Source organism: Megalobrama amblycephala, linkage group LG19 (assembly GCF_018812025.1).
Source record: "Megalobrama amblycephala isolate DHTTF-2021 linkage group LG19, ASM1881202v1, whole genome shotgun sequence".
NCBI lineage: Eukaryota > Metazoa > Chordata > Actinopteri > Cypriniformes > Xenocyprididae > Megalobrama > Megalobrama amblycephala.
This window is the reverse complement of record NC_063062.1, coordinates 25635353-25778724: the sequence shown is the minus strand read 5'-3', so window position 1 is coordinate 25778724 and position 143372 is coordinate 25635353. Positions and strand designations below refer to the sequence as shown.

General features: G+C 38.8%; 20 protein-coding genes and 2 long non-coding RNA genes across 24 annotated transcripts; 9 read left to right on the top strand and 13 right to left on the bottom strand.

Annotated features, from left to right (window-relative positions):
* Positions 1–2891: 2891 nt before the first annotated feature.
* On the bottom strand, positions 2892–3501 carry LOC125253782 (histone H2B-like). The gene has a single exon (XM_048167890.1). It carries the CDS (start codon positions 3454–3456, stop codon positions 3082–3084), a length of 375 nt encoding a protein of 124 aa, XP_048023847.1. The 5' UTR covers positions 3457–3501; the 3' UTR covers positions 2892–3081.
* Positions 3502–4310: 809 nt separating this feature from the next.
* LOC125253786 (histone H4) lies at positions 4311–4825 on the bottom strand. Its single transcript, XM_048167895.1, has one exon. The coding sequence runs from the start codon at positions 4777–4779 to the stop codon at positions 4468–4470; it is 312 nt and encodes a 103-aa protein (XP_048023852.1). The 5' UTR covers positions 4780–4825; the 3' UTR covers positions 4311–4467.
* Positions 4826–11969: 7144 nt separating this feature from the next.
* Positions 11970–12973, top strand: LOC125253770 (histone H1-like). The gene has a single exon (XM_048167878.1). The coding sequence runs from the start codon at positions 12366–12368 to the stop codon at positions 12969–12971; it is 606 nt and encodes a 201-aa protein (XP_048023835.1). The 5' UTR covers positions 11970–12365; the 3' UTR covers positions 12972–12973.
* A 695-nt stretch (positions 12974–13668) lies between these two features.
* On the top strand, positions 13669–14482 carry LOC125253779 (histone H2A-like). The gene has a single exon (XM_048167885.1). It carries the CDS (start codon positions 13716–13718, stop codon positions 14100–14102), a length of 387 nt encoding a protein of 128 aa, XP_048023842.1. The 5' UTR covers positions 13669–13715; the 3' UTR covers positions 14103–14482.
* A 1284-nt stretch (positions 14483–15766) lies between these two features.
* LOC125253775 (histone H3) lies at positions 15767–16801 on the top strand. Its single transcript, XM_048167882.1, has one exon. The coding sequence runs from the start codon at positions 15824–15826 to the stop codon at positions 16232–16234; it is 411 nt and encodes a 136-aa protein (XP_048023839.1). The 5' UTR covers positions 15767–15823; the 3' UTR covers positions 16235–16801.
* A 357-nt stretch (positions 16802–17158) lies between these two features.
* On the top strand, positions 17159–17629 carry LOC125253780 (histone H2B-like). Its single transcript, XM_048167888.1, has one exon. The coding sequence runs from the start codon at positions 17209–17211 to the stop codon at positions 17581–17583; it is 375 nt and encodes a 124-aa protein (XP_048023845.1). The 5' UTR covers positions 17159–17208; the 3' UTR covers positions 17584–17629.
* Positions 17630–17956: 327 nt separating this feature from the next.
* On the top strand, positions 17957–20299 carry LOC125253768 (carbohydrate sulfotransferase 3-like). The gene is made up of 2 exons (XM_048167876.1): positions 17957–18619; positions 19020–20299. The coding sequence occupies exons 1-2, from the start codon at positions 18540–18542 to the stop codon at positions 20128–20130; spliced, it is 1191 nt and encodes a 396-aa protein (XP_048023833.1). The 5' UTR covers positions 17957–18539; the 3' UTR covers positions 20131–20299.
* A 9946-nt stretch (positions 20300–30245) lies between these two features.
* Positions 30246–30593, top strand: LOC125253923 (histone H4-like; the record flags this gene model as incomplete). The annotated part of the gene is made up of 1 exon (XM_048168181.1): positions 30246–30593. A coding segment is annotated over one exon (342 nt), but the record flags the coding sequence as incomplete, so codon positions are not given.
* Positions 30594–50658: 20065 nt separating this feature from the next.
* On the top strand, positions 50659–66534 carry LOC125254639 (sterile alpha motif domain-containing protein 9-like). The gene is made up of 3 exons (XM_048169343.1): positions 50659–50805; positions 62510–65631; positions 65729–66534. Coding segments are annotated over exons 2-3 (3024 nt in total). The 5' UTR covers positions 50659–50805; positions 62510–62609; the 3' UTR covers positions 65731–66534.
* Positions 66535–67234: 700 nt separating this feature from the next.
* Positions 67235–69963, top strand: LOC125254601. Of its 3 annotated transcripts, XR_007181702.1 has the most exons (5): positions 67235–67683; positions 68278–68324; positions 68630–68842; positions 68935–69025; positions 69458–69963. It is a non-coding gene; the product is annotated as an uncharacterized LOC125254601 (long non-coding RNA). The 3 variants fall into 3 exon arrangements; XR_007181703.1 differs by having other exon boundaries at positions 67235–68324; positions 68918–69025; XR_007181701.1 differs by having other exon boundaries at positions 67236–68324.
* A 2070-nt stretch (positions 69964–72033) lies between these two features.
* On the bottom strand, positions 72034–72499 carry LOC125254592 (histone H2B-like). The gene has a single exon (XM_048169275.1). It carries the CDS (start codon positions 72452–72454, stop codon positions 72080–72082), a length of 375 nt encoding a protein of 124 aa, XP_048025232.1. The 5' UTR covers positions 72455–72499; the 3' UTR covers positions 72034–72079.
* A 1251-nt stretch (positions 72500–73750) lies between these two features.
* Positions 73751–74260, bottom strand: LOC125254588 (histone H3). Its single transcript, XM_048169270.1, has one exon. It carries the CDS (start codon positions 74204–74206, stop codon positions 73796–73798), a length of 411 nt encoding a protein of 136 aa, XP_048025227.1. The 5' UTR covers positions 74207–74260; the 3' UTR covers positions 73751–73795.
* Positions 74261–78027: 3767 nt separating this feature from the next.
* LOC125254590 (histone H2A-like) lies at positions 78028–78511 on the bottom strand. Its single transcript, XM_048169273.1, has one exon. The coding sequence runs from the start codon at positions 78462–78464 to the stop codon at positions 78078–78080; it is 387 nt and encodes a 128-aa protein (XP_048025230.1). The 5' UTR covers positions 78465–78511; the 3' UTR covers positions 78028–78077.
* A 605-nt stretch (positions 78512–79116) lies between these two features.
* On the bottom strand, positions 79117–79842 carry LOC125254597 (histone H1-like). The gene has a single exon (XM_048169279.1). It carries the CDS (start codon positions 79821–79823, stop codon positions 79203–79205), a length of 621 nt encoding a protein of 206 aa, XP_048025236.1. The 5' UTR covers positions 79824–79842; the 3' UTR covers positions 79117–79202.
* A 6598-nt stretch (positions 79843–86440) lies between these two features.
* LOC125253922 (carbohydrate sulfotransferase 3-like) lies at positions 86441–87882 on the bottom strand (the record flags this gene model as incomplete). The annotated part of the gene is made up of 1 exon (XM_048168180.1): positions 86441–87882. A coding segment is annotated over one exon (1134 nt), but the record flags the coding sequence as incomplete, so codon positions are not given.
* A 7074-nt stretch (positions 87883–94956) lies between these two features.
* On the bottom strand, positions 94957–95507 carry LOC125254593 (histone H2B). The gene has a single exon (XM_048169276.1). The coding sequence runs from the start codon at positions 95462–95464 to the stop codon at positions 95090–95092; it is 375 nt and encodes a 124-aa protein (XP_048025233.1). The 5' UTR covers positions 95465–95507; the 3' UTR covers positions 94957–95089.
* An 822-nt stretch (positions 95508–96329) lies between these two features.
* On the bottom strand, positions 96330–96808 carry LOC125254595 (histone H4). Its single transcript, XM_048169278.1, has one exon. It carries the CDS (start codon positions 96776–96778, stop codon positions 96467–96469), a length of 312 nt encoding a protein of 103 aa, XP_048025235.1. The 5' UTR covers positions 96779–96808; the 3' UTR covers positions 96330–96466.
* A 7308-nt stretch (positions 96809–104116) lies between these two features.
* On the bottom strand, positions 104117–104609 carry LOC125254589 (histone H3). The gene has a single exon (XM_048169272.1). It carries the CDS (start codon positions 104571–104573, stop codon positions 104163–104165), a length of 411 nt encoding a protein of 136 aa, XP_048025229.1. The 5' UTR covers positions 104574–104609; the 3' UTR covers positions 104117–104162.
* Positions 104610–105094: 485 nt separating this feature from the next.
* On the bottom strand, positions 105095–105656 carry LOC125254591 (histone H2A-like). Its single transcript, XM_048169274.1, has one exon. It carries the CDS (start codon positions 105576–105578, stop codon positions 105192–105194), a length of 387 nt encoding a protein of 128 aa, XP_048025231.1. The 5' UTR covers positions 105579–105656; the 3' UTR covers positions 105095–105191.
* Positions 105657–106016: 360 nt separating this feature from the next.
* On the bottom strand, positions 106017–107088 carry LOC125254598 (histone H1-like). The gene has a single exon (XM_048169280.1). It carries the CDS (start codon positions 107069–107071, stop codon positions 106448–106450), a length of 624 nt encoding a protein of 207 aa, XP_048025237.1. The 5' UTR covers positions 107072–107088; the 3' UTR covers positions 106017–106447.
* An 11825-nt stretch (positions 107089–118913) lies between these two features.
* LOC125254600 lies at positions 118914–126932 on the top strand. The gene is made up of 4 exons (XR_007181700.1): positions 118914–119003; positions 120350–120366; positions 120699–120877; positions 126836–126932. It is a non-coding gene; the product is annotated as an uncharacterized LOC125254600 (long non-coding RNA).
* A 3985-nt stretch (positions 126933–130917) lies between these two features.
* LOC125254585 (gastrula zinc finger protein XlCGF7.1-like) lies at positions 130918–135817 on the bottom strand. The gene is made up of 2 exons (XM_048169267.1): positions 135760–135817; positions 130918–134312 (listed from the first exon to the last, which is right to left on the bottom strand). Exons 1-2 carry the CDS (start codon positions 135815–135817, stop codon positions 133501–133503), a joined length of 870 nt encoding a protein of 289 aa, XP_048025224.1. The 3' UTR covers positions 130918–133500.
* Positions 135818–143372: the final 7555 nt, after the last annotated feature.

Below are 143372 nucleotides of genomic sequence, written 5' to 3'. Positions count from 1 at the left end.
AAACGCTCTCCCTCCTTTAGTGGACTTAGATATCCTAGGTACAACCAGAAGTCCAGAGTTTTGTGACCTTAGAGAGCGTGAAGGATTGTAGGGCGATAGAAGATCGGTTAAGTACACGGGAGCTAAACCATTTAGAGCCTTATAGGTCATTAGCAATACTTTATAATCGATACGGAACTTAATAGGTAACCAGTGTAGAGATGATAAGATTGGTGTTATATGATCATATTTTCTTGACCTGGTAAGAACTCTAGCAGCTGCGTTTTGTACTAATTGTAGCTTGTTTATTGAGGAAGCAGGACAACCAGCTAATAATGCATTACAGTAATCTAGTAATCTAGATATGTTTTTTAGATATGATATGCTAATATGTTTTTTTTTTTTTTTTTAAATGTTACAGTGTTTTCAGTGACATAGGTTTAGAGGAATATGTTTGTACAGTATAAAAATCATTACATGTATGGAATGTCCCCTTAATGGTAGGATTACCAGTATGTGTTTATATATACTGTGTGTGTGTATTTTATATATATTAAATGTTATATATATTAAAAAAATTAAACTGCTAGCAGTTAAATGAAAAACAAAAAACATGCAAATATATATACATCAGCTACAAAATGTAGAAAGTTGCTACATGCTACAAAAATGTAGAAAGTTAAAGAAGAAGAAAACATGGTCTGTTTAAAATTAAGAAAGAAGTAAAAGTATGCAGTTTATTTTGTTGGTATTTTAGTTTATTAAGATTTGTTATGTTATTTAATCAGTATTTTTTGTAAAATATGGAGATAGTACAATAGAATTTTGAAGAAAAGGAAAAAAAAACTGCCAGTTTAAAAATAAGAAATAAGTAAAAATATGCAGTTTATGTTGTTGGTATTTTTGTTTTATTAAGATTTATGTTATTTAATCATTATTTTTATAAGAAGGCTGTTTAAACATTTTTATTTATTTGTTGTTAAATTTGCTTTTCTAATAAATGAGTTATTAATGGCCAGAATGTGTATGTAATTTGCCTTTAAATTAGCCTTTAAATTAAAAAAAAAAAAAAGCCTTAAAATTAACATTATTTTGAAAAAACACATACACAATTAAAATTATAAGCAGTATCGATATCGGTATCGGTATCGTTAAAATTGTAACAAAAAGTATCGGTATCGTATCGCATGAAAAAAAAGTGGTATCGCCCATCCCTAGTGAGTGTGTTTTGTCGTTTAAAAACCTTTATAAATGATCTTTATCTTGATCTATAATGCGAGATGGGCGCCGCCATCTTAGTTTGCGCTGCAGTTCACAGAGTTCTGTCAGTCTGATTTACAGCAGGTGAATACATCAGTTTCTCCTGTAATATATGCAAGTAAGTGGCTGGTGAACTGGAAGATTAAGAGAGTAAACTTTATAGTTACTTAGACCCATTATGTGTGTCTGATATGAATAAATGTCGGCGAATTATATTTGAATTCACTGTTTATTGATGCTTCCACTGACGTCTGACATCAGTGTGTATTTTATAAACTCCAAATGTATTGTTTAATGGTGCTTATGCGTATTTAAATGTCTGAAACCTTAAAAGAAACATTATGTGGCTGAAAACACTGCATAGCTGTGATGACAAGAGAGCGCGCGTCCGTCTCGCAGCCAGAGCGCGAAAGCACAGTTTGAATCTAGCAGTTATGTGACGTCGCTGAACATTCTAAATCCCATATGTGGAACCGTACGCCCAGGGGCACAGAAATAAACATCCCATATGTGGGAACGTACCGCTCAAAGGGTTAAACAATAAACTGACACAAAGACATTTGAATATGTGTATACAATCCTCCTTCCGCACATTTGTAATGTAAACTCTTGCTGCGTTCCAATTCGCCTACTTATACTACGCCCTAAAAGTATGTACTCTTTCTGTGAACAAAAAGTACTTACTTTTGAGTGCGTAGCAAAAGAGTAAACAAGCTTTGGGACATACTAACACGTCATACAATCGCGTCTTTTCTCTCTGTCGCATCCTGTCACCGTAAACTGGCCTGTCAATCATCTTACATCCTCCACATTTCATTTAGTTAATTTCCTACCGTATCGGAGAGACATGCAGCACGTTGATATGCAGTCGCGGGTCTTTCATGTGGAGAACTCTCCTCATATTAATGCATAATGATCCATTTAAAAGTTAATGGCCATTCGGATCTTTATAAAAGTCCACATTGGTATTTGCAGATGAAAAATAACACAGATAACATTAAATATATATTTTCTATCAGGTTAAACTGATTATTAGTCACTCAAACCTCTCAGCGTCGATCGCGCGTATCCGCCATGTTTTGTAGTTTTTTAACACTTTTTACTCGTGTTTGTAGTTCTGAACTGAATCCTCGTCCAATGCGCAATGGGTTGTGGGCAATATTAGCCTTTATAGTGTGCACGGATCCACACTTCGAAAATCTACTGGAAATAGTAGACCATCCGGGGACTTTTGGCATACTCTTTTCAACATACTATGCTTTGGGACACACTTATTTTAATCTCACATACTATTTAGGATGGATAGTATGGACATTGGAACGCAGGGTCTGACTCGATACTTCTGCCTACGTCAACCATGACCTTTTCAACGTAATTGCGTATTACGTGACGTCACGAATGCGCATCGGAGAAGAGAGCAAGGCCAGCATTTGTGCTTATAAAACTTAAAAAAAAAAAAAAAAGTTTAATGACCAATCGTTAAGCTAGATAAGACCCTTATTCATCGTCTGGTGTCGTTTAAAGCTGCCATTTGGACCTTCAACCGTTTGGTGCCCATTGAAATGAATGATATGGAGAAAAATCCTAGGATGTTTACATCAAAAACCTTAATTTCTTTTCAACTGAAGAAAGAAAGACATGGACATCTTGGATGACATAGGGGTGAGTAAATTATCAGCAAGAGTTTATTTAAAAGTGGAGTAATCCTTTAACAGATTGAGATACAAACAAAGCAGCTGCAACTACTACCACATAAGCAACTTCAATCATCAGAATCTCTTTTGTGTGAGTATATGGGTGGCTCTTAAAAGAGCCTTTGGGTGTGTGGGAGTCTCGGGGACTCTACTTGGAGCTGGTGTACTTGGTGACGGCCTTGGTGCCCTCAGACACGGCGTGTTTGGCCAGCTCACCGGGCAGCAGCAGACGCACGGCGGTCTGGATCTCTCTCGACGTGATGGTGGAGCGCTTGTTGTAGTGAGCGAGACGAGACGCCTCACCGGCGATGCGCTCGAAGATGTCGTTGACGAAAGAGTTCATGATGCCCATCGCCTTGGAGGAGATGCCGGTGTCAGGATGAACCTGCTTCAGCACTTTGTACACGTAGATGGCGTAGCTCTCCTTCCTGGACTTTCTGCGCTTCTTTCCTCCCTTACCGGCGGTCTTCGTGACGGCCTTCTTGGAGCCCTTCTTAGGCGCGGACTTGGCTGGTTCAGGCATGATGCTGAATGATCGCAGAACTGACGAATCAATGTGACTCACGAGCGACACAGAGGCTTTTATTCTCTACCATATGCTAATTTACACAGAGAGACGGGATCACCTGATTGCCTGTTTTCATAGGCCACACCCATAAACTCGTGTTTCATTGGACAACTCAAAGCATCACGCGCTGACTGAGAGCCAATCAAAGGCTGTTAAATTATAGCCCCCGCCCACCACCACCAGTTTGAGCGACACCCCTCCCCCCAGTTTCCTTCGTTTAATTTCCCGCTCTTTATTTTCGTTTTAATCGGATTGTGAAAAGACAAATATTCTGCAGGATTGTGTTTGAAACTCCATATAGATTGAGAGGATTTTGGAGGGAAGAATGATTAAAAACAAAAAGTATCTTAAAAGCCCATTCACTGGTCATATTTAGATTTTGTATTTATTTTGTAAACCACTTTAATTCAAAGTACAGGAATAAATCATGTCATGTGACACAAATTAGACAATTAACGCAGTTTCACAGACGAGGATTAAAGCTAGTCTGAGACTAAAATACATGTTTAAGCTTTAACTGAAGGAAACTTGTGCTGTTCTGTCTTAAAATATGTCAGTGTCATTGTTTTGTCTCAACAGTAATGTTTTTTTTAAGGCATTTAAATAAGCTAATTAAAAGTCCTAATTTAAAATCTTAGTCTAAACCTTGTCTGTGAAACTAGACCTTAATCTCAGAGAAATGTGTTTGATACAAAAAAAAAACATTCTGGTTATAAAGTTTAATCTTAAAAGAGAAATAGACTCAGTTCTAAATGCGATCAGACCCATAACATTAAAGTAACTATTAAAAAAGACACTAATTTATTTCAGATGACATTCATATTTTCATGTTCACTCAGAAGTGTTTTATTGTTCGTGTCTGAATAACACGTGAATCAGTATGATCTGATCAGCTCTTTGTGTGTCAGAGTGTGTGGCTCTTAAAAGAGCCGTTGGGTTTGTGTAGTTTCTCCTGGTTTCAGGTGTTTATCCTCCGAAGCCGTACAAGGTTCGTCCCTGTCGCTTCAGCGCGTACACAACATCCATGGCGGTGACGGTCTTTCTCTTGGCGTGCTCGGTGTAGGTGACGGCATCGCGGATAACGTTCTCCAGAAACACCTTCAACACACCGCGGGTCTCCTCGTAGATCAGCCCGGAGATGCGCTTGACGCCGCCGCGGCGAGCCAGACGACGAATGGCGGGTTTGGTGATTCCCTGGATGTTATCGCGCAGAACTTTACGGTGACGCTTCGCGCCTCCTTTCCCGAGCCCTTTCCCGCCTTTGCCTCTTCCAGACATGATCACTGAACTCTATCAGACGATGATGACGAATAAATGATAATTCAGCGTTACAAGGAGGACTTTTACACTTGCTTACAGGACCTGACAGAAACCAGCGTCATGTCACATGGCACAACACGCCCCTTCCCTCAAATATATCCAGAGCACGTGATTTAATCCCATTCTTAACCCTCTATGGTAGGTGTTGTTCCCTCCAGACAACATGGTCTATTTTAGTTTGTTTTTAATAAAATAAGGCACCAATTGATTGATCAAACGTATCTCAGGACAGAATAACTCAAATACTAATCAATAAAAGTGCAAAAAAGACCAAAACATGACCAGCAGGGGTACATTTTGTGTCCTGTTTCAGCACATGTGCACATGTCACATGACTCCATATTTTCTCCATTGATAAGTGCTTTTTTCACTTGTTTGTAACCATTTTATCACCCTTCAAAAATATGAATCACCTTCACTGGCAAGTAAAGAAGTATTTTTAAGAACTTTACATTATATATCATCAAATGTTTTAGAGAAAATAACAAAAAACTGTGTTTCCTCAAGGCAACATTGTACCATAATGGAATCGCATAAGGCCATACAGGCATAATAGGTTTCGATACAAATGTATCATATTTGTAAGGAAAAGAGTGAGAATTATCTAAATATGTTGGCATTTTCACATGATTTTGTAATGCACTTATGAGAATAGTAATTCACATACTATATCTGCATATATTATGATCTGCGCATTTTCAATAGCACTTTAAAGAGGTATAAAACACACGTAGCAAAGCCAGTTTATGAGGGTGAGGATGAGTGTCATACTGTGATGAGGAAGATGAAATCATAGTGACAATCCATCAGGGAGAGAGTGAGGATGAGTGAGAAGATGGAGATGAGGATGAATATGGATACGATAACTTAATATAGTAACATAAAGATATGATGGTTTGGTAATATTTGTGTTCCTCTATGGTACAATGTTGCCTGAGGGCAACAGCTGGATATAAAATTTTACTTTTTATTAAATATGAAACTTTTAATACATTAAAAACTAAATTAATTTGTTTGTTTAAGTGTCTAGTTAAAGAAATTAATGTTTTCAATAAATATATTTCTTTTTTCTACATGAAAATACCAAATGTTTAATTTTTTCCATTGTGGTACACTTATAAAAAATAAATAAATTAATACAATTTTGAAAATGTTTATTGATTTTGTTAAAGTGTCCAATTTTAAGCAGGAAAAACAACACAAATAATTTTTTTCCTCATTGATATCATATTGCGCCTAGAGGGTTAAAACTCCCTTCCTCTTGGAAATATGGAGTGATAATTCCATTTGGAAAGCCAGGACAGGATCATTCAAAAGCATCAAATTAATATTATAGGCCTTTTTTTTTAACATCAAACTTATGCCTTATTAGCCGGTCAAATTATGTAATAGAAAAGAAAATCGAACATTCAATAATATGTCTAGAATCTGAAATTAGAAAGGCAATAGCGAATAAGGAGGTGTTAGTGTGTTGTTTGACGTGGAGAAGGCTTACGATACGCTTTGGAAAGAGGGACTTTGTTAAATTAGACAAGATGGGTATAAAAGGAAAAATGTATAATTGGATTATGGATTTTCTGATGAATATGACCATTCAAGTAAGAGTCGGAACAAGCTTTTCTAGGACTTACTCAACAGATAATGGGACCCCACGAGGAAGTGTGTGCAGCCCAGTTTTATTTAATATAATGATAAATGACAATATTTTCAATGATTGGACAAGGATTTGGTAAATCTGTATGTGCAGATGATGGTGCCTTGTGGAAAAGGGGAAGAAATGTAGTATATGTGGAAAGAAGTATGCAGAAAGCAGTTAACGAAGTGGAAAAATTGATAAATATGTGGAGTTTTAGATTGTCGGTAGAAAAAACTAAAGTGAAATGTTTCTCAAAAAAGAAGAAATCACCAAACATTAAACTAAAGATTTATGATCAAATGTTAGAGCAGGTAACAGAAATTAGGTTCCTTGGAGTATAGATGGACTCAAAACTAACCTTTGTATCACATATAAAGAAAGTAATAGATAGATGTAAAAAGGGAATTAAAAAAAGGGTGCAACCCGACATGCATTGAAAAGAGTGTATTGTGCAATGTGATTGATTATGGCAGCATGGTATATGGTTCAGCATCAGTATCAATATTAAAGAAAGAAAATATTCAATCTCAAGCACTAAGAATAGCAAGTGGGGCATTTAGAACATCTCGCCGGTTTCAGCGATGCAGGTGGAAATGGCAGAGTTGCCTTTAGAGCAAAAGTTAAAGATGGCATACTGGTGTTCAGAAACCCATCCAGTTAAAGATGTATTAAAAAATGTTTGGAACATGATAATGTAAATTACAGTAGTTCTGGATGCCAAGAAGCAAGGAATTAATGACATAAAATTAAGCTCAATGGTAGCAATACCAATAATACCCCCTTGGCTGTTCCAAACATAGATATACATAATAAAGGCTAGATGTCTCGTCCGCGCTGCTGGCCAATGGAGGTCGACGTCCGCAGCTGGCGGCCATCTTGTCACAGTCAGCTCGCTCACTCGTAACATTGTGTTTTAATGGTGCATGTACTTAAATAACCATAACTTGCTCAATTTTCTACCAATTTTCAAACTGTTTGGTTTGTTAACGTCAGAGATGTACTTATGACACTATACTTATGAATAATTATAACCATGGACTTCCATATGAAAATAACATTGAACAGAACAGATAGGTGCAATGAATATACACACACACACAAGGATCAATATATAGGCTACTAAAACTCAGTGTACAGAATGGCAACATGAGATATATATATATATATATATATATATATATATATATATATATATATATATATATATACACTTTTATAATATGAATGGTCGCGGATCAACATCGTCACCACCAAGCTTCCTCAAACTTTATTTAGAAAACAACTTTATTTAAAAACATGCTCGCTGATTATGATCTGTGCTGTTATGAATACTTTTCCACTTTTTCATGAGAAATGCTGTCCAAATGTCCCGTTTTTAATGATGACGTCTAAAGTCCACGCCAAAGGAAGTAGTCCCTTTTAGCAATTTGTTAGCAACCACCGATTTTAAGACACAGTAAAGGTTTAAAAAATCACAAGTGGGTTATAACTGGTGTGTTTTATGTCATAGATCAAAACGTGAAAGTATTTAGAGGCTTTGTTAACCACAGACCTTATTTCAGGCGATTTAGCAAAAACCCATTCAAAAAACCCATTGACTTTACAGCGTTGGAACCGGAAGTCCTAAAATGCTAACTCGCTTCCGGGTTTTGCAAACAAAAATGCGTCATCCCTGAGGCACTCTATTGGCTGCGTCCGAAATCGCATACTACATGAGTAGGTACTACATTTGAATTTGAACGTACTTCCCGACCGTTAAAACAGTACGTTCTATATAGTATGAATATGGGTAGTATGAATGGAATTCGGACGTACTACATCCGCCATGTTAATGTTGTCACTTGTCATGCGTCCTCACAACAGCGCGAAAATTTAAATATGTCAAAGTATAATCTCCTATTTAGCTAGGAAATTTTACCTCAGAATAAAAATACATCTGTAAATATCACAACAGAGGCTGATTTGAAGCAACGAAATTAAGTAATTTATTGTTAAAAATGAATGCATATAAAAATACATGAGAAACAAAAGACATGAATCACAAACTTGAATACATTATATATAAATAAATAATGTGTAGATAGACAGAGGGCGAGAGAAATACACAACATGGCCTAAATATTATATACAATATATACAAATAAATACAATGATAATAATACATATTCTAAAAAAAACTACAAACTGTGAGCCCTATAAACTACTGCCACCTGAATGTTGTCCGTTAAGTTTTCTAATTTCATTAAACTGCTTAACAAGAACGTCTCCGTTAAATAAAACAGTGTTAACAAGCGGATGTAACGTTATCTCGACCTGTTCGTTAGCTTGATGTGCTGTCAGTAATAATGATTAAACATCTTTTTACAGCCAACTCTTAATCTTCTCATTACATGTTTAAACTTTCAATAAGTCAGCCGTTTACTTACATAATGTTAAACAAGTGCAATTTAACCACAATAAACACCGTTTTTCCCTGAGGTACTTAAGGACTTGAATGAGGTGTATATCGCCGCTTTCCGCCATTTTCGAATATGAAGAATCCTCTCCTGTGGCATCACGGGATAGCGCAGCGTCCATCGAATGCCTACTACAGAATTCGGGCGGAAGCAGTAGGTCATCCGGGTACTTCTCGCCTACTGTTTTTCGAATACTATGAATTCGGACATACTACTCGCTTCGCATACTGTTTTTCGCATACTATATAGTAGGGAAGTATGCGATTTCGGACGCAGCCATTGTGTTTGTTGTTACTCTTGTTCTGTCTTCTCCATTTCTTTTCAGACTGAAACAACAGCCCGTTTCAGTGCTGACACCTTGTGGACAAACTAAATTAGTGCAAAAACTATCCGCTTGTTAAGTCATGACGTAAGGAACGCCGTTTCCAAGCCTTGACTCATTTCACTTGAGAATGCCATCGACGGCCGTTTATGAGTGTTATTTATTCATATTAAACATTAATCATTTTAAAAAGTTAAACGTTTTAAATACTTACAGTCTACACAACAGTCTCCGTGTTCACAGCGTCACAAACATTAATATTTTAACGATTTATAAAAGATGAATCATTGTCTGGCCATCTGGAATTTTGGTGTGGAGATAAAGGTTATGATTATAATTTTTTTTGTAGTATTACACCACATCGTGTGTGTATATTAGCACCGTTTGTTGTTTTCTTGTGGTATGAGATAGAGCATTAGGACCCGGAAGCGCTGCCGCGTGACGTCAGACTTAACAACCGAATTCAATGTGCGCATGCAAAGTGCCTTCAGTCTATGTTGTTATTTGCGGTTAGAAAAACTGTGCTGTGCGCTAACGTTATGGCGTTTTGTGCTGATGATTACAGCGTCACGCACACTGTACGCCTACCGTATTTGTACGTGTAATATTCACACAATTTTTGAACGCAAATTATAATAAAATACATTTATATGTAGCATGATGCGGGCCACAAATTGAATGCTGACGGGGCCGGATGCGGGCCGCCTGTTGAGTACCCCTGCTCTGGAGTTATGTGTGGGTAAATAAAGCTTGATTTGTGGTCTATGGATCTGTCTAAAGTGTACAGGTTGAGTAGACTCGCTCCCTCGGTCAAAACTGAGAGGTAAAGGTCTGTCCAAATAAACTTGCCTTTTCCACTAATCTCATCTAAATTAGTTTGTGACAAATAATGTGACCACAACTCTTGTCATGTGTAGCCTGGTCAACAGATTCACATATTGATCAATAATATAAAATATACAATGATGTGATATAATTGACGTGAGTAGTTGAAAAAACATATTTGGGATGAGCTGTTTAACCCTTATGTTCTGTTCGGGGTCTCTGAGACCCCAGCAATAAAACATGATTAAATGCATTTTCTTTTTATGTATCCGGTGAAGCGCCAATTTTTTTTCAAATCAGCGGTTCTGACTTTCCGATACTGCATGACGTTCGAAGCTTCAAACGTCATCAATCACGCAGTATTGTCATTTCGATACAAGCATCAGTACAGTGTGTGATACGATAAACTGTGTTGAAGCATCGGAGCTCCGGTATTGTCACGATCACCATCAGTTCCTGTCAGTTCCCGGACTACATTTCCCACAATCCTCCCTGCCAGTCACATGTTCACTCTACACCAATCACCTGTTGCCACATACAGCTCAGCACACTACCGGGACTATAAAGGACTCACTCACACTTCACTGAATCGCGAAGTCTTGTTTACCTTGTGTTACATTTCTAAGCGTTATTATCTTGTCTGCCTGTTTGTTACTGTTTCTGCCTGATTCCTGTTTCTGCCTGATTCCTGTTTCACGACCCATTGCTGCCTGCCTCGATCCTTTGCCTGTACCCTGACTACGACTCTGCCTGTTCTTTATTGCTCCTGTTTGTTCCTGTTTGACCCTGCTTGTACGACCACGCTCACTTTTAATAAACCGCTGCATTTGGATCCCCTGTTTGAGTCTCCCATCGTTACAGGTATCAACCATCCCATAACTCCCATCGCTAATTTTTACTTAATTACTTTGTTTTCTACTCAAAATGACACTCATTCTCAAAAGTCTAACAACAAAGCAATGATAAAACAGTGTAAATAAGGCTGGAAAACAGCAAAAAAAAAAGGTCCATTATGGAAAAGTTGAGTAGGTTTTACTCTTATTTTATATTGTTAACTACATTTTTCATGTAGAAATTACATTTGTTTTTTTCTGTGGTGTTTACTTCATCACAGGATATTTTTCATCAGTGCAGCTCGTTTACCGAGGAAAGAGAGTTGTTGTTTAAGAAATTGAGAGATATAAGTTTAATCAATTTCTCTCTAGGATTAGTTCACATTAAGATGAAAATTAGCCCAAGCTTTACTAACCCTCAAGCCATCCTAGGTGTATATGACTTTCTTCTTTCTGATGAACACAAACAGAGATATTAATAAATATCCTGACGGATCCAAGCTTTATAATGAGAATGAACGGGAAACAGTGAGTATGAGCTGAAGAAAGTGTCTCTATCCATCGTAACCGTACTCCACACGGCTCCGGCGGGTTAATGAAGCGAAGCGATGCGTTTGTCAGACCGCCTTCCTTATTTAATCACTGTACATCATATCACTACATAAAAATGTTAATTGTAATAAAGGATATTTTGCCTCATGTTTCTCCATTCGTCTCACATATGGAACGATGTGAACAGAAATGATGAAAATTATTGTGTTAGATGTTATCACTCATGAAAATTAGTTCATTCATCATTTAAAGCAAGAGACAGCATAATTTCCTTTTAACCACAATAAATGCTAATTCACAACATAGTCATGTATTTACAATAGGCGTTATTTAAGTTTTATTTTAATTACTTAATTAATTAATTATAATGAGATTACATTGAACAGTTTGTTGCATTTTCTAAATTCTGAGTGAGAGTTTGAGAGTTACCATGATGACCGTCAGACAAAACAGAGGGTCACTTGAATAAGACTCGTGTTTCTCTCAAGAAAGAAAGAAAGAAAAGTAAGTAAGTGCTGGTGAAGATGAGGGTGATGAAAACCAAAACAGCAGCTGTATGAAAGCCTCCTCTCGCCCACACGCGGCTTTTCCCCGTGACTGATGCTCGCCTCGGATTTGATCTGACGGAGGCAAAACAAACATTTCCTCTCGCCGTATTTTAGTCTCTAATGAAAGCTCAGAACCTCTGCTTGCTGCTCGCTTTGTTTCGACTGTGACAAACTATTTTACTGCTCCAGTTTCGCCCCAAATGTGAGAGAAGAAAACACACGCGCGAGCGGCTCGTGGACGCGCACAGACGCGGAGCGGGCAGGTTGAGTCTACGAGGTTCTCATGTGTTGTTTAAGAGCGCAGCGCCGCGCGAGCGCTATTCATTGCTGAAAGCAGACAGCGTTTGAGAGACTCGATCCGATCAGAGAGAGATGGCAGAAACCGCCCCAGCCCCGGCTGCTGCCGCCCCGGCCAAAGCGCCCAAGAAGAAGTCCGCTGCGAAAGCCAAGAAAGCAGGTCCAGGCGTCGGTGAGCTCATCGTCAAAACTGTGAGCGCGTCCAAGGAGAGGAGCGGCGTGTCCCTCGCCGCCCTGAAGAAAGCTCTCGCTGCCAGCGGCTACGACGTGGAGAAGAACAACTCCCGCGTCAAGATCGCCATCAAGAGCCTGGTGACTAAAGGCACCCTGGTGCAGGTCAAAGGGACCGGCGCCTCGGGCTCATTCAAGCTCAACAAGCAGCAAGCCGAGACCAAGAAGAAGCCGGCCAAGAAAGCGGCTCCTAAAGCAAAGAAGCCCGCGGCCAAGAAACCCGCTGCGGCCAAGAAGCCCAAGAGCGCCGCGGCAAAGAAGCCCGCCGCTAAGAAATCGCCCAAGAAGGCCAAGAAATCCGCCGCCACCGCCGCTAAGAAGGCCACGAAGAGCCCCAAGAAGGCGAAGAAGCCAGCAGCCGCTAAGAAAGCAGCCAAGAGCCCCAAAAAGGCCAAGGCGGCAAAGCCTAAAGCCGCCAAGCCTAAAAAGGCAGCTCCCAAAAAGAAGTAAAAATCTAGTTTGTTCCGCAACGGCTCTTTTAAGAGCCACCCACTAACTCTGAGTAAAGAGCAAAACTCCTGTATTTAATCATTTCTTGTAAATGTGGAAAGGAAATAGTGAAGATGAGATTTATGAACACTGAAATTTTAACAATATAAAATACTTATATGTATTTTTCATTTTATCACTCAATCTCAGTGAACCATTATTATACATATAAACAATTAGTACAAACAACTCCACATACAACAATATGAAGTGATAAAACTCCAGTATTACAATATGAACATAATTCTGTACAGTTTCAGAAGGTCAATGAGCACAAAATATAGTGTGAAAGTGAAGCACTTTTGGCAGGAACAGCGTATAATATCCATATTTCATGTTAGTGTGTGTCAAACCCCAGTAGCATATTAATATTGATGTGAATTATTTGAAAAACTTGTTTAAATTTTCACAATTTTAGTTCATTTTAACTGCACACAGAAAAAAACACATTGTTCAATGAATATTTAGGAATCTAATTATCTTAAAATCTGTTATGCTTTTATATTAATTTTCTATCAGAAATATTTCACTAGTTTCGTCTTTAAAAGTCAAGGGGTTGGGCTTTAGAGGGAAGTTCAGTGATTGGATGAAATCTGAACAGACTCTAAGCCAATGAGCGACTGGCACTCTCCTATAAAGACAGTGTGTGCAGGATTGTGTTTTTATTCTCTTTCATTGATAAAGTTACAGTAACTGAACTCCAGAATGAGCGGCAGAGGCAAAACCGGCGGCAAAGCGAGAGCGAAAGCCAAGACTCGCTCCTCCAGGGCAGGACTGCAGTTCCCCGTCGGTCGTGTTCACAGGCTTCTCCGCAAAGGCAACTACGCAGAGCGCGTCGGTGCCGGTGCTCCTGTTTATCTGGCGGCTGTGCTCGAGTATCTGACCGCTGAGATCCTGGAGTTGGCTGGAAACGCCGCTCGGGACAACAAGAAGACCCGCATCATTCCCCGTCACCTGCAGCTGGCGGTGCGCAATGACGAGGAGCTGAACAAACTTCTGGGCGGAGTGACCATCGCTCAGGGCGGCGTGCTGCCCAACATCCAGGCCGTGCTGCTGCCCAAGAAGACCGAGAAGCCCGCCAAATCCAAATAAACCAGCTCCAGTCTCATTAAACCCAAAGGCTCTTTTAAGAGCCACTCATATTATCTGATAGAGAGCGCTTTCCTTTGTTAATATTTGCAAATCACAAACGCAGTGAGTGAAATAAAAAATCAAATTCAATAACTGCTACAAGATGTGCATGTATAAACGAGCCATTTCTGTTTCCAGGACATTTTATGTATAAATATGCATGAAAATTAACTCTTAAATATGTTTTAAGTGTCCTGAACGTTACTCTAACTGCAAATTTAAAGTATATAATTTAAAACATTAAAAACTACCGAGAATACTAAAGAATAGCATTTGTTACATGTCCCTGCTATCTAAACCTAAACTTTATTATGAAATATTAAATTCTTTCAGAAATCTTATCTTTGCATTGTTGTTACTCCATATGCCATCTATGCTAAACAAAAAGAAATGTCATTACAAATTCATAATGTTATATAAAATACACATTTTAGTCGTGTCCCCAGGTTTTCAGTCCTGTTACCCTCACACATTTCCCTCTCTGAAAAACTTGGAACATTCCACAAGACACATTTTCAACAGGAAGTTACATCATCTGGATCTTATGCAGGCCATGAGAAGACCAAAAGTCCTCTCATTTTAATTTCTGTATATTTGATGAAATTGTAATTATTACTGAGAAGGTCAATCTCAACATACTGTCCTGTTACCTAAATGATTTCTTAGGTAAGTCACTAGTATTTGCTCAGTGTCCTCATGCTATTAGCATGTACGCCATGTGGCCATATGTCATGTTTTTGATCATTTTTGCTTAACTCAATCCCGTTACTTTCAGTCCTGTTACTTATGTGAAAAATAACAGGAGTGAGTTAAGAGTAAGAGGAGTGAGTAGAGTCCTCTGTTTGTTGATTTAATAGTGTGAATATTAGTTGATATAATACTATTCACCTGTTTCATGAGTTTTATGAGTTGAAATGAGTTATATTGTAGATTATTAGGATTATTTTTACAGTGTGAATGACATACTTGCGGGGAGCCAGTCCACCACGACGTGACTTCATCTTTTTTGTCATTTTCTTTCTTATCTTTTGTAGAAGATGGAGAGAACCTATACTTTGCAGGTGCCAGAAACACACACCCATGGCATGCTGCAAGAGAACGAGTGAAACGCACCCGCAACCGTCTTTCTCACACATATGGACACTCAGTCCTGTTACCCAGTGTTCATTCCTATTACAAAGTGTTCATTCCTGTTACTAAATTTATTTATTTTTATAAAAAAAAATAAACTTAAACCACTGTTTTAATCCGTTTTGTTTGATTCATCATTTACACAATTGTTAAATATTTCTTTAAATTATTATAAATTATTGAAGCTTCTGTCTTCTTTTAAATGAAAAAAAAAAATACACCTTGCCTTAATATAAAGTTTTTTGTTTGTTTGTTTGTTTTTTTACAAATAACCATCCATTTCTTTTCACAGCAGTGAGTGTAAGTCTGTGGGTGTGTGACACTGTCTGAACAAAACGTCTTGAGCGGGAAACCCTCCGCGTGTTTGAAAAGAGGAAACGCGCAGTCATTGGCTAGCGGTCATAAGCACACGTCACACACTGGCCAATCACAGGCCTCTGCACCCCCTCGCGACACTATGAGCTCGTGGCCGCGCGATGCTTTAAAAGCAGGAGTGAAACATCAAGCCGCATTTCCAGCACAAGCAGGACAGAGAGAAGGAGAGTTGAGCAATGGCAAGAACCAAGCAGACCGCTCGTAAATCCACCGGTGGTAAAGCCCCGAGGAAGCAGCTCGCTACTAAAGCAGCGCGGAAGAGCGCGCCAGCCACCGGCGGCGTCAAGAAGCCCCATCGCTACAGGCCCGGGACCGTGGCTCTCCGAGAGATCCGCCGTTATCAGAAGTCCACCGAGTTGCTGATCCGCAAACTGCCTTTCCAGCGGCTGGTGCGAGAAATCGCTCAGGACTTCAAGACGGATCTGCGCTTCCAGAGCTCCGCTGTCATGGCCCTGCAGGAGGCCAGCGAGGCTTATTTGGTGGGTCTGTTCGAGGACACCAACCTGTGCGCCATCCACGCCAAGAGAGTCACCATCATGCCCAAAGACATCCAGCTGGCCCGCCGCATCCGCGGAGAGCGCGCTTAACCCGCATCAGCGCATCACCCCAACGGCTCTTTTAAGAGCCACACACTCTGACACACAAAGAGCTGATCAGATAATATTGATTAATGTGTTATTTACACATAATGAAACGCTTCTGAGTAAAATATGAAAATATGCTAGTCATCTAAAAGAAAATAGAGGCTTTTTAATAGTTACTTTAATGTTATGAGTAATTGCATTTAGAACTGAGTTTATTTTTCTTTTAAGATGAAGCTTTATAACTAGGATATTTTTGTTTTCAGAAACATTTCTCGGAGTTAAAGTTTCAGACAGGGTTTATACTAAGATATTAAATTGGGATTTAATTATCTTATATAAATGTGCCTTAGAAACATTTCTGTTGAGATAAAACAATGACAGACAAGACAACAGCACAAGTTTCTTCAGTTAAAGCGTAAACATGTATTTTAGTCTCAGACTAGCTTTAATCCTCATCTGTGAAACTGCTGGTAATTGTCTAATTTGTGTCACATGACATGATTTATTCCTGTAGACTTTGCTTTTAATTAAAGTGGTTTACAAAATAAAGACAAATCTAAATATGACCAGCAAATGGGCTTTTGTTTAAGAGACTTTTTGTTTTTAATCGTTCTTCCCTCAGATTCTCTCAATCTATATGGAGTTTCAAACACAATCCTGCAGAATATTTGTCTTTTCACAATCCGATTAAACGAAAATAAAGAGCGGGAAATGAAACAAAGGAAACTGGGGGGAGGGGTGTCGCTCAAACTGTTGGCGGTGGGCGGGGCTATCATTTAACAGCCTGTGATTGGCTCTCATTCAGCGCGTGATGCTTTGAGTTGTCCAATGAAACACGAGTTTATGGGTGTGGCCTATGAAAACAGGCAATCAGGTGATCCCGTCTCTCTGTGTAAATTAGCATATGGTAGAGAATAAAAGCCTCTGTGTCGCTCGTGAGTCACATTGATTCGTCAGTTCTGCGATCATTCAGCATCATGCCTGAACCAGCCAAGTCCGCGCCTAAGAAGGGCTCCAAGAAGGCCGTCACGAAGACCGCCGGTAAGGGAGGAAAGAAGCGCAGAAAGTCCAGGAAGGAGAGCTACGCCATCTACGTGTACAAAGTGCTGAAGCAGGTTCATCCTGACACCGGCATCTCCTCCAAGGCGATGGGCATCATGAACTCTTTCGTCAACGACATCTTCGAGCGCATCGCCGGTGAGGCGTCTCGTCTCGCTCACTACAACAAGCGCTCCACCATCACGTCGAGAGAGATCCAGACCGCCGTGCGTCTGCTGCTGCCCGGTGAGCTGGCCAAACACGCCGTGTCTGAGGGCACCAAGGCCGTCACCAAGTACACCAGCTCCAAGTAGAGTCCCCGAGACTCCCACACACCCAAAGGCTCTTTTAAGAGCCACCCACATACTCCGACAAAAGAGATTTTTAACTTTAGTTGAAGAGGTTTATTTTAAATGTCAGTCGCTGTTTTTACAACCTATCATAAATGGCTTATGGCTTGTGTACATGTTTGTCTTTTTGTATAATATTAGCTTGAAGTGCCTTGAATCAATGCGAAATCTAGTTTAATTAGTTTCAAGGCATTAACAAATGCTAAACAGAACTTCAATCTTAAAGTTTGTTATTTTGGATAAAACTTACTCTGAAAATATTGTTTAACTTTACAACTATATAAATAACTATATAAATATATATATATATATATATATAAAGAAGAGAGAACGAGCAAGAGGGAGATTTGGAAATCAGGAAAAAAAAAAACTGCAGAACAAGAGACGGGACACAATACAAAACAGCTCAAAGAATATCACTGGAATGAAGGTGTATGACTGGGCAAGCGCTTTACGACCCGCGCTTATATTAGAAAAGATTTCCAGCATTAGAGAGAGAGAGAGAGAGAGAGAGAGAGAGAGAGAGACAGAGACAGAGAGAGAGACTGCTTTATTCCTTCTCATGTGATAACACTGGGTTTGAGTGTCTGGAGCTGCTGTGATGTTTCGACTAAAAATGAACTCTTTGTATTCACTCTTGTGTTCTGTATGTTCATTTTTTGTGCTTCCTTGTTTAAATTAATTACCTACAGTAACTTCTGACAACATGTGTAAGCAAAACACAAGCTACCAGACCTGGACTGCCCACAACTACAACAAGACTGTGTCTCAACAGGTTTAGATGAATTAATGTTTAAGCTCATGTTATAAAAAACACTCATATCAGCATGGGAATAACTCAAGGTGAGCGTGGTGTCATAAGTCATGTGTTTTATTTAATCTGAGAGTGAAACACCTGCTGAACACAATCACACACAAGAATGCGCATTAAATATAGCATTTCTGTCATCTTTATTGTGGTTCTGGTCATCATTGAAAAGGAAAACAACATTATTTCAAAGTAGGTACTTCTCCCAACTCTTCTCTTCAACACTTTAAAATCAAAAGTTTCTATTGCTGGAGAAATTGCTTCTTTGAGAAAAGATGAGATATTAAAGGGATATTTACCCCAAAAATGATCATTATGTCCATCATGTCTCATAATTTACTCACTGTCATGTGGTTCCAAACCTGTTGTCTGACTTTCTTTCTTCTGTGGAACACAAAAGAAGATATTTTGAAGGCTGCTGGGAACTACATTGGTTTTATTATATAGACTAAAAACCCTCATTTGTGTTTTGCAAAAGAAAGAAAGTCATACATGCTGTAAATGATGACAGAATGATTATATTTGGGTGAACTGACCGTTTAGCACCAATAGCAACTATCGTACCATTCACAGTTTCTGATGTCTTCTTCAGGGTGTCTGAAAAGCTGGTAAACTTGCCAAGGTCCATCCAGCAGAGTGTCTCGCCTGCATCTGCATCTGGAGGACGGAAACACATCCTTCTGCTGGCTACGACTCGCTCAGGCTCTTCTTTCGTTGGTGAATTTTTTAACCAGCAGGGATCAAATATGTTTTACCTGTTCGAGCCACTGTGGCACGTGGGGCGCATGTTATCAGTCGAGATGGACGGGACGAACGCCACAGTCGCTGGACCGGTGTATCGAGACGTTCTGCATCAGCTGTTCCTCTGTGACTTTTCCTTGCTGGAGATCTTTATCAAACCCCCGCCGAAGGATCATGTGACCGCTGCGCTCTTCCGCCGTTATTCTAGCCAGTCGCTGTGTGAAGAATCCATCTGCTCGCCGTTTGATAGAAAAGCGTTTGAGAAATTCCATTGCCTTGAGCGGCGCTGCGGTCCACTCAACCTGACGCTGGCCTCTCAGTCCTGCATGCAGAAGAAACATCACGTGATTAAGTCCGTCCGTGTCCAGCAGCTAGAGACGCTACGGTCGCTGGCCGAAGATCCCAGACTCGACATGAAGTTCATCCAGCTGGTCAGGGACCCTCGCGCCGTTCTCGCCTCACGAATGGTTGCCTTCTCCAGAGAGTACAAGATCTGGAAGAGGTGGGCCATGGACGAAGACCTTCCAGTGGACGAGGATGAAGTGAGAAAACTCAAAGAAAACTGCGACAACATCCGCATGTCTGCTGAGATCGGACTCGAGCAGCCACCATGGCTTCGCGGACGGTACATGCTAGTGCGCTATGAGGACATCGCACGATTCCCCATCGCCAAAGCTGCAGAGATGTACGGCTTTATAGGCATTCCCTTCACTGCAACGGTGGAAGAGTGGATCCTAAAAAACACTCAGGCATCTAAGAAAGTCAGAGGAGTTTATTCCACCCAGAGAAATTCCTCTGAACAGGTGGAGAAATGGAGGTTCAGCATTCCCTTCAAACTGGTTCAGCTGGTGCAGAAAGCATGCGGCCCCACCATGACTCTCTTCGGCTACAAGTTTGCTGAAAACAAAGACATGTTGATCAATAAATCAGTGAGCCTGATTGAAGAGAGAACATTCTTATGATATTATACATACTTCATGAAGAAGAATGCTGAGATTTAGGAAGCTGTTTGTGACTTGATTGAAATATTATGCGGAAAATGAAGCATTACTGGATTTTTTATGTTGATGGCTAGTAAGTAAAAGCAAAAGTGATGTGCCCATGTTCATTTTAAATGCATAGTTCATTTGACAATGTGGTGGATTTTTTTTTATTAATCATAACTAACATTTCTTTTTTCTTGTAGGAATAACATTTATATGCTTTTGAAACCTAAATGTTCTCAAACCTTGGGCCTAAGTCAGTGTGTGTCTGCATCATGTGCAAAAATAAGAAAGTGGAAATGACACTTAGGGACAGCTAGACAACTATCTAAATATAATAGTCCCTATGATATTGAGTAACCAACAAACTAATAAACACACGATTTGGGCAGATTTTGCTTTACCTATTAACATGAGGGTTTGACATATGAAGAACCAATCATATTGTAGAATGCTTTACTATGCTCCTATCCTATATAAACTGTTATATTCTTCTGGTGGGATTCTCTTTGATTGATACGAGGTCCTCCGGCCGTGAATAAAGCATATTAAGGCATAGTCCGGAGTCTATCTGGTTATTGCTGCGCAGAAAGTTAGGGAGCACTAGGTTCATAAGGGTCAAGATGCTGACCGACTCGAAGCTAGCTGTCGACTAGTAGACACAGTGCTAGAGTATAAATATCATTGAGTATTTCCAGTAGACACTCGATTAGGAGACACCCCAGGTAAACAGGTAAACTTAAGTCAGGTGCGTAGGGGAAAATCTACCATGACAAGAAGAGTAGAAAAGATAACTGAGTTGAAGTGAAGGATTACCTTGGCACATAGCTGTTTGAGGTCTTTTCAACTATATATACTGTATGTTTTGAGGGAAATTAGCTAACAGATGTTTCTGATCTGCTTCAGTGTGTTCAGATATTCTTTGCTCCTCTCCGCTGTCAATCAAAGACACAAGGATTTAAATGGACTCAAGCAGTATTTCACCAACAGATAGTCTCTTGTAATATAGCTTTAAAATTCCCTTAAAGGCACAATATGTAATTTTTGCTACTAGATGTCACTTATTAAAAACAAAGGCGTAGCTTCATGATGTGTGAATGAGTGTGGAATCATGGGAGTTGTCGACTTCACCTCCACAGCCGATGGAAAGCAAACGTTTCAAATGTTTTTTTGTTTTTTTATGATTAAAGGTACAATTTATGTTTAATGTTAACCTCCTTCTTCCCTGAACTTGAACTTTGTTACAGTTATATTTGATCACTGAAATTAACATTATTGTCTTTGCTTCTAATGAAACAGCTGCAAATGCTGAATTAGTACTCATACAGGTCACTTTACTCAACGAATTAAAATTGTGGGGTAATGTTTTCATTTACCTGTTGTCTGCAGGGTTGTGCTCTTTTCTCCATCTCAATACTGAAAGTTGTCATAGGAGATTTCATCTCTTAGCCCCACTCAGAGCTCCATCAACAAGACGTCTCTACTCCCTGAAATGGTCCATCTTTGGCACCTGGTGAACGGCCCCTGGCGTGGATCCATTGACTTTTGACATATCACAGATATTGTCCTTCCTTCAAGACTTAATGGATAGAGGCCATACTCCAGCCTCTGTCGCAGCTATAGCAGCCTCTCATGCTCCTATAGCAGGGCGGTCGACAGGGAGAAAAAAACTTGGTTGTCCACCTCCTAAAGGGATCCAGGAGGTTGAACCCTCCCCGTCCCCTCACGGTTCCTACCTGGGACCTATCTGTGGTTCTTAGAGGTCTTAAAGGCCCTCCCTTTGAGCCAATCCAGACAGCTGATTTATGTCCCCTGTCACTGAAAACCAATTTGCTGCTAGCTTTAGCATCGGTTAAGCGTGTGGGAGATTTGCAGGTGCTCTCTGTGAGCCCCTCCTGCCTTGAATTCGGGCCTAACGACTCCAAGGTCATTTGGACATGTCAAATATATATATACAGTCAAATTAAATCAATTTGCCATGGTGAGATGGCCACTTACATAGCCCGATACCCGCCCCTTTTGGCGGGCTCGAGCGGGCTCGCTCACCATTGGCACATACATTTTCTTTAACTTCACTAACCAATGGCGGGGTAAGGCTTCAGATATCGGAGAAAAAGGAGTTATCCCCATATGCATCTCATCTTATGTTTAATAAGACATTCGACGCAGTACTCGTTCCATATCTAAGGGAACTGAGGTTACTTCAGTAACCGAGTACGTCTTCTTCTCTTACTTTTGGGGCAAAACTGGAGCAGTAAAATAGTTCACAGTCAAAACAAAGTGAACAGCAAGCAGAGGTTCCGAGCTTTCATTAGAGACTAAAGTACGCCAAGAGGAAATATTTGTTTTGACTGTTTGTTTTTTTCTTTACCAATCAGCGATTGGCTATTATTTAGAAGGCGGGACTTATTCCACCATATTGCGCTTTGCACTTTCTCCCATTCAGAACAATACTAGTGACGCGTCTTGTGTGATTCTATAGTCTTTGATAACTTGCAATTTCGTGACAACTGGAGTTTGTTTTCTACTCAAAAAGACACATTCATTTTTTTAAAAAAAAATTTGAACGTTACCGTCATTGTGTACTAAGCGCTGAGGTCTCTGTGTTCGGGTCAGTGCTGCATTACTTCTATTATGTGGATATGGTGTCTAAACGTCATTTATTTAGATTTTTTAAGTAAAGCAAACACTTTAAAGCAGGTTCAAATTCAGTGTCATATTATTTGAGTAAACAAATTGCCAAGTAAACTTTATTATATGTTAATTGTATTCTTTGTCAAATTTATTTAAGAAGATTTTACTTAATTCTATATTTGAAATTAAATAAATTAAATATGATTAAGTAAAAATTATGTTAATTTCTTTATGACGGTTAAGTTCAATAGTAAGCTGATTTTTTTTCTTGATAATATCAGGTATAGGCCTAAGTTGCATAGAGCGGTAGCAGTAAAATTTACTTAAAAAGTGTTAGTGCAAACTGTTCCAAGGATTTTATCGAGTAAATCCTACAAGTTGTTTTTTTCAGTGTGTAATTAGCATGTAACGAAGGAGAACCCAACAGAAACTATTTAATTTTTAAACAAAACAAACACGGAGGAGATCACAGGCAAAATCACAGAGTAACAACCACTATACCAGAAACGATAACCGACAGAGAACTGAGCAGAACCAGTGTTATAGTTACACAGGAGGGAACAAGACAACTCAATTAGACACAGGTGGCCATAATCAGTAACTAAGGGAATGAATTAATCAGGCTGCGTTCCATTCCAATTTGAGACACACACTCGCTAACTTCCCTAAGCACTTCCCCTCGGGGAATCCCTGCCGCCATTTCTAAGTGCGTTCCACTTCATGAAGTTTATGAGAGAAGTGTATATGGACAGACCTTCACCTCTCGATTTTGACCCAGGGAGCGAGTCTACTCAACATGTACACTTTAGGCAGATCCATAGACCACAATGCACCATGACTGTAATGTCACAGCAGATCATGCTTTATTTACCACACAACTTTAGAGTATGATAATAGAGTTATTTTGACATTTAACCACATTTAATATTTGTAGCTCACTTTTCAACACAGTTATAATTTATTGTATTTTTATCACTTTAATTTGTGGTTTAATATTTAAAGCTGCAGTCCGCAACTTTTTTTGGTTAAAAATTATCCAAAATCAACTTTTGAACAAGTACATAACCAGCCAGTGTTCAAAACTATCTAATTATCTTGTCTCGATTCATGACGGTTAGCTTGTAATAATGTTTTAATAAGAGCGAACTGGCGGATTTCCGCAGGAAATTCAAGCATGCTGCAGTTCCTCTGTGCGTCATTACATCACGTCCGTAAACAGAAAGGAGTCCCGTCGAGAGGCTCAGTTAAATCATGTGAGGAAGCTGCCGGTAGCGGCACGTTTATAGCCTGTTCTCACAGCAGCTGAAATAATTAAACTTATCATTTTGATGGCGGATTGTAATCCAGAAAGGTACAAATGACAGTCATCAGTGACAACTGGAGATTCACCCGTAGTCAAAAAGCAAAAGACTTGGACTGTGGAGTGGCTACAGAAATTGAAATCTACAGGTAACACTAATACACACTAAATACACACTAGTCACGCAGTGCGATGTCGTTAACAATAACAATTTGAGAACAATATAACAGTAATAATAATTTGCATGGTTTGGTGTGATCTGAGCGAAGCGATTGTTAGATTTAATCATCATTGGCAGCGCGATTTATTGTAGGCCTAATGCTTTTTTCCTCAGTTGGTTAAAACAAAAGTGGCTGACATGTTACTTACTTGTTCAGGTGATATTTTCCAGTGAAAATTCTTATATTGATCAAACTTTCAAGACGTAGAATCTGTGATTCTGAAGTGCAGTATCCACACCGGTGCGGTGACTGACAGCAAACATTAGATTCATCCGCGCCGACGAGCCGTGCCAATGCACAACGCACGCACAGATAACTGTTCCGCATATGACTGCAATCGCATGTTTCAAACAGAGATGGTGACAAAGAGGAAAAATTGCGGACAGCAGCTTTAATATAAATAATATCAATTCAGTATATTCGTATATATTATAATTTTTTTTTTATTTATTTATTTTTTTTTTAACAGACCAAGCATCCATATAGCCCCCTTGAATGGTGCTTAAAATAAATTCATAAAGAAAAATCTGTAAATATTAAATCAGCTCCATATCAGATTCCAAGTGATCAAGGGCGTAGGGCACATTTCAAGGGTTCCGCCAGTAGTGGGCACTCGTGAAACGTAAGCAATGACATACATCCGAGTAAACAAGACAGAGGGAAGTTAGTTAGCAAAAGAAGGGCATAGTTTGTTCTGGCTGTTTAATAATCATTCGAAACTTAGCGAAAATATTTATCTCTGTCATGGAAATTAGCATGTATGAACCTTAATTAAACAATTTAATAATCACTTATGAAGGAATACAGCTGCAGCAGTGTGTCCTGATGTAGGATTCTTATCTGTGAATATTTGCAGCATTGAGGCTTGATCTACTGTTGAACAACAACCTTCTTTGGTGAAGATTTTTCAATCTTAACCTGTAGATGAAAATCAACTTGAGGCGTGTGAAGCAACCAAGGGGATACATTTGGGATTATAATAGAGACTAACTGAAATTTTGGTGATACCCATAATCATAACAGTTGCTGTCCAACCCAAACTTTGATGTTATCATTCCAATACTTCACCACTGCTAATGTGAAGCAATGAAGTTGCTCCTGTCTCTATGTTAATAAAGCTGAGATGTTGATCAGGACGTGATCGGCCCAGATGGTGCAGAAACACCAGAACTGTCAACTTTCTTCTTCTCTGTGATGATTGAGCCATTTTTGGGATGAGATCATTCTAAAATATTCTTTGGAGTGGAATCTGGGTCAAAATCTATATATATGAAATGTATCAAAATGCCTTTGAATGTGTTTTACTGAAGTCTAGATGATATCAAAAATAACATGAAAGGATTCTTTGCTGATTATTTTCCACTCTTGCCTGTTTAAGGGTTAAAATGCAGTCAGTAAAGTTGTCAAAGATTATCAAACATAATCCTGCATTTTAGCAATAATTCTGTCATTATTTGTGTTTTATAAATGACCATTACTAAAAAAGGTAAAATAAAAAAAGAGAACACTTAAAATTGTCTCGGGTTACTTGTGTAACCCTGGTTCCCTGAATAAGGGAACGAGACGCTATGTCATATGACGTCATATGACGTAGCGTCGACAGTTCCCATGAAAGGGAAATACAAGTACAAACACACACAGGCATAAAAAGAAGATAACAGATGTGCCACTCTATTATTTCATAATTTTGCTGTTATATTGTGACTCTTACTTTTGTTGAGCTTGAAGAACAGCATTTACAGAGTAAACCAGTACTGCAAATTATATTATCTTTGAGAAATAAATCTTATAAAATCTTAAACAAAAAGCTAGAGTTGGGATTCAATCACGTGCTCTGGCTATATTTGAGGGGAGGGGCGTGATGCGCCATGTGACATGACGCTGGTTTCTGTCAGGTCCTGGGTCATTCCACGAAATCGGTGCCTTTTCAACTTTGAAAAATTAAAAAAATAAAATAAGTTTAATTTTTAAAATATATATATATATATATATATATATATATATCTATGAAATGAAGACAACTTAAAATAACAAGAAATTGTATTGGGCCATCTCAGGCTATATAATTTTTTATTTTATTACTACTTTTCTTCCTCATGTTTTGATATTTTTGTCAACCCCGTTACAGACATAATCATCACTATATACTACAGTTTTAATTAGAACTATGTAATAGTTTTTACATATATGAGCAGTATTTTTGTCCCTTTTTTCACTGGGGTTGTTTCAAATTTGGTATTTTTTAAACAAATTTTATATTTGTCATTCAGATGACCAAAAACATCCTAATTTTGAAGGCTGATCACCTGTCAATTAAGAAAAATATATATATATATTTTTAGGGCTGTCAACATAACGCGTTAATTTCAATTAATTAATCTGAGAAAAAATAACGCGTTAAAAAAAATAACGCAGATTAATCCATTCCGTATTGACCTTTGAACCTGGAGTCGTTCTAGCCACCATTTGACTGTAAAATGAAGGAGGGAGATGACTGCTGCGCTGACGGACAGAACGAGCAGAGCTCCTCCCTTGTGCGTGCAAGCTCTCTCAAAGTAAGCACCGTCTTTGCACTCTGTCTACCTCACAGATAATAATCTAAATCAACTGACACAATGCTAAAAGTTCGTAAGACCGATTCCATGTTTCACGAGGCGCATTCGGAGAATGTTTTTCCTGAATAACCGCTGGGTGTGAATAGCGCTCAAAAGAACGTCACCTCATCTTCTCTGACAGGCGCCCTGCACGTGCAGCTGACATAAACCACACTTTCAGTAAACAAAAAGAAAATCCTATCCAGTGGTGAAGTGTTTTCCGTGTTGACAAATCTTCTGCGATGTCCTAATAACAGTCGCGATTCGCACGCAACACGTCAACGTCCGCTAATGTCCAATTCACGACCTAATGACTCATTTGAACAGACTCATTTTAATGAATCATGACAACAACTGATCTGTCCACACGGTCTATAATGAATCATTTACTCGAACAACTCTGAAGTGAGAACATAAGTGTGCTTACCCCATTTTAGCAAGAGTGGTTAGTAAAATTAGCCTTAATAATTCACAATATTTTCAGGTTATTTAAATGACAATGTGTAGTAAATTAGGCCTACCTATAAAATCAGTTAATTTACACTGGAGTGAGGTGAAACCAGAACAAAGCAAGTTGTTGTTAGCTAGGTGCATTCAATTGTATATGGTAGAAAATTATATTATTAGTTAATATAACTTCTAAATGCTACTTTTTAATACTTTTCAGGTTTAGCAAAAAAGCATCTTCTCTTACAAAGCTATAAAATCACTTTTTTTTTTGCAAAGAGGGCAAGAAAGAATTACAGTGAGAGTGACAGGTACTTTATTGTCAGTATCGGGCTCACAGATCACATGGGTAGGGCACTTTTTACTGTTTGTGTGGATGACAATGTCTGTCACCACCGAAGACCATTTTTGACCAAGGAAAAACCCTGCATTGATTCATTTGAATTGAAATATTTAATACTTTCACAGCAAAAATTAAGTATGCGATTAATTTAGATTAATTAATCACAGAGTATGTAATTAATTAGATTAAAATTTTTAATCGATTGACAGCCCTAATATTTTTACAAGAGAGATATTAAAAGAAGGGCTTTGTCCAAAACAAAATAGAGTGATTGTTACAACTGAAAAACTTGGAAGGCCATTTCAAATATTATTTTTACATTATTTATGAAATTAATGACAGTAACAGGATTGACATAATGGTAACAGAACTGACCAGAGTAACAGGGATGACAGGACAAATTCTTCAGCATACAATCTACATATTTTTTTACATAATACTGTTAAGTTTCTTACTTTTGAATTTACATTATATTGTTTTGCATTCACTTTGCATGACTGTATTAGTTAAACTCTCAATTTCTAAGAGATCAAGAGCCTTATTTATAAAATGTTGCACAGAAACCATCCTAAATTTGATCTTACAATCATCTGCAGTAATCTGACAAGGAAAAGTGTGTACTGTCCAGACTCTGATGTGGCGCTAAGCACACATCATACGTTTTTATAAATATGAGTGTTGGCATGGATTTAACACTCTAAGATCAAATCTGTGCATATGCATGCTTTAAATGTTTTAAGGCTACTGTAATTAGACCCATGCGTCCATACGTTTTGTCTGTGTCAGTGTGTCCCCTCACAGAGCTTAAAATATTTACTGCCCGGCGTGCCCGGCCAAAAAAAAAAAGGTTGTTGTTTGGATTTTAATAGGTAAATACTTAAGAACCTATGAATGGATCATTATTACAGTGATTATTATGTTTCAAGCATGTTATATGTTTGGCAATGGTTCTTTAACCCTAAGAGATGTAGTGTGTAGCTTTTCTTTTCTTAAACAAATGTGTTGAAAGATGTATCATGGCCATATTCCAGGCTGACAGTGCCACTATTCAACAGGGTTAAAACTGTGAAAAAAATGGTTCACAGAGCACAAAGAATCATTTTCACATAGGAAATGGACACTTCTGAGTCCTGACTTTAACCTCAGTGTAAGTCTTTGGGATGTGCAGGAGGAGACTTTACAGAGTGCTCACCTCTTGCATTGTCCATACAAGATCTTTACCAAAAATGTATGCACCTCCTGATGGAAATGACATCAGAACATTTATTTCCATCAAGAGGTTAGTCTTAGGTTAGGTTAAAGTCAGGACTCAGAAGTGCCCATTCATGTGTGAAAATGATTCTTTGTGCTCTCTGAACCATTCTTTAACCCTGATGAATATTGGCACTGTCATCCTGGAATATGGCCATGATACATATTCCATCATGGTTGTTTAAGAAATTAAAATCTACACACTCTGTTAGGGTTAAAATATATTATATACTAAGTTTATATAATACATTTAAATAGTTCATACTTGAATTACGAGATTCCTGTACCAACAATACCAATACTACAATTACTAACTAAAAATGTAACTGATGCTCATATGCCACCCACACTGAATGATACAGACAACAATAATACACCTGGGATGACCTTTTAAAATGTTTGCATTTGACACAGATAAATGTTAAATACAGAGAGGATAAGGTGATTGTCATCCCTGTTACCCTGAAAAGTAACAGGGTTGAGGGTAACAGGTTTGACAATTTCAAGCTAATTTGCTATTTGCTAGCTTACAGACCAGATCACAAAAACACATTTTGTACACTTTAAATGGATATTACTTGTAGATAATAATTATGTTACATTAAGTGTTTAAATGTATACTTAAAAAATGGTAAAAGGATTGACATTGCATGATATCCCCCCTCAGTCAAACCTCATAAATCTAGAAAATTAAATAGAAATAGAAAATTATAGAAGAAAAATAGAAAAATAGAAAATTATAGAAGAGAGGGAGAAACTTATTTTTATTTGAACTGTTGGCATCCTGGTTTAGAGATGATGTAACTTCCTGGAAGTGATGTCACTGGAATGCACCATTACAGGGTTCTTTGGTGAGGGTAACAGGACTGACATGAAATAGGGGACACTGATAAAATGATATGTATTTTATAAAACATAATGTATAATTATGCTAAAACATTGCTTGACAATAAGACTATACTTAGAACAATATGCAAAAGTGATTTTTGTATCATTTTGCATTCAATTTGCAAATTAAAAGTCCTGCTGAAAAAGAACAATCATAGCAAGGGACAGGCCAAAAACCTTACCCTTATGAGAATAAATGCAATTTTAATTATTTAAAATAATATTTAATTGACTTTACTTTGGTGTAATATTGATAAAACAATGCGCAGTATTGATATGTTTTTAAATCACAAATGTATTTGTACTTCTATGTCTGGTTATTTCTTAGGGACGCAAAAGGCACCGATTTCGTGGAATGACCCTCCTGTAAACAAGTGTAAAAGTCCTCCTTGTAATGCTGAATTATCATTTATTCGTCATCATCGTCTGATAGAATTCAGGGAAACATGTCTGGAAGAGGCAAAGGCGGGAAAGGGCTCGGGAAAGGAGGCGCGAAGCGTCACCGTAAAGTTCTGCGCGATAACATCCAGGGAATCACCAAACCCGCCATTCGTCGTCTGGCTCGCCGCGGCGCCGTCAAGCGCATCTCCGGGCTGATCTACGAGGAGACCCGCGGTGTGTTGAAGGTGTTTCTGGAGAACGTTATCCGCGATGCCGTCACCTACACCGAGCACGCCAAGAGAAAGACCGTCACCGCCATGGATGTTGTGTACGCGCTGAAGCGACAGGGACGAACCTTGTACGGCTTCGGAGGATAAACACCTGAAACCAGGAGAAACGTCTCGGGTTACGGGTGTAACCCTTGTTCCCTGAGTAAGGGAACGAGACGCTACGTCGGATGACGTGATGGGAACCTTCCGTATTTTGTGTTCGTGAAGCACCTCTGTATCCAACCAATGAAAAGACGCGACACGTCAGAGGCGGGTGACGTCACGGATCAGGAAGCTATAAAGCACACCTGAACACAAAGCACGCCAGCTTCTGCAGGTTGTCTGAAGCAAGTGCACCAGGTATGCAGGAGATACGGCCACGTGACGTAGCGTCTCGTTCCCTTACTCAGGGAACAAGGGTTACACCCGTAACCCGAGACGTTCCCTTTCGTGGGAACTATCGACGCTACGTCGGATGACGTGATGGGAACGCAATCCCAACTACGCCGTATCCCCGAGTGCCTGGCTGCTATCTTGTAGCACCCTGGCCCCCGGAGTGATGTTAAGGTGAAGATTGTAAAATCTGATAAAGGTGTGCTGGGATGACCATCCAGCCGCACCACAAATGTCGTCCATAGAGACACCAGATAGGAGAGCTCTGGACGCGGCCATACCTCTCGTGGAGTGGGCACGCACCATCAGAGGACACGGGCGCCCCACCGTTTCATACGCAAGTGAGATGGCCTCGACCACCCACTTGCTCATCCGCTGTTTAGATGCTGGGCCCCCCCTCTTAGGGGACCCATAACATACAAACAATTGTTCTGTTTTTCTCCACAGGGCAGCTCTGTGAACATACGCATCTAATGCTCTTACAGGGCAAAGCAGATTCTTTCTTTCCTGATCCAAATTCACAAAAGGAGGCGGGCAGAAAGCCTCAAGTACGATGGGACCTGGGACCCTCGTCGGAACCTTTGGGACATAGCCCGGTCTGGTATGCAGAAAGGCTTTCACCATACCAGGCGCAAACTCAAGACAAGATGGAGCGACTGACAGCGCTTGTAAATCACCGATTCTCTTCAGAGAAGAGACGGCCAGAAGAAAAATGGTCTTAAGAGTCAAGAACTTGTCTGATACCTCCTCTATTGGCTCGAAGGGAGCCTCAGCCAGCCCTTGGAGCACAATAGTGAGGTCCCAGGTCGGAGTTTTCGCGCGCACCACAGGTCTCAACCTGAGTGCACCACGGAGGAAGCGTACTACTAGGGGGTCTCGACCCAGCGAGGAGCCCCTTACAGGGATATGATGAGCCGAAATAGCGGCCACATATACTTTCAGCGTGGAAGGGGTTAAACCTTCCGAGAACTTTTCCTGAAGGAACTGAAGCACGTCAGAGACAGAAGAATGGACCGGGTCCAAATTATGCTGTTCACACCACATAGAGAACAGTTTCCATTTATATAAGTACAACTTCCTCGTGGAGGGAGCTCTGGAGTGAAGGATGGTCTCCACAACCTCGGTTGAGAGACCAGTTCCTATGAGCCTTGCCCCCTCAGGGGCCAGGCCCACAGTTTCCACATTTCTGGGCGGGGATGGAGAATCGTGCCGCCCGCTTGAGACAGGAGATCCTGCCTGAGAGGAAGCTCTAGGGGAGAGCCGTAAAGTAGAGACATTATGTCCGAAAACCATACTCTGGTAAGTAAGGGGCCACCAATATTAGGTCGACCTTCTCCTGGCGAACCTTCTCCAGAACTCCCGGGAGCATTGAGACTGGGGGGAACGCATACAGATGCAGCCTCGGCCACGTCTGTAGCATGGCATCCAGCCCTAGAGGTGCTGGGTGCTGAAGTGAATACCACAGAGGGCACTGAGCTGACTCCTCTGTGGCAAATAGATCGACTTGAGCTCCACCAAAAGTTTTCCATATCAACTCCACCACCTCGGTGTGGAGTTTCCATTCCCCCGGTCTCGCGCCCTGCCTCGACAGGGCGTCTGCTCCCACATTCAACCGCCCGGGGATATAAGCTGCTCTCAGCGAGAGGAGCTTTCCCTGGGACCAGAGGAGGATGCGACTGGCCAATTTTGATAATAGGCGAGACCGCAAGCCCCCCTGATGGTTGATGTACGAGACCACCGCAGTGTTGTCCGTACGGACCAACACATGGTGATCTCTCAGGTCTGGGAGGAAGTGTTTCAGTGCAAGAAACACTGCCATCATCTCCAGCCGATTTATGTGCCAGGAGCGCTGATGGTCCTCCCACAGACCCCGAGCTGAGCGTCCACTCATGACCGCTCCCCAGCCCGTGAGGGAAGCATCTGTCGTAAGCATTACACGACGACCAGAAGTCCCCAGCACGTGTCCCTGGGTTAGGAACCAAGGCTTTCTCCACATGACCAGAGCACGAAGGCATCGCCGCGTGACTTTGATCATGCGAAAAGGATTTCCCCTCGGGGAAAACCCCTTGGTCCTGAGCCACCACTGTAAGGGTCTCATGTGCAGGAGGCCAAAAGTAATGACGTTGGACGCAGCTGCCATCAGACCCAACAGTCTCTGAAACTGTTTTACAGTGAGTGACTGGCCTAATTTCACCCCTTTCACGGCCCCGAGAATGGAACTCACACGAGCAGGGGACAACTGCGCCTGCATCGTGGTGGTATCCCAGATTACACCTAAGTAGATTGCAACCTGACTCGGGACCAGCACACTCTTTTTGGCGTTGAGCCTCAGCCCAAGCTTTTTCATGTGCGACAGAACAACATCTCGATGTTGAACTGCCAATTGTTCTGTTTGAGCTAGTATCAACCAATCGTCGATATAGTTCAGCACGCGGATGCCCTGGAGTCTCAGCGGAGCCAGCGCTGCATCCACGCACTTCGTGAACGTGCAGGGTGAGAGGGATAGGCCGAACGGAAGAACCCTGTATTGGTAAGCTTCGCCCCCGAAAGCAAACCTGAGGAACTTCCTGTGTGAAGGATGGATGGATACATGAAAGTATGCATCTTTCAGATCTATTGCTACAAACCAGTCCTCGGACCTGATCTGAGGGATGATCTGTCTGAGTGTAAGCATTTTGAACTTCAACTTCCTTACTGATCGATTTAACACACGTAAATCTATGATCGGACGCAACCCTCCATCCTTCTTCAGAACAATGAAGTAGCGGCTGTAAAAGCCCGACATTTTGCTGGGAGGGGAAACCCTTTCTATAGCCCCTTTTTGCAAAAGCGTCGTTACTTCTTGCTCCATCACCAGAGACTGCTCTGGGGTTACCACCGTAGGAAGCACCCCATTGAACTTGGGCGGTCGTGAACCGAACTGAATTCTGTAGCCCTGTTCTACCATGAGCAGCACCCACTTCGAAACATTCGGGAGATTTTTCCACTCTTCCAAATATTCTACTAAGGGAACCAGTCTCTCGAGGCTGGTCTCTGGTGTTTTTTAAGCACTTGGCTCGTCCATCTGACGCGGCGCACCGGCAGACAGGCGAATCACGTGCTGGCCGACCCTCCTCGGAGGATCGGCGGAGACCGCTGTGCCCTGACGCACGCTGGGTGGCAGGTTTGACAGGACGGTCCCCTGAGGGCACCGGGAGGGACCCGATATTCGAATCCCCCCGGAGGGGGCTGCCCTCGAGAGATCCTGCACTATAAAGGTCAGGACCTCTTCTTTGAAGCCTTCCGGGAGATAATGACGGTCCTCAGATCCGTCTTACCTCCGGAAGGCTTCGCCTGTGCCACCCGCCCCGGCCCCCCAGATCTTTGTGGGGGAGCACGGGAGGCGACACTGGCTTTTTGTTGCACCCTGTGTGCTGAGGAGCTGGCTGTCGGCCGAGGCTGCTCCCGCCCAGCAGCCTCGGGGGGATGAGAGCGGCGGGGAATTATTTTAGAGAATGCCGCTGTCTGCTTTCGTGTCTCCTGAAACCTGTCGACGACAGTTGACACTGCGTCGCCGAACAGGCCATCAGGAGACAGCGGCGCGTCCATGAGAACATTTTTGTCTCTCTCTTTGATGTCTGAGAGGTTGAGCCAGAGATGCCTCTCCGTGGCCACCAGGGCTGCCATAGAGCGGCCGATGGATTTGGCCGTCTCCTTGGTGGCCCGGAGAGCTAAATCTGTTGCTTTTCTGAGCTCGTGAATAGCCTCAAAGGACGCTTCCCCACTGTCATCAATTTCCCCCAGCAGGTCAGCTTGGTATGCCTGTAAGATGGACATAGTGTGAAGGCATGTCGCCGCCTGACCTGCCGCCGAATAAGCCTTGCCCACCAAGCTGGAAGTTGTCTTTAGGGGCTTGGTGGGCAGCGTCGGGGTCTTAAGGGACGATGTGGACTCGGGCGAGAGATGGCTCGCGAGCGTCTCTTCGACCCGAGGCATCGCCCCATAGCCGTGACATTTCAGCCCAACTATATTGCTATATAGTGATGTCTGTGGGCTGTACAGTCTGTATTGTACTGGCCGCTTCCACGACCTCGACACCTCGGTGTGGAGGTCGGGAAAAAACGGCAGACCCCGGCGCTGAGGTAGTGACCGCGCGGGAAAAAACCTTTCATCAAGCTTACTTTTTGGTTTATTTTCAGCTTTTTCCGCGGGCCAGTCGATTTTTAACTTTTCTACTGCCCTGGTCACTACCTCTAATAGCTCCTCATAAGCAGGGGATGAGGCTGGCGGTTCCTCCTCGACACTCTCCACATCAACCTCCTCGGAGGAAGATATGTTGAGTGCCGGTGCCTCTCTTCGGGGGGAAGAAACCGCTACGCGTGCTTCCGCCACCAAAGGAGAGACACTAGGTCTAGCGGGTAAGGGAAGCGATAGGGCAGCACCCGTCTCTTCCCCCTCCGCTAGATCCATTTGTGAACCCCACGAGTGCAGCCTTCGCTGTGCCTCGGCAGCAACGGGACCAGACCCGCGGGGAACACTCGCCTCGGCGCTCTCCTCGAAGAGCGCCCGGCGAGATCGCAGCACCCTGAGGGTGAGCAGTTCGCAGTGTACACAGACGGCTCCCTCGAGAGCCGCCTGTGCATGCTCAACCCCCAGGCATTTTACACACATGTCGTGTGTATCTCCTTTCACTATATAACGTGGACAAGGAGGAGTACACTTTTTAAATTGCTGCTGCTTTTCCGCCATAATGTTTTTGTCTTATTTATGCTTAGAAACTCTTGTCCTCGGACGAAGAGATCACTGTGTGAATATATATATATATCAGACAGACAACAATAAATAAGACAGACAAGATACAGAGAACGCTTGCTGAAGACAACAGAAGTTGGCGTGCTTTGTGTTCAGGTGTGCTTTATAGCTTCCTGATCCGTGACGTCACCCGCCTCTGACGTCGCGTCTTTTCATTGGTTGGATACAGAGGTGCTTCACAAACACAAAATACGGAAGGTTCCCATCACGTCATCCGACGTAGCGTCGATAGTTCCCACGAAAGGGAACTACACAAACCCAACGGCTCTTTTAAGAGCCACACACTCTGACATGAATAAAACGCTTCAAATATGAAAGTAAAATATGAAAGTCATCTAAAAGAGATAAAAGATTTTTAATAGTTACTTTACCGTTATGAGTGTAATTGCATTTAGAACTGAGTTTATTTCTCTTTTAAGATGAAACTTTATAACCAGAATATTTTTATTTCAGAAACACATTTCTCTGAGATTAAGGTCTAGTTTCACATACAAGGTTTAGACCAGTGAATCTCAACCTTTTTTGAGTAATGGGACCCCCGTCATATATGGAACCATCCTCAAGGACCCCAGAATAAAACCGGCTCATTGGTATCATTAATGTCTTTGTGACGACCATCAGCAAGTAGATAAATAAATATTATTACTTGCATTTGGTCGTCACAAAGACATTAATGATTATTATAGTAAAATTTATTCTATATTAATAAACTTTTCCTGTATTTAGTCATATTGTCAGTTATATTATACATATTTTATCTTCTTTCATGGGAACATGTCAAATGTCAAAATATACAAAAAATCACATTCAGATATTTTATAAAGACCCCCTAACATTATGTCAAGGACCACTAGGGGTCCATGGACCCCTGGTTGAGAAACACTGGTTAGGGTTTAGACTGAGATTTTAAACTAGGACTTAATTAGCTTATATGTGCCTTAGATAAAAACATCACTGTTGAGATGAAACAATGACACTGACATATTTTAAGACAGGACAGCACAAGTTATTTAAATCAGATCACACATGCATTTTAGTTTGATACTTGGTTTAAGCCTCGTCTGTGAAACCGGTCTAACCTTTGTTACATTACATTATTTATTCCTTATAGACTTTAATTTTGATTAAAATATGAGCGGCAAAGGGGCTTTTGTTTTAGGAGAAACTGTTTCGTATAAAAACTAATTTAAAATGGATCTTATTATTTATTCAGATTCTCTCAATCTATATGGAGTTTTCAAACACAATCCTGCAGAATAGGGGTGTCGCTCAAACTGTTGGCGGTGGGCGGGGCTATCATTTAACAGCCTGTGATTAGCTCTCATTCAGCGCGTGAATTCCGCGCCTAAAAAGGGCTCCAAGCAGTGTTGCCAAGTCTGCTTATTATAAGCGACTTTGGGCTTGTTTTTCTGTAAAGTCGCTTACAAATATTGGTAGTCGCGGGTCGAGTTTTTTTTGGGCTTGTTTCTAAAGTGTAGTTGCTTATTTTGGGCTTGATCCCAGCTCCATAATAAGTTGTCAAGCAGATATTTTCTATAGGCATTTCTCAATGTCAAGGAAGGATCCTCGGAAGCCAGAATTTCGAGGATGCTAGCATCGACATCCGTCGAAGGACTGTTCCAATGTCGAGGATCCTTGGAATTTCAAACAAGGACTGAGTCCTTCATTCGAAAAATATCCCATATACAGGAAAGGTTGCATATGTGTAGCCTTCACGTTCTTCGCGCTCTCAAATCACCCACAATCCTATGCGCGCAGCTTTGCAATCTTGTTCAAAAAATTTAAAACAAATGTTGGACGTTAGCGGGCAATATGCTTTCAAATGTAAGTATATTTACTTGTTACCATTTGTAACTGTAGTAAATATGTCAGATAAATAAAGTTTAACGTTTAAATGCCAGTACAAATTACTACCGTATTGATATTATAAATTATACAAATACAAATTACATTATTGATGGCTAACTGAACCGGACCGTCATTTAACAATTGTTAGCTTGATTGCCGTCACCGGCATTTCTTTTATAACTAGTTAAGTTGTCCAAAGTAATTTAACATTAATATACCATTATACCATTCACAGCGTTATTCATAGCTTTCTCGTCTTTTTAAACAGGGACCAAGGAACAAACGGAGGCGTTCATACGTCTCCGTGTAGAAAACAGGCAGCTGTTTACTGGGGGGTAATGACGCAATGACGTGCACTTGCTAGTCTGTTCCATTTACGTGTTCTCTGAATGCTAAAGAGGAGCCTCGCCTAGCCTCTGAAGGAAGTGACTTGGAAGGACCAATCCTGCCAAGGAAGTATCCTTGACATTGAGAAACGCCTTATATGTTATTTAAATGTAGGAGTTTGTCTAGCCTGTTCTCTCTGTCCTCCCCTTTCCCCATACACACAGGAGAGTTTTTCCCCACCCACATCCTGCTTCTAATTGGCCCTTCGCAAACTACTGGCTGCTTTGTTGGACAAAATGGCGGATGCGGCGTTCTGATTGGTTAGATCGCTTGTCAATCAAACTCCCGGCTCTGACCCAGATGGCAACGAGTACTAGCCAATCAGAGGCAGAGCAGGGCAATCTGTTGTTTTTTTTTTCTGGTTAGGAAAACGTCGTCAGTGAGTGACGTAAACTTTAAATGAATGCGCGGAGTTGCGACTGATGGTGACTGACTGTAAAAGAGTTTTTTTGAAGGAACAATCATAGACAGTAAAAGAAATGGACACAGCGACCCCATTGGAACTCAAGTGAAGCCCATTTTTAGCGATTTTTAGCACTTCCGTTTCTGACGCGCAGACTCAAACTAAGCTTGATGACGTCAGCAACCTGTCTGACAGATGTAAATCTTCTAGTAGCTGTGCGTGCAAACTGCCATCGTTAATCCTGCACAGACGGCGAGCTTGAGCGGGGAGTTCTTTGGCGTGAGTGAGCAGGAGTAAGTATTCTGATTAATTATTTTGTATAGTATTTTAAAATGTAACGCCAGTACGCCATATTAAGTTAATGCATACTATTGCCTGCGAGCTTCTCCTCATGTCTGTACGGTAATTTCTCTACTGTGCGACAGAGAGTCGAGTGGTTATGACGCAATCGTTAGCCTATTTTTACAAAAACTGTTTCTACGGGGCCATAATGTAACATAGAAGGTAATGGAGCCCTTTATACATTGTCGTGTATCTTTAGAAATAAATAATGGACAAATGGAGTCTTTAAACACCTCAGATGTAAAGTTATTCGCTGTCAAAGTGACGCCAAAATGAATGGGAGTCAATGGGATGCTAACGCAAGTGAAGTTCTGAGATTTTCAATGTTGAAAACAGTTGTGTACTTTTTTTTTTCAGGATTCCTTGATGAATAGAAAGTTCAAAAGAACAGCATTTATCTGAAATACAAAGCTTCTGTAGCATTATACACTACCGTTCAAAAGTTTGGGGTCAGTAAGAATTTTTATTTTTATTTTTTTGAAAAGAAATTAAAGAAATGAATACTTTTATTCAGCAAGGATGCATTAAATCAATCAAAAGTGGCAGTAAAGACATTTATAATGTTACAAAAGATTAGATTTCAGATAAACACTGTTCTTTTGAACTTTCTATTCATCAAATAATCCTGAAAAAAAATATTGTACACAAATATTTTGTACAATTGTACACATTAAATGTTTATTGAGCAGCAGATCAGCATATTAGAATGATTTCTGAAGGATCATGTGACACTGAAGACTGGAGTAACGATGCTGAAAATTCAGCTTGGATCACAGGAATAAATTACTTTGTGAAATATATTTAAATAGTACACAGTTATTTTAAATTGTAATAATATTTCACAATATTACTGTTTTTTACTGTATTTTTAATTCAATAAATGTACACACACCCTCTAGGGGGGTCCGGGGGCATGCTCCCCCGTAAGAAAATTTTGTACATTTTAAAGATAAATTCATTAATCTGGTGAACTTTGAGAGTTCAAAATAAAGAGCTCCAACCCATGTTCAGTGTGCAAATTGAACAAAGAAAAAGTCTGTGTATTGACTTGTACCTGGATCCACTGTTAAATAAATAAATATAAATTATCCACCCGCCAACCGCCTGATATTCTCTGATTTAGATATCTGAACCTGATCATCCCATTACAATTATTCACATTCTCAGTGTTAAGCATGATAATATTGTAACATATCACACTGAAGTAGGTTGCTTATAAATTAACTTTTATTTAAAATGTTCCCTTCAACCTTAAATTGTCACTGTTTCATTACATCATTGTAGGAAAACACTCTTATCAGAATGATGGAGGCGGCCACCTCGTAATTCTCTATGCAGGAAAACCCTGCTGACAGAAAATGTTGCGTTTTAAAGGTGGCCAGATAAAAAGGAAACCGGGGGCATTTCCTATTTTAATGGTCAAAATTTCACCGAAATCTCACTTGTTATTATCTAGTAATTAAAAAACGGGGACAATACATTTTTTATATATATTTTTTTTTCATTTGTTGTGGGTTCCTCATTGATTTTACATTAATAATTATTATGATTTAATTTTATTATTAGGATTTTTGGTCTGGTTTTAATACAATTCTCAAAATAAAAAAAATAAAAAATAAAAAAAACAACCAACCAAACAAACAAACAAACAAAAAAACTAACCAGTATGCCTAGCTGAAAAAACAATTAAACTATTGCACTATTTTGAAAAATCACAATTTCAAAATAAAACGACATAAATATGAGATAAATAAAACAGCAAATATTTTTAACATTTATTATTTTCCATTTTCACAAACTGTTTTGCCTACAGAAATTAACTTTAAGCTTTTAACTATTTTTAACTATTATTTTGCATTTTAGACTCATTTTAAGCACTGAGTTGCAAGAGTATTATTATTATTTTTTTTTTTTTTTATTATTTATTCATATTTGAGTGTACCTTCACCACGTGGTATAGCCTAGTTAAGACGTTTAAAATTGTCCAAAACAATCCTGCATCATTTTGAGGCCCTGTTATAAAACACATAACAGTATTACATTAATTTAACATTATCAGTTAGTATGTTACTACCTGAAAGCTGAAAATGACAACGATGTTTGATAATTGATGATAATGACGCCGGGGTTGCCAGGTTTTCACAATAAAACCCGCTACTCAAAACTATGTGGTCCCACGGTAAAAAAAAAATCCGCACTTTTGGCGGGGCTCCCAAGGTAAAAGTCGCATTCCAGGGGCTAAATATCATGATATTTGTGTCGCTTCAACCCGCGGACATGAAAAACGACCCGCGGGAAAACCGCAGACTTGGCAACACTGAATGGCGTGCGATCAGTGTGGCTGCATGGCTCCCTCTGTTGGTGAACATGATCACTACACGATTGCTCCGACAACCAGCTGGCTGATGTATGCTGGTCGGACATTTTCGCAATGTATTTGCGGGGACATTCCCGGTGATAGCTCTAGTCGGGGATGGAGCACAAAAAACCGGGACGTCTGGGTCACCCTAAAAGTGGACTCGTTTTCATGCTACACACAATGTTCTTAGGCTACATTAAATATTTAGCTAACAGTCTAAATAAGAAGTTACCTAGCAACAGTGTATGTTAACATTAGCTCAGTCAAGGCTCACATCAACAGGTGTAGAAAGAAAATATGATTATCCTGACCTGAGCTAATTTACTGAATCAACCAATTTCTTTCATTTCATCCATGACGACATTAAAGTCATCTGTTGCGGTTTCTGCCGTTTCATGGCTGACTGTGCCGCAACCGCGATACCTCAAGTTTCAATGAGCTTTTTTTAGAGTATGTACGCGACGTTCCTGGACGCGGACGCGTGCATATTCACAGGCAGGCTCTCTGTGTTCTGCTCCTCCGTGGCGATGACGGTGTGCGGTTAAAAAATCATAACAAACTAGTTTGAAAGTGGGGGGGACACAAATGGGATTTTGAAAAGTGTGTGTGGGGGTGGGGGGGCATGTCCCCCCCTGTCCCCCCTGTCCCCAGTGGAAATTACGTCCTTGCTCGTATATCTAGCCTATTGCGCTTTATTTTAGCTATAATAAAGTAATTATGCAGCGCGCACCGGCGCATTTGCGCATACAATTCTTGAGTGCGCGCCACGAGCACAGTATAATGACTGATTGGACAGTCTTGTTATTTTTTCTGAGTTTTACCGACATAGCCTGACATCATCTCATCTGACCGCGGTTCACTGTTGTTCAACTGAAGCTCACTCGTCGTCAGGCTCGTTTGACTTGAGCCTGGCGCTGAGGCGAAGTCGGAATGCGCGTCTGGGAGGTTTCCCGTTTGTTGTAGTGGTAAAAAAAAAAAAAACAGTTTTATATAAATGCAGCGTTTTACTTGGCAATGTTTAAAAAAAAAAAAAAAAAAAAAGATTTTTATATGCTCTGTTGGTGGTTTGTGGAGTAGCATCGCCCGGGTTGTATATAATTTTTTTTTTATCCCCACCTGGGATAAAAAATAATTAAGCAGAGGCAGGGATACATAGACCAGACCATAAACCATTTATAAATTAATTTTATACAATAAAATATTTTGTCAGAACCTAAAGTAAATTATCCCTACATATATTGTTTTGTTTGATTGTGTAATTTGCTTTTTGAATCGTGGAAAACACGTTATTTCTATTCTAAAAAATACAGATTATCCAGACTCATAACCATGTTGATTACACTCATGCTGATATTGTACTATTTGATGATCAGTAGTGGTTCGCTAAATATAATAATTCAATAAGCATTTAGGCTACAATAAGCACAACTTTTAATATATAACTTTAAAAATATATATATTAAATAGATTAAAAACTTTTTAATAAAAATATCTAGATAGCTGGCTGACTAAAGTAGGCTAAGTTTGAAAATGATATCATTTGTACATGGAATTATTATATAAAAAGATACTTAATTTCTTTACAATTTATAGGTGTTGTTTTAACAGTCAGTTATGTAAGTTTGATGATTAATAGCTTCTAGCAACATTAAATCCAGGAGAGAAGACAATTCTAGAGAAAAAGCATGTTTGATTCACATATAACAAAGTTTGTGCGCGCACAGCCGCGCACGCAATATCTGAGCGAGAGCAAATAACGCCACGGAAACTGCCTCAAATGAACTATAATGACGAAAGCTGTGTGCGCTGCAGTCAGAGGTTCTTTATTCTCTAACGACTTTTTATAGGTTAAAACGAATGGAGAGTTAGGAGCCCGAGCACCCACCGGATTTCACTGCATTGAGATGCGCGTCCTGGAAGCCTCGGGTACCGCTTCACATTGTCACTCACCGCATAATAACGAACTCTCACGCGCAAAGATAATAACAGCAGAAGCTACGCGCAACACATGAAATAATCAAACCAATAAGTCTAAAAACAGCTGTTGCATTTTACCGCGCAGCATATGCATCAGTGTAACAAATCAACATAAAAAATAAAAAATCGCTCAGAAATCTGGGGGGGCCTGCATGATGATGGCTACGCCACTGGGTGAGGCGTCTCGTCTCGCTCACTACAACAAGCGCTCCACCATCACGTCGAGAGAGATCCAGACCGCCGTGCGTCTGCTGCTGCCCGGTGAGCTGGCCAAACACGCCGTGTCTGAGGGCACCAAGGCCGTCACCAAGTACACCAGCTCCAAGTAGAGTCCCCGAGACTCCCACACACCCAAAGGCTCTTTTAAGAGCCACCCATATACTCACACAAAAGAGATTTTAATTGTAGTGGAGCGTTTTTGGGGCTCTTGTTTTTTGTAGTTACAACGTAAAATAATTGGCTTTTAGTTATGCACGTTTTATATATAGTAGTTAACATTTGAAGTGCATCTAAAAAAGTTAATTTTTCTAAGAACTAAGCTGTCCTAAAAAAGGCTTTGATCCATTTCAAATGTTGACTACTGTATATATATATATATATATATATATATATATATACAACAGTTCTGTCTGGTTCTCGAATCTGATTGGCTGATAGCCATGCGATATTTCAGTGATAATAGCACTCCTACTGCCTTTTCACCGTTTGTATCACTCCGCTTGAAGTGACCATCATGGCGGCCGATCAAATCAACCGTAATTTTTACAAATACTACTTCTTGTACCACGAACTGTAGTTTTAATAGTTTAATAGACTCATATTTAATAACAGCGCCTATTTTACAATTTGTTTTGACGTTTTCGGAGATGCGATCTCGAGTGCGTCAGCGGCCGTTCAGTGCTTCTGTAACCGCCGAGAACAGCTTCATCTCGGCCAGTGCCTCGGGGATTTGCCGCTGGCTCTTATAGTGGTTAAACATGAGACATAATTCAATTTGAGTACATAGAACGGGCAATCTTTGGTCTTATTAATCTATTATTTGTTCCAGAGCAAGTCGAATTGTGCTATGTTTAATTTGATAATAATAAACGTTACATTACAGCCTTATATAGCATATTGGCTACAACTAGACGGGACATATCAGACTCTTCTCCGCTCTTCAAATACGTAAAACATTAAACTTTATAAACATATGTTTTTTTGAGTAAAGAAAACGCTTTACAATTTTTTTTTTTCAAACATCAGATCTTTATTTACCTTTGCATTGCACAGAGGAGATGTCCAAACTGCATGCGCACTTTATTCAGGAGGTGAGGCAGATTAATGAGGCTTGATTGACAGTTTGAGGATCCAATGGAGTTAGGAGGTTTTGTCACAAGCTCTTTAAAATCCTTTTCATTCATTAAATATTTGTAAAACCCACATACCAGCGTAAATGGTGACCTATTTTTTTTTTTAATAACTAGTGCTTTATGTTTGACTGAACTTGTGCTTATTTGTTGTTCAATAAATATTATTTTATATGTCCATTAAGTAATATGGATTGAGTGAACATTACATTAATACGCCATTAGATGGCGGCAACACTTTACAGGAGAATGAGTCAGTGAAGCACAAGAGACTTTTAAATTGAAAGGAACTTTTGTAAAAGGAAGTTGTTTTAGCGCTGTGGTGTAATGGATGTTATAGAAAATTCCCAAAGCTGTAAAAAAGGACAAATACAAAGATCGCTTTCCTCAGCGGACATTCAAACGGACTTGTATAAAGGATATAATATTATGGACATCGACTTGAAGAATGAATGTAATGCAATATACCAGACACAGGTAATAGCCTACTCTCTCTCTCTCTCTCTCTCTCTAATACTGTACAAAATTCAATGTGTTTCAATGAAGCGACTCAACGTTCCTTCGTTACTAGTTCTAAAGTGACGTTTTAGAATTAGTAACGGAGGCTTGGTCCAACTGACAACCTGAGATTTGAATCCGTGGCGGAAGGAAGTAGTGCTGCACAAAAGAGGGTTTTAAAGACACTCCGTTGTTGTTCTTATTTATTTACACACTCGTGCCGTCGGACTGTTGTATAAACGCAATATGACCTGCGGCCTCTGCCTACGGACGAATCACAGCGTGCTGATATACAGCCATATCGCACGGCTACGAGTGTGATATTGCTCATATATATATATATGTGTGTATGGGGACTCTTTTTAAAAAAATGTGGAATACAGTGAACTAAGTAAATTTGCAAACCGTTCTAATCAGTTGCTTAATATTACTTTAATGTAGAAAAAGAGCCTTGCCTTTGTGTAAAGTTATATTTAAATTTGCACCGCCTAAAACTACCATAAAAGCAAGCTCTTTATTTTTTTTTACTTATCTTTTGGGCTGCTTTTATAAAATTAAAAGCTTTACATTGTTATTATTGTAATAACAAACTTAACCTAATTGCTGCTATTAATATTAAGATGTTTTTAATCAGTGAAACAATAACTATACCAATCAAGTATTTTATTATATATTTTTGTTCCTGTAGCTGTAGATTCAAATCTTGTTTCAGTCGATAAAAACTACAAATGTTCCAAAATAAATATGAAAATGAAGTGTATAGTTTAAGTACCATCATTGTTTTCAATAAATTCAGAACAGATTTTCATGATTGTAGCAAATAATAATTATACAGTATTTCCTTTTCTGCCATGGTGAGAATTTAGATATTGATATTTACCCAACTGAATATCCATCCGTTTGAAAATAAATATCTCTGAATCAACCTGAAATTGTTAACTGATAAAAGTGTTTGGCTTTCTGCAACAAATATTTACAGAGTTTATAAAATATTTTAAGTTGTAAAGTGAGTTTTTTTTTTTTTTTTTTTTTTTTTTTAAATATCGGTATCACTTTACAATAAAGTGTTAATGCTCATTTGTTAATGCATTTACTAACAAACTAACAATGAGCTGTATATTTTTACAGCATTTATTAACCTTTGTTAAAGTTAGTTAATAAAAAATTTCAGGTTTTAGTTCACAGTGCATTAACTAATGTTAGCAGATTCAAATTCGATTCTTAAAAAAAAAATTGTTAGGAAATATTGTGATTAACTAAGATTAATACGTGCTGTAGAATTATTATTCATTGTTAGTTCATGTTAACTAATGTTAACAAATTAAATTTCAATATGAAGTGTTTCCAAAATACATGTACTGACTGAAGCCACTGTTTATTCCCCAATATAATCTTATTATAACTATTTTAAGATATTTATACCCCCTACCCATTATCTAGATGCCTTATGACCCACTTCAAATAAAATAAAATGTAGTATAATTGTCTTCCCTGAATATTAATGTTGATTATTATTCTGTTTATTATAATTAGGTCTATTATTATATTCACACTATGTTTGGGGTCAGTATAATTCTCTTTTAAAAGAAACAGATATATTCTTTCAGCAAGGATCCATTGAATTGATTCAGCAATAAATGTAATAATTAGATTTATATTTTAAGCACAGTATTGTTGGTGATTTTCAGTGCTGTAATGTTGGGGTGTCTTTAGTCAAAGAGACTTGTGACAAAATCCTGTTTAGGAAATACTGTGTCCAAAACGGAACCTTTTCAGAAGAGTTTTCAGTTTGTTCTTTCTTTTCTGAAACTCTTTTTTACTGTTATTTTACTTCTAAAGTTTGTTACTTCTAATGTTTTTAACTGGTTTTAGTGAGGGCTGTCTATATATATATATATATATATATATATATATATATATATATATATATATATATATATATATATATATATATCAGAAGTATGGTCTGGGTTTCATTGTTATGCTGAAGATGCTCATATTTATGTCAGCACACACCCTGATCCTAATCTCGCTATCACAGCTTTAACTACGTGTTTGGATAAAATTAAAGCATGGATGAAAGATATCTTTCCTAAACTCGAGTTGAAAACTGAGCTTTTACTTGTTGGTATGCTGATGGCTTTGCATACATTTAATAATCTCAGTTTGTTCACAGACTCTGATTCTGTGTCTGCATCATCTCGATGACATCCGATGCCCATATTAAAATGGTCTGGAAAGCTGCATTCATTATTGCCAGACTTCGACCTTCTCTATCCCTCTCTGGTGCAGAAAGGCTTATTCATGGCTTGTTTTGTGTCATGACCTGATTATTGAATATATTCAGAATTCTTACAACTGCTCATCAGCATATTCCTCTGGTTCTTTATAAATTGCATTCGCTTGTCATACAGACATGTATTGATTTTCAAAACCTTTATTTTTAAAGCTGCCTATAGAAATTGAGTCTACTACTGTTATTTTTGTTTTTATTGTATTGTTGTTAGTGTTGTTATTATTCCTGTGCTATATTTAATACAAATAAAATTGTAACGATGGGAGACTCAGATAGGGATCCAAACGCAGAGCTTTTATTAAAAGTGAGCGTGGTCGTACAGGCAGGGTCAAAACAGGAACAAACAGAAACAGTGAGGAACAGGCAGAGTCGTTACAGAAGACTTCGCCAACAGCTTTCGTGAGTGTATCTGTCACCTCCAATATGAATCCATCCGCCCAGTTAATAGGTCTCCGTCAAGGAGACAGATCCATTGAAGATTATGTCGTGGACTTTATTGAACTGGCACCGTTAACATGCTTTGATGAGGTATGTCTTATGATATTCTTTCGCGGGGGACTGTCTGAACCGCTCAGTTCTATCATGCCAATAAATGAGCCAAATGGGACTTTAGAACAGTATACAGAGCTGGCTCTGCTACTGAGTGGATCTCCCTTTACTGTGGGTGTTTCAGAAAAGAGTTTCGAAAAGAGAACAAACTGAAAACTCTTCTGAAAAGGTTCGTTATGGACACAGTATTTCCTAAACAGGATTTTGTCACAACACGACACCTCGCTGAATCACATAATGGCCACCGCGCCAAAGGACATACACAAGATGGCGGCTACCATCATAACAACACCAAATCAAGTCAGCGCTGATCTTCCAGAGCCAAGTCAAGTCACCGTTGATCTTCGTGAGCCAAGCCAAGTCCAAGTTAAACTTCCAGAGTCACGTCACGTCTCCACTGATCGCCCAGAATCACGTCACGTCTCTGGATCTGTCTGGGAGTGGAGAGGGTTGCGTTCCAGTGTGGCTGATCCACCGCTGACATCAGCGTGGCGGTTGGCATTCCTAAGCCTCTGCCGGTCGCTTCGCTCTCAAGCCAGTCGGCAGCTTCGCTCTCAAGCCAGTCGGCAGCTTCGCTCTCAAGCCAGTCGGTCGCTTCGCTCTCAAGCCAGTCGGCCGCTTCGCTCTCAAGCCAGTCGGCAGCTTCGCTCTCAAGCCAGTCGGTCGCTTCGCTCTCAAGCCAGTCGGTCGCTTCGCTCTCAAGCCAGTCGGCCGCTTCGCTCTCAAGCCAGTCGGCAGCTTCGCTCTCAAGCCAGTCGGCAGCTTCGCTCTCAAGCCAGTCGGTCGCTTCGCTCTCAAGCCAGTCGGCCGCTTCGCTCTCAAGCCAGTCGGCAGCTTCGCTCTCAAGCCAGTCGGCAGCTTCGCTCTCAAGCCAGTCGGCCGCTTCGCTCTCAAGCCAGCCGGCAGCTTCGCTCTCAAGCCAGTCGGGCGCTTCGCTCTCAAGCCAGCCGGCAGCTTCGCTCTCAAGCCAGCCGGCAGCTTCGCTCTCAGGCCAGTCGGCCGCTTTGCACTCAAGTTCACCTGTTGCAGCGCACTCAAGCTCTCTGGATGCGATGGACAAGATGGCCGCTTTGCCAGTGCCCACAGGCAAGATGGCCGCCCCCTCGGTGTCTGTCGACGTAGGGGTCGTTCCAGCCGTTGAGTCCGCTCCAGAGCCCAAGCTGCTTGCCCTGCCGGCGCCACCCGAACTCCTTGCCCATGAACCCGCCACGGTCTCCATTGAATTCCCCAAGAACGTTTTGGGGAGGGGCCATATACCTGAGGGTGGGGAGCTTGTGGGTGGGGACCCTGCCCGGCCACTGTCATCAACGGCCTCCGAACTGTTAGGGCCGCCCATGGACTATAACCCACTATGGCCGTTTATGGACTCTGACCCGCCGTGGTCATCTACGGACTCTGTCTCACCATGGTTGCCCAAGCCACTTGACCTGCCGTGGCACAATAAATGCACAATTCTGAGCGTTTATTATCCTGTCTGCCTGTCTGTTACTGTTCCTGCCTGTTACCCGTTATCGACCCATTGCTGCCTGTCCTGACCATTGCCTTGTCTGCTGTTCTGTGAGTGATATCTGCCTGTCCTGATCTTTGCCTGTATCCTGACTACGACTCTGCCTGTCCCTTGCTGTTCCTGTTTGTTCCTGTTTTGACCCTGCCTGTACGACCACGCTCACTTTTAATAAAAGCATGCAAATGGATCCCAGCTCTAGTGACGAATCGTTACAAAAATGTATTATTATTATGATTATTATTATTATTAAGAGTAAATAAAACCATGTGCAAAGCACAGACAACACTAGACAAGCTCTAGACTGAGGGCAATATATACACAGAGAACTAGTGACCTAAACAAGGAACAGATGAATGAAGTCAATGAAACAATGAGTAACCATGACAACCAATGAACACCTGCTAGAAACCATGACAACCGAAGAGAAACATAGGAAACAATGAGATATAAATGGAAAGTCCATGAAAACAAAACTGAAAAGACAACTGAACGTGACACTTGAATGCATCTTTTGTAAGAAACATTCATGTTTGCTGAGAGAGGTATGTAATGAAACCTGTAATTACAGTCAGTCAAAGCCCCCAGAATGAGAACATTTCAGCTGCCTGAGATTCTTTGAGAGTTTGATGGTGTTTTAGTGTCAGTTTCAACTTCTTATAATCATGTGCGGTTAACTTTCGTTTTGCAGGAAAAGAAGTAAACTGGTTCTTAAAAGACATTAATAATTTCTGTGTGCAAATACATCAAACATGTTTTTCATTAAGAAAATGGAAAGTGCATGAATATATATTGACAGATTGTCAACCTGCTTTTTAGTGGGGTTTTAATTTAAGTTTAATTTCAACCTGCTCCAACATGCCTGTTAAACGTGTCATAGATTACTGAACTGGAAACAATTGGAAATATGAATCTGCAGGTAAGCATCTGAACTGCATATTGTTCAGAGAGATAATTTCTTTAAACGTCTGTTAACTCATTTTCTGAGGCCATTGATGTCTGTTTTCTAATCCAATCATTAGAAGTACTTTTTAGTTTATCAGAATATTGAACATTATTCTGTCACACTCACAGCTGTCATAACTTTAATTTTCAGAGAAATGGAATTACTTTTCTGAACACTGCTTTACGGAAAATCCTCCCTGACCTTTTCCCAGAAATCCATTTTTATGCTTTTCATCATGTTTGGTGTGGTACATATGGTGTTTTTTTTTTTTTTTTTTTTTGTTCATAATGGTTTTATAGATATAGCAGTTTTGAGTATAGTGTAGTATAGTATAGCATATTAGTTTAGTATGAATAAACATTTATTATATACATTCAAAATTCTCTTATGTTATTGTTTATTTATTTATTTATTCCAACAAACTTCCTCAGTCCAAAATCAGTTGGATTGACCATATGTATTGGAATATGTGTCTCTGCAAGAAAATATAAAGCAAATATATGCATTATAAATGTATAATAGGCTAAACATCACTTTCTCTTTGTAAGGGAGTCATTTATTTCACAACAGACAAAAGCACTTCAGGTGTAACAGGTTTATGACATAAAAGAGGTGTGATATTTCACTCAATAAAAGGTCTGTGTTTTATCTGCCACTGAAGAACAGCAGACTGTCAGCAGAACGGTAAGACAATTCACACAGTTTTAAGAAAAATATATTTATTTAAGTGTTGGAAATACAAGTGTACTTTAAACAGACCCTTTTCACAGACTGTGATGATGTATTTTTCAGCTCAACTAGCTTGGTATTTCTTTTTTTTAGGTTGGTTTTCCTTTTTTTTTTTTTTTTTTTTTTTTTTCTCCGACAGTGAATGTATAACACTACACTTTTGTTGTATTACCTTACACTGAATTACAGAGAAACGCTGCTGTGTTGAGCGAGAGGAGAGCATTTCTCTCTTCTGATCAATGTAATCAGTCTCTTTATATTGATTTCCTCTTTTGGAAAATCATAGAAACACTAGTTTTTTATTTTCATTTTTTATTTTGCTATTGGATTTGAAAACTAATTGAAGTATACTTCAGGTACACTTTTAATAATGTGCATTTAAAGACATTATACAGATATCATACAATACTTATTAATAATTATATTAAAACACATTTTAGTCTTAATAATAAGAAATGTGCATTGTGCAGTAAAGTACTCCAAATAAAGTTTAATTGTATTTTTTATATCAGCATGTTTTAAGCAATATGTCAGTAAATATGTTAATGGATCTCATACACTGTAAAAAATTACCGTGATTTTAACAGTAAAAGACTGTAAAAATGCTGCGGTGAAAAACTGTTAATTGGTTTACAGAAAGTTTCCGTACTATATACGGTGAATAACTGTAATAGATCTAACGGTACATTTAATGTAATTTTACGGTAAAATACCGTTAAATTCACAGTTTTTGAAAGTGAAAAATAACAATTCATTGTAAAATTTAGTGAAAAACCGTAAATTGACATTCCCACAATTCCCTGCGTGACACTTCACATTTGATATATTTTTGTTGAAATAACTCTGTTTCTTCTTAGTTTTTCTCATTTTTTTCTAATCAGTTATGTACATTAGGGTTTTATGTTACATCTAATGTTGTTAAATTAATGTTTATTGCATTTTTAAAATTTCATGCATGTTACCATGATGGTGTTTAGTGTGTGTGTGAATGACACTGTGTGCACCTTCTATATGTTAGTGTTGTCCTTCACCACTGTGTTTGGTGACTGTCAGTGTATTATAAAGGTACAAAACAGATATTAGTACTTCATTAGGTTGGTAAATTAACATTATATCAGTTAATGAAATATGTTATTTTTCCGTAAATTTTACTGGGATTTTTTTTACAGTGTACTGAAATCCAATGTTAAATATACATATTTAAAATGTAAAATTCACATGTAACTCCGTAAGTATGTTTACGGTTTGATGTCATTTTTACAGTATTGTTCTGGTAACCACAGCTGCCGGTATTTTTCCGTAGAAACAACGGGATTTTTTTTACAGTGTATATATATATATATATATATATATATATATATATATATATATATATATATATATATATATATTAGTACGAAATAAACATTAAATATTTTTATTTATTTTACTAGGGCACTCAAACATAGAAACAATAAAATGGATGAGTGCATGAGTAACTTAGTTTTGTAATGTCAGTTGTGATTTTGATGCAACATAATGTTTATAATAACCTCAAATCTTAATTTTACTTTGATGTAAATTCTCTTTATATTAAATCGTATTTTCACTTTGACATAATTTCAATAAAAAACGCAAAGGTAAGACAACTGGAACTCTTCTGACAAATGAGTTAAGAGGAAACAGCATCACTCACTAGACTTTAGTGAAAATGGGGGCTTATAAGCCTCAAAGCCATAATATTAAAGCACATAATATGATTTGACTGCGCAAGAAACCAATGCCAACAGTAACAGCAAAGAAATGTAATGCACTCACTAAATGAACTGGTGTCAAATGTTCATATATCTAAACAAATGCGTGTTACATTGTATTTGAATGGAAGAGCATACGCGGCTGCGGGCCAGGCTAATGGTGCATTGCACACTATGGCGGTGTTACAATACCAGACAGACCTGCTTAAGTGTATATGTGTGGTATCTTAACTGTGTTTATGTTTGTATGTAACTGCATTAAAGACAGGGAAAAAATGCTGAAAACATTTATAATAACATTTGAAAACAGTATTGTTCAGAAGTTACCTTCTCTCCCGATCCTGAACAAATCGCCTAAAAATCCAATCTAGCTTGTTTAGGAGGTTGGACCGCGCTCGTCTTGGGAGCGGGTATTCTCCTCCACGCGTTCTCTGGTGATTCATAATGACGCATGATTTCTTTAGAAATGCACTTTACCTATTTTTTTTTTTTTTTTTTTTTTTTCTTGTAACGCAAGTAACGTAATTTTATTGACATCAGTAACTGTAATCAAATTACATAGATTTAAAATGTAATGCGTTACACTACTGCGTTATCAGGAAAAGTAATTAGACTACAGTAACGCGTTATACCCAACTCTGTTTAAAATCCGAAACCGCTCACTCGTTCTCCGATTCACTAATCCCTATATAGTGTATGTCATCTGAGTGCACTATATCTGCAAAGAGTGAACGAAATGAAGTGAGTAAATTCGGAGGCTGATGTAGACTATAACTGTGCGTCGGAGAGCTGGAGCTGTCACAGAAACGGCTCAACACGTGATAAAACTAGGCCTACTTTTATCCTACATGTTATTTTATAAAATAATATTAATAATAATCTTGATGACTTTATTTTGTAATCATACATACCTGCCAGCTTTGTAGTTTAATCGACTGAATGGTTTGTCATGCTTAATATGTGTTCATAATCATTAAATAAAAAAAACGGCAAACAAAAATAAACATTAACAAGTGTACAATATTTCATATATTTATTAGTTTGTATTTCATATATTTATAAGTTATTTTTAGTTTGTTAGAATCTCACACTCACAGATGACATGGTCGTTGAGCGCCCTCAGGCGACTGTTATGATTGCATTTGAATGAATAAGCTACCTATAGATGATTAATGAATATTTTTAAGTCAAGTTGCTGTTTTCATACTTCTGTAATATTTTTCAGTCAATATTAAATTACAGAAAGAACTATGAGTTTCAGTTTGTTGCGTATTTTTGTAGGTTTCAAAGTAACTTGAATGTAAAGTAATTAGTAATCTGATTACTTTTTACATGCAGTAATCAGTAATGTAATCAAATTACAATTTTAATGTAGTAATTTGTAATTTGTAGTGGATTACTTTTTTTGAGTAACTTACCCAACACTGATTTTAAATAATTGTCACGATATTGGCCCACTCTATGAAAATGAACATAATTTGGAAATATTGGAAGTAATATTAGGAGTTTCGCTGTTTTATCTTTTGAAGTTCCTAAAGGTTTCACCAGTTTTCATAATGTTGATCAGCTAGAAATGATTTGATGTTCTTTGCTTTACAAATTTGCCGGGCAATTTGAATCTGGTTTGTCTTATTGCAAACGAATTTTGTTGCTTTAAAATCTAATGTGAATACATATTACAAAGCGCTCACCAAAACCATGTTTTGTATTGATTTACCATCTAACGAAGTTATCATAGTTGGTTAAATTAAGTCGTTGTGCCACCTACAGGCCTTTTGGGTGAATTGTAGGTTGGTAAAGAACTTGCAAAATAGCCATAGTTGCATTACTCTTTTGATAGAATAAACATGATTAATAATCGTGATTATAATTTTGAGGAACTGTGGCACTGGCTGTCGTGTCGATGAGGCCTTCACAGTGGATGATCTAGTCGACTCGATCTCTGCTGATACTTCAGGGCTGCGTTGTGGTCGTGTCAAGGCGCCGGTCCTCGGTCTCATCTGGATACGGCCCGAATCCGGTTGACTACGGTAAACCTCGGGATAAACAGAAAGACTAATATTAGCGTAGATGCCATTCTTCTTCTGATGTAACGAGTACATCTGGTGTTATAGGAAGTGTTCCCGGTTCCGGCTGAACTAATTTATGCAGCCTAATAATCCTTTAACGGATTTGAAAATATAAATTTATAATGTGTTATGTGTATGCCAGGTTAAAGAGATGCGTTTTTAGTCTAGATTTAAACTGACAGAGTGTGTCTGCTTCCCGAACAATGCTAGGAAGATTGTTTCACAGTTTAGGTGCCAAATAGGAGAAGGATCTACTGCCTGGGGTTGATTTTGATATTCTAGGTATTATCAGCTGGCCTGAATTCTGAGATCGCAATAAACGTGAAGGACTATAATGCATTAAGAGCTCGCTTAGGTACTGGGGAGCTAAACCATTTAGTGCTTTGTAAGTAATGTAGGGTATGCACAGTCTCAAGGATAAGCAGGTCCCACCATAAACTGTGTTTAAGTCTCAATTCGCGGAAACTTTGGTTTGTAAATCTTACATTGATTCCGGACCGGCAGACACTAATGGATCACGAGACTCTTTTTTATGACTATTTCGATAAGTCCCAAACCTCTCCTCTGTGACTTCAAAGGAGATGCGAACACCACGGATCGGGTTTCGAAAGACAGGCCCGAATTCCAAACGGTCATAAAAAGGAAAATACACGCACGCACCCACAGACACACACACACACACACACACACACATACAAAGCCCTACATAAAGACTGTATACACAAATATTATACCTGCAAATATGAATGTATCTGCCATTGTAGTGCTCGCTGCATGTATGTGTTACTAGTGTAGAATCGTAGAATTGACTGTAGTAGGTTAGTTTTCATGTTAAACGATAGTAATAGAGTGTAAAGTGTATCTTCTTTATATGACGAGAGACACCTGTCGAGTTTGATCTCTCCGTAAAGCTGTGAATCCGAGCTATTCACTCATGTACGTTACATTTCTGTCAAATGCATTGTTCAATGTTTAATAATACTATGAAGAAAATGCACTGATTCAACATACCATAAATTAATTCGGGAGACAGGACAAAGGAATGTGGAAACCCGCCAAATTACAACGCTAGCATTGGAGGACGTTATCAAGAAGGCGTTCTGGTCTGTTGTCTTTAAAACACCATGACACGCGTCTTTTCGATGCACAAGTTCTTCTGCACACGTTCCTGCTGTAGAGACGGACTCTCTTCTTTATCTTCCGGTCATCTTACTTCCAGTTAGGCCTTCGTTTGGAACGTCGCTGAAAATCACCTCCTGAAGGACCAACCACTACTTGTGTACATTTATCCGTATAACCTTTGTATTACCCGTTCTGTATATTAAACATATCATATCCACGCTTTTGTTCACTTGCTCCTTCAACCACAACCGAGTCACTTTAACGTTCTGATTCTAATACCCTTGCTTTACGTTTGGATGCTATCCTAGAAATTTATCCTTGTGGCCACAGGGTAATATTTCTGTCGTAATAGTCTGTGAACTTATCGGTGTGCTGGACGGGCCGGTAGTTCTCTACATAATTATTAAAACAGAACTAACCATATATGTGATTGATTATAATTCGTTGTAGTTAATTTACCATATATGGTTAATTCCCCCTTGGGTTGGTATGTGCATAATAATGATTCATAAGACTATATTAATTAGTATATTCATATTCCACCCATAAATTGATTAATAACTGTACAAATCGTCACAGTAATTAACAAGATTTTAAAATCTATACGATGTTTAACAGGAAGCCAATGCAGTGACGACAGAACTGGGCTAATATGGTCATACTTCCTAGTTCTAGTAAGAACTCTAGCTGCTGCATTTTGTACTAGCTGTAGTTTATTTATCAAGCGGGAGGAACAACCACCCAGTAGAGCGTTACAGTAATCTAACCTTGAGGTCATGAACGCATGAACTAACTGTTCTGCATTCTTCATTGAGAGCATATGCCATAGTTTAGATATATTTTTAAGATGGAAGAATGCGTTTTTACAGATGCTACTAACATGGCCTTCAAATGAAAGATTGGTATCAAAGAGCACACCCAGGTTCCTAGCTGACGACGAAGACTTAACAGAGCAGCCATCAAGTGTTAGACAATATTCTAGGTTATTACGTGAAGAAGTTTTCGGTCCAAAAATTAGAATCTCTGTTTTTTCTGAATTTAGTAGTAGGAAATTACTGGTCATCCAGTTTTTTTTTATATCAGCTATACATTCTGTTAATTTTGTGAATTGGTAAGTTTCGTCAGGGCACGAAGAAATATAGAGCTGAGTATCATCAGTGTAACAGTGAAAACTAACGCCATGCTTCCTAATGATATCTCCCAAGGGTAGCATGTACAGAGTGAAAAGCAACGGTCCTAGTACTGAGCCTTGCGGTACTCCATATTTAACTTGTGATTGATATGACATCTCATCGTTTACTACTACAAACTGATAACGGTCAGATAAGTATGATTTGAACCATGCCAATGCAATTCCACTAATGCCAACATAGTTTTCAAGTCTATTTAAGATAATATTGTGATCAATAGTGTCAAATGCAGCACTAAGATCCAGTAACACTAATAGAGAGATACAACCACGATCTGATGATAAGAGCAAATCATTAGTAACTCTGACGAGAGCAGTCTCAGTACTATGTTACGGTCTAAATCCTGACTGGAAATCCTCACAGATATTATTTATTTCTAAAAAGGAACATAGTTGCGATGAAACTGCCTTTTCTAGTATTTTTGACAGAAAAGTGAGATTTGAGATCGGCCTGTAATTGACTAATTCTTTAGGATCTAGTTGTGGTTTTTTAATAATAGGTTTAATAATAGCCAGCTTAAAAGTTTTTGGTACGTATCCTAATGACAAAGATGAATTAACAATATTAAGAAGGGGATCTATGACTTCTGGAAGCATCTCTTTCAATAGCTTAGTTGGTATAGGGTCTAACATACATGTTGTTGATTTTGATGATTTAACAAGTTTAGACAATTCTTCCTCTCCTAAAGCAGTAAATGAAATGAATTTTTCCTCAGGGACACTACAATGCAAGGTCTGACACGATACTGTAGTAGACGGTTGCATGGATATAATTTTCTGTCTAATATTATCAATCTTGTAAGTAAAGAAGTTCATAAAGTCATTACTGCTGTGCTCTTTGGAAACATCAGAAGTTGAAGCTTTATTTCTTGTTAATTTAGCCACTGTATCAAACAAATACCTAGGGTTGTGTTTATTTTCTTCTAAGAGTTTTGAAAAATAGGCAGATCTGGCAGTTTTTAAGGCCTTTCTGTACTCAATCATTTTCTCTCTCCACGAAATGCGAAATACTTCTAGTTTTGTTTTCTTCCAGCTACGCTCCATTTTTCTGGCTGCAGTTTTTAGGGCCCGAGTATGCTCATTGTACCATGGCATTGGATTAAATTCCTTAATCTTTTTTAAACGCAAAGGAGCAACTGAATCTAATGTGCTGGAAAAGACAGAGGCAATAGTTTCTGTTGCAACATCGAGGTCTTCTAAGCTGTCTGGTATGCTAAGGCGATGAAACTGATCAGGAAGATTATTTATAAAGCGATCTTTAGTGGTAGAAGTGATGGTTCTACCATATTTATGGCAGGGAGGCAGTTTAGCCGCTTTCACCAAATGTAATATACACGAGACTAGATAATGATCTGATGTCGTCACTCTGCTGCAGAATTTCAACGGCATCAATATCGATTCCATGTGACAATATTAGATCTAAAGTATGATTACGACAATGAGTGGGTCCCGACACGTGTTGTCTAACACCAATAGAGTTTAGAATGTCTGTAAATGCCAATCCCAATGAGTCTTTTTTATTATCTACATGGATATTAAAATCACCAACAACAAGGACTTTATCTGCAGCTAGTACTAACTCTGATAGAAAATCAGCAAATTCTTTAATAAAGTCTGTGTCCTGGTGGCCTGTATACAGTAGCCAGCACAAATGTCAGCTTACATAATGTTACGTAAAGCACCATCACTTCGAAGGAATTATATTTGAAAGACTTTTGACTAATACTGTAAATATTACTATAAATTACAGCAACACCTCCCCCTTTGCCTTTCTGTCGAGGATTGTGTCGATAATCATAACCTTGAGGGCTGGACTCATTTAAAGTAGTGTAATCGTCCGGTTTTAGCCAGGTTTCTGTCAAACACAGCACATCTAGATTATTGTCTGTGATAATATCATTTACAATAAGTGCTTTTGAAGAAAGTGATCTAATATTTAACAATCCAAGCTTTATCATTTGTTTATCATTATTATCTCGATTTTTTATTTGTTGAACATCAATTAAATTTTTTCCATTAAATGGGTTTGGAAGTTTTTTTTTTTTTTTATTAATTCGGGGTACAGACACAGTCTCTATGTGATAATATCTAGGTGTAAGAGTTTCTATGTGTTGGGATTTATCTGACTTCTGTAACGTGAGGCAGCTAGCAGACGGTCGGTTTAGCCAGTCTGTCTGCTTCCTGACCTGGGCCCCAGTTTGTCATGTTTCAGCTCTAAGACTATGTGCCATATTACTAGAGAGAAGAGCAGCACCATCCCGGGAAGGATGAATACCATCTCTTTTCAACAGGTCAGGTCTGCCCCAAAAACTTTTCCAATTATCTATGAAACCTATATTATTCTGCCGACACCACTTAGACAGCCAGCCATTGAGTGATGATAATCTACTAACTATCTCATCACTCCGACGAACAGGAAGGGGACCAGAGCAAATTACTTCTCCTGACATTGTACTTGCGAGTTCACACACCTCTTTAATGTTAATTTTAGTGATCTCCGACTGGCGAAGTCGAACATCATTTGTGCCGACGTGAATAATAATTTTAGAGTATTTACGATTAGCATTAGCCAGCACTTTTAAATTTGCTTTGATGTCAGGTGCTCTGGCTCCCGGCAAACATGTGACTATGGTGGCTGGTGTCTCTATTTTCACGTTCCGTGTAATAGAATCACCAATAACTAGGGCACTTTCAACAGGATTCTCAGTGGGTGCGTCACTGAGTGGGGAGAACCTGTTTGATGTTCTTAATGGAACGGAAGAGTGGTGTTTTCCGCGACTAGGCCGCCTTACCGTTACCCAAGTGCCCTGCTGCGCGGGCTCTACAGCCAGAACCGAACAATGTACAGAGTTCACTAAGCTAGTCGCATCCAAAACAGTATCTGAAGCCCCTGCATTCTTACTATCCTCGATTAAAGTTTGGATGCGTGTCTCTAATTCTGAGATTCTCTCTGTCAGCCTGACTATTTCCCTACATTTATGACATGTAAATCCCTCGTCGCTGACAGAGAGGGCTATGCTAAACATGTGACAGATGGAACACGATATAACACTGGGAAAGGATGACATGACTCACCGTGTTTGTAGACTGATCCGAGTTGCCACAGCTGTTTGATGTACGCGTTGGAAGAGGAGCGCGCGAGACTGATGACAAGTTAAACAAGCTAGCGAGATGCAAACGCGTTGTATCAGCGATTTAGATTCGAAGATTACAAGCTGGCGACGTCAGATTAATGTAGTGGGCAATAGTATATATATAAAGTAATGATAATATAAGCAACAAAAAGTAAGAGATTCAATAAAAGTAAGAGAAAACAAAGCTATATGGACATACAAAACACTGAGCAGCGAGGCAGAGAGGCAGACCTTTGCATGATGTCTGGCTGACGTCATGCAAAGAGAGAGAAATGTTCTGCTCAGTGCGCCAGTGTCGCCCTTAAGGCTTTTCAGCACATCCGTTGAGAAGTTTAGAGAGTCGAAGGCACAGCCTTTAAAAAAATTTGTGTTGTGCCATGCCAGACCAGCGGCACTCGAGCCCCTCCTCCCGAAGCGAGGAGTAAAGCTCAGACAAGGTGTGATGCTTGGAAGGGTAAGAAAGATCTATTCAGAGCAAACGCTCTGGTCAACAGCCTATTGCTGAAGGGGGAAAAAAACAACAGCAAAAAACATCTTCCCTCTTGCCTTTCCTACAGGGTTTTCAAAATAGGCAGTTCCTTCATAAGTATTATTATTAGGTGAAGCTGTCCCTTAGAGAGCAGAGTGTACTTCCTCCCCCAGTTTTCTGGGGCTCTATTCTGAACAAAAATTTCCTTCACATTTCCTTCAGAACTTCTCCACCTCTGAGGGGGTGCTGGCTTCCTCACCCTTCATTCAGGTTTAGTAAGTGGGAAGCACCCTTGAATGTGTCAGGGGACGGTTTCCTCAGATATTTATTAAGCATTAGGATGCCCCCTTGATGCTTGTAGTACTATACAATGTTTCCTCTTATCTAGGCAGAGCGACTATCTCATTTGAGATTTTATATTGAGTGGTTCTCCTATCATGTCCTTCAGGTCATGTACATGAACACGAGTCCTCTGTGTTTAGATCACATAATTTGTGAGAGTGAGACTCCTGTCCTCAGCTCTCACAGATATCCACCTTTATGCCCTTGTGAGAGGTAGACTTGCCTGAATTTTCATCTCTTCCTATTGGTAGCTTTTTTTTTTTTTTTTACAGACAGGGTGGAGTGTTTGTATTTCTAGGTAAAATATTCCCCTGGGGTGGTTTGAGGATCAACTAGATCCCCCTAGATATAGGTGACAGGCGAGGGGCTTCTATTGTTTCCCTTTGCCATTATTCCCTTAAAGGTATGCTGGCTTGGTTGACTGGCATTACCACACCTTTGAGCTCTTTTGGGAAGTATTATCCCTGGTGAGGAAAATACGAATGGTGTAAGCTACTTCTTTGTATAAATCAGAGCTTGGGTTTTGGCTAACTAACAGTTCGTGACAGACCTGAATGAGGAAATCTGACTCCTTTTTTAAAGCAGCACCAAGCAGCACTTTTGGCGGTTAATAAACAGAACTGCATGTGTCTTGCGGAAGAACGTTGTAGTCGGTGCTACTTCTCTCTGTTTATGTCTATGACGAGTCACGCAGGTACTTGTGCTACTCCACAGTGATACGACCCAAACTTGTCAGAAATAATTGGAATATAAACACTTATTATAGGTGTACCATAGTGATTTAGGTTAAGACAAAAAAACGTTTTGGAAAATGGATTCATGATGTACTTGCTCATTATAAAAATTTTGTAAATTTTGAACACAAAAAAGTTACACAGTGTCGCTATAAGACTTAATTTTGGTGGGGATGGGATCAGGAAAGGTCTGTGAGCCGGGGCTCAAATTTGGGTCGTCCGTAGCACAACAGCACTATTTGTCGGCACACTTCCCACGAGGCTATCGGTGCCGACTGACTCCAGCTTTTAATTCCATTGATCCTGGTTTTGGCAACAAATTAGTCAGTCATTCCCTGTGCATTGCCATTTCATTCCTTATGGTATCATAGGATGCAATGCGAGTTCCCATTGGAAAGTGAACGTCTCAGGTTACACATGAGAATCTCATTGCCATGCTTGGGGCTTGACTGCTCATGTCTCCTTCAGACAAAATATATAAATAAATAGAGTAAAATAAAAGCTGATGACGTATACTCCAGGTGCCCTTTTTTACTCATGGTCGCACTGCTAGTGACGTCACAGACTGTTGTCCACCAATGTCATTGTCGCATTTGAGTCATGGCTTCAGACACGGGTCACACTGAGGCATTCACCATAGTGTCCTAGGATGCAGTGTCTTTATCCCCTTCTCAGGGATCCATGGTTACATGCATAACTCGAGACATTTTGCTCTCACTCAGCAAACCTTCCATTATTTTATTATTATTATTATTATTATTATTATTATTTTATCCTTGTTATTTTGTTTTTATCCAGCCATTACTTGTCTTCATTCTGGCATGAGAAATATACTTATCCCATTCTTCATCGTTTCTGTCTCCACAGCTCTGGAAAAAGGACACAGGAATTTATCGACAATTTTTGACACTGCTGTCACACAAAGATCTCTATTCTAACTGCAATAAGACAAAATAAAACAGGATTAATGATGTACCAATTACCTTCATGCAATCCCAGTAAAACAATCTCAATTCCAACTGAACTTAGAGATTCACTATCATGCCTCGACATTGTATGGTCCAATATCTTTGAGACTGTTGACTCAAAGATAAATCCAGACAGAGCTAGACAGTATGAGGTTGACTTTCTCCAAGGAGCCCCACCAACATGGCCGAATTTTGACAAATCAGCAAACTTACAATTGGTGGAAAGGGACGGCTTTAATGATTTAATACAGTTAATTGAGGAAAAAAGAGAAAAAAGCTGTCTCATCACTGATGTTTCTTTACAATACCAGCCTGGCAGTGGAGGATCAACCCTCGCCATGCAGGTGCTTTGGCATTTCCGGAAAGATCTCAGGTGTGCCAGAGTGATCGATTCTGACTTAGACACCAAAAAGCTGTCGAAACAAGTGGTGGACCTTTTTCTGCTGTCTAATGAGAAACATGCAGAACAAGATCGGAAAACTGTGCTGCTGCTGCTAGACACCAAGGAAAAGATGGACAATGATCTGCCTATCAAGAATGATCTCTGGGAAAACCTGATTGAAGAAATACATAATAGAGGCATCAGTACTCAAACTCCAGTTGTGATCATTTTGAACTGCAGCACTGCAGACTTCAGTCTAAACGACACACTGATTCTTGACTCCAAACTCTCTGAAGAGGAAATCAGACAATTCAAGGAAAAACTGCTGCAACAGATCCGACTACAGAGAAAAAGCCAGTGGGAAGTTACAACCATAAATCTGTTGTACCACAAAGACAGCAGTGTATCAGCAGTAGTCAGGGAGGTACTGCAGGACCTGAGGGAAGAGTTCGCCTGTGAAATCCTGACAGAACCATTCACAACAGAGATTACAGAGAATAAAGAAAGGTTTACAAGACAGATTGAAGATATGGCAAACAAACTGCATGGAAAATATGAAACACATAAAAAACCTGTGCTTCTCCTGTTGGATCACAAGGATGATAAGTCACTACGCTACTTATTAAAGAATCTGCAGTCAAAGCTTCAGCGCTCTGATCGACCTGACCATCCTGCATTCATCTTTATTAATGCTGTGAAGAAGAGCGTTGTTCGAGCGCCAGGCCACGTGAAGCTGAAACTGGAGCTCTTACCAGATGAGAAGGAGAAGTTTGCTCAGAAAAGGCAGGAGATTGAAAAGAAACACAAGAAAATATCAAAAACGTTTCATGCATTTTACATAATGCAGGGAGGTTTCCAGAAAGAGGATGCAGAGAAAGTCATCACAGAAGAAATGGTCAATCACATTGGAAAAGACAAACAGTCGAGCAGCACAAGACTTCTCAGTTTTTTGGCTTTGATAAATTCATATGTCCCAGGTTCACACTTGTTGAAGCCTTTGTGCAAGAAATTCATTGAGCAAACAGAATGGCCCACTGATGAGGGAAAACCTTCAGTGGAAATGATAATGAAGCCTTTCATGGATCTCATAGTCATTTTCTCTGATGGAGAGCAAAACTGCATACGTCTGAAACATCCCATGATCGCTGATATGTGTCTGAAAATGTTCACTGACAACAATCTGACCAGATCTGACATTACTCTTGACTTCTTGGACTTCATGGTTAATGGAAATGTGAGTAACTATGGGCAAATCTGCAAGAGAATGTTAGTCACAAGACCAGAGGGTCTGATAGAAAAGGAGAAGTTTTCCAGACTGATTCTTGACATCATAAGGGAAGGTAAAACTAACAAATGCATCAGTTTGTTGGAGAGGGCTTCAAATTTGTTCTCCACAGACCCTTTTTATCCTCAAGCACTTGCACGTTTGTATTACATTGGGGTAACGGAGGAAAACAAATATCGTAAGGCAGAAAAATGGGCAAATGAGGCCATTAAAAGAGACCCCAAAAAATCTTATATTAGGGACACACTGGGGCAAGTTCACAAAAACCACCTGCGGAGTGAAGTTAAAAAACCATGCACAAACATAGACAAAATGTTGCTCATTGCACAGTCTGCCATTGATGCATTTAAATGTGAAGAGAAAGCAGCTGAAGATGAGTTAGATGGTGACACCAAATTCAATAACAGGGGCCACTTTGGTTTTCTGCAGGTTTGCAAGGAAATGTATGATTTAAAGCCCTTAATAAGTCAAAATAATCATCTTCAACAAAAATACCATGATTTCATCAATGGTCTCAGAGCTGAAGTTGAGTCGAAATATGACTTCTTTGAATGCTACCTGACATTCTCAAGACTAAGCAACAAAAAAGATGACCCAGATTACATTTGTCAAGATGTTGAAGATTGCTACAAGCGATATTTTACACAGGGAGACCAGAATGAAGAAAATACCCTCAATGAGAAAAAAATGAAGTCTTTTGGAGGACTGCTTCATTTCCTAGAGTCTGACATTCATGTGCTTGAACTGAATTTGATTGCAATTGAAAAACTCCAGTCCAAAAATGAAACCCAAACCATTCTCTACATTCTTGCCAACATCATCTTAAGTCAGTCTGATAAACCATCTGAAAAATCACAAGAGCTTCAGGACATGTTACAGAAACTCTGGTCGACAGAAGCTCATGGCAGAAGCCCAGAGTTTTACCTCTTGATGCTTTTGCTCTTTTGGTCTCATGAAGCAAAGCAAGAGAAGGAAAACCCTCCAAATTTTGAAAACTATGTCAAATATATGAGTCAGTCATACGAGAGGACGTATCAGAAATACCTTCACGGTCGCCACCTGGTACCTCTGTTCTTCTATGGGAAAGGAGAAGGCTTGCAGATACTGGTTCACTCAAAGCTAGATAAAACTGATCTGGATCTCCTCGCTGAAGGAGATGGAAGTGTAGAAATCAAATGTCTTCAGCGTATCGATGGGAAGGTGGAGGATCATAAAGTGTTTGCTGTTAGAAATGGGCAACAGATTCCAGTCGTCGCTCACAATCGGGCCAGTGTGTGCAGACGAGGCCAAGTGTCGTTCTACCTCGGCTTCACGATCAGAGGACCCGTTGCCTACAACATCAGATATCAGAACTGTAAGTAAAGCAATGCTTTATATTTCAGACTCACAAAACACATTTCATATTTGTATTTTACGCTCAGTGAAATATTTTATCCCTTTTTTCTCTGCAGAGTTCATGGATGATCAAATGCCGTCATTCAGAGTATAAATCTCTTCATTGACACTGGAAATGCTCAACAGTGCGGCTCATACAATGACAAAATGAGAAAAACATTCATCTTTCTTCTCAGATATGAATACAAGACTGTACAAGAACGAGACAACCTTAATGTTTATATGATAATATTTAGTGTGATTATATTTGAATTGCACTGTATGATTTAACTCTTCGACTAGGTGAATGTGGGACCAAATTTATAAACTCAAATGTCAAAGACAAAATTTTAAATGTCGTCTTAATATTTTTGTTTCTATGTTCTGAAGAAAGAAATGTGTGTGTTGGGTATTATCCAACAGACAATTAGATAATAATTATTAGTTGTAAGTAGACTTCAGTCATGGTACTGAAGTCCCTCTACATGCAGAATGTGGCTGTAAAACATTACAGCAAGTCCAAAATAAGTAATTACATAAGCTAAATTATGTCTAATGGTGATTAGATCTGTATTGTTCATAATCACAATCTTACCACATGTTCTGTTCTGACTCAAATGCTGGTTTAAAACCAGGTAAAAGGTTTTCATGTTTATCTTATTAGTCTAATTATTATAAGTAAATCGAAATATGTAACAATAAAGAAGATAATTACCAATGAAACAAACACTGCCCATCCAGTCGTCCAGTTTTCCTAACTTAACCCTCTACTGCACACATGTTGATGGCACATGAAAAAAAAAAATATTCCACATAATTTTTTGGTTCATTTGGGAACATTTTATTGATTAAAAAAAATATTTTTTCGTTGCCTCAGGGCAACGTTGTGCGACAATGGTACAGAGTCATAGAGAAAATTATCATCAAAATCATTAAGTAAAAAGGGAAAAACACTTGAAAGACATTGATATAATGAATTTGATACATGCATAGGTCTGTATCATGTAGTGTGCTATGCAATATAATGTACTTCATGTAATAAGATTTCACTCCATACGAAACTTCAAAAAGCAGTTCTTCTCTGCTGTGACATAGTGGTGTATGTTACAATTTTTTCACATCACTTTGGGTGTTCCTGCACACCCAGGAATCTTGTATCTTCCCTTCTTATAATACATTGTTGCCAATGAGAGGTACTCTCTAAAACCTCCTCGAAAAGTACCCCTTATCGCACAACGTTGCCCTGAGGCAACGAAAAGAAAAACTGAATTTCTGAACATGCAAAATAAAAAAAACTTCATAAAACCTGACAAAAGGCTTCTCTACACCTTCATACACATACACATATTTTTTATGTACAGTTCATGTCGTTTTAAATAAGATTACTAAAGCAAATAATATTGCCTTCTTCTCACACCATGTGCTCCTGTGACCATGTGTCAGAACAGGACGTCCCACCTCTTAATGGTGCTTGATATTGACTCCAACACCTTACTGAACTGTTCTTTGGTACTTTCTCAACCTTTCTAATTGGTTGTTATCATTTAAAGAAATATTTACTAAACATAGGGCTTAAGAAAACTTTCCGTTGCCTGAGGGCAACGCTGTGCTGTACACTGTAAAAAGTGCTACACCCACAAAGTAGATTTTATATACTTTAAATAGTTGTAATCTAGTTTATTTTATTTGTTTTATACTAAAAAGTATCAATATACTTCCTCTTTACTTAAAATACATCAGTTTTTATATAACAATATATTTTAAGTAAAACTATTGCAATTTATTTGAGTAGTTATTTGTATGTGGTTGTTGTGTACAAGAAATGTTATAAAAGTGAGTTGACATACACAATTTATTAGAGCAGCTGTCGATGTGGCAGGTGTGTGTTCATCAAACTTAAATATTTTAAATTTTATAAGTTGGTATTATCCCTTTTTCACTGGCGGGACTCACAGGCAGATGCAGCATCTTCCTCGGCACTTCAACTGTTTGTTTGCTACAGCGGATCTGAATTTCAGGGACTGATAACACGGTAAGTTGAGCAAATTTAGCCGAATGATTGTTGATGTAAAGTCACGCGAAATTGCTTACTCCACTAGGAAGCTGAGGTTAGGCTTGCAAATTGTACTGTATAGCTAGCTATCCTGCACACATGGCATGTTAAGATGGCTGCACAGTGCTAAACAGTGTGGTCTTGTAGGCAACGATCGGCAGACAACGGCAGTTGAGACTGTTGTTAATATGAAATTAAATAAGTGTAGTCATGCATACTATGTGTTTTAAGTCTACTTTGGCTAATGCTAATTAACGATTAAAAGTGATATTATTTGTAAAATCAATGCCAAAGTAGCCTTAAAACACATATTAGGCACGACTACAGCACTTATTTAATTTCATATTAACAACACGCTCTCCGATGGGGGATGCCGCTGTTGTGGGGTGTCGTGGGGTTATCATCAGCAGCAGATAGTTGTATGATTTTAGAGATTTGATCCATGTTTTTTTTTAATGCTGCATAGTAAATTAATAACAGATTTTTGGTTGGAAAAAAAAAAAAAACTAAAATATTTCTATCCTATTACTTAAATAAGTTACATTTACCTTAACCTGTTTTCCTGGTCTTTAGATACCAAAGAACTTTTGTTACCTTGGGTCTTCAAGCTTCACATCCAGGTAAGAAAAACTTCAGAATAAATACAATTACAGCTATAACTATTCCCAGTTAAGTAAAACAGAGAAAAAATTGCAAACGTGTGAGCTCCATAATTACATTTCTGAATATGTTTTTATGTACCTACCACCAATAGAAGGCAGATATGATCATCTATGATCATCTCCTTCTCCCCACAAAAAAACAGTAAAAATCACCAAATAGAGCAGTTTCTTATTATCAGTCAGTCTTTCTCTGAGGCAGTTTGCTTGCTAAACAATGCCAGTCTGAATGTAAAAATAATATGATGTTTTGTCATCTTTTTAAGGCAACATCATCAAAGTGGAGGCAGCTGTAAAATTTTGAGTCATCCTGGACCATGAAATAAAGAAACTTTGTCTTCTTGGAATGCCACGTACAGTTAAAGAGTTTGAAGAAGTGATAAAAGAAACATTTGGGATCTCAGTGGACCAGGATTTTGATGACTTTGTTACTTTAAGTTCAACTGATGACCTGAAGGATAGGGACACACTGAATGAAGGTAGTGTATGTTCTACCTGTCATATTGTTTACAAATGGTGACATTCCTGAGCTTATGGTTGTGAATTTTGATCAGATTTTACTTTTTGACAGGAACCATTTGCCTGTGGAGAAAAGGAGAAAGGTGGTCCTGAGATGCCTGATTGAGTACATGGGGGAGAGACAGGGAGACCTCATCCACCACGTATGTATTGGGCTTAAAGCTACTTGTCTATTTTTCTGTATGTATGTATTAATATTGAGATGATATGGGGTTATTACATTTGCCCTTGGAAGATATTTAAACTCTGTAGCTTAATAAACAGTAATATGATGACCAATCAGGCAAGGACAATTGCATTGTTTTATTGTAATGCATCCTTTGAACCAGAAAAAGACAACATTCATGCTACAGTAGATCATGATAGTTTAGTACCCACACTCTATGGCATTGTCATGGTAGACTTCACTTTGGTCACATGCTCTAGCCACAGTGTCCATCTAGTATCCACCACCTTTAGCAACAAAAGTACAATTTTGACTTTGTGTCTTATCTGTCTTCTATCTGTCTGCTATATTCATCTCATTACCTGTTTGTCTGACCAAACTCTTGATTCTTTTTTGTCTCCACTAATAGAGTCATGATGAAACAGGTGCACACGGAGCTCGGCAGTTGCCCACTGAAAATTTACATGTGCCATCAGCCCGATAGGATTGGGATGATCATTGAAGGACAGCCTGTGGTCAGAGGTGTGCCAAATCTGTCGAAAGCATGCTGCCTCCTGTTTGGACTTAACTATGCCCTCGACCTCATGTTTCCTGAACATGTTTCCATGAACACTTTTGAGATACTGTATATCAGAGACTCTTTTTGGGATTGGACCCCTGCATCCTAAGGCATCATCCAAGTACGCAAATCTCTTCACCAAGTTGTTTTAGATGATTTATCAATGGCGTATGGCATTGTTTTCCATAATGTGATACAATATGATGTTATGGCTCACATTTACCTTTATCTAAACATTGCAGATTGGGCAGATTTTGATATTTCACCTTACTGTTCAGAACAGGTTGAAAATACACTTGTACAGTGTTTATTTATTTATATATATATATATATATATATATATATATATATATATATATATATATATATATATATATATTATTGTGTACATGTACGGCCACATTTATTGGCTGTTTTGTAGTCACTGTTAAGAGTGACACTGGTTGACATTGAATAAATGTTATTGTCTTCAATCTATTTTCCCATCTTTTTCTTCTTCAATTGAATTTGTAATTGTTACTGTTTTTAAATGTTATTGTTATTAAATCTAATCACTGAAGTGCTTAGAATATAGACATTTAGATTTCTTTTCTGAGGTTATAGCCAGGACTCAATTAAAATGTTTTTTTCACATATAATTAGGTTAATTTTACTAAGAAAATAAAGTTCATAAAACCTAATTAAAATGAGTACAGGTAACTTGTAGCAACCCATAAATAAGTTACCTGTACCAATAAAAGTAGGTTTATCCAACGGAGTATTACTAGTACTATTAGTTAACTCAACTTGATTTTGTTGCGTTTGTATTAAGTAATGTTATAGTGTTTATTATACTTAAAAAAGGCTGCAAGTTGACTCAACTTAAAACATCCAATGCAGCCACTTGCCTCATTTTTTATAAGTTAGATCTAGGTATTACTTTTTACAGAGGGTTAACTTTCAGGTTTTAATTTTCTAGCTTGCACTTTGATTGCTGGATTAGCCTCATGTTATCAATTATATGATCTAAGAGTCTTCAAACATGAGCGTTTAGTTAAAGGTTAAGAAAAGTGCTAATGTCCATCTTTATCGAAACCATGAAGATAATTGTTCAACATCTACGGCTATAAATAACAGAATTAAACTCGTACAAGAGCTTACAGTGGCATTATGACACACATGTAAGACCACATTTTGTTGATGAGAGGAAACTAAAGTCTTTTTATATCTAGAAATTATTATTATTATTATTATTATTATTATTATTGTTATTATTATTACTCCAAGTTACATATGAACTTCTTTATAAACATTTTAGATGGATTTTCTTGTGGATGAGATGGAGCTGATAGTATTTCAGTTCAGGTTTTGTATTTCTTTTTGGAACTGACTGATCGCAGGCCTCAATCTGAATTTACATACCACAATTTTTGACTGAAAAAAAACAAACAAACAAACAAAAAAAAAACATTATTTTGGCAAAATTGAATAAAATGATTAAATATTCTGTACAATACATCACACTAACCAGGAAGTTTGTTTTGAAATGCTTTTATTTTGTACAAAATGGCACAAAGTCACACTTGATGATCGGCCTACATAAAACTGCTTGTCAACTTGATTTCTTTCCATTAGCACAGGTTTTGTTTCCTCTTGAATGATCGCAGGCCTCTTTTTCACAGAGATTAACTTCATCCTCCTTTAAGTGCATCCAGCAGTCATTCATTCATTCATCTGACATTACCACACACGCTAAGTTTTAGTCCAACATTAAGACAAGCAGAGGGTCAAGTACTGTTTAAAAAGCATAATAGCTGATCCATGTGATACAGTACAGTGACAGCTGTGTAATCATCATCATCTGACAGGTCAGGTGTTTTATTAGCACAAACTATTAAAATGAATCCGGAATTGACTTAACTTGACCGGTCTACAGTAACAAACCTTTTATCAAATGCTTTATAAAAGCATACAGTAAACCTGATTCCCACTGATATAGATCATGATGTATCATGTAGCAACAGTTATTAATGAGCTCAAGTTTTAGTGCTCTAACAGCAAGAATACATTCAGAAATTAAGAAAACGTGAGATCTCAGAGCCCTTTGTCCAACATTGAAAACATGTTTAAGATGGTCTTTCCAAATATATCACAAGAGAAAGAATTGAATTATACTTCAATTTCTAGATTCAGTAACCTTTACCTCAATATTACCAAACAATTCTGTGTAAAACACAGAACAAGTTAATGAATAACTAAACTTGGCTTCGGATTGGATACGAATCAAACTACAGTCATAATGTTTGAGGGGGGATATTTACAACTGATCTTTCTACAGACAATATTTGCAACAAAGCGCATATATATATATATATATATATATATATATATAAAAAAATTTAAAAAAATAAATAAATAAATAAAAAACTCTTTTGTCGGAGTATATGGGTGGCTCTTAAAAGAGCCTTTGGGTGTGTGGGAGTCTCGGGGACTCTACTTGGAGCTGGTGTACTTGGTGACGGCCTTGGTGCCCTCAGACACGGCGTGTTTGGCCAGCTCACCGGGCAGCAGCAGACGCACGGCGGTCTGGATCTCTCTCGACGTGATGGTGGAGCGCTTGTTGTAGTGAGCGAGACGAGACGCCTCACCGGCGATGCGCTCGAAGATGTCGTTGACGAAAGAGTTCATGATGCCCATCGCCTTGGAGGAGATGCCGGTGTCAGGATGAACCTGCTTCAGCACTTTGTACACGTAGATGGCGTAGCTCTCCTTCCTGGACTTTCTGCGCTTCTTTCCTCCCTTACCGGCGGTCTTCGTGACGGCCTTCTTGGAGCCCTTCTTAGGCGCGGACTTGGCTGGTTCAGGCATGATGCTGAATGATCGCAGAACTGACGAATCAATGTGACTCACGAGCGACACAGAGGCTTTTATTCTCTACCATATGCTAATTTACACAGAGAGACGGGATCACCTGATTGCCTGTTTTCATAGGCCACACCCATAAACTCGTGTTTCACTGGACAACTCAAAGCATCACGCGCTGAATGAGGGCCAATCACAGGCTGTTAAATGATAGCCCCGCCTACCACCAACAGTTTGAGCGACACCCCTCCCCCCAGTTTCCTTTGTTTCATTTCCCGCTTTTTATTAATCACAGTTAGAGAAAATAAGAGGTTCAAGAGAAATATTGTGTAAAATCATGTAATTGTAATCAATGTAAAACCTCTTATAGACCCATTGAGGGACTTCGAGAGGAGAGACACAAAATACACTCTTCATTGTTTACCTGTTGTTGAACTTTAAACTACAGAAATAGTAAATAAACGTCCATTTTTGTATAAAATAAAATTTTCTTTTCTGTTTTCTGCATTTACACTTCTAACTCATGGTCCTTTCTGATCTAATCGTCTTTTTGTGAAACGCCTTATTTAACGGCCATTAAATTACTGAACATTGTGTAATAAAGATCTCCGTGCGCCATTTAAACTATTATATTTTTTCTATCATGTTGGTTAAAGATAATGAGAAGATGCCGCTGACAGTCTCTCGACACATTATTGTGAAACTGAATTTATGAGTTCATTGATTAATTTAATTATCTAACCAGAAAATAACTGCAGTTGCATCACTTAATCATGACTCGGTGTGTGTCTCTTAAAAGAGCCGTTGGGTTTGTGTAGTTTCTCCTGATTTCAGGTGTTTATCCTAAGGTTCTTACAGGACCTGACAGAAACCAGCACCGCGTCACATGACCCTAAACTTCAGCGCTAAAATGCAGAATTAAGTTTGATACTTACTTTACTGCCTGCATACATTTTAAATTTATATATAGTCCCTTAAGACATTAAGAAAATAATGTGCAGCACATGCTATCCAGTAGGTTTACTATACTAAAAATTTAGATATGAAATAACTTCGGTTTTATAACTCATGTTCACCATTATTCACCTATACAGCATTATTTTACATTATATAGTAAAGTCATCTCTAATTTAATTCTTGAAGTGAAGTGATAACATGAGCTTAAATTACAAAGAGGGAAAAAAAAGCCTCAAACACTTTATAACCGACATATATTTATCTCTGACACTTTGGTTTGATGACACTATAACACCAAAACTTATAACAATTATTGTCACTGGAAAAGGTCTCGTTCAGAGCAGGTTTGTGGCTCTTAAAAGAGCCGTTGGGGTGATGCGCTGATGCGGGTTAAGCGCGCTCTCCGCGGATGCGGCGGGCCAGCTGGATGTCTTTGGGCATGATGGTGACTCTCTTGGCGTGGATGGCGCACAGGTTGGTGTCCTCGAACAGACCCACCAAATAAGCCTCGCTGGCCTCCTGCAGGGCCATGACAGCGGAGCTCTGGAAGCGCAGATCCGTCTTGAAGTCCTGAGCGATTTCTCGCACCAGCCGCTGGAAAGGCAGTTTGCGGATCAGCAGCTCGGTGGACTTCTGATAACGGCGGATCTCTCGGAGAGCCACGGTCCCGGGCCTGTAGCGATGGGGCTTCTTGACGCCGCCGGTGGCTGGCGCGCTCTTCCGCGCTGCTTTAGTAGCGAGCTGCTTCCTCGGGGCTTTACCACCGGTGGATTTACGAGCGGTCTGCTTGGTTCTTGCCATTGCTCAACTCTCCTTCTCTCTGTCCTGCTTGTGCTGGAAATGCGGCTTGATGTTTCACTCCTGCTTTTAAAGCATCGCGCGGCCACGAGCTCATAGTGTCGCTAGGGGGCGCCGAGGCCTGTGATTGGCTAGAGTGTGACGTGCGCGTTTCCTCTTTTCAAACACGCGGAGGGTTTCCCGCTCAAGACGCTTTGTTCAGACCAAGCGGCAACCTCCCCCTTTCTCTCGTGAAGCCAATACGGAAGTAACTTAAACTGCGATTCATCGACTGGCCGCTAGGGACAGGCTCCAAAAGAGAGCAGAATCTCATAGAGTCCCATGTTAAATTGGCCAAGTTTATAGCAGAAAAAAACATGTTTACAAGTTGGTTCAAATTGTGGTTTTGGTCTATACTGCTATTTTTGCCCTTCATGACAACTCTGAGGGGGGTGAATTTTTTTATAACTTATCCGTTTAAATTATATTAAGCCTTAAAGTTCTGCATAATTAAGGGCGTGGTCACTTGAGTGACAGGTAGATTGCGCTGCTGTCTGTGAGCCGTCATGTTACCTCAGCTGCCGCTGAATTTGGTATCTCAGCCGTATTTGTGCTTGATTATTTTATACAATTAGCTTGCTGCATAATATTCGAGACTGATGTGTGTCTATGTAGATGTGCATGCATGGGGAAGAGACACAGAACACACGTTGTTGGATCGTGGCATTGGCTGAAAGTTTTGGTTGTGAGATTTACTGCAATGACAATGGCGGGAGGATATCAAAATCCGACAGCACTGCTTGGATATTATAACTAAAACTGCTGCACTATTTTGAAAAAAATATACTTTGGACACAGGCTCATTTGTTTGTTATATACGATCGTATACAGTTTTACAACATAAAGGCTGCTCAGATTGCATCCTTTCTTGAAGAACGACGACAGAGCAGATCATTCAGAAGAAATGTGAAATGTTTTTTTGTTTTGCAATGGACACTCATATTTTACCCAAGTGCCACGGATTGGATTCATCTCGCGATCTCTATTTCATTATAAAGGTATGAAGTCCCATTTGATTTTCCATGTTGTTATTTGCACACCCAACACTATTGGTGTTGGAGGATCTATATCTTAAAAAACACAGTAGATTGACAGTAAACCTTTAGAATGTTCTGATGATAAAACTTATCTTCATTAATATTTTAGATCGTATCTAAGATAGATATATAGCTCCTTTGCTGCTAACATGGTCACGTCGAGCTAGGCGGGCGTGGTTTCAGCAACCAGTCACATCAGCTCAAACCACCTCCCCGCCTCTTTGCCCATTTTCAGTTATCCGGGAGTGACGTGCTGTGACGCGCAGCTAAGATGGCCGCGGCCTCATTTAGGCGTCAAAACTGCTGTTCAGAACTCTATGGGTGACGTCACGGACGCTACGTCCATATTGTTTTACAGTCTATGGTTCAGACAGTGTCACACACCCACAGACTTACACTCACACTGCTGTGTTTATTGTGCTGAAATACTCCCTTAATTCAGTGATTGTGCAGACTGGGTAAACCCAGCCTGATCTGCCGGCAATTTGATTTCGCCCGGCAACTCAGTCTGGAAACCCGTACATTAATTTCTACTGCTTCTGTTACACTTTTGCGGGAACCAATCACAGACTTTCTTATCCACCTTGCTCGCTATTGGCGGGTATAACACGATGACGATAGAGAAGTGACAGCAAGCAGGAGCGTCAGTCCAATTCCTTTTAACCTCTCGACAATGCTGAATGACTTCTTTAGTTTAGCAAACAAATTTTAATTGAGCTTAGTCTGGTGATAGCCAGACAAGTGATTGTGCAGATCTCGGATCAGAACTAAATCACATGACAGTCTGTTTAAAGCACTGCAGTCAGTCACACACACTAGAGTTTCGCTCCTTAGAGAAACACTGATAAACTTCTGTTACTCCAGACATCCCCTGAAGACCATATGAATTGATTTTTATTTTGGACAATCTATTAATGTAATATTAAATACATAATCAGAGCTTGGTAAACATATGTATTTTAGGATAAGTGGGTTGGGGGTGTGAATGTCTCTAAACAACTCTACACCTGATGAATGATCTCTATCAGACACATTAGAGAATCATGTTTGGACCATTCCACCAAATCAGTGCCATTTCTGTCCCCAGGATATTTTATGTATAAATATGCATGAAAATTAACTTAACTTTATTTTATTAAGTAAAACGTCCTGAACATTTCTCTAACTGCAAATTTAAAATAAATAATTTAAAGCATTATTAAAATCTACTGAGAATACTAAAGAATAGCATTTGTCACATGTCCCCGCTATTTAAACTTTATTATGAAATATAATCATTAAAATCTTTCAGAAATCTTATTATTTTTGCATTGTTGTTACTCCGTATACCATCTATGCTAAACAAAAATAAATTTCATTAGAAATCCATAGTATGTTAAATAAAATACACATTTTAGTCGTGTCCCCAGGTTCTCACTCAGTCCTGTTACCCTCACACATTTCCTCCTCTGAAAAACTTGGAACATTCCACAAGACACATTTTCAACAGGAAGTTGCATCATCTGGATCTTATGCAGGCCATGAGAAGACCAAAAGTAAGTCCTCTCATTTTAATTTCTGTATATTTGATGAAATTGTAACTATGAATGAGAGTGTCAATCTCAACGTACTGCCCTGTTACCTACATTATTTCTTAGATGTTATTTGTTTATTTTAAAAATATTAACTTTAGGTAAGTCACCAGTATTTGCTCAGTGTCCTCATGCTATTAGCATGTACTCCATGTGGCCATATGTCATGTTTTTGATCATTTTTGCTTAAAAACTCAATCCTGTTACTCATATGAAAAATAAGTGAGTAGAGTCCTCTGGTTTGTTGATTTAATTGTGTGATTATTAGTTGATATAATACTATGTTTCATGAGTTTTACAGTTGAAATTACTTCAATTGTAGATTTATTTAGGATTATTTTTACAGTGTGAATGACATACTTGCAGGGAGCCAGTCCACCACGACGTGACTTCATCTTTTTGTCTTTTTCTTTATTTTGTTTTGTAGAAGATGGAGAGAATCTATACTTTGCAGGTGCCAGAAACACACACCCATGGCATGCTGCAAGAGAACGAGTGAAACGCACCCGCAACCCTCTCCTTTCCCCCCTCTCTCTCCACCTCCTTCACTGTGAAGTACTACTATCACAACATCCCTTCAACACAGAAATCTCACTCACACACACGGCCATATACACACTCTCTTTCTCACACATATGGACACTCATTCCTGTTACCAAATTTATTTTACTAAAAAAAAAAAAAAAAAAAAAAACTTAAACCACTGTTTTTATCAGTTTTGTTTGATCCATCATTTACACAATTAACTTGAAGCTTCTGTCTTTTAAATGAAAAAAAAATTTTTGCGCTTATTAAATACACCTTGCCTTAATATAAAGTTATTTTTTTTGTCACAAATAACCATCCATTTTTTCAAAATGAACGCTTTCTGTAAGTGAATATAAAGGAATTAACTGACATGCTTTTTACACAGCAAATGAGTTTTGGTAGAAGGACTGAGAAAACATGCATCCATCTTCTGCATTGAAACCTTGTAAAAAATAAAATCAATGTAATATTAGATTCAGTGTTAAAAAAAAAAAATACCTTTATACATGCACATCTTGTAGCAGTTATTGAATTTGTAATTATTGATGCATTTACCATATTTCTGATTGTTTTGATAGGTCATTTTTATTTCACCCACTGCGTTTATGATGTCTAAATATTAAAAGGAAGCGCTCTCTATCAGATGAAATGAGTGGCTCTTAAAAGAGCCTTTGGGTGTAATGAGAGACTGGAGCTGGTTTATTTGGATTTGGCGGGCTTCTCGGTCTTCTTGGGCAGCAGCACGGCCTGGATGTTGGGCAGCACGCCGCCCTGAGCGATGGTCACTCCGCCCAGAAGTTTGTTCAGCTCCTCGTCATTGCGCACCGCCAGCTGCAGGTGACGGGGAATGATGCGGGTCTTCTTGTTGTCCCGAGCGGCGTTTCCAGCCAACTCCAGGATCTCAGCGGTCAGATACTCGAGCACAGCCGCCAGATAAACAGGAGCACCGGCACCGACGCGCTCTGCGTAGTTGCCTTTGCGGAGAAGCCTGTGAACACGACCGACGGGGAACTGCAGTCCTGCCCTGGAGGAGCGAGTCTTGGCTTTCGCTCTCGCTTTGCCGCCGGTTTTGCCTCTGCCGCTCATTCTGGAGTTCAGTTACTGTAACTTTATCAATAACAGGAAGAGAATGAAAACTCAATCCTGCACACACTGTCTTTATAGGAGAGTGCCAGTCGCTCATTGGTTTAGAGTCTGTTCAGATTTCATCCAATCACTGAACTTCCCTCTAAAGCCCAACCCCCTTTCTGGCGGGAATAATTAAGTATTTGACTTTTAAAGACGAAACTAGTGAAATATTTCTGATAGAAACAGATTTTAAGATAATTATTTTCCTAAATATTCATTTAACAATGTGGTTTTTCTGTGTGCAGTTAAAATGAACTAAAATGGTGAAAATTTAAACAAGTTTTTCAAATAATTCACTTCAATATTAATATGCTACTGGGGTTTGACACACACTAACATGGAATATGGATATTATACGCTGTTCCTGCCAAAAGTGCTTCACTTTCACACTATATTTTGTGCTCATTGACCTTCTGAAACTACAGAATTATGTTCATATTGCAATACTGGAGTTTTATCACTTCATATTGTTGTTTGTAATAATTTCTTCTATATATAATAATGGTTCACTGAAATTAAGTGATATAGTGAAAACTACATATAAATATTTTATATTATTAAGAACAGTTTTCAAAAATTTCATCTTAACTATTTCCTTTGAACATTTACAAGAAATGATTAATTACAGGAGTTTTGCTCTTTACTCAGAGTTAGTGGGTGGCTCTTAAAAGAGCCGTTGAGGAACAAACTAGATTTTTACTTCTTTTTGGGAGCTGCCTTTTTAGGCTTGGCGGCTTTAGGCTTTGCCGCCTTAGGTTTAGCCGCCTTGGCCTTTTTGGGGCTCTTGGCTGCTTTCTTAGCGGCTGCTGGCTTCTTCGCCTTCTTGGGGCTCTTCGTGGCCTTCTTAGCGGCTGTGGCGGCGGGTTTCTTGGCCTTCTTGGGCGATTTCTTCGCGGCGGGCTTCTTTGCCGCGGCGCTCTTGGGCTTCTTGGCCGCAGCGGGTTTCTTGGCCGCGGGCTTCTTTGCTTTAGGAGCCGCTTTCTTGGCCGGCTTCTTCTTGGTCTCGGCTTGCTGCTTGTTGAGCTTGAATGAGCCCGAGGCGCCGGTCCCTTTGACCTGCACCAGGGTGCCTTTAGTCACCAGGCTCTTGATGGCGATCTTGACGCGGGAGTTGTTCTTCTCCACGTCGTAGCCGCTGGCAGCGAGAGCTTTCTTCAGGGCGGCGAGGGACACGCCGCTCCTCTCCTTGGACGCGCTCACAGTTTTGACGATGAGCTCACCGACGCCTGGACCTGCTTTCTTGGCTTTCGCAGCGGACTTCTTCTTGGGCGCTTTGGCCGGGGCGGCAGCAGCCGGGGCTGGGGCGGTTTCTGCCATCTCTCTCTGATCGGATCGAGTCTCTCAAACGCTGTCTGCTTTCAGCAATGAATAGCGCTCGCGCGGCGCTGCGCTCTTAAACAACACATGAGAACCTCGTAGACTCAACCTGCCCCAAAGCTCTGTGTCTGTGCGCGTCCACGAGCCGCTCGCGCGTGTGTTTTCTTCTCTCACATTTGGGGCGAAACTGGAGCAGTAAAATAGTTTGTCACAGTCGAAACAAAGCGAGCAGCAAGCAGAGGTTCTGAGCTTTCATTAGAGACTAAAATACGGCGAGAGGAAATGTTTGTTTTGCCTCCGTCAGATCAAATCCGAGGCGAGCATCAGTCACGGGGAAAAGCCGCGTGTGAATCTGCTGGATATTTGAAGTGATAAAGTTGCTGAAAGCCTGAACGCTCCTCTGTGTGTTCAGCAAACAGTCTGAAAGAGACTTGAATGAAATCAGCATCAGTGAGGGGCGAGAGGAGGCTTTCATACAGCTGCTGTTTTGGGCGCTTGAAGCACATGAACATCATCCGGAGTCTGTCTGTGACTCTCGTCACCCTCATCTTCACCTTCATCTGTACTTATAATCATCATCATAATACACTGATTCTTGAGATAAGGGACAAAACATGTTTTAGATGTTAGTTTTTATGATTTAATAATATATTATTATCTGATTTATTTGTAGACAAAGGTCTCAGCCAATGAACTATGTAAAGAACTACCGCCCTGCAGATTTCAGCTCCAACCCGAATCAAACACCTGATAATCATGGGGTTTAAGGCTGCTTGATAGACAGGTGTGTTGGAGCAGGTTTGGACACCCCTGATGTAAAGCAATAGGTTTTTATAAAAAATGTTTCTCTCTCTCTCTCTCTCTCTCTCTCTCTCTCTCTCTCTCTCTAAAAATGTACATTTATTCACTTCATAACTTAACACATTACCAAATAAAGCATGCTATTTCAATTTGATTCATCCAACAACAGTGTAAAGTCTTCAATTATGTAATAATGGTGTTCAGTAAAGTAGATAAGTGATAAAATACATTCTCTACATTTATTTATTGTTCTTTACACTTTTCTTTTTTCTTTACACTATGAACAATCCAGTTAGTAAATTCCTTCAATTCTAATACCCTGCTTTTTAATATTAAACATAAACAATGTTCTTAGGTAAATCAGACATAGTATCATGTAGTTCAGTTGATGTTTTAATAATTGAACTCAATATGTTGAAAAAAAATAAATAAATCAAAATGAACAGAAACCTTCAAGGTCTGACTGAGAAACTGATTGACAAGACAATAAATTAACTAATTTTTAAACTTATATTTAAGTTAATTAAATAATAAATTTGTGTGTGTGTGTGTGCTGTGTATAATTTTTTATATATATATATATATACACTACCGTTCAAAAGTTTGGGATCGGTAAGATTTTAAAAGAAGTTTTGTCTGCTCACCAAGGCTACATTTATTTAATTAAAAATACAGTAAAAACAGTAATATTGTAAAATATTATTACAATTTAAATTAACAGTTTTCTATTGGAATATAATATAAAATGTAATTTATTTCTGTGATGCAAAGCTGAATTTTCAGCATCGTTACTCCAGTCTTCAGTGTCACATGATCCTTCAGAAATCATTCTAATATGATGATTTGCTGCTCAATAAACATTTATGATTATTTTCAATGTTGAAAACAGTTGTATACTTTTTTTTTCAGGGTTCCTTGATGAATAGAAAGTTCAAAAGAACAGCATTTATCTGAAATACAAAGCTTCTGTAGCATTATACACTACCGTTCAAAAGTTTGGGGTCAGTAAGAATTTTTATTTTATTTTTTTGAGAAGAATTTAAAGAAATTTTTTTTTTTTTTTTCAGCAAGGATGCATTAAATCGATCAAAAGTGACAGTAAAGACATTTATAATGTTACAAAAGATTAGATTTCAGATAAACACTGTTCTTTTGAACTTTCTATTCATCAAAGAATCCTGAAAAAAAATATTGTACACAAATATTTTGTACATCTGTGCACAATAAATGTTTCTTGAGCAGCAGATCAGCATATTAGAATGATTTCTGAAGGATCATGTGACACTGAAGACTGGAGTAATGATGCTGATAATTCAGATTTGCCAACACAAGAATAAATTACATTTTAAAATATTTTCAAATAGATAAGTTATTTTAAATTGTAATAATATTTCACATTATTACTGATTTTACTGTATTTTTAATTAAATAAATGCAGCCTTGGTGAGCAGATGAAACTTTTTTTAAAGACATTAAAAATCTTACAGATCCCAAACTTTTGAACAGTAGTGTATATATATATATATATAGAGCCCCCCATCACAGGTGATTCTTGAGATTCGCCTTCAAAGGGGTGGCATTTCAATACACGGTCCTTCCGTTCAGGCTATCTCTGGCTCATGCTGGCCCAGTCAGAGGCAGAGATAACATCTCACAGATCCTCAATCATCATCCTCAACCACTTGGAGTGCTTGGGGCTCAGGGTCAATTTCCCAAAGAGCTCGTTATCTCCCAGCCAACGTGTCTCGTTCCTGGGGATAATTTTAGACTCGACCCGCATGATCACTCCAGAGCGATCACTGGCCATTCAGCAGCTCGCGAAAACCTTTACGCCCCAGGCTTCTCTGCCACTCAGAGCGTTGCATTTCAGAAGATGCTAGGTCTAATGAGTTCAGCATCTCTGGCTCTGCAGCTGGGCTTGCTTCATATGACATCATATATGATATCACATCAGGTCCTCCCGCATCATTAAATGTTTTGTTAAGTGGCATGTCAATAATTATAATTGTATTTTTGTTTTGTTTGTAATAAAAATGACTGGAGTTTGCAGTGGAGACATTAAGTTCATCATTCAAAAGACAGAGTTCCCTTTCGAAAGTCCCTGTTCTCAGGGAACCATGATTACATACGTAACCTGAGATGTTTTGATTTGTTACACTACAAATTTGCATCACAGTAGGTGTTTTTCAAAACGTTACATTTCCCACCTGATGGAAAGGTACCTGTTGAGATTAAATGTTTGGCAGTTGGTTCCTTTAAATAACATCCTCTTACAAGGCTACACGTTTGACATTGAATCTGTCTATTACAGACAATACATTGTTCTGTTGCGGTGGTTCTCAGCTGTGGTCACTCAGTGCGCTGAGATTATCCATATTTTGATTTCATCTCCACTAGCGCATGCAATAATGACAACTTAAAGTATAATGTCTCTAGCATCATGCCTTGAATATTATTAAAACATGCCAGTGCATTGATTCAGCTGCACACTGAGTCCGTCATTCACTTCAAGTATCCAGTCAGCAATGCTTGATCAACTGGACCACAGTTCAGAATCTTTTTTTTTTTTTTTTTTTGTCATAACGTCTCCCCTTTACTCTCTCTGTCTCTCTCCCCTACTGTGGGAAGCTGCTGGACATGAAGTCCATGAAAGTGTCCCGGACCAGAGCCAAGGAAGGTGCATGAAACATGTCCCACAATCAGGCAAAAATCTTTGACAACTGTGCCCTGCTGATAATAAACTTTTTGTCTTTTTTAAAAGATGTACTGTTTCACATTCTTATATTTTGGATGGAAAAGAGTGGTTTTGCCTCAGTAAACATAGTTTTACTGTAGTTAAAGCACAGTAACACAACACTTGCCATGCGTTAAATAACCCTAACCCTTCAGAGGTTCAACCCTTCACAGGTAATGTTGAACATATTTAGTTATGACTGATTTGCTTTAATGAATGTCCTTATTTTATGCATTATTAATTTTCCTTACAGTTTTTCTCGATTGCTTAAACACATTTCTTGAAACTATGCCTCATATTCTCAAAACAGTAAACACAAATCCTCACCCAATTCCTCAAACATCCTATTTTCAGGTCAAAATGAAGCTCTACTCAAAACCATTCACTCTTGCTGAAAAACCACACTTTGCCCTCAGACATCACACACAAGCCTTCTCCTCCTCTTCCTTCTCCTCCTCCTCCTCTTCCTCCTCCTCCTCCTCCTCCTCCTCCTCCTCCTCCTCCTCGACCTATTCCTTCATTTCTGTGTGGATCCATTGTTCCAAAACTCAATGATCTGATTCGGGCCCTTTTATCTACTGCAGGATCAGATTGATGTGTGTTCAATTTTTACTCTTAGTGTTTTAACCCTTGTTTGAACATGTCTGCAGTTACATTTTGCACAACATTTGATGTTTCTTAAACTTTGTTCCACATACCCCATGTCCCCATCAGTAACAACTAAGCGGCAACCTCCCCCAGTCTCTCGTGAAGCCAATACGGAAGTGACTTAAACTGCGATTCATCGACTGGCCGCTAGGGACAGGCTACAAAAGAGAGCAGAATCTCATTGAGTCTCATGTTAAATTGGCCAAGTTTATAGCAGAAAAAAACATGTTTACACTCTGGTTCAAATTGTGGTTTTGGTCTATACTGCTATTTTTGCCCTTCATGACAACTCTGAGGGGGGTGAATTTTTTATAACTCATCCGTTTAAATTATATTAAGCATTAAAGTTCTGCATAATTAAGGTGGTCACTTGAGTGACAGGTAGATTGCGCTGCTGTCTGAGCCGTCATGTTACCTCAGCTGCCGCTGAATTTGGCATCTCAGCCGTATTTGTGCTTGATTATTTTATACAATTATAAAATATGGCTTGCTGCATTATATTTGAGACTGATGTGTGTCTGTGTAGATGTGCTCGCATGCTGAAGATAAACAACACACGTTGTTGGATCGTTTCATTGGCTGAAAGTTTTGGTTGTGAGATTTACTACAATGAAAATGGCGAGAGGATATCACAATCCGACAGCACTGCTTGGATATTATAATTAAAACTGCTGCACTATTTTGAAGAAATATACTTTGGACACGGGCTCATTTGTTTGTTAGATACAATCGTATACAGTTTTACAACATAAACGCTGCTCAGATTGCATTATTTCTTGAAGAACGATGACAGAGAGCAGATCATTCAGAAGAAATGTGATGCAAACGATGGACAAAATATAAATCTTTCATGGACAAAAAGTACTGTTTTTTTGTTTTGCAATGGACACTCATATTTTGCCACAGATTGGATTCTTCTCGCGATCTCTATTTCATTATAAAGGTATGAAGTCCCATTTGATTTTCCATGTTGTTATTTGCACACCCAACACTACTGGTGTTGGAGCATCTATATCTTAAAAAAAAACACAGTAGATTGACAGTAAACCTTTAGAACTTTCTGATGATAAAACTTATCTTCATTAATAGATAGATAGATAGCTCCTTTGCTGCTAACATGGTCATGTTGAGCTAGGCGGGCGTGGTTTCAGCAACCAGTCACATCAGCTCAAACCACCTCCCCGCCTCTTTGCCCATTTTCAGTTATCCGGGAGTGACGTGCTGTGACGCGCTGCTAAGAAGGCAGCGGCCTCATTTTCGCTTCAAAACTGCTGTTCAGAACTCTATGGGTGACGCCACGGACGCTACATCCATATTTTTTACTGTCTATGGTAACAACACCCAACAAAGTGTCATGTTGAAGTAATAATAATTGAAACAATTTATAAAATCAGCAAAATCAAATGACGTTGGAATTATAACATACTTAATTAAAACTGTCTTAATGTATATTAAAGAACAATAGTAATTAAACGTGGGGTCAATAGACATTTTATTGTTTTACAGCTAAAATGGAAGAGCAACAATGCAAAGAAAATCAGTCACAGGCACAGCATGCCAGTCAACCCAGTCCTGTTGGGGATGAGGAATGAATTTGGCCATCATGTGCCTGAACAGAAAAGACAGAAAAATGAAAAGTTTCCATTGCTATGTCTGTATTCAAGCAATGTACAGTAGTCAACATTTGAAGTGGATCAAAAAAAGTTCATCAAAGTTGTCCAAAGAACTAAGTTTGATCCACTTCAAATGTTGACTACTATATTATGTTTTATTAACGTAGTTCAGGAGGAACAAGTCAAATAAGCTACCCAATCATTACGTCATCTTAATGATTACGTCATCTCAACCAGCTGTCAACAATCTGTAATCAACGTATATCTACCCAATCGGCATGAGTTCAGGCCTGTATATAATCACAGTCAAAATTCACCCAAGGATCCTCGACAGTTTCCAGAATCCCTCCACCACCCCGTCTCCTCACACTCTCTGGGTTACTTCATATAATGGCGTGCTGTCTCCCCGGACAGCCAAATACATTTACCAATTTATTTACCTGACTTATTTGTAAGTGTGAACTCGTGAACTAGGAAGTCAAACCGGACGTTCAAATGACAATGGATACAGCTGTGTAGAATAAAGGTAAAATATATGAAAAATAAAGAATTCTTTTTTTAAAAATGAAGCATTAAGACATGTTAAACTGCACCCAATAAACAAGCCTAGAAAAAACAAACAAAAAACAAACAAACAAAAAAAAAAAAACTGTGAACCACCCCTTTAAATGCAACTTTAAAACTTTGTAGAAAACCGTTCCTGCATTGTTGCATTCATGGATTCTTTTGCAACAGCACTGAAAGAGATCTTTGTTCACATGTGCCTTGGCATATATTATGTTTAGGCTTTCAGCTACCACTCATACTGCTTGAGTCCATTTAAATCATTGTGTCTTTTATTGACAGCGGATAGGAGGAAAGAATATCTGAACACACTGAAGCAGATCAGAAACGTCTGTTAGCTAATTTCCCTCAAAACATATAGTATATACAGTACAGTTGAAAACACCCCAAACACCTGCTATGTGCCAATTCACTTCAACTCAATTATCTTTTCTACTGTACTTGTCAAAATATTTCTTCATTCAGTAATGCTTAAGTTATATAATTCATTTCTGCATAATATTTCAATCATGTCACAAACAACTTCCTAAATCTCAGCATTCTTCTTCATGAAGTATGTACAGTATCATAAGAATGTTCTGTCTTCGATCAGGCTCACTGATTTATCGATCAACATGTCTTTGTTTTCAGCAAACTTGTAGCCGAACAGAGTCATGGTGGGGCCGCATGCTTTCTGCACCAGCTGAACCAGTTTGAAGGGAATGCTGAACCTCCATTTCTCCACCTGTTCAGAGGAATTTCTCTGGGTGGAAAAAACTTCACTGACTTTCTTAGATGCCTGAGTGTTTTTTAGGATCCACTCTTCCACCGTTGTGGTGAAGGGAATGCCTATAAAGCTGTACATCTCTGCAGCTTTGCGCATGGGGAATCGTGCGATGTCCTCATAACGCACTAGCATGTAGCGTCCGCGAAGCCATGGTGGCTGCTCGAGTCCGATCTCAGCAGACATGCGGATGTTGTCGCAGTTTTCTTTGAGTTTTCTCACTTCAACCTCATCCACTGGAAGGTCTTCGTCCACGGCCCACTTCTTCCAGATCTTGTACTCTCTGGAGAAGGCAACCATTCGTGAGGCGAGAACGGCGCGAGGGTCCCTGACCAGCTGGATGAACTTCATGTCGAGTCTAGGATCTTCGGCCAGCGACCGTAGCGTCTCTAGCTGCTGGACACGGACGGACTTAATCGCATGATGTTTCTTCTGCATGCAGGACTGAGAGGCCAGCGTCAGGTTGAGCGGCCCGCAGCGCCGCTCTATGCACTGGAATTGCTCAAACGCTTTTCTAACAAGCGGCGTGCAGACGGATTCTTCACACAGCGACTGGCTAGAATAACGGCGGAAGAGCGCAGCTGTCACATGATCCTTCGGCGGGGGTTTGATAAAGCTCTCCAGCAAGGAAAAGTCACAGAGGAACAGCTGATGCAGAACGTCTCGATACACTGGTTCAGCGACTGTGGCGTTCGTCCCGTCCATCTTGACTGATAACATTAGCGCCACATGCCGCAGCGGCTCAAACAGGTAAAACATATTGGATCCCTGCTGGTTAAAAAATTCACCAACGAAAGAAGAGCCTGAGCGAGTCGTAGCCAGCAGAAGGACGTGTTTCCGTCCTCCAGCTGCAGATGCAGGCGAGACACTCTGCTGGATGGACCTTGGCAAGTTTACCAGCTTTTCAGACACCCTGAAGATGACATCAGAAATTGTTCACAGTTACAGGTACGATAGTTGCCATTAGTGCTAAATGGTCAGTTCACCAGAAAATTATCATGGTAACACTTTACAATACTGGTGCACTAATATGCATTAATTCATGCTTAACTAATGCACAGATAATCATGCGTTAATGTATGACTCATGAAGAACTAAATCATTAATTAATAATTACTGCATCAGCAACTAATAAAGAGTCTATATGATTAATATATTAAGTAATATATGAATTGTTATTAATTAAATGTGTCATAATGTATTAATTCCTTAATAACATATTTTATTAACTAAAAGTGCAAATTAATGTGTTAATTACCACAATGGGTTGAAGCCATGTACTTCAACTTTCAGTTGTCTGCTTTAATTAATCAGTAGCTAATGATTTGAAAATGCATCATTATGTTATGACTTTACTCGTTGAGGCACATGACTATTAACTAATTGTTAAGTAATATGTAATTAAAGAGTTTTGACAGTTGCACATGCAGTGAGGGTAATGACAGAGAATGTGTTTGAAGGATGCACACACATATCAGCACACCAGAATCTGAACTACTGACCACTGTTACACTGTGTTTAAACTGGACATGACCATTATCGAATAATGTGACAAACCATTGCAAGTCCATTTGTCCTTCATAACAGAAGCAGCATTTTGTTGTGTCATGTAGCGTCGCCCCGCGTCTAGTGTAGCATCACTATTACTGATTATAATAGGTTCTATTCTCTTTGTCCGGTCTTGACACAGTGTTACGAAATAGCAGTGCCCGGCCACATGTTCTCAGTGTTCCACCTTTGAATCCTTGACCTCAAGCTTAACCTGACATATTCCTGTGCCATGAACAACAAGACTCTGGATGCAGCAGTTCATCTGATACAGTGGAGTCCCGGTTGTAGATGGTTGGAAATTTAAATTCCCTGGCTTAGTGTAGATGTCAAAACCATAATGACATATTACTTTACAATTAGTTAATAGTCATGTGCATCAACAAGTAAAGTTATAACATAATGATACATTTGAAAATCATTAGCTAATGATTAATTATAGCAAACACCTGGAAGTTGAAGTACATGGCTTCAACCCATTGTGGTAATTAACCAGAGCACGCTTCAGCGCGCTTTACTCCAACGATTGCAAAGGGAGCTTTCTTTGATTGTTTTCTTTATGTAATTTAATCACCGTTAAATAACAGATTATTTTCATCCTACTAAGAGAAACAATGCAAGTTGACGTTTAGTCTGTTGAGTCCAGGCACTGCACAATATTTTGTAATCCTCAACGGCATGTTTATTGCTTGGTAGCTTGATCTGGTTTAGTACCACGCAGGCCTATGTTACTTAGGCTACCTATTCTATTGCATGTCATGCACGAATCGGTGGGTGGGCTAAACAGGCAGTGATGAAGTAGGCGTTGATCTTCTTCTGCGGAGGCGGTGCTTGCTGCCCTTTGACGTCATAGATCCCACTTTGAAAATCCTGTCGTTTGCTGGGTCTGGTGTCAATAAAAGGTTGTCGGTGTGGCCGAGGCTACGTCTGTACGCATTTCCCCCGTTCGCTCTGCTCCCGGGAGTTCTGGAGAAAGTACGCCAGGAAGGGGTCAGTCTAATATTGGTAGCCCCGTACTGGCCAACCAGGATATGGTTTTCAGACCTAATNCGATGTTAAAACTGAAGCAGAGTCAGAGCATATCACTACTCTGTCTGGATTTACTTACTCTATACCCATGTTAATCCTATTATAATAGCAATCATTTCGACAGAATATATTGACAAATTAGACGTTAATCTTTTAGTTATGGATATTTTAAAATCTGGAATATATATTCCTACTGTAAAACCCGTTTTGGGGTCTTTGGATCCATCCGTATAAATGTGCATACTTGCATAAAAACTTTCCTGAATATACTTATTTACATTATATTTAATCTTACCTATTTCCTCCCATTCCCTTTTCTTCTCTAGTATCTCTAAATCCATTTTAATATCAGGAATTATCCATGTTGGGACCTCTCCCCACACAGGTGATACACTACATTCTATATTTGAAATCTGATATTTCTCTGCTAACTGATGTATATTCCATCCATATCCTCTCCCTTTGTTGTTGTATTCCCAGCAATTATTTAAAACATCTTTAGCTATATGTTTTCCAGTATAACTCTTTAAAGCTGACATATATACCAAAGACAATTTAGCTCTCCTTAAATTCAATGGCATTTCATTCGTCTCTACTAATAGCGCATTGACTGGTGTTGTTTTAGATGCTCCTAAGCATATTCGAAGAGCTCTATACTGGATCCTATCTAATCTTCTTAATACTGTTTCTGATGCTGAACCATAGATCATGCATCCATAATCAATTACAGATCTTATCAAGGCTTGATATATTGTTAACATTAAATCTCTTTCAGCTCCCCATTCTTTTCCAGCTACTGCCCTCATTACATTTAAAATCCTCCTGCATTTTTTATCCATTTCCTCGACATGTTTATTCCAGGTATATCTCCCATCTAACCACATTCCAAGATACTTAAAAACCTTTACTTGTTCTAATGACTTACCATACAATAATAGATCAATATTTTTAACAACTTTTTTCTTACTGAATAACATAAAACATGACTTACTTGTTGACATTTTAAAACTCCATTCTATACTCCATTTTTCCACCTTTTTAATAGCTGTTTGCATACTTGATATCACTTGAGATATATTTCGACCTCTCTTCCAAATTAGCCCCATCATCAGCATATAAAGCACAACCCACACCATATCCTAAATTATCAAAAATATCATTAATCATAATGTTAAAAAGAATTGGACTTATAACACTACCTTGCGGAATACCATTTTCTGCTTTAAAAACTGATGACTGACATGCTCCTACTTGTACAATAAATGATCGTTCAAATAAAAACTGAGATAACCAATTATACATGTTACCATTTATTCCTATCCTTGATGCTTTAATTAACAACCCCTCTCTCCATACTGTATCATACGCTTTTTCTATATCAAAATATACTACTGCCATCATTTCTTTCATTTTAACTGCCTTCTCTATTTCATTACTAACCTTAATTAATGCATCCATTGTTGATATTTTATTTCTGAATCCACACTGATATTTACATAATTTACCCTTCTTTTCTAGTTCATAAGACAGTCTATGAACTATAATTTTTTCCATTATTTTACATAAATTTGAAGTTAAAGCAATTGGTCGATAACTTCCTGGGTTTGTTGTATTTTTACCTGGTTTTAAAATAGGAATAACTACAGCTTGCTTCCATATCTTTGGAAGTATTCCTTCTAACCATATTTTATTATATAACTTGAGTATCATTAATAATACATTATCCGACAGGTGCTTTATCATTATATAACTTACCCTATCGCATCCAGGAGCTGTATTAGCACATTTTGTAATGCAATTTTAATTCTGTAATTGTAAACTCTGAATCCATACAACTATTGTTACTATTCAAAGATTCAAAGTTTACTGAACGATCTGCTTCAGTGTGGCTACCTAAAGATAGGTGATGGGCTCATGGTGGATAAGGGAAATTCAAAAAATTTAAAATAGTATCTGGTAGGATCCCTAATTCCATGTTAGGAAATATAAATCAGATATGGTTTGTGGTATGTATGTTGTCTAATTTCCAGCAACACATCATTCAAGCATAGGCTGCTGAAGAGCCACATATGGACAGCAAAGTGCTGCAGTTAACTCATGTGCAAAAAACAAAATGAATTATCAGCACACTGATGTAACTGCTCCTTAAAATATTTAATGTATATATATAGTAACATTTCTACCAACTAGTCTTTATCAGGCACAAAGATGAAGACCAGTTGGTCGAAACGTTGCTATTTATACATTTAGATACCTCGAGGAGCAGTTACATCAGTGTGCGGATAATTTATTTATTTATTTTTTTCGGTTTGCCTTCATCCTGCACCTGAGCCCTGTTAGGGTTGAGGAATGTGTGCATCTTTTTTGTATTATCAAATTATATATATATATAATTTGATAATACAAAAAAGATATAAGTCCAGTGCGATGTAATAATGATAATAACAACAACAGTTATAGTTAATATATCTTATAGTCATCCATTTATAAACTAATGTATAGACAATATAATTATATGCATATATAAACATAATATACATATCACACACATATACTGTAGATATAGATTCATATTTCCATTTCCCTCATTCCAATATCTGTAGAATTGTTTTCTTGACGATAGTTAGAGAAATAAGAAAAGGTCTTTGTATATGTTATAGTATGCCTAAACTAAAAAGCAATCGTATAGACATTCTTTTATTCCCACTGATGTAAGACTTTTAAACTTGTAGGATGTCAGAATGTTGTTTGCTGTTTTTGTTTTGTTTGTGTGTTTTGTATGATATTGATGGATCCGAAATGGTCTATATTCATCTATGCATGTTCATTTATTCATATTCTATGTAATCACTCATTATTAATCATTTTTAATCTCTTTATCATCATTTATTGTTTATGAATTTTAATGTTACTTATGATTTCAAGTATTCATATCATCTTACTCGGGTTGCTCGCATATAATCACTTATATTCAAGAGGAACCATATATTTACTCCATATTATGCTCTTTTGTTGTTTTGATCTCTATTGTGTTATTTCACCTGTTGAACTGTATGACTTTGATGTTCCAAGTGAACTTTAAGTTTCTGGGTAAAAGAGGGTTGTTATTTTTGTGGTTGAGTTGGGTTTCTGCCAAAATTTTACCAAAGCGTAAATGTTCTAGAATGGATCACATGATGTACTTTTTCTGCAATAATATTTTGTATCTTTGTATTCAAATGAAAGGGAATTTTTTGTCAAATGTTAACTTGTTATTGTATTATTCCGAAGAAGGTGTTACCCCACCCATTTAGATACTATTTTGGGGTGTTTATGCTCTGTTTGATAATGTCAATTGTCACGAGATCACCAAATTATCCAATGACTGTCAGAATAGCAGGAAATCATCAAATGTCATGAATTTCTTTAAAAACTCCAAGCCATGGAAAGGTTCACTTTGACCTTTCTTATCTATCCAAAACAAGACCTCCGAATGTGATGTAAGTTTTTCCAATCTTGGGGTATAAAACTTGGCTCATTCTCTCGATTGGTACCCTTTTTCCTGCTATCTTGATTGCATCTTGCTGTCTCGTTGGCGCCATTTCTAATGATTTTCTTGCAAATTACTATACTCAGATTTCAGAATGTTCTTATCATGAATGTTCGATTTCAGATTTTGATTTTTACCTTTTGGTTTTATTAAACGTTTTCATTATTGATTGGAATTTGCATGTGAGGTTAATTTTAATTGAAAATGAATAAATAATTTTTCTTAAACGTCATCACGGCCTGGACTTCATTTTCTCAAGTTTTTGCATCAGATATGTTTACAAATTTTATGCTGCACCAAAAATTGCCCTCTGGGCTTGTAATAAACTTTGAACCTTAAGTATTTTCATATTTGAGTGGGAGGTTATCGACTTCTGTACTGTTGCCAAGTAAACAGATTGATTTTGTATTTTTGAGTTAACCCATGTTGCCACGATTTCTCTCTGCCTGCCAATTTATTAGAATTCATTTGCATTTTGTATCCCATTTTTAACATTTTACACTTTCTTGTAAAATGTAAACTTTCTTGTAAAATATTGTGAATGTTTTTCTTTTGTAATAAACTGTGTTTGCCCACAATTAATAAATTAATCTTTAAATCTTTATCAAGTTATAATCTTTATCACTGCTTTACCTGGTAGCTCAAACCATTTCCAAGAGGGTACTTTTCCTGACCTACTGCTACATCTATTGGTGGCATGTTTGCTATGTAGCTCATAGGTGTCCCTGTCAATCCTCTGAGTAACTCAAAATCATCATGTCACTTCAGACAAGGCTCTGCAATATACAAAATTCTTGTCTTTTATACTTGTGTCATAAAAGTACTGGTACTCCAAATCCACAGTATGTTACATGGTTTATCATATTTGCTATTTATAAAGTATAAAAAACAACTTACCTGTCATTGCTGTAGTGACAGAAGACGGGTTTCCGTTTTCGTTTTTTCTTAGCCTTCGCCACCACAACAGCTGTTACTGGCAGCGGTGTTACTTTTCTGCCTCTTGGCTTAATGCCAAGGCTTGTGGAGGACTGGGCTGACACACTACTAATATTTTTTGCTTTACAGAGGTCCAGGGTATAGATCAGACCAACGATATGCACGCAGAAACCTGTGGAGCTAACCAGTCGTTATAGCACACTAATAATGTTACGGTAGTGAACACTTGCTTATATTTTTTTTTTTTTTTTTTTTTTTTTTTTTTTTAATATATAGTGAATAGAAAACTATATACCCAGCTTTACAGGAACAGTGTTGCTCCTTAATGTTGTCATCCTCCGTTTCAATCGCCAGGTGACACGGTAGTTCAGTTTTTCCCTGTGACAGGCTATAGCTTCAATCTTTATTTTCTTTACTTCATTTCGAGTTACGTTCACATCCTGAATATATGCCTCGCATATTGCAAACCTTTCTTGTCTGCTTCTGTCTGAAATCAACTTGTCATTTTTCCAGAAATTATTTATTATTTCCCCAGGGAGTGCACAAATTGACAGTGGTAGCGCCATGCTGTAAACGAAAGCTTGTCGGACATAGCAACAGCAGCGAAGGGGGGGCGGGATTTCGCGAAGGGTCAATTAACCTTTTTTCGGCACAACTTGATGAAAGCCTCAAACGCTTCACAAAGCCTCGGTTTCCCATCACTAACCACAGACTCCGCACCCTCCTACTTCCATTCACTCTTACAATTCTACATCCCTACCAGAAGCCTGTGACTGCTAAATTAGCGAAGGCTCCTGGTACCGTCACAGAGAAGCACAAACTCACTCTCCAGAACATCTTCATTCACTGTTCCTTGCTGGGGGAATGATCTCCCCACTTTTAATCGAAATGTAGAATCCCTGGCAATATTCAAAAGACAGCTGAAAAACTTTAAAAAAAAAAAAAAAAAAAAAAAAAAAAAAGTGTAGCAAGTTTTGAAATACTTTAACAGAAAACTCTTGCATTTTGCAACAGATTATACAAACAACTTAAACTCTTTATCTGAGAAAATAGATGGCTCTTAAAAGAGCCTTTGGGTTATTGAGAGTCTCGGTTGAATCTCTACTTGGAGCTGGTGTACTTGGTGACGGCCTTGGTACCCTCGGACACGGCGTGCTTGGCCAGCTCTCCGGGCAACAGCAGACGCACAGCGGTCTGGATCTCTCTAGAAGTGATGGTGGAGCGCTTGTTGTAATGAGCGAGACGAGACGACTCACCGGCGATGCGCTCGAAGATGTCGTTGACGAAAGAGTTCATGATGCCCATCGCCTTGGAAGAGATGCCGGTGTCAGGATGAACCTGCTTCAGGACTTTGTAGACGTAGATAGCGTAGCTCTCCTTCCTGGACCTCTTGCGCTTCTTTCCTCCCTTACCGGCGGTCTTCGTGACGGCCTTCTTGGAGCCCTTCTTAGGCGCGGACTTTGCTGGTTCAGGCATGATGCTTTTTGAACACAAACTTCACAAACAATGTGAAGTCAGAGCGACACAAAGGCATTTATTCACCGCCCTATGCTAATTTTCAAAGATACAGATTGCCTCTTTTAATAGGCCAAACCCATAAACTCGTATTTCATTGGACAACTCAAAGGAACACGAGCGGAATGAGGGCCAATCACATTCGCCGCCGCCAACCGCTCAAAGTTTGAACTACACCCTGACTGTTTCCTTTGTTTCGTTTCCCGCTCTTTTTATTATTAGTTTGAGAAAATAAGCGCTTCTAGACAAATATTGTGAACCATCGTGTAATTTTAACACAATTATAGAGCCATTGAGGGAGTTTGGAAAGAAAGACAAATAATGGTCAGACACCCTTTACAAACACTTTTTCCTAGGAACGTTTTGATTCATGAAAATGTTTAACTGTTTAAACTACCAGGATATCAATAAAAGAAAATTTGATTTGTGTAAAAATAACATTTTTGTTTGCTGCATTTCCACTTCTGTTAACTTAGGTATGATTTTAATGTTAATGCCCCTTTGTTCGTTTTGTAAAACATCTACTAAATTAATAAACATTCCCTAAATTAAACGTTTCTTAAGACTTACTCCTAAACTAAAATGCATGTTTGAGCCGTTTTAACTGAAAGAAACTCTTACTGATATATATATATATATATATATATATATATATATATATTAGTCATTGTTTTGTCTTAAGTTGCAGTTTTTTTTTCCTAGTGTACGTTTATAAAACTTGAGTTTGTGTGCTTTTTAAAGCGACAATATTTTGAGAATCATTGATCTGTTAAAAAAATTCCATTACTTTATTTACCATTTTAATTAACTGTGGCAAGTTTCATTATGGGTTTAGAAAACGAAGCATTTTAATAGTTAAATGTGTGGTTCAACATAGCTAAAACATTGTACTCTTTATGTGATAGAGTGGGTGGCTCTTAAAAGAGCCGTTGGGTTGGTGTAGTTGTTCCTGATTTGAGAAGTTTATCCTCCGAAGCCGTACAGAGTGCGTCCCTGTCGCTTCAGCGCGTACACAACATCCATGGCGGTCACGGTCTTTCTCTTGGCGTGCTCGGTGTAGGTGACGGCATCGCGGATGACGTTCTCCAGAAACACCTTCAACACTCCGCGGGTCTCCTCGTAGATCAGACCGGAGATGCGCTTGACACCGCCACGGCGAGCGAGACGACGGATGGCGGGTTTGGTGATTCCCTGGATGTTATCGCGCAGAACTTTACGGTGACGCTTGGCGCCTCCTTTTCCGAGCCCTTTACCGCCTTTGCCTCTTCCAGACATGTTCAACACAACTCTATCAAGCGATAATAAAGAATAATAGACGAGTGTTACTAGGAGGACTTTTACATTTGCTTACAGGACCTGAGAGAAACCAGCACCGCGTCACAAGGCGCAACACGCCCCTCTACTTTTTTGGCAGACTGTTTGAAGATAAAAGAAGTGGCAAACACTTTATTTTATTGTTGGTTTAACCAACTCTTGAGTTAAAACTTGAACTCTGAGTTGACTTGCTCTAAGTTGGGAAACTCTGAGTTTTCAGTTTCAGAACAGCTGAATTGAGTTAGTTCAATTGACTTTGAGTAGGTTGACCCGGAGTTAAGCGCGTGCACCGTGCGCGTGACTATGAACAGCCATCATCAATGGAGCTCCGATATTACGATAATACAAAAGGACATCCGCATACTTCTGAGTCAATGCAAGTTTAATTCTTATCACTGTTATAATATCAAAGGTGAAAACTGGTAGAATGGTTAGTTATTGAACTAATATTTTTTTTCATGGTATCCCACATGCAAAAAAAGAAAAAGAAAAAAAATAATGCAGGATGCAGTAATAAGAGTGTAAATGATTTTATCGTTATTAAACACTCGTTAGGCAATTTACTTTAACTTTTAGAAAATTTTCTTGTATGTATTCATTATATATTAATCTTATGTTTGAAATACATCATAAGTCTATTTTAAAAGTGTTTGAAAGATGGGTTCAAGCGTACTACAAGTGGTAACTAAATACATTTTCTTTTCTTTTTTTAAACAGAGATAGTATGTTAAAAGCACATTTTAGTTCAAATTCATGATGTCTCAAATTAGCACAGTTGAGTACACTTAGATGCAGGGACGGACTGGGACTGAAAAACGGCCCTGGACTTTGACTAGGCCCGGCCCAAAGCAATCGGCGCGCGGAAACTCGACAACAACAATAACGCCTGGCATGAGTGTCACAAGACTTTAATTGTGCCTCATGATACTATACCATCCAAATTATAGCAACAGCACAGATGTTGACTAGATGTTGTGTTAAAAGCATATTATTCTGGATTAACTTGAATACTCATATAGAAATGGAGGTCTCAACACACTGCAGTCCCTCTGGCTGAACCAGCGGCTGCGTTATGCATATTGTTTGTTTGTTTCTATGCTTCTTCTATCTAACGTCTTTGCTGTTGGTTTCTTCCTACTCTTCCACTTCTTCTTCTCCTTACTTGGCGGCCACCATAGACAGTAAAAGAAATGGACACAGCGACCCCATTGGAACTCAATTGAGAGAAGTGAAGCCCATTTTTAGCGATTTTTAGCACTTCCGTTTCTGACGCGCAGACTCAAACTAAGCTTGATGACGTCCGCAACCTGTCTGACAGATGTAAATCTTCTAGTAGCTGTGCGTGCAAACTGCCATTGTTAATCTTGCAGAGACGGCGAGCTTGAGCGGGGAGTTCTTTGGCGTGAGTGAGCAGGAGTAAGTATTCTGATTAATTATTTTGTATAGTATTTTAAAATGTAACGCCAGTACGCCATATTAAGATAATCACCCCGATTGCCTGCGAGCATCTCCTCCTGTCTCTACGGTAATTTCTCTACTGTGCGACAGAGAGTCGAGTGGTTATGACGCAATCGTTAGCCTATTTTTACAAAAACTGTTTCTACGGGGCCATAATGTAACATAGAAGGTAATGGAGCCCTTTATACATTGTCGTGTATCTTTAGAAATAAATAATGGACAAATGGAGTCTTTAAACGCCTCAGATGTAAAGTTATTCACTGTCAAAGTGACGCCAAAATGAATAGGAGTCAATGGGGATGCTAACGCAAGTGAAGTTCTGCTACAAGATGGCGGCACCCGGCCGACTTCAACTTCCGGTCGACTTCCTTGGGCACTGGCGGCCACGCCCACGGCCAGTGCAGCTGGCATCCAACTTAAAGGTGCATTGCTGCCACCTACAGTACTGGAGTGTGAAACAGATTAGTGGAGGAAAAAAAACAGGTGATGACTGCGTGCCTGGCGTCCTGTGATTTTCCAGATCACACAGATGGCCAGTCCGCCCCTGCTTAGATGTTCTTAAGATTATATTATATACATTAAGTACATTAAGTATATATTAAGTACAAAATAAGTGCATGGAAATAGAGCACCTTTAGTACATTATGGAAGTGTACTAAGTGTACTAAAATAAAGTGTATTTTACTGCACTTTTTTTTCACCTGGGTAGACACTCCAACACTTTCCGTTTGCATTAAGATTATTTTTATTACCACACTGGCAGATATTGATAATTTTACTTAAGTAAAATGCAATAATTTAGATCCCCCAGGAAACAAGACTAAATATCTTATATCATTTTCTTATATAGAAAATCTATCTTGATTTAGGAATTTTTAGATATTTGTACTTGAAATAGGACAAAAAATACTCATTACGAAAAGCATTTTTGCAGTGCGAATGAATGAGTTAACTATTTAAACATCACTTGCACTTTAAAAAGGGGGAGGAGACCGAAGGAAACTCTGGGTTTACCAAAGAAAACCTGCTCCCGACCAGGTTAGGTTCACAGTTACCATGATAACTGACTCTGAGTATAAGTTACCTCTCTTTTAGAAACAGGCTTGACTTAACCTGCTTTCTCGGGTTTGACATATCTCCCATTCTGAAACAGAAAACCCAGAGTTTCAGGGTTAACATACTCAAAGTTTTCACTTAACCTCCGTTCTGAAACGTGCCCCAGGGTACAAGGTCACTGGTTAAAAACTGTATAAAAATTAGATTTTCACAAAAAACTCCATTCTCTGAACCAAATGCTCATTGGCCTACACCAATTTATCGAAGAAATCAGTCTTACTGTAAAACCTTAAACAAGTTCAGGCAGTTAGACAATGTTTGCAAATCTTATGCACTTTTTTTTGCAAAACTCTAAACACATTCATTCTCACTCACTAAAACACATATCGCACTGTGATGGCACTCGTGTTGGAAAACAGTAAACAAGTGACAAAATTAAACACAACTATAACACAGTTGTCGTTTACAAACAACGCTCAAATGATGTGATCAAACCAGGGGCCTGTACCATGAAGCTGGATTAGCTGGCTAGCCAGGTAAGTTTCAGATTAGTTTGTGCCAATCCTGGGTTTTAGGTACCATGAAAGTGACTTGGCTTTTAGCGGTGTTCATCGCCATAGTAACTTACGCTCCATGGCTAACCTGCTCCGGGGCAGGTTATGTTCTAGGTTAGAGATCTCAAACTGAAATTGGACCAATCAGACGTAAGCTAAGTGACACTGACACACCCAACACAATAAAGTCCATCCCTCAGTTTCTCTTCCTCCAAATTAAATGTCACAATATAGTAAAAACAAATATTTAATGATAAAATTGTCTGGTTTTAATGATAATTACTTAGAATTATTTTATGATTTATATATGATTTGTATAATTATCTATATTTTTATTAATCCATTACATGCACACAAGTTTAGTTTAACAGTTGTTAGTAAGCATTTAGTTTCAATGAATATTAATATATATATAGATCTTATGTAATATAAATAAGTAAATATACTCTTTAAATATGACTACATGTGAACTTGTATATTTGAGTCTCTATTGCTATATATGATCAACTATATAAACTAACTTCACAACTTTCACTTGCACTGATAGAGAAAGATCATTTCTTTTATTTGTCCTCTTTCACAGACAAGTATTTTCCATTAGTGTAAATGCGTTTAAATTCTTCATTTTCAGCAAAAGAGTTTTGAATCACGCTGGCTCTCTCGCGAGAAGTGAATCACAGTTTATCTCTGTTGCAAGGCATGTGATTGGCTGTTTGGCACTGATGTCACAGATTCATGTGCACGCGCTCCACAAACTCAGGATCAAAGCCTGAGTTGACAGAGAAAGTTGATGATCAGCATCATGGTACCAACAAAGCCAGATAGGAGTGGTTTGGTTTTGTCAACTCGAAACTAATCCTATAACCCTGAGTTTGTTCAACTACCATCATGGTACAGGCCCCAGGTGTGGGAAATATAAGGCAGCTCAGAGTTCACAGGTGTATTGAATGATGATACGGGCAATGGATGGAAACAATGAGGGAGAGGAGGAAGAGGATGGTGAGGAGAGTGTTGTCAAGGCTGGATCGGCACAACCGTCATTACCTGTATTGTGGACAAATTCCTGGACCCAACACAAAGATGTGATGTTGAGGCAGAATGAATCTCTCAACTTAGATTTTGCAGTTGCACCACTTTTTGAGTGTACTGTAACATACTTTTCATTTAGAGATTTCTCTGACCTTTTGACCTGGGCTTACTGTATTGTTACAGTATGCAAGTGCTGAATATACAGACATTCAATACTATGTGAAGTTTATAAACGTAATTGTCACGTTCCCGTTCATTCCGGACTTCAATTCCCATAATCCTCCCTGCCAGTCACATGCACACACTCCACACCAATCACCCATTGCCACATACAGCTAAGCACATTCTCTGGACTATTTAAGACTCACTCACACATTACCTCATTGCGAGGTCTTATTTACTCCTGTGACAATTCTGAGTGTTTGTATCCTGTCTGTTTCCTGTTTATGATTCTCTGCCTTCTGCCTTTGGACTGTTTATTGTTATCTGGACTGTGAACGATATCTGCCTGCCCTGATCTACTGCCTGTATCCTGACCACAATTCTGCCTAGCCGTTGCTGTTCCTGTTTGCCCCTGCCTAGACCCTGCCTGTACGACCACGCTTACTTTAAATAAAGCTTGCAAATGGATCTCTGCCTGTGTCCTGCTTTGTTACAGTAATTTAGGGAGGAACAAGCCCATCTAATTTTTCCAATCAACAGCCAGAGTATATAAGCAGCTGCTTACCTCTCTTAAATCTCTGTTCCAGCATCCCTCCACCTCCCAAATTCCACCTTCATCTCAGGTACCTTGCCCTATGTAATCATATCTTATATTCACTATATCAGACCTTGAGTTGAAGCTGATTCTTTGTGCCCCTCATCAGTGGACAGCAAGCCAAATAAGCTAACCTAACACCTTAAAGGGATAGTTCACCCAAAAATGAAAATTTGATGTTTATCTGCTTACCCCCAGCGCATCCAAGATGGTGATGTCTGATCGCGCTCTGACAATGGAAGTGATGTCTAGCTGTCATTGAAGTATATGCGCGAGACATCACTGCCGTTGTCAGAGCGCGATCAGACATCACTAAGTGAATGCTGAATGCAGTTGGACATAGTGGTGTATTAGAGTTAAAAATGATATAAATACTGTTCTGTTTCTCGCACAAACCGATCGTTTCGTGTCTAAGGACATCAATGTGCCGCCACGAGCCGCAGGGTTTAATTTGGATTCATCTGTGCATGTTTATTGACTCTTATAGATTGTGTGACCATTGACTCGCATTATTTGACTGACAGACGGCAACGGTTGGAGTTAAAAATCATCATTTGTGTTCTACTGAAGAAACAAAGTCACCTACATCTTGGATGCCCTGGGGGTAAGCAGATAAACATCAAATTTTCATTTTTGGGTGAACTATCCCTTTAAAGACTATATGAGCAAACAAAACATAAAAAGTTTATTACACATTTTGGGAGACACAACAAGTGAATAGGAAATGGACCCTTCGTTAAGCCACGCCCGAAAACCGCCACAGGCCAATTGTGGTTTAGCAACCGTTACTAGGCACGGGAGGGAACATGCCATTGTGCTTATGGATTGTGTTAACATGATACCCGGTATCCTAAAAGTTTGGACAGGGTGGTGGATTTTTTTTCCCCTTCCCGACACCTAAAACCCAAGTGGAGAAATGCCGGTGTTCTGACAATTTGTGCTACCCTGTCAGATTTTACTACCTCCCATTGAAACAGTAGGTAACGTTAGCAAAATCTGAAAAATTCTAACGTTACCTATCAGATTGTGCTTCCAGTGTGATATTAACGTGGTTTATGGCTTTATTAACATCTACACTTTCCCCAACCCTAAACCTACCCTTAACAATAATGCAAGTACAGTAATTGTGTGTTATTTATCATGACGACAGTGATGTAATATTGATGTATGCATATGCAGTAAGTCCGGGTAGGTTAGCTAGCTAGCTAACTCAGCACATCGTTGCTTGGAAATAATGACGGTTCTTTGTTCATAATGCATATAACGTATTTTAATGTGAAATAATATGGTTAAAGGCAAGACGGAGTAACGTTAGCCTGGCGTGCTAAAATTATAAGTGGGAGAATGTTATCATTGCAAAGTGGTCAGGCTAACGTCTTGTGTTTATTCCACAAGACTTATGGATAAGCTGTTTGATTTAAAATTATTAGGTTATTTTCACAAATTTCACTTAACCTGCTGTGGATGAACAAAGCTTTTCCTCAATAAACTGTGTGTTTCCCATTTGAATGGTCAGTGTATGAGGCGGCTGCTGCTCGCGCTCGGAGCTTTAGCTTCAATTTTGATCAAATTATTTTCTAATCGGTTGCATATTATGTCGTGGATATATCCCTCGAATGCATACTGCTGTCCCTTTTGTCTTGCTCTCTCAGATATTTCACCTGTTCGCCAAAAATGACTAATTATCTCATTGAAAATGTCTGACACCGGTGCATACACACTGTAAATGACTTGTCAGGCTCGAAAGCTTGACAGGCGTAGCAACAGTAACTAAGGAGGGCGGGGCTTAGCGAAGGGTTCATTGTATATCAATATTCTTATGAAATTTTAGATGTTATGAAAATCTTGCCAATTATTACACTTCTTATTTCATTACATATTGCCCCAAAAACACATTAATATTAAAATTGCATACATAGTGTTGATATTTTGCATATAATGGGAAACTTGTTTTTTTTCACAGACATTGCATAAAGTAAAATGGTATATCAAATCATTCTGTTACATCTTCCATTACATAGTTGGGAATCACCTTTAACACAAAGTTTGGTATAAAAAAATCCTGAGCCCTAAATTTAAACTTTATTGGAGATTAGAAAAAAAAATCCCATAATTCTTGCCTTTTCATGTCTATTTAGATCTTATTTTGTAAAAACTGAGTCCTGGTGTCCACTACAGAGAACATAACATGGGGAGGGAAAAAAAAAAAAAAAAAATCACTTTTCAAAAATGACATTTTTCCATTTTTCCCTCATGCTCTAAACAATTACATAAATACTAAACTATTTTTTTTCCTGGTAGTCAGGGGGATATCTTATTTTATCCCCCCTTCATTTATTAATCAATGGTATTTTATGATGTAGAGGAAGTGCCAGCTAATGTTAATGAAACTTTCGACTCCTAATAAGAGTTAAACTGGAAATTCCCTCGCTCAGTGTAATTTTGGTGGCTCTTAAAAGAGCCTTTGGGGTTTGATGTGGCTGATGCGGGTTTAGGCGCGCTCTCCGCGGATACGGCGGGCCAGCTGAATGTCTTTGGGCATGATGGTGACCCTCTTGGCGTGGATGGCGCACAGGTTGGTGTCCTCAAACAGACCGACCAAATAAGCCTCGCTGGCCTCCTGCAGGGCCATGACAGCGGAGCTCTGGAAGCGCAGATCCGTCTTGAAGTCCTGAGCGATTTCTCGGACCAGCCGCTGGAAGGGCAGTTTGCGGATCAGCAGCTCGGTGGACTTCTGATAACGGCGGATCTCTCGGAGAGCCACGGTCCCGGGCCTGTAACGATGGGGCTTCTTGACGCCGCCGGTGGCCGGAGCGCTCTTACGGGCGGCTTTGGTAGCGAGCTGCTTCCTCGGGGCTTTGCCACCGGTGGATTTACGAGCGGTCTGCTTGGTTCTTGCCATTGCTGAAGTAAACTTCTCTGTTCTCCTTGCGCTGGAAATGCTGCTCTGTGTTACACGCCTGCTTTTAAAGCATTGCGTGGCCATGAGCTCACAGTGTCTGGAAGGTGCCGAGGCTTGTGATTGGCTGATCTGTGACGTATGCTTATGACTGCTAGCCAATGACTGAGCGCTCCATCTTTTCAAACAAGCAGAGGTTTTCCCGCTCAATGTGCTTTGTCCTGTTTACTCAAACAGTGTAACACACCCAGACTCTTTATACTCACATTGCTTTATTTATTTGTTCTGAAATATTATTCCTAATAGTTGTACATATCTCAGATTCGAACAAAATCATATCTGCATGAAAGCACTACAACAAAAAAACACTATCTCTATCAAAGTTAAGGGATTTTCATGCGTTAATAAGTTTGTTCCTGCTACTACTGTATTTGTAAACAACCATTAATTGTACGATTGCTCTACATGGGCTTGATGGGTCATTTCCTGATACTTCTTTATTTTTACTTAAGTCAAGGGTTCATGGTATTATTAAATTATTAAAGAAAAGCGCTCTCTATCAGATAAAATGGGTGGCTCTGAAAAGAGCCTTTGGGTTTCAATGAAACAGACTGAATCCGCTTATTTGGATTTGGCGGGTTTCTCGGTCTTCTTGGGCAGCAGCACAGCCTGGATGTTGGGCAGCACACCGCCCTGAGCGATGGTCACTCCGCCAAGAAGTTTGTTCAACTCTTCGTCGTTACGCACCGCCAGCTGCAGATGACGGGGGATGATGCGGGTCTTCTTGTTGTCCCGAGCGGCATTTCCAGCCAACTCCAGGATCTCAGCGGTAAGATACTCGAGCACAGCCGCCAGATAAACAGGAGCACCAGCACCGACGCGCTCAGCGTAGTTGCCTTTGCGAAGAAGCCTGTGAACACGGCCGACGGGGAACTGCAGTCCTGCCCTGGATGAGCGAGTCTTAGCCTTGGCTCTGGCTTTGCCTCCGGTTTTACCTCTTCCGCTCATTTTTCTTTTAATAACAACAGCTTCTTCTAACAATATTGAAAGAATGAAAAACTGAGTTTCGAGGTCCTGCCTTTAAGCGAACGTTCTAGTCGCTCATTGGTTGACAGTCTGTTAAGCTTTCAAGCCAATCACTGAACTTCCCTCCAACACATCCAAACCCCACCCCCTTTCGGTGATCGGTTTTGGGTAAAAGCTAGGTAGAGCTGGGTAAAAACACCAGTAAACCCCAATAATTAAGGTTAGTAAGGTAAATAAATATTAATAACCTCTATTGTAGTTTACGGCATTTCTAAGTATACAGTCAGCATGTGTAAAACATTGTAAGTAGAGCTAAAAGCGGTGAAACAACATTTTAACAAACTCTACAAATAATTTACTTCCAAGATTAAGGCCCGGTTTCACAGAAAGAGCTTAGACTGCGCCTTAGTTCAAATTAGAAGCTTTTATAAATGTTCACTAGAGAGAGAAACAAGCTTTGTCTGTGAAACAAAATTTTTTCACATCCATCTGGAAGGGTAAACGAGGCCCATCATCATTATTTTGTTTTACCAGTTTTGTATAAGCTTTAACACGAAATCTCAGGGCTGGTCCACTTGTAGGTGTATAACTGTATACTTTAGTTTTTAAAACTACGCAGTACATTAAACTACGTTAAGTGTTTTATCAATCAAGCATTGAACAATATCACTGCCTTTTGTGATTTAAATACTGCGCCAGGAACACGCATGTTAACAAACACTAAGCTTTTCAAATAATTTACTTCCATAATCATTAAAATTGTAGATAAAATCATTAACATCAGAGTTTTGCTCTTCTTTGAGTTAGTGGGTGGCTCTTAAAAGAGCCGTTGAGGAGAAACAGTGAAAACTTTATTTCTTTTTGGGCGCTGCCTTTTTAGGCTTGGCGGCTTTAGGCTTTGCCGCCTTAGGTTTAGCTGCCTTGGCCTTTTTGGGGCTCTTGGCTGCTGCTTTCTTAGCGGCTGCTGGTTTCTTTGCCTTCTTGGGGCTCTTCGTCGCCTTCTTAGCGGCTGTGGCGGCGGGTTTCTTGGCCTTCTTGGGCGATTTCTTGGCGGCGGGCTTCTTTGCCGCTGCGCTCTTGGGCTTCTTGGCAGCAGCGGGTTTCTTTGCCGCGGGCTTCTTCGCTTTAGGAGCCGCTTTCTTGGCCGGCTTCTTCTTGGTCTCGGCTTTCTGCTTGTTGAGCTTGAATGAGCCCGAAGCGCCGGTCCCTTTGACCTGCACCAATGTGCCTTTAGTCACCAGGCTCTTGATGGCGATCTTGACGCGGGAGTTGTTCTTCTCTACGTCGTAACCGCTGGCGGCGATAGCTTTCTTCAGGGCGGCGAGGGACACGCCGCTCCTCTCCTTGGATGCGGACACAGCTTTGACGATGAGCTCACCGACGCCTGGACCTGCTTTCTTGGCTTTTGCAGCTGACTTCTTCTTGGGCGCTTTGGCCGGGGCGGCAGCAGCCGGGGCTGGAGCGGTTTCTGCCATCTCTTTCTCGGATCGGATCTATAGTCTTTCAAACGCTGTCTGGTTTCAGTAATGAAGAGCTCGAGCGTCGCTGCGCTCTTAAATAACACATGAGAACCTTATAGACTCAACCCGCCCTGCTCGGTGTCTGTGCGCCTCCACGAGCCCCTCACGATTGTGTTTTCTTCTCTTACATTTGGGACAAAACTGGAGCGGTAAAATAGTTTGTCGCAGTAAAAACAAAGTGAGCACCGAGCAGAGGTTCTGAACTTTCACTGGAGACTAAAATACGCGGAGAGGAAATGTTTCTTTTGCCTCCGTCAGACCAAATCCAAGTCTAGCATCAGCCACGGGGAAAAGCTGCGTGTAAATTTGATGGATAGTTTTGATGGAAAAGTTGATAAAAGCCTGAACGCGTCCGCTGTGTGTTCAGAAAACAGACTGAATGCAACTTTAATGAAATAAGCATTAGTGAGGGGCGTGAAGAGGCTTTCATACAGCTGTTGTTTTGGGCAGCTTGAAGCACACGAACATCATCCGGAGTATCTGAGTCTGTTTGTGACTCTCCTGTCTGGCCCTCATCTTCGCTCAGTGGATGATGATGATGATGATGATGATGATAATAATAATAATAATAATAATAATAATAATAATAATAATAATAATAAATAATTAATAATAATAAAGCCAAGTGAATGAGGATTGTGTTGAAGCTCGTCTGAATGATTTGCTCATTTAAAGTAAGGCATAGCAACTTATTTAAAAATAAACAACTTATTTTTCTATTTTCCCTACTTGTTCTAGCTTGCACTTTTCTGGACAATGTTTGAAACTTTGTATTGCTGCATTTCTTGTGCCATTGCCTCATTAAAACGGTGTTCCTTTAAAAGTCTCTTTGGATAAAATCATCTGCTAAATGAATACATGTAAATAATAAAGCACAGGTCACTGATTGTAATTTTGTTATATTCTGATTTAACCACTATTTAATGCTAATTCATAAAATAGTTGTATTTTTTACACTATATGTTTGATATTTGCACAGATGTTGGGGTTTTGGTCAGGCCAGTTTGGCTCTAACCCTAAACAAACACTCTAGATCAAGATAACGAAGGTGTTCAGAATTACACAGGCAGGTTATTGGGATTGGTACTAAAATCTGAAGGACATTGAAACTGAAGAGCTGATAATAACTATACAATGATGTTAAACCAACATTTTGAATTTAAACATTCAACAATTCAAAATGTAGTTTTGTTGGGTCTTAGTTGTTTAGAAGTTTATGACTTATTCTGTGTTTCTTGGATTCGAGAACATCGGTTACAAGGGTCTTCTGATCCAGGACAATATTTTCTTTTCTTTTTTTCTCGTAAAAAAGAAATATGGCTCTCATGACACAGTAATTATATATTTTCCTCATGTTTCACTATGTTAGTGATGACATTTTGTGCTTCACACGTAAAACCACACATACACTACATCTCTAGCAACTCATAATGTAACTGCACATAATGTAATAACTGCACATAATAATAATAATAATAATAATAATAATAGATATTACAATATTAATGTAATAAAATGTTCATAATGTAATAATTTCCTCAAAACGTAATAAAATCTTGAGCTCATAATGTATTTTTTTTTTTTTTTTTCATTATGAGAAATGTATTACATTATAAACTCACCAAAAAATGTTATATTGTCATTGAAATTGTTTTTTTTTTTTTTTTTTTTTTTTTTTTAACATAAAAACATTGGTATTCCCTTACGGTACATTTTTAAAAATCTAAGTCTTAAACTACCTGTAAAAATGCACCATATTTAAATATTCATGCAATTATCATTACTATTATTATTATTATTACTATTATTGATGTTGATATTATTATCACGGTACTTTAGGGAACAGCACATTTCAGGGCCCAGTTTATGGTCAGTCCCCTCATGCTACATTTTGGTTGGATCTTTGTGGACTAACACAAACAAACTGTCCAATGACATCAAATAAAGATGCAAGGACAACATCCAGACACCTCTTAGAAGGAAAGACCTCTGGTACCAAGCTCAGGAAGGACAGGACTTCTCTTTGGTCCACAGCATGCAGTTTCTGCCCTTCAATCATCAGACTAATTCCTAAGGTTGGACTGTGACCGCCGTAAAAATTCCTCAGGACCTCAGCAGCAGTGGGTGAAACAGAGAGATCACAGTGATCCATTCATAACTATGTATGGAAACCTTGAGAATGATGTATTCTACAAACATTCATTTCATATTTATTCAGAGAAATAAGCATTCTCAGTGACAGCTATTGCCGTGCAACATCAGCTGTTAATGTACAAATGAAATACTGCATGACAGTTCAATCTTTTTTTCATCATGTTTGGTCTCTGTTTGTTCAGAATATTGCAAAAGGTATTCTGGTGTTGGTTTGTTAAATGTGAAATGCATTGCTAAACTTAAAGACACTTTAAAGATTTTCAACTTTGTACTTTATGCAAATGAGTTCCACAGGGGAAAGAAGGGTGGGCCACACTGTATGTGTCCTTTGCTGCCAGCAGTACTCTGGGTTCGGGCCAAATACCGAGCTCGGAGCCCTCTCCTCGGACAGCATGCCAAATACTCATATGCATACTATTTAATAATTTTATCTGATTATTTGTAAGTGTGAACTCGTGAAATTACAACCTGTTCTCACTACCGAGGCGTCAAAGACTGAAGCATGTGCTCCCAGCGTCACCTGGAATACGCCAACGGCTCTATGGATGACCTGGGAACTCCATTTCTTTCAATTTCAAATCTTTAGCGTCAAAAACAGATGCAAATTTTATTGGTATGAAATCACGCTGAAGAAGTCTCATTCAGAACACATCTCAATATTTAGCATCAGCTCACGTGTGCCAGATGTTGGTAATCGTAAATACGCTGTTCTAATGTTTGATATAATGTATTTTCTGTTTGCCGATATTAATCAGATTAACGTTAGCTCCCTCATGTTCAGTCACCGCATTATATCTGTCAACTCTGAAGAGGTTTTGCTTTTCATTTCTTTCTAAATTAAAGCACCTTACTAAACTAGGGTGATTAAACACTGTCATGTGACTTGCTATAGACCTTCAATCAGTTAATCATATTCATATCAGGTTCCAAGTAGTACAAGTGTAGTTTCAAAATGTTTTTTGTAGTAGAAGCATGCAAAACAACATTTGTTGTAAATGCAGAGTAATCTCAACACTTAATATGCTTTTAATGCCCAATAATGTAAAATCCAAAAATTATAAGGTCAATCAGTACTTTTTTTCCTATATATATATATAATGATATATGATATTTTCTTTTCTCATGTTTCAGCTGAAAAGACCAAAAGGAAATAAACGGAGGAGAACAAAAGCTGCAAAGGCAAATATTTGTATGTGTTGGTTTTAACCCTTTATCAAACATTTTATCAAGCATTTGTTAAATAGTCTCAAAGTCTTACATTAAAATTAAAGTCAATTCCTGTACATATCACCAAATTTGTAAATCAGTTGTGCCCCTTCTTGGACAGTCGGATGTCCCACACACTGCAAGAAAGTTTACATTAATTCCATTGTATTCTTTAAAATGATTACAAATTGGGCCAATCATTTATCCAATGATACATGGTGTATCTCTGCACCTCATAACCTCTGTTTGCAAGAGTGGAAATGCTAATTTGACTTGTCACATGACATCAGATATTGGATTATTTTGTCATAATCAGTTACACTGCTGATAATGTCATGCCTGCATGTGAAACATGTTATTTTTAAACAAATTTATATGAATATAGCTTGCTGTTTATGTAAGAATGGAAAATATTCTATACAATATTGCCACAATGTTCCATAATAAAGGATTAACATTATCAAAACAACATTTGTAAAATGTTTTGAGGATATTATTCCATACTGCGATGAAGTTTGGGCCAAATCTGGGTTACATTTGGCATTTCTGGTTTGTTTCTGGGCCTGGCATCATGTTTCTCAGCATCGGAAATCCTAAGCTCCAGTTCTGCTTGTCTCGTTCATTTTCACTATTACGAGCTCCGATGGTGTGAGGACCCTATTGGAATTGCTCAGTTTATTCTTCTTCTTCTTCTCTAGAGTGAATCGTATTTTTGAGCACCTAGACATGCTCGAAAACTCATGAAACTTTGCACACGCGTCAGAAGTGGTGAAAATTTATGTCTGTTATGGGTTGCAGCATTAGGCGTGGCAAAATGGCTTGATAGTGCCACCTAACGTAGTGCCCCTTGTGCTACATTTCACATAGATTTTGAAATTCGGTACACACATTTAAAGCTGCAGTCTGCGATTTTTGGCCTGACAAAATTCGATATTCCGCCATGAAACAGGAAGTTGTTGTAACTCGGGCAAACAATGTCCGATCTGCCCCAAACAAATGACATCTTCATGACAATAATCAGTTACGGTCATAGCGCCACCTGGAGGCAACAGGAAATGACATGTTTTACACTGTGATTACCTCCTCATAGAGATTTAACCAGATCAACATCATATGTTGTCAGTCTAATCTTAAGACCTTAGCGATGATAAATATCAAAGATCTTGAGTTTTCACTGAAGGGTGTGTCCGTGGCGGCCTGACAAAGTCTGATGTTTTGCCATGAAAGAGGAAGCTGTTGTAACTCAGGCATACTATGTCTGATCTGCTCCAAACTTCACATGTGTGATAAGAGTCCTGGCCTAAAGACATCTATATGACAATATTCAGTTGGCCGTAACGCCACCTGCTGGCAAGAGGAAATGGCAAGCTTTACACTGTAATTCACTACCAGAAACACATTTCAGTATGCCATGAAGTACCAAACATAATAGAAACGCGTTAAATCATGCAACACTTGGCTAAGTGCTAATGTATGCAATTAACGCCACGAAACAGGAAGTTGTTGTAACTCAGGCATACAATGTCCGATCTGCTCCAAAACTTCACACATTTGATAATATTTCTGGCCTGAACACATCTATATTGCAATATTCAGTTATGGTCAAAGTGCCACCTGTTGGCAGCAGGAAGTGTGGCATTTTGAAATTACTTGGCCATAATTCTCCTATATTTACTCGCTTACATGCATGTCGCCTACTGTTCACTGTTTTCCTGAGGCCAACGGGTGGTGGTTAGCCAGGGTGCGAGGGCCCTTTCATCGCTGCTTGCAGCTTTAATTAGGTTTTATTTATTTTTTGCTACAATAAAATAATCTTCACGTTGCAGAAAGGTTGTTTTTAAATGACTTAAACAAACCTCATATAAAGCATTCCCTAATGATTATTTTTAAGTTTCATATTTTGCAACCATAAAATAACAGTACAGGGTAGTTGTTTTTAAATAAAATAAGAATATTTAAATAAAATATAAAATATTTAGATTAATATTTTTAAAACCATCACTTAAAACTTTGCAGATGTTTTTTGTTTAATGACCTGTACATAGCTCTGAAATTATTGTAATTCAGCATATAATAAAATAATCTTGAAAGATTTTCAAAGCACAGTGATTTATTAATTTGATTTAGTTCTAGGCTACATCTCTTTCATGAAACAAGGACAAGCTGTTCATGTCCTCTAAACGGGTGAAACCCTCAGGCTCGGTTACCTCTCAGTGACATCATGACTATCACTATGTGCACTAGTTTTAAAATTTAGTGTTTTTTTTTGTTTTTTTTTTCTAATTGCAGTTTCTAGGACTACTGCATGGCAGCAGCAGATCTCTAGGACTGAGAGAGTTTTGACAGATTATTTCTTTTGAAATTGTCTATTTTTTGTCCAACTTCACATTTAAGACACAAATGATTCCAGTGAGAGATTCTTTCCTTGTTATCTTTTAGTTTAGTAGTGTCCAATCCTGCTCCTGGAGGGTCACTGTTCAGTTCAGCTCCAACCCCAAATAAACACAGCTGAACCAGCTAATCAAGGCGGTACTGTTTAAACACACAACTACCTGACAAATATTCTGACTGAAACTCTCTCCCCTGCTTTCACAGACAAGGCTTAAGCTAGTCCCATATGAAATGCTTGTTTGATGTGTTTTAATTGAAAGCAACTTACACTGACATATCTTAAAATATGTCAGTGCCATTGTTTTGTCTCAAGATGATCACCAGTTTTGATCACTGTTTTTTCTAGTGTACGTTTATAAAAGATACTTAAATACCATAATTGAACTAAGGCCTAATCCTGGCTTAGGCTAAGCCCTGTCTGTGAAACCGGGCCTCTGACTCTTCCATTCGGATAGGAATATTCTCGGAACAGGCTGCGCAAGAACAAGGCCGGTTACTTTGCTTTTGAATTTGCTTTGGCTTCTTATATTTTTCATTCTTGTTCTGTTCTCAATCCTGTTAAATTGAAAGGATCTTTTGTTGAGCGAGGGGAACTAAAATAGCCAATATCTAATGGCAGAGCAAGAGGAACATGCAAACACATTCATTCTCTTACAGGCTTCTACACAGTCAGATACATGTTAACAGGAATGGCAGTTATATTTACATCATTTATATTTTGATTTATAAAAATATCCACAGGTGTGCGATCACAGTCGACACATGCGCGCTAGAACATTTTTCATCTTTGACCAGTGTCTGTGCTATTTTTCTCCAGATAATACAAATGTTTTGTACTGTTTTAAACTAAAGTTGTGGCTATCTCATAACCACCCTGCACAAGCGCTGCATAATGTGGACATCTGTTGTTGTTGTTGTTCTGTCTGTTTAGTTTAGTTTTCTACTGTGAAACAACAGACCTGAGTACTGTTGAGAACTATGGGAATGATTAGAAGACCATGATTGATAAGGGCCAATGGAGGGAATTTGGCCAGGACACCAGGTTACACCATACTCTTTACAAGAAGTGCCATGGTATTTTTACCGACCACAGAGAGTCAGGACCTCAACTTGAGGTCTCATCTGAAGGAGGGTGCTTGTTACGCTATACTGGGGCACTGGGAACACACAGAACACAGGATGAGCAGTGCCCATGCTTAGCTTCAGTTGGTGACCTTGAGCTACAGGGTGATTTGACTGTGACTAATTTAGAGAGAAGAGATTTTGTTGCTCAGCACATACTGTTATGATCCTTTCCCAGTCTAGGGTTGGGAGAGAGAGTAACAGGCTAAATTATTTTGAAAATAATAACAATAGTAAAAATAAACATGGAGGAATCACTTCAGTCCTTTGCCCCAGAAATACAACAATTGCTTGAGTTGGCAGAAGTAACAGTTTATTAAATTTCACAAAATATAGATAAACAAGAAAAGGAAAGCATTAAATGTTGATGCAAAAAATGAGATCCAGGCAGTAGATAAAGTTGATGAAAAATTATTTATTCATTACAATTAAATTTAGCCTCACACGCAAACTTTAATCGATAATGAAAATACTTAATAAAACCAAAAGGTAAAATAACAACCATAAAGAAGCAGTCAATAGTTAATCATAAAATTTAGAGTATTGTAAAATTTAGAGTATTGTATCTAAAAGATGAAGATCACAAAGAGCAATAATTAAGACATCTGCAGATAAAAGACAAGAAGTAGAAGCCAAGGAGAGCAAAGGAGGGAAAAGCTGAATTATCAAATGACTCGGTAAGCTTTATACCATGAGCATATAGGGAAATTTACATCCCACTCAAATTGATGTTTTTGTTCTAAAAGAAAAGGTTAAATGGTTTTACCCAGTGTAAAAAAATAGATATGAGTTGTTTTGGCCCCCCTTTGGGAATTTTGCAAATCTTACCCTTTTAAATGTCATCAGGAAAAATAACAGACATATTTTGATCAGATTCAAATGAGCAATAATTCTGATCTGCCGTATTTGGCAGGCATCCAATGTCTAACCACAAACGTGTCAGCGTGACCTGTCACACTAGAACACTTGAAGAACAATTGAACATAGAAATCATACTCTTAAATATAAAATAACCATAAGGGTACAATCACCAGTGAATACTTGAAAATATGATAAGAATTAATCTATAAAGTATGAGTACATAAATATATGAAAGCAAAAGTAAAACTTTTAAATCATAAGCCATAAACAATTAACGTAAATATTAATAAAAGTGCATGAATATGAATATTGACCTTTTCGGATCCATCAATGTCTTCAGGAGAAAACCAGGAAAAAACAGCAAACAAAACATCAGCTTACTGATAGAGGGAGTACAAATAACCTATTCAGGTAAAAGAAAAGAAATAAACAACACAAGCTTTCTTTAACTCCCTTACTAACTAAAAACAGGGATAAACATTAGATACAAAAGAAATTAGCACCCTCTTGCTACTGCTTCCAACCATTAAACTAAAAGATACAATGGCTTAATATACTGTAACAAAGAAATAGACTTGGGTAGAAACTCACTATCTGTATCACAGCAGACAACAGGGAATTCAGAGTTTACTTTTAACAGGAAAACACACAAGTTTTCAGATTCAACAGGATTAAAGATCTCTCAAGGCTGGTAATCAACATGAATACTGGATAACACTTAACTCACAGCAGAAGAACACACAATTCTCAATTTCAACAGAATTAAGGAGTTCTCAAAGCACAAGTCTGGAGCAGGGTAGAAGTGAACCTCTCTCCATTACTGTTTCTTCTGCTCTCTTAGCACACTCTCAATGATGAGCTTCAGCTCTGGACAGTTAGTGACTGCTGAACAAGCAGAGTGAGACAGAGACACAGAGAGAAAGAAAAAAATAAACACACCTCAATCATGAATATTAAGGCAGGGGCCAGCAACCAGTCTGGGGTGGCACAGAAATCTTCATTATTTTAAGAAAAAAATGAGTCTGACTATAATGTACTGGGCTGTGCCTACAACACAACTGAATACAGTTCATTTGTTCTTAATTGTATTTGAGAAAGTGAATTAGATCATGGAAGGCAGAGTGAATTTGACTATTTAAAAAAATAAAACAATCCTCACCTGCAGGCGTATTAATAAAAGGGCTCACACTATAGCTAAATTTCAGCTTGTTCTGGTTCTCAAAACCCCTAGTAGCTTGTTCTCCATGAATGTAAAGAATAGTGAGCCAAAATTCCTCAAGAAAGATGTGAGAGACTGATACTGTCATACAGAAAATGATTCCTTCATCTTCATGGATGAGACATGAAGATACTGTAGCTCAAAGATTATTTAACCTTTATGTATAATCAATTAACTGTTCAACAATTCTGAGTTTGTCTGTTTCAAAAACTATCCGAAAAAGTAAACACTATATGTTTAACGTCCTATATTTTCAAAATAAATCATTGCAACAGTTGGAAAAAGGAAAAAAAAAAAAAAAAAAAGTGTTGTCTTTTGAATTCCCATTTGCAAGATGCGGAAGTCAACGGCACATACATGTCAGAATGTAAAATGTATTATTTTATGCATTTAAATGTGATACATTTTTGTTTGTAGCCTACTTTATAAATTAACTCAAAATTTGCATGTTCTAATACAAATGCACAGTTCTCAAATTTATGCATTAAAAAATTACATATCAGCTTGTGCCTTATATTGTGATCTCATATAGAATATTTTAGTCCAGACACATGTGACGCATAGACAGAATATATCTCAAATAGGTCTACATACCTGCATGCACAGTTTTAACGTAGTTATAATCGTCTTTTTGGTTATTTCATGACTTAATAGACGACAGAATTACGACGTTTCATGCTCGTGGTTTCTTTTGCGCTTTATTTATAATGAGTATACAGCGCGCCATATTTGCGCGTGATTGAAAATTGCGCGATCTTGCAACCCACCAGTTGAGAAACATTGACGTAAACTATAGTGTTCGCCGTTCACTGTTCTGCTGAAGCTCATTTGGCACCTGTACCATTTCTGCGCGCGTTTGACTGGCGCCTGTATGGCGCTGAGGCGAAAATGGAGTGCGCGTCTGAAAAGTCTCACGTTTTTTGTGGTCTAAAGGTCATTGCACACTGAGTCCGAAATTCGCATGCGAAACTTTCGCACGTTGAAAAATAAATTCGACCTCACGTTGTCAATCGCGTTTGCACAATTGCCTCCGAAACTTTCGTCCGTCAAAAAAATATTCGGATCAGGTTCGATTTTCTGCGTTTTTCGCATCCGTGGCACGCATTTTGAGAGACGTTCAACCCTGCTGAAAAAATCAATAGAAACCATTACAGAAATTGTAATGGTTTTAATGGTTTTAAAGGGAACTGTATTGGTTTTAATGGAAACTGTAATGGTCCTAGTGGGTCTGTATGGGTAATTTGCTTTTTTCTATTGGTGGCATGTTTTGCCTATTTGCCTGTATTGGTTTTAATGGAAAATGTAATGGTCCAAGTGGGTTTCTATTGGTAATTTACTTTCTTCTATTGGTAGCATATTTTGCCTATTGGATACCAATAGAACATCTTTGGCAACCTATAGATTACACGTTGGTATCTTGACACCAGTATGAACCATTAGAACTCCAATAAATTGAGTGGTTTCTTTAGTTTGATTTAATGATGTACAATTTATAGGTTAGATGCAGATTTATTTATTTATTTTTTACAATTATTACAACACAACAAAATAGATTAAATATGACACACAAACTAAATCTTAGCTCATTTTTCAATTGTTTAATGGTATCCTTATGTAATATGTGTAGAAATTATACTGTTAAATATATGTATTGTTTAATAGAATTCACACAAAATTGTTCATTCATATAGGTCATGGGTCAACATAACTTTCCATTTTGTCCCATTTTCCCTTTTGCAGTGTAACCGCATGGGAAACTTTGTAACTTTCGTAACTTTGTTTTAAAAACTGTGTGGGACAGGAGTGTGTGTGTGGCCTGGTAAACCCTATATTATGGGGATAAAATGTCCCCACAAAGATGGCAATATCTGAAATCCTTGTCCGTGTGGGGAGATTTTTCATACTAAGTGATGATTTTTAAAAATTTAAAATGCAGAATGTTCTCTGTGATGGGTAGGTTTAGGGGTAGGGTTAGTGTAGGGGGATAGAATATACAATTTTTACAGTATAAAAACCATTAAGTCTCCATAAAACATGAAAGCACAATGTGTTTGTTTGTGTGTGTACAAAAATAACATAACGATATCCAGAAATCAATTTTAATTTATCAACATAGAACTCAAGTTTAATGTGATTTCATCATTCACCCACTAAGTGTGGGTTTTCTGTGGGGTTGGTTAGCCCATGTGGGGCCCTTAGCTCCGGGGCCCATAGCAGGTTTACTGTGGGCAACCCCCCATGTTCACAGCACAGTACAAGTTAAATCATTGTTTTATGATTAAATGCTCAAGGCACAGGGTTAATCAAACTTTTTAACAATCTAGTAAAATGTCACCAATGTCATTACATTCATTTGCCCATCCCATAACTAAAACTGCACACAGTCAACAAGATAGCAAGACAAGTACTGTCTTTACCTGTTTATTTGTAGACTGAGACTGAGACAACTGTGTGTGTGTGTGTGTGTATATATATATATATATATATATATATATATATATATATATATATATATATATATATGCACTACCGTTCAAAAGTTTGGGGTCAGTAAGATTTTTTTAATGTTTTAAAAGAAGTATCTTCTGTTCACCAAGCCTGCATTTATTTGATTAAAAATACAAACAAAATCAGTAATATTGTGAAATATTATTCCAATTTAAAACAGCTGTTTTCTATGTCAATATACAGTAAAGTGTAATTTATTCCTGTGATCAAAGCTGAATTTTCAGTTTTATATATATATATATATATTATAATACACACACACACACACACACAATATTAATATATTATTTTTCTGAAATGGCAATAAATAAATAAATAAATATAAATTATTAGTAATATGACATCACGTGATTAATTCTAACCAATGAGACTGCTGGAACAGCATCAATGAACTGTCATTCCGGAATCGACTGGTACCGCAAACAGGTAAGCTTTTTATATTTCTATAGTAATTTCTGAGTTTTCAATTAAAATTAGTGTATCAGGTCGAAATGGTAATGAATGAATTAATTGGAATTAAATTACACCCGCTTTAGTGGTCTATCTGATGAGTAAGGTTATGTTATTTAGCGTGCTGCGTTTAAATGTTATAACGGTCGACTAGCCGCTCAGACAATTCATTTTCTGGTAATCTGAGGTAATATACTTTAAAAACCGCATTAATTCATTACCTTGAATTGTTTTACAACCATTTCGGTGTTAATTTGATTTATTATTGTTTCTCCGTTGCTATTTTACGCGATGACTCGACCGAGCTTGTTATGATGGCCGGCCTGAGTCAGTTGTGTCTTTGTATTAAAGATTTAAACAGCGACGTAAATACAATAACTAAGCTGCACCCTATTAACCTGTTAACTGTCACGGGCCCACCGGTGGGCCCACAGCCATTACATATTTAAACAGTAATATTCTATACTAAACCTAAACTAATCTTGACAAACTATATATCATTTGAAAGCTTAGAATCTCTAGTTTACATATTTGGTGACTGATTTTCAAAATAAATTACAGAAGAGCAGTAATTTATCAATTTGCAACAAGCATATTTTCATACTCATAAGGCATGTTCAGACCTTTATTTTGAAATAGCGATGAACATGAAAAATCATTAAAGATTGGTTGAAACATGTTTGTTTTCATGCCAAGAGTTCAAAAGATAACATCCAAATATTATATTTTTACATTTTACATTTTCATAAACTTAAACTTCTATAACTTTTTTTTTGTTTCACTTACATAGGTTATTTCACTTCTACAATAATCTGCCAAATTTCATCTTTAAAACAAGACCAACCTTATGTCTATACTCCAAAGTATTCTTGAATTACAACCATTTAAGTTTGTATAGTGCATTTTCTTGTCTAAGAAAAAAAGTGGGGGTGACAGTTAACAGGTTAAATCTCGTTGCATAAGCTACGGCCATATTACTATGATGTTATCGTGACCTAAAAATAACAAATTTTACAATAACTTTGTACGCGTTGTCAAGCTGGCGCGTGTACGCGCGGGGACAGAGAGTGAAAGAGAGAGGACTCATTGGCCTATATTCACCCGAAAAGATAACTGTCAAATTAAATCAACCATCTGTAATATTTAATTAATTATGAAAAGATATAACTGAAGTAAAACATTTAGGCCATGAAATAGATCACTAAAATGTTAATGTAATAATTTATCTTGAATGTGTACATTTAATCAGCACATTCATCCATACAGAGCAATATTTAATATATTTTTGTTTATTTTTCTCCCTCTTCCTTGTGTGTAATCAGATCATTGGTTCTGCTCTGTAAGTACTGTTTGACTCAGTCACACATTCTCAGTTTTTGCATTGTAGATTTGTCATGCACATTTACAAAAACTTTCTTTGCATTATATAACTGTATTTTCATGAAGATTTTGCTTATGTTATCTGTTAATATTTCGGGTGTCATTTTTTAAAAATGAGATGATCCTCACTTAAATGGCAAATACTGTATGTTAAATTGCAACTACTTAAATGGCAAATACTTTTCAGTACAGTGGTGTCATATGTACATTCTCAGATGTTATTATACATAAAAAATAAAATTTTAAACTGGCTTTATACCATTAAATGTTGTTTGTCCTCTCTCTTTTCAGTATTTATTGCCATCTAGTCCTGTTTGAAGAATTAACTGTGGCTCCAGCCATTAAGCAGACCTGAACCAGATGATGAAGGTCTTCAGGATCACCAGACACTACAGGCAGGTGTGTGAGAAAGTTGGAGCTACATACTGCAGGACGTTGGTCCTCCATGACCAGGACTGGACACCACTGTTGTAAGTGATCGATCTAGCAGTCAATCTGGATCTCTGAAAGTCATGTTCATAACATATTGTAGGTGATCTCAGCTCTGGCCCTCGAGAACCACTGTCCTGCAGACTTTAACACCAAACCTGGTCCAATATACCTGGGGCCGTATTCACGAAATGTTTTATCTTACATGTAAGGACTTAGCCTATTTATTAGCTCAATTTAATTGTTACAGGGAATAAGAATTGAATCAACTGTAAATGATTCACTGTAAATGATTCAGAATTAATATTTAACACTTCATCAATTATTCGTCCAGCGAAAATTGAGGTTAGAGTATTTTACCAATTCTGGACAAAATATTATTCTGCGGCCAACAGTAATAATATTTTATTATGATTATTGTTATTATTGTAATTATTATATTATAAGCAAGAGGTAACTTGATCTTTGAGTTTAAGACAGTAATTTGATACACAGCACAAGAAACTCGTATATGTGAAAATCAAAACAAGATTTATTGACTACTTCTAATGATTACAGGAAACTAAGGCTAAACACACACACACACACACACACACACACACACACACACATACATACATGCACACACATTCGCGGAGTTGATGAGTTATGAAAAGTCCCAAGTTCAGTGCTAACTTAACTCATAACCTGAGGAAAATCACAAAAGCAGAGCTTTGGCTTGATTCTTTAGGTTTAAAGGAGTTTCACCAGTTTCCAGCAAGAGAGAGAGAAGTTTGCTTGTACCTGCGTTTGCTGTGACAGCTGAGGTAATCGGGTTGTTCCGTGACTCGTGTACAGCGGAATCCCGTTCTGGATTGGCTGTCTTTCAGGTGACGTCTTCTCGGGAAAGCCCTGTGGGTTGCGCGGAAGCTTTGAAGGATGCGGCTGGCTGGTGTGGTGCGCTGTTCTGAGCGTCTGGCTTGAGCGGCTCTCTTCTTGGGAGACTTTGGTCAGATATTTCACAGAGGGTTGCGGAGTCTGGATGTGACGGCTGTCGAATGATCAGCGGCGCAGCTCGTGGTTGAAGTCGGGTGTTAGATGGAAAATCAGCCCCGGTCAATCAGTTATCAATGACCCATGCGACTTTTCCGCCGTGGTCAAAGTAGCGGTGTTTCGGCTACCGGCTTCTGACCGATTTCGAGCGATTTCTGACCGACTTCGGACTTACTTCGGACTTCCAGCTTCTGACATTAGCTTGTTCGGACAGCATAGTTTTAAGGGAGCGATCTTCCAATGAGACGTTGCTACGGAGATTAGACACGCCTCGTCTATTGTCTATTGATCACATCGCGTGATATCTGCAGAACATTCTCCTGTTTTATTAACAACTTTATAAAGTTTCTTAATATTTTCCTGATACTGAATTTCAATGTTTCATTCACACAGAATTACACAGAATTATAAATTCTGCATTTAGAACTCAAACATGACACACTTCTTACACACATATTACTAGACTGACCTAATTAAAACAATGATTACAATAATGCATTTGAAGAAAACCCACATATTGAATACATTGAATAGACATGTTAGTAATTACATCATGGCATGTATTATTCTGTATATAGTTAATACTTTAAGTAATCGACAATTGTCCCTTTTGAGATTCAAGATTGAGTCCTTAAGCATAGTTTAAACTTTGACCGGAGTCACGAGTGACCGGGTCAGGATGGATTGCTCACACAAGGTAGGTATTGATAGGACAGATTCGTCTTTAAATCCGTTGATGGGTGTTTTCCTGTTCCGTCCGATAATACAAGAGGGTTTTGTGAGAGAATCAATAGATTTAATGTGATCAGATCCATGTGATGGGTTCTGATTAGTTTATTGCTGATGAGCTAAGAAGTCCTTTAGACAGAGTCCTTTGTTAAAAGAAGTCACGTCATCACTTCTGTAAAGGCTAGGTATTTCCTGTCAGGAAATGGATCTTTTGGACCAAATGAAGCTTTGTTCAATCATGTTGTTCATTGATAAAGTCATTGGTAAGTTCTGTCGAGCGATGCCCTACATACAACTAAAAGTTCTCCTAAATAGCATTAAAAATTCTTAGGTAAGAGTTTTCACTTAAAGAATTAGTCCACTTTTAAATAAACTTTTCCTGATAATTTACTCACCCCATGTCATCCAAGATGTTCATGTCTTTCATTCTTCAGTCGAAAAGAAATTAAGGTTTTTGATGAAAACATTCCAGGATTTTTTTCCATATAGTAGACTTCAATGGACACCAAACAGTTGAAGGTCAAAATTAGTTTCATTGCACCTTCAAATTATTCTACACAATCCCAGATGAGAAATAATGGTCTTATCTAGAGAAACCATCACTCATTTTCTAAAAAAAATATATATTTTTTTAATACATTTTAACCATAAATATTCATCTTGAAGTAGCCCTGCGTTCCATTCGGAAGGGCTCATCCCTATGCCCTAATTCCTTTCAGATGGTTTCCCCTTCGGAGTGAGAGCTTCGAAGGGATGAAGGGTGTAGGGGTAAAAAAACCCTCTTTTTGGAACGCCCTTCTGCGTCATCTTAACGAGACAATCAAGGAGGAGTAAATTGTGCAAGCAGCGCCCTTTGTTTAACGTTAGTTTATTTATTTAGGTTTATTACACCATATTGTGTCTATGTATTTGAAACATTTGAATGGACTGATAAAGGGAGCTGTAAAGTATTTTTGTTGAAGTACACTGTCGTTTTGACCATAATAATTTACTAAATCTAACTCGTATAAATATTACAATAGTACAGAAAAATACTATACATACATTTATAAGTAAAATCTCCTAACCTCCTGTACCCATTCTGTGACGTCAAACAACTTTCCTGTGCAAAGGATCATGGGGGCCTGAAGTGTCCATCAGTTGTACCCTTCGAAATCCTTCATTCCGAAGAGCCCTTTGAAGTGGCCCGTTTTGAGCACTTCGGTTTGGAACGACCCTTCAATATGGCGGCCATGATTGTTTTCACTCCGAAGTGCCCTTCGGAGGGCGATATATCCCGTTTGGAACCCACTGTATTGCTGCGTCCCAATTCGCCTACTTATACTACGCCCTAAAAGTATGTACTCTTTCTGTGAACAAAAAGTACTTACTTTTGAGTGTGTAGCAAAAGAGTAGACAAGCTTTGGGACATACTAACACGTCATACAATCGCGTCTTTTCTCTCTGTCGCATCCTGTCACCGTAAACTGGCCTGTCAATCATCTTACATCCTCCACATTTCATTTACTTAATTTCCTACCGTATCGGAGAGAAATGCAGCATGTTGATATACAGTCACGAGTCTTTCATGTGGAGAACTCTCCTCATATTAATGCATAATGATGCATTTAAAAGTTAATGGCCATTTGGATCTTTATAAAAGTCCACATTGGTATTTGCAAATGAAAAATAACACGGATAACATGAAATATATATTTTCTATCAGGTTAAACTGATTATTAGTCACTCAAACCTCTCAGCGTCGATCGCGCGTATCCGCCATGTTTTGTAGTTTTTTAACACTTTTCACTCGTGTTTGTAGTTCTGAACTGAATCCTCGTCCAACGCGCAATGGGTTGTGGGCAATATTAGCCTTTATAGTGTGCACGGATCCACACTTCGAAAATCTACCGGAAATAGTAGACCATCCGGGGACTTTTGGCATACTCTTTTCAACATACTATGCTTTGGTACACACTTATTTTAAACTCACATACTATTTAGGATGGATAGTATGAACATTGGAACGCAGGGTATCTCTCTTCTTCTTCTTCTCTATTTGAATTCCAGCAGTGTAGACACTGCTAAGTGTATTACTGCCCTCCTCAGATCAATGTTTGAACTAAATTGTCATATACAATATGCTATTCAATAGTATATAACAATTAGTTCAAACTTTGGCCTGTGGAGGGCAGTAATACACTTAGCAGTGTCTAGACTGCTGGAATCAAATAGAGAAGAAGAAGAGAGCTAGTTCAAGATGAACATTTATGGTTAAAACATTTATAATTTTTTATTTTATTTGGAAAATGAGCGATGGTTTCTCGAGATAAGACCCTTATTTCTCATCTGGGATCGTGTAGAACGCTTTGAAGCTGCAGTGAAACTAATTTTGACCTTCAACCGTTTGGGCTCCATTGAAGTCCACTATAAGGAGAATAATCCTGGAATGTTTTCATCAAAAACCTTAATTTCTTTTCGACTGAAGAAAGAAAGACATGAACATCTTGGATGACATTGGGGTGAGTAAATTATCAGGAAAAGTTTATTTAAAAGTGAACTAATCCTTTAAAACCTTTTCACAAAGCTGCTAAAACCATTACAAACAGTGAGAATTCTTAAGCTAAGAGAAAGGGTGTAGTTGACATCGTTGCTATGGATGATGTCATCACACTTATTAACTATGCACTAGGGGTTGAACTGACTAGTCGACTTTAATGCTCTGCCGTGACACTTTAAAGTCCCTGTAAAGTCAATTCTGAGAATTGATTCTAAACACATTATAAATGTGACAAATGTATTGCTGCAAAAACATTACAAAGACTGAACTATGTAGTACTGAATTGTGAAGTTAGAGTGTTAAACAATTTTTCACCAATTCTGTGCTCAGGATTTTTTGGGCTAACACTATATAACTGTCTGACGCACTAGAGTAACCGAGCATGGCACCACCCCTAACGCTACAGCAGCTCGCCCGCTTAATCTCGAGTGTCAATACTGTTAGTTATACAGCCTACATTTTGCTAGCTAGTAATTCCTTCATCACACAAATGCATATTACCTGGTTGCGATAATATACAAAAGAAGCTTGTTCTCCTTATTTAAATTTGCTAAAAAACAATGATATGAAGAAGGGGTGGATTAAATTAGTCTCTGCAGTGATAATTTTACATCGGAGAGTTTTACAAACTTTCATCAGACAGCTGGGATTCACTGACAATCTGCCGGACAGAATCTCTCCCATCCCGGCCTTCATCCTCCCGTCTCACGGCGCCGTCACCTGTCGACTCGACAACAGTCGGCAGTACGTGCCCACCACAATGAGTGTATGTTGCCTTGTGTGCGTAATTAGTAGGCAGTCCACAGTAACTCTACTAAATTGTGCAACCCTCTATCGTGATTCTTTTGTTTATATGCATCAGTGAGTTTGACTGATTAGACAAATAGTTGAGGCGGCAGCTTTCGCGAGTGGGTGTGGTTTCAGTGCCGACAGCAGACACGCCCCCAGCATTTGAGAGCAGAGAATACTGCTAATTTTTTCAAGATTTTGATAATTTATTTAATTTACTTGACATTTTTTTTAATCATTCAAATTTGGCTGGGTGGTTAATAGCACATTTTACTGTGGTGTGACATACTCAGAACACAGACTTTAATAGGGCTTTACAGGGACTTTAAGCTTGACGTCGACTAGTCGCTGGTCCTATAGAGGGCGCAGCAGCATAAGAAATCTTTGATGTTCACATTTACGCTTCGTTTCCAAAATGGTTACGTTGCTACAGCCTTCATACTGTAACCGTATCAAAGAACCTAAAAAAAATATGAAAATAGATATTCCCAAATTTTTAATATAGGCTATAGGGAATTGCACGCAACATATATGGATTTGTTTTTAATTTTGTTTTTAATGACCCACCCTGCAAATAAAGTGACAATTTCTTATCCCACCCCAACCCGACCTGTGGGGTCTGTGGGTTATGAGATGACCCGCACATCACTAACCTACAACTGGAGAAGGTTAAATAACAGATGACTGTCATGCTATGAACCTGATATGACTAATGGCAAAATTCAAGATCTTGAATCTGCTCAAAGTACACCCAAATATGTTGGGTGAAATAATGAAGTTTGGTCAACAACTATGTTCTTGCAACTTCTTTGAGAGTCCCATATAAATATATAATGTATGGATAATCTCATGTACTGGTAATGTGGTTTAAGAGGTACATTGTCCTAATGAATTCTCCTTCTTTTTGCAGGTCTAAGCCAGCCACAGTGGATACAGTGAAGCCACAAACACAGTTCATAGTTCTTGTATCTCTTTTACATATTAAGTAATAAAAAAGATCATGTTAATCATTTTTGTCAGATGTTTATTTCCAGCTGGGTTTAGTAAAAAAGATGGTCTTGATCCAAGTATAAAATTGATTTTAGTTGCATGTTCTTAATTCTTTGCAAAACACAACCTGAACAGTTAGCTATTGAAAAGTTGGTGTGCAGTTTATATCAATTAAAGTTATATATTCTTGAGCGTTTTTTTTAAGCCACAAGGAGAAAACCAGTGTATAATTGTAGTAATAATTTAAATTATTTAATTAATCAATGACCTAATTAACAGCTACCAGTTAAACATACAAATCAGAACCAATACAAAAACTGCAATGGAAACCATTAAATATTTGCAAGTAAAGACCAATACAAATTTGTAATGGAACCATTAGAACCAATACAAAAACTGTAATGGAAACCATTAAATATGTGCAAATAAAGACCAATACAACTTTGTAATGGAACCATTAGAACCAATACAAAAACTGCAATGGAAACCATTAAATATTTGCAAATAAAGACCAATACAAATCTGTAATGGAAACCAATACAAACCAATAAATCCTAATGGAATGTGCCCAAAACACACTACGTCAGGGGTCTCAAACTCGCGGCCGCGGGCCACTTGAGGCCCGCGGGATGATATTTTGTGGCCCCCACTTGACATCGAAGTTTAGTGTTAGTGCGGCCCGCGAGTTATTCTGAAACGCACCTTTTTGCTGAGTCGTTGCGTATGCCGCGCTCGCCGCACTTTTGTTTTATTTTATCACTTATGGGCTACCATAGATCTCGTGACAGCTTTCGGCGGCATTTGTTGTCAACGGTTGTCAAGCCAACCGCGAAGTACTTGGACATTCCGGCTCTTTTTCGTGAGCCGGCTCGTTTGACTCAGCTCGCTGAAAAGACCCGGCTCTTTTAGCTCACAAATGGCTCTTTAAAAAATAAATGTTTTAACTATGACTTTGACTATGACCGGTGTGAAAACAATTCTAATTTAATTATTAAATGAACTCATACTCACAATGTCTCATAATATCTTTAAAAATGCATTGATTTGTTATGAAAAAAGAACATTTGCATTTAAATTACGGCTTTTTAATGTATCGAAAAAACATTCAAAACAAATACAATCTGAATCTGAACAACATAACAGAACCCATATTAAAGAAAAATACATTAAACTGATCCCTCTTTTTCTCTCTTCCATGTTATAACCAGCATGCATGTTATGCATGTCACTAGTTATGTATAATAACTAGCGCGCGCACACACACAATGCTGACCTTATTTTTATTTTATGAGATATTTGCATTCAGAAATTACACTTTGCGTGAGTTGGCTCGCTCATGCAGTATTACTGGTTGACGCCGCGGGATAGACAGGAACAGAATGTGAGGCTGATCAGACAGTCGAAACGAATGTGTGCGCCTTTAGGCCTATATAATTTTTATTAATCTCTTTTAATTAGTATATTATTTTAAATAAAATTAAAATTAATTATTTTATTATTACATGATGATTTTTTTTTTTAAAGAGTCGGTTCAGATATGCGAGCCAGCTCGCAACGTTCACCTACCAGCCGGTTCATTCGCGAACGACCCATCACTTGTTGAAACGTGTGTGACACCAAGTGAACGGAAAATATATGCTATCACCCAGTTCCAGTCATGTCTCTCTCAAAACGTGCTGTGAAGAGAAAGGTTGGTGACGAGCACAGGCAATTTCAGAAGAAGTGGGAGACGGAATATTTTTTCGTTGAGCACAGGGGCACCCCTACGTGTCTCATCTGTGCAGAGAAAGTTGCGGTGTATAAGGAATATAACATCAGACGTCATTACTCAACTAGGCATGCTGAGGAGTATACAAAATACCAGGGAGATGAGAGAAAGAACCGGGTTGCCAATCTTAAAAAATGTCTGTTGAGGCAACAAGAGTTATTTAAGAAAGCAAAAAAAGAGAATGAAGCAGCAGTCGAAGCTAGCTACATGGTGAGTGAGATTATTGCTAAGGCCGGAAAGCCGTTCAAGGAAGGCGAGTTCATCAAAAAGTGTTTGTTACTAGCCGCAAGTAAAGTCTGTCCAGAAAAGAATGACCAGTTTAGCAAAATCAGCCTTTCAGCTAACACAGTGGCAGAGCGCATTTCTGACCTGTCAGAAGACATATATGTTCAACTTCGTGAGAAAGCCAAACGTTTTTGTGCATACTCTGTCGCTCTTGATGAGAGCACGGACAACACTGACACTGCGCAGCTCGCAGTATATGTCCGTGGTGTTAACGACAATTTTGAAGTGATTGAGGAGTTGCTCGCTGTGATTCCAATGCATGGTCAAACCACCGCTCAGGAGATATTCCGCCTGCTGTGTGGTGCTATTGAGGATGCCGGTTTGCCATGGAAGAGGTTTGTTGGAATAACAACCGATGGAGCGCCATCAATGACAGGACGGAAAAATGGACTGGTGGCACTTGTTCAAAGAAAACTGGAAGAGGAGAATGTGGAGGAGGCCATTGCTCTGCACTGCATTATCCATCAGCAGGCCCTTTGCAGCAAATGCCTGAGGTTTGACAATGTGATGTCTGTTGTTGTAAAATGCATCAACCATATCAGATCTAGGGGCTTAAAGCACCGGCAGTTCCGCGCCTTTTTGGAGGAAATAGAGTCAGAATATGAGGATGTGCTCTACTTCACTGAGGTACGTTGGCTCAGTAGGGGAAACGTCTTGAAGAGGTTTTTTGAGTTGCGTGCAGAAGTGAAAGCCTTCATGGAGAAGGATGGGATGGCTGTTCCTCTGTTAAGTGATTCCAAATGGCTCATGGACTTTGCTTTTCTTGTTGACATCACACAGGAACTGAATGTACTGAACAAGAAGTTACAAGGCCAGGGGCAGCTTGTCAGTGCTGCCTATGACAATGTGAGAGCATTCTCCACAAAACTTGTGTTATGGAAAGCCCAGCTCTCTCAGACAAACCTCTGCCATTTCCCTGCATGCAAGGCACTCATGGATGTGGGCACACCATTCAGAGGTGAGAAGTATGCTGATGCCATTATGAAGCTACAGGAGGAATTTGATGGTAGGTTTGCAGACTTCAAGACACACAGAGCCACTTTTCAAATTTTTGCTGACCCCTTCTCCTTTGATGTGCAAGATGCTCCTCCTGTACTTCAAATGGAGCTCATTGACCTGCAGTGCAATTCTGAACTTAAAGTCAAGTTCAGGGAGGTGAGTGGAAACACAAAGAAGCTTGGACAGTTTTTGAGAGAATTGCCACCCACCTTCCCTGAGCTCTCCAGGATGTTCAAGCGGACCATGTGCCTTTTTGGTAGCACCTATCTATGTGAAAAGCTCTTCTCCACCATGAACTTCAATTAGTCAAAGTACAGGTCCAGACTTACTGATAAGCATCTTCAAGCCATACTGAGGGTTTCAACTGTTTCCTCCCTCAAGCCAAATGTGTCTCAGCTGTGTGAGAGGAAGCGCTGCCAGGTCTCAGGCAGCAAGGAGTAGGCAAGAGAAGCCTATGTTCTGAAGAACCGTTCATGTTCATGAAAAAACGTATAGAAAGGAATGTTCAAATTCAGAGGAACAGTTCATGTTTGGAAGAAACGTTAATGTTGAAGAACTGTTAATAATAAAGTTTGAGATGATTGGATCAGTTGTGCTCCTTTTTTGTGGAATATTTGATGCGGCCCAGCCTGACCCAGACTCTACCTCCAGCGGCCCCCAGGTAAATTGAGTTTGAGACCCCTGCACTACGTAATGGAAACCATTTTGTAATGGTTTTAATGGTTAATGGCTGATGGTTTGTAATGGTTTTGTAGTGGAAACCATTAGGATTTTTGTAATGGTTTCTATTGTTTTTTTCAGCAGGGGAGACAACTAAAGGTCATTGCACACTGAGTCCGAAATTCGCATGCGAAACTTTCGCACGTTAAAAAAATAAATTCGACCTCACGTTATGTCAATCGCGTTTGCACACTGCCTCCGAAACTTTCGTCCGTCAAAAAAATATTCGGAATATATCTCGGGATTGAATGGACCCAATATTTCCTCTTTCTTTTTCTCTTTTTAAGAAGAGAGACGACAATCGTGCTCACTGCTTGAAGACTTCATTTTGTATTGTTTTGCGATTTTTTCGCAACGCATTAATTTTTACGCATCGGACTCAGTGTGCAAGGTCTCTGTGCGTGACGAATTTTTAGGATTGCGAATACGAAAAAACGCATGCGAAAATTTCGGACTCAGTGTGCAAAGGCCTTTAAAGAGACGGTTCTGAGTTTGAATAAACGCAATTCTTGTCAACAAAAAAGTAGACAGATGGTGCGTTCAAGTCATGTCGGAAAGATCGTATTTACCAGCAGAACCGACATGAACGCCACCACAATGTCGTAAATACCAGTGGGAAGCTCGTAATTTTCCTTAAGCTCCGATCTATACGAGTTGGGGGCGTGTCAGTCAGAAACACAGCGAAATACCACAATAGACCCTTTTTCACATGACGTCACACAGCTTCCGTTAGGACTCGAAGCAGTGTATCCTCACTTCCGTCAGCATAGTGGAATACTAGCGCGACTCAAATGAAGTGCAGTCAATATTTGTACATATGCCACAAATGTGGTTAAAGGATGACTGTAGTCGCCCAATTTCATGTAAATTCAAGGTGAGGTATATTTGGCAGCCGCAGATCTAAAAAAAACTTACCGATCGGCGCGATTTGCTGCTTAAAGTCGGAGGAGTTGAATACGTACTGAAGCCATACATACACTTTGCTGTCTTTATTGCAGATGAAGCTGTTTATTTGTGAAATAAACGCATGTTTCCAACATTTACGTGCAGTAAAAAACTATTAATTCAAACCTTAATGCACTAACTTACTTATTTCAGTGCCTACTACAGGCCTATGTACAATGAAGATCAACATAAGCTTATTTTTTTTAAATATCAAAGTCTATTTTTATACTTATATTTCGATAAATATGGCATACATAATAATACAAATTGTGTTTAATATAATACTATTTCTACATGAAGACTGTTAATGTTGTAAAAACTGACTCATGTACATGGCATTTTTACCATAGTAAAAAAAAAACATTGTCATTCGTCTCTTTATTGCAGAACAAGATCGTCGCATACAAAAATATATATAGAGGATTTACAACAGTACTCATTGTTATAGCAGCAAATGAACAAAATCAATTTTTTTCTCCAGGGAATAACATTAAATGAACACATAGGCTACTTCCGTTTTGTATTTTCAATACACTTCTTACAAATTATACAATCTTAATATATTGCAGCAGTTCAGTTTAAACTGGTATGATGTAAAATTATCTAAAATCTTAACACCATTAATTCTTCGGAGTATTATATGTGGACGTGTTACTTCCAGATGTCCATTATTTGTAAATAAATCTCACAAGAACAATATCCATTATCATATAGCCTACCAATTTCTAAAAATAAAGATTTTTTTTAAGACAATATTCTTGTTATTCCAAATAGGCTAACAGATTTGTGTGGACACACAATCGTTGTGATAAAACTCAATTCAATGACAACATTGCTAAAGTTTCTGCTCGTGGAAACTCTAACCAAGGCAGTTAGAGAAAGGAAATAATAAATATCATTACCAGAAGAAGCCGACTGTGTAAATCCTTGACATAAACCGTTCGCATTTAAAGTTATTAAAGCATTTTCCCGAGAAGTCGCCGGAGCGAAGGTAAGACGGAACAACTGATACACTGCTTTGCGGATAGGCGGAAGTTAACTGACGTCATTGTGAAAAGGGTCTATAGTTGCAGGTATTTAGCAGTGACATTGTCAGGCTTTTCTATTTACAACGAAGTAAGCTGATTCCAAGCAAAAATACGATAGCATCACAATATAAAAATGTAATATGTAACAATAAATTTTACAATGGCTTCATAAATTAATTAAAAACATAAAAAAAAGCAACATACAACTAATGCACATTCTTTGCTCTACATTTTCTAGAAGCAGAAGTGTTGTTATTTTGTGTAATTAATTTAGAGAAGGCACACCGCCATCTTACTCCGACGAAAGTGACTTGAACGCACCTACTGTTGTACACACGTGACACGACTTCCCACCTCGTATATACGAACTTCCCAGGAACTTCCCATTCTGCCACCCCCTGGCTCCGCCCCTGCATTACAGCCCCAGGATGTAATAAAACAAGTCAAGTCATCTTCATTTACATATATAGCGCTTTTTCCAATACAGATTTTTTTCAAAGCAGCTTCACAGTGATAATAGGACCATTAATGGACAGGGATTATTTTGGCTTTACAGCAGCTCCAGGAAAAAAAAAAAAAAAAAAAAAAAATTATTATTGAGCTAAATTAAGTTTTTGATTGAATCACTTCCGTTGTAAACATCGCTAATTATTAATAGAGGCTGCTTAAATGACACCTTTTAACTGAAAACAGAAGATATTTTATGCGTTCTTGTCGTTCATTTGCGTGTTTAGTCTATAGGTATGTGCATTTGAATGTGTATGTGTGCAGACATTGCCAAATTACTTGTCTGGCATAATAGAGAATTACAGATACATATTAAAAATACAAATGAACTACTTATTTCAGACTGCGGTGATGTGGTTTCACTGCATGGATCTTCATGTGTATCTTCAGGTAGCGTTTAATAGTGAAACTCTTTCCACACTGATCACATGTGTGCGGCTTCTCTCTGCTGTGAAACCTCTCGTGTGTTTTCAGATCTGCTGACTGCCTGAATCTCTTGTCACAGTGTGGACACTTGTAAGGTTTTTCTCCAGTGTGGATCCTCTCATGTGTTTTCAGATCTGCCGGCTGCCTGAATCTCTTGCCACAGTATGAACACTTGTAAGATTTCTCTCCAGTGTGAATTCTCTGGTGCTGTTTTAAATGTTTCCCTGAAGTAAAAGTCTTTTCACACTCAAAGCACATGAACTCTCTCACACCAGTGTGCATTTTCTGATGATCTTTTAAACTCTGCCGCAGTGAAAAACTCCTTCCACACACAGAACATGAATGTGGTTTCTCCTTCGTATGAACTACCTGGTGTGTCTTCAGATTTGACGACTTAATAAATGTTTTTCCACATTGATCGCATGTGAACGGCTTCTCTCCAGTGTGAAGTCTCGTGTGTTCTTTAAGGTGTGATGATTGTGTGAAACTCATCCCACACTGATCACATGTGAACGGCTTCTCTCCGGTGTGGATCCTCATGTGAATGTCAAGAGTTTGCTTTGTTGAGAAACTCTTTCCACACTGAGTGCAGGTTGTAGATTTCTTGGCTCTTGTTTTCTTTAAAAATGTCTTCGAGCGACTCAAAGGTTTTTCTACAGATTTTTCATGATGTTCCTCCTCCACTTCACTCAGTTCACTCTCCTCCACTTCCATCAGGTCTGAAATGAAAGAGAGAGAGAGAGAAAAAAAAATCATTTTCAAATGGAGTGAATGGAGATAAAAGTGAGCCCTGATGTAACAGCAGAAAATGGACAACTTCTATAAAATATCATGATCATTTTGATGCTTTTTGATAAATTAATTAGGACTATCGATCTTCTGATTGTTATTTTTAAAACATTATAGCCACAAATCCCATGTTTCTGTAGTGAGAACTATTAATTATATTTGATCAATGACACACAATGATCTAATGTAGATAATTGTGGGGCAGTAGCGGCCTAATGGTGAGACAGTCAGACTGGTAACCTGAAGGCTGAGGGTTCAAATCTCAATACCAGCAGGAAATGACTGATGTGCCCCTGTGAATGGCTGCCCACTGCTCCAGCAGTGTGTGTGTGTGTGTGTGTGTGTGTTCACTACTCACTACCCCTACATGTGTGCACTAACTTGGGTTAATGCAGAGGACACATTTCGAGTATGGGTTATCATACTTGGTCTTCGCATGTCACTTTATTCAATATTTCACAACATTTCACAACATTTTGTTGTATGAATATCTTAGCATGCAATATGTCAAAAAAGTATAAAACAACAACAACAACAAATTTTACTCTAGCTTAATGCATTTGTTTATGTATCTACTCTTGAATATGAGTAAGTTTCATTTAAAAAAAAGCTATATAGGCCCAATTTTGACAATCTAAGCTCATGGTCTGAAAGGCACAGTATAACATTTTGGGCGTAATGTGCAATAAACCAATCAGAGTCTATTCTCCCATTCCCTTTAAAAGCCAGTTGCACTCGCACCGTGGCAGATTATTATTAGGGCTGGTCACACTAGACTTTTCATTCCATTAACTTCCATACACAATATGAATGTGGGCAAATGTGGTGAATTCACATGACATGAAGACGTGTGACCAACAGAAGATCGAGACGTCAGCTGAATTAAAAGAAGGCAATGTTTTTGCAGTCAAGTGGAGTGGGTTGTATATTTTTACATTTTGGAGTTATTGTTATTTGCTATACAAAGGGGCTTGTTTTGAATTATTACACTTATATCGACAAGTTGTCACCCCATTAATTATTCTAAATCTAAATTATTTTCCTTCATTCTACCTAGTAGTGCCTAGTAGTATAACCTGTAACTATGAAGAGCTGTGCATGGGTGTATGAGCAAACTGTCGCTTCAACGCTACTAGAACTACCACCAATTTTCCCAATTTATGAGCGGCCCACAGGGAATTCTCCCAAATCGTTTGACTGCCACTCTGGATCTGTACATTATTACATAATATAATACAGAATGTGCATTTGAGGCTGTACTAGTGGTTGCATGCTGATTTTTTATTTATTTATTTTTTACATTGCAGAATGGAAAAAAAAACAAAAAAAAAAACATGCTTGTGTATTGAATGTTATGAATGAAGAATAAACACCAACCTCTTTGTTCTTCTGTATCGTCAGTGTGTTTCATTCTGCACGGTTCTGGATCACTCATGTTCTCACTGTACTCTTTAATAAACTCAGTATTTGCAGCTCTTCCTGATGCTCTGATGGGAATATTCCAGCATTTATTGGAGAATTACTGTGGGAGGAGCTTCACTGATGATGTGTGTGGTGTGGGAGGAGCTTCACTGATGATGTGCGTGATGTGGGAGTGGCTTCACTGATGATAAACTGCACTGGGAGGAACTGATCTGTCAAAATTAAAAATATATCAGTAACTAAGTTTGTTCTATATGGATGTCTTCATAGCAGATTATAAATAATGTAAATCTTCCAAATATAAATAATGGTCATATAAACAGTTGAAAGCATGAATACGGAAATATATGTACATATTTGTAGTCAACAAATATACTCAGTCTGTTGAAACCAATAAAATGAGCTTTAAGTGCCAATTTACAGCGGATCTGAAGACATCAGCATAAAAATGAGGTGAAGACAGGAACCATTGACATGAAATGAAGAGTTTTTTCAGCAGCTCTGTTAATATTGATGATCCTCGGACTATCAACACTCATTCAACAAGACATTCAGATCATCAGCAGATATCACTTTATTCTGAGTGTTTAACTGTTAGAAACGCATTATTTGAGTCAGGATATATGAGAAAAGACTATGAAACTGCTCTATTGAAAGACAATAAAGCCACAAGAAGCCGTGGTTATCAGTTAATTTTTAACAGCTAAGGGGCCTTAAAAGGGGCCCTAAGCTGTTATTCACTGTAAACCATGGTTTAGGGATCCTCCGATTTGCCTTTTTCACTTCTGATACTGATTCCGATACCTGGGATTAAGTTTCGGGCGATACCGATCCGATATTCAAGTAATAGCCTAATTTTTTAAAAAAGTGCTAAATTACCTAATTGTATGCCTCACTGTGTGAGAGACTGGGATCCTTCTTTTGTGCAATGCATCAGGCTTGAATTAAACATTACTTTCCTAACTTTGTAAAACAAAATAACAAACAGACACAAATGTAGTGAATTATTTATTAAATAATTGGGCATAAGTGCAACAACTGTAAATAAACCAATAGCTTCACCAGCTTGGTAGACATTCAAAATAAACAGTCCAATGAGTCCAGCTGACTCATTCATCCATGACTCATGGCTTGTTTTTCATGGATGTTTGAGTCATACATGACAGACTAAATATTTTAATATACAGTATATATTATATTAATATATATATATATATATATATATATATATATATATATATATATATATATATATATATATATATATATATATACACACACACACACACAATAAAATTAAGACATGTAATTTCTTTTAAATTTATTAATGAGGCAGCAACGTATGATATATAGTGTAATGATCAGCCAAATTGGTTGAGTCACAAGATTTAAAATGGGGTCAGATTTTACTGTGTGAGTTTGTTAGTGATTAAAAGAATGAGACATAAAACAGTAATAATAAGAATTGTGTATTTACAATTCACAGGAACTTTAAAACAACACAATACAACCAGGAAAACTCAGTCTGTTAAAAGCATACAGTCCAAAGTACCATACCCTAAAACAGTCCAAGAATCCTAGTGTTCTGATAAAGTCCCAATGTGAGTGTCCACCGGCGTATATACAAATGTCCACGGAAGTGGTTGTAAGGTTGTGACTGGAGAGGTAACTCCGCAAATGTTAACTCCACAATCCAGTGTTAAGCCGCTGTCACACTAGACTTTGAACGTGAGAAATTTATTCGGATGCTGTAACGGTCGTGATATGACGTCACGGTCTACAGGGTCTTTTTTATAAACATGAATTCAACACATAACTTAAAGTAATACATTTAAAATGTAAAAATATAGAACCTACTCGACTTCACTGCAAAAATAGAATTATTTGAATTCAGCCAAGAGGTCATGCCGTGACGAATCCATATTCTACTGGTCGCACGTCTTCACGTGATGCGAATTCGCAGGTCAGAGTTCACCAAACTTTAACTTTGGAACGCAGCGAAATGCGAAATTTTTCGCATGAGCTTGTGTTTCCGGTCTGACGCATTCGCATGCGTTTGAATGGAGGTCAATGGAACGAAAAGTGCAGTGTGACCGCCCCTTTAGTGAGTCTTTTGTTTGTTTGCCATGCTGAGCTCTTTATACAGATGTTTTACCTGCTTCCTGTCATATGAATGGTTGGCCTGTCATGTGACCAGTCACTTCTTAAAGACATACACACTTAAAATGTTAAGAGGAATAAAATGGACTAAAAACATGTAAACCAATTAAAACTCTATTATTATACATAAAATCATTGTAATAAATAGAGCGATAAAACATAGCCCCCCCCAATTTACAAGTCTCTTAAGAGTACTGTCAACCATTGTCCATAAAATGGGTATCCTCTTTAAAGTGTCTTAAAATGTCTTTAAAATAAATTAGCTAAAACTAGGCACTCCCATGAAGGCACTAGTTGGCTGGAAGGAACTGGAGAACCATTACAGAGTGGAGGAAGTCGATACCAGCCTGGGTAACCGGGTTGCGCGGTTCCTCCCTGGTGCTTACTGTACCCAGCTTTGCCGGCACACCGCTCCCCTTGAGTATTCCTCCTTCCTGGCTTGATGGTTGGTGTTGGTGATGATGCAGGGTGACGAGAAGGTTCTTTGTTCTTTCTGATGACGTTACACACTTTGCAGTCTCCCACATACCGCCAGACATCCTTATGGACCGTTGGCCACTAGGCGACCTCCAGGACGCTGAGAAGAGTTTTCAGCCGACCATGATGTCTCTCCGTTTTTCTTTCGTGGAGGCTCTGTAGCGTTCGTTTGATCAAGAGCTTTGGAATGACAAGCTGCAGTTGGTGCTGGCCGTCCTTGCGCTCGATCCGTTGGTACAGCAAGCCCTGGTGGTTGATCACTGTGATCCTGTCGGTCTGGGGTGTGGAAGAGATGATGGTGAGTGTGTCGTCATCCTGTTGTGTGCGCTGTTGACTTCCTCTCTGGAGAAGGGAAGAACAGAGAAGAAGTAGCTGACATCTGGCCCTCATGATGTCTTGGTGCAGCTAATTCCTTGCTCTGTTGTGTTGTCCATCTGTGAAGGTGTTGAGATGGTGGAACAGTCAGTGGGAGGTGACGAGGTATAGATGGTGGAAGGCACAGGGTTGGAGGTCTCTGCAGGAGTTGGGACAGTGGCTTCCGGAAGTTTCTTTTCCTTAAGTTGTTTTGCCCACTGTTTGTCTCTCCTCCGAAAGCACTCAACAACCTCTTTCTAATGCCGCCATAGCCTCTTTCACATATTCCTCCATCTTATTGAATCTTACATCCACAGCCTCTCTAAAACACTCTTCACGGTTAAAATGACTTTCAACAGAGTCGTTAAAATCCTTCTCCAGTTTTAAAACAAGGTTTTTAAAGGTGCCCTAGAACCTTTTTTAAAAAGATGTAATATAAGTCTAAGGTGTCCCCTGAATGTGTCTGTGAAGTTTCAGCTCAAAATACCCCATAGATTTTTTTTAATTAATTTTTTTAACTGCCTATTTTGGGGCATAATTAGAAACGAGCCGATTTCAGGTTGCGGCCCCTTTAAATTGCGCGCTCTCCACCCCCTCCCGAGCTCTCGACTCTATCACAGCATAAACAAAGTTTACACAGCTAATATAACCCTCAAAATGGATCTTTACAAAGTGTTCGTCATGCATACTGAATGCATGCGTCGGATTATGTGAGTATTGTATTTATTTGGGTGTTTACATTTGATATTGAATGAGTTTGAGGCTATGCTCTGTGGCTAACGGCTAACACTACACTGTTGGAGAGATTTATAAAGAATGAAGTTGTGTTTATGAATTATACAGACTGCAAGTGTTTAAAAATGAAAATAACGACGGCTCTTGTCTCCGTGAATACAGTAAGAAACGATGGTAACTTTAACCAGATTTAACAGTACATTAGCAACATGCTAACGAAAAATTTAGAAAGACAATTCACAAATATCACTAAAAATATCATGTTATCATAGATCATGTCAGTTATTATTGCTCCATCTGCCATTTTTCGCTGTTTTCTTTGCTTGCTTACCTAGTCTGATTATTCAGCAGTGCACATCCAGACGTTCTGCCCTTGTGTAATACTAACTGCCCTTGTGTAATGCCTCAATCATGGGCTGGCATATGCAAATATTGGGGTCATACATATTAATAATCCCGACTGTTACAGTGTTATGTTGAGATTCGCCTGTTTTCCGGAGGTCTTTTAAACAAATGAGATTTATATAAGGAGGAGGAAACAATGGAGTTTGAGACTCACTGTATATCATTTCCATGTACTGAACTCTTGTTATTTAACTATGCCAATATAAATTCAATTTTTAATTCTAGGGCACCTTTAAGAGAAAGTACTTCAGCACGAAGCTGTTCACAATCACACTGGTGTAAAATCCGTTCATCATTAAAATTAGCAGGTGTTTTAAAAGGAGCAGCTTTACCAGAATGAGTCGTCATCTTTTACCACTTTCTCGACACAGTTTTTTAAAATCTTAAACGTTCCCCGTACGGGCCACCATATGTAACGATCAGCCAAATTGGTTGAGTCACAAGATTTAAAATGGGATCAGATTTTACTGTGTGAGTTTGTTAGTGATTAAAAGAATGAGACATAAAACAGTAATATGTTTAAATAAGAATTGTGTATTTACAATATTCACAGGAACTTTAAAACAACACAATAAAACCAGGAAAACTCAGTCTGTTAAAAGCATACAGTCCAAAGTACCATACCCTAAAACAGTCCGAGAATCCTAGTCTGCTGATAAAGTCCCAATGTGAGTGTTCACCAGTGTATATACAAATGTCCACGGAAGTGATAATTCAAAGGTTGTATGGTTGTGACTGGAGAGGTAAGTCCGCAAATGGTAACTCCACAATCCAGTGTTAGTGAGTCTTTTGTTTGTTTGCCATGCTGCTCTCTTTATACAGATGCTTTACCTGCTTCCTGTCATGTGACTGGTCACATGACAGGCCAACCATTAATTTCTTAAAGACATACACACTTAAAATGTTAAGAGGAATAAAATGGACTAAAAAACATGTAAACCAATTAAAACTCTATTATAGATAAAATCATTGTGATAAATAGAGCAGTAAAACATGTATTTTATGTGACAGTGTCACAATAGGACAAAAAACAACAACAACAACAACAACAACAAAAGCTATTAACAATCTTTCATTGCGCAAAAGTATTATAATATGAACGGCTCCCATAAAGAGCGGCACAAAGCGCTTGAAGCATCATGGAGTCACAGCGCGCAGCTGCAGCGCTCCACATTGAAAAGTTCAAAGCACAAAGTGAAGACATAGTGATGTCTGTATTACCGTTATCTATGTCTATAGATGAAGTATAATAATAGAAACACTGAATTATTTTGGAGAGAGTTTCATTGTGTTGTAACCAAACGTGACATGCTGAATGCTGAATTGAGAATGACTTGACAGCCGCAGCGGAGGGAGACATTTACGTGAACTTTAATTTAACGACTTAAATATTCATCTGTACCTTAAATTAAACTATGGAATGGCTTCAGAATACTTGAAATATAGTGCACAAAAACTTTATGGTGCTTTTTAATGTTGCTGTGCCTTTTGTGGGGCATAACAATAACACATTATACATGCACAAAAATGGCAGTATCAGAGCCGATAACCGATCTGATAACCGATAACCATTAAAAGGACAAGATCGCAGCAGACATTCAAACGGATTTGAACATATGGCTGACCTGAAGGAAAATGCTAATGGATACACTCGATCACTCGATATCTCTCTCACAATACTCTTCTAAACGGCTTGAATTAACTAAATCAATAGAGAACAAACATCTGTTCATATTGCTAAGAGAGGCTGCTAAGACAGATGCAGATGTTTGGAAATACTCATATGAGCCCAAAATATGAACGCAACACATTTACATGTCATGCGGTTTCCTTTCATGTAAAGAAAATGCTTAATGTGGCTTAATACACTGAGACTGTGATATTAAAGCACATACACTATATTGCCAAAAGTACTGGGACACCCCTCCAAATCATTGAATTCAGGTGTTCCAATCACTTCCATGGCCACAGGTGTATAAAATCAAGCACCTAGGCATGTAGACTGCTTCTACAAACCTTTGTGAAAGAATGGGTCGCTCTCAGGAGCTCAGTGAATTCAAGCATGGTACAATAGCTACAGAACTCCAAACTTTGTGTGGCCTTCAGATTAGCTCAAGAACAGTGGGTAGAGAGCTTCATGGAATGGATATCCATGGCCGAGTAGCTGCATCCAAGCCTTTTATCATCAAGTGCAAAGCGTCGGATGCAGTGGTGTAAAGCACACTGAAACTGGACGAGTCTGGGTTTGGCGGTTGCCAGGAGAACAGTACTTGTCTGACTGCATTGTGCCAAGTGTAAAGTTTGGTGGAGGGGGATTATGGTGTGTGGTTGTTTTTCAGGGGTTGGGCTTGAACCCTTAGTTCCAGTGAAAGGGACACTTAATGCTTCAGCATACCAAGGCATTTTGGACAATTTCATGCTCCCAACTTTGTGGGAACAGTTTGGGGATGTTCCAACATGACTGCGCACCAGTGCACAACACAAGGTCCATAAAGACATGGATGAGCGAGTTTGGTGTGGAGGAACTTGACCTGCCTGCACAGAGTCCTGATCTCAACCCGATAGAACACCTTTGGGATGAATTAGAGTGGAGACTGTGAGCCAGGCCTTCTCACCAACATCAGTGTCTGACCTCACAAATGCACTTCTAGAAGAATGGTCTAAAATTCCCATAAACACACTTCTAAACCTTGTGGAAAGCCTTCCCAGAAGAATTGAAGCTGTGAAGGTGTGGCAGTACGGGAAAACAGATGTTTTTTTTTTTCATGATGAGTGGCCGGATGGAAGAGGAAAGGAAATTAACCGGAAATAGGAAATGAGCAAGGAAATTCGTATATAAGGGGGAGGGGTAAAAGGAAAAGAGGGAAGCAGGTTACCTGAGACAACTGCCTAGTTGGTGAGGCGGATTCGCTGCTGTGTTTGGGCCAGGCGGGACCGCTAAAGTGGACACGAGTTGCCGGGGGCGATCGATCGCCGGAGTGCCGCTTGACGCACCGTTGGACGCTGGCTGCAGAGCAAATTTGTCTTTTGGGCTGACGAGTGCGAGTGAGCTGTCCAGGTGAATTCCTGTTTTAGCTACTACAGCTCTTAAACAACTCCTTCCGATACAAAACATTATCGGCCAGAGCTCAGTGCTCATTTCCCACACACATACACACACACACACACACACACACACACACACACACACACACACACATTCCTGTACATCTATCAAAGTGAGGACCGAGTCAATTAACCTGCAAAGCGAGGACCACCATTTCTGCTACAATTACTGGTACATCTATACTATTTTTCAACACTAGGTGTGTCCATGATTCAAGTTTTTAGCTCAGCTTCTTGAAAAAACACAGGGAAAGAACCAGCATTTTACCAGCGGAGTGAGGACATTTTCTAGGGGGCGCTATTGAGGCCATTTCTTACTTAATTATTTCAAC

Excerpts from the sequence above, each read along its gene's own strand:
- LOC125253782 (XM_048167890.1), bottom strand. The coding sequence starts at position 3,456 with ATGCCTGAACCAGCCAAGTCCGCGCCTAAGAAGGGCTCCAAGAAGGCC.
- LOC125253786 (XM_048167895.1), bottom strand. The coding sequence starts at position 4,779 with ATGTCTGGAAGAGGCAAAGGCGGGAAAGGGCTCGGGAAAGGAGGCGCG.
- LOC125253770 (XM_048167878.1), top strand. The coding sequence starts at position 12,366 with ATGGCAGAAACCGCCCCAGCCCCGGCTGCTGCCGCCCCGGCCAAAGCG.
- LOC125253779 (XM_048167885.1), top strand. The coding sequence starts at position 13,716 with ATGAGCGGCAGAGGCAAAACCGGCGGCAAAGCGAGAGCGAAAGCCAAG.
- LOC125253775 (XM_048167882.1), top strand. The coding sequence starts at position 15,824 with ATGGCAAGAACCAAGCAGACCGCTCGTAAATCCACCGGTGGTAAAGCC.
- LOC125253780 (XM_048167888.1), top strand. The coding sequence starts at position 17,209 with ATGCCTGAACCAGCCAAGTCCGCGCCTAAGAAGGGCTCCAAGAAGGCC.
- LOC125253768 (XM_048167876.1), top strand. The coding sequence starts at position 18,540 with ATGCGCATTAAATATAGCATTTCTGTCATCTTTATTGTGGTTCTGGTC. Across the intron at positions 18,620-19,019 it reads GAAAACAACATTATTTCAAA|GGTGTCTGAAAAGCTGGTAA; the intron begins GTAGGTACTTCT and ends TGTCTTCTTCAG.
- LOC125254639 (XM_048169343.1), top strand. The coding sequence starts at position 62,610 with ATGATGTACCAATTACCTTCATGCAATCCCAGTAAAACAATCTCAATT.
- LOC125254592 (XM_048169275.1), bottom strand. The coding sequence starts at position 72,454 with ATGCCTGAACCAGCCAAGTCCGCGCCTAAGAAGGGCTCCAAGAAGGCC.
- LOC125254588 (XM_048169270.1), bottom strand. The coding sequence starts at position 74,206 with ATGGCAAGAACCAAGCAGACCGCTCGTAAATCCACCGGTGGTAAAGCC.
- LOC125254590 (XM_048169273.1), bottom strand. The coding sequence starts at position 78,464 with ATGAGCGGCAGAGGCAAAACCGGCGGCAAAGCGAGAGCGAAAGCCAAG.
- LOC125254597 (XM_048169279.1), bottom strand. The coding sequence starts at position 79,823 with ATGGCAGAAACCGCCCCAGCCCCGGCTGCTGCCGCCCCGGCCAAAGCG.
- LOC125254593 (XM_048169276.1), bottom strand. The coding sequence starts at position 95,464 with ATGCCTGAACCAGCAAAGTCCGCGCCTAAGAAGGGCTCCAAGAAGGCC.
- LOC125254595 (XM_048169278.1), bottom strand. The coding sequence starts at position 96,778 with ATGTCTGGAAGAGGCAAAGGCGGTAAAGGGCTCGGAAAAGGAGGCGCC.
- LOC125254589 (XM_048169272.1), bottom strand. The coding sequence starts at position 104,573 with ATGGCAAGAACCAAGCAGACCGCTCGTAAATCCACCGGTGGCAAAGCC.
- LOC125254591 (XM_048169274.1), bottom strand. The coding sequence starts at position 105,578 with ATGAGCGGAAGAGGTAAAACCGGAGGCAAAGCCAGAGCCAAGGCTAAG.
- LOC125254598 (XM_048169280.1), bottom strand. The coding sequence starts at position 107,071 with ATGGCAGAAACCGCTCCAGCCCCGGCTGCTGCCGCCCCGGCCAAAGCG.
- LOC125254585 (XM_048169267.1), bottom strand. The coding sequence starts at position 135,817 with ATGAGTGATCCAGAACCGTGCAGAATGAAACACACTGACGATACAGAA. Across the intron at positions 134,313-135,759 it reads CGATACAGAAGAACAAAGAG|ACCTGATGGAAGTGGAGGAG; the intron begins GTTGGTGTTTAT and ends CTTTCATTTCAG.